This window comes from Bubalus bubalis, chromosome 17 (assembly GCF_019923935.1).
Source record: "Bubalus bubalis isolate 160015118507 breed Murrah chromosome 17, NDDB_SH_1, whole genome shotgun sequence".
Taxonomy (NCBI): domain Eukaryota; kingdom Metazoa; phylum Chordata; class Mammalia; order Artiodactyla; family Bovidae; genus Bubalus; species Bubalus bubalis.
In genome coordinates this window covers 19,104,857-19,235,125 of record NC_059173.1, presented here as the reverse complement: position 1 = coordinate 19,235,125, position 130,269 = coordinate 19,104,857, and the positions used below count along the sequence as shown (strand labels likewise).

The 130,269-nt window shown below is 50.8% G+C and overlaps 4 protein-coding genes and 1 long non-coding RNA gene across 19 annotated transcripts; 2 read left to right on the top strand and 3 right to left on the bottom strand.

Moving 5' to 3' along the window:
- Window positions 1-13,601: 13,601 nt before the first annotated feature.
- LOC112579931 lies at window positions 13,602-15,891 on the bottom strand. The gene is made up of 3 exons (XR_003104246.2): window positions 15,763-15,891; window positions 14,633-14,776; window positions 13,602-13,758 (listed from the first exon to the last, which is right to left on the bottom strand). It is a non-coding gene; the product is annotated as an uncharacterized LOC112579931 (long non-coding RNA).
- A 4,164-nt stretch (window positions 15,892-20,055) lies between these two features.
- HPD (4-hydroxyphenylpyruvate dioxygenase) lies at window positions 20,056-32,369 on the top strand. Its single transcript, XM_006047163.3, has 14 exons — window positions 20,056-20,172; window positions 20,500-20,526; window positions 21,238-21,300; window positions 21,636-21,740; window positions 22,495-22,537; window positions 22,730-22,812; window positions 24,170-24,259; window positions 25,767-25,870; window positions 26,493-26,570; window positions 27,801-27,963; window positions 28,094-28,165; window positions 29,564-29,686; window positions 31,797-31,913; window positions 31,989-32,369. The coding sequence occupies exons 1-14, from the start codon at window positions 20,170-20,172 to the stop codon at window positions 32,097-32,099; spliced, it is 1,182 nt and encodes a 393-aa protein (XP_006047225.1). The 5' UTR covers window positions 20,056-20,169; the 3' UTR covers window positions 32,100-32,369.
- Window positions 32,370-37,005: 4,636 nt separating this feature from the next.
- SETD1B (SET domain containing 1B, histone lysine methyltransferase) lies at window positions 37,006-60,518 on the bottom strand. Of its 2 annotated transcripts, none has more exons than XM_025267666.3 (17): window positions 60,310-60,518; window positions 59,641-59,828; window positions 59,296-59,394; window positions 58,388-58,658; window positions 56,258-56,370; window positions 54,092-55,330; window positions 49,609-50,436; window positions 48,887-49,148; window positions 48,469-48,803; window positions 48,277-48,382; window positions 47,068-47,553; window positions 44,504-45,760; window positions 43,528-43,694; window positions 41,932-42,063; window positions 41,726-41,845; window positions 41,504-41,641; window positions 37,006-39,633 (listed from the first exon to the last, which is right to left on the bottom strand). In XM_025267666.3, the coding sequence occupies exons 2-17, from the start codon at window positions 59,812-59,814 to the stop codon at window positions 39,460-39,462; spliced, it is 5,901 nt and encodes a 1,966-aa protein (XP_025123451.2). In that variant the 5' UTR covers window positions 59,815-59,828; window positions 60,310-60,518; the 3' UTR covers window positions 37,006-39,459. The 2 variants fall into 2 exon arrangements, with proteins under 2 accessions (XP_025123451.2, XP_025123452.2); XM_025267667.3 differs by lacking the exon at window positions 60,310-60,518 and adding an exon at window positions 59,938-60,078.
- Window positions 60,519-60,688: 170 nt separating this feature from the next.
- Window positions 60,689-84,890, top strand: RHOF (ras homolog family member F, filopodia associated). Of its 12 annotated transcripts, none has more exons than XM_044930217.2 (9): window positions 60,689-60,912; window positions 61,333-61,484; window positions 62,765-62,869; window positions 62,978-63,013; window positions 64,822-71,310; window positions 71,619-71,706; window positions 81,721-81,830; window positions 81,918-82,052; window positions 83,326-84,890. In XM_044930217.2, the coding sequence occupies exons 5-9, from the start codon at window positions 71,167-71,169 to the stop codon at window positions 83,488-83,490; spliced, it is 642 nt and encodes a 213-aa protein (XP_044786152.1). In that variant the 5' UTR covers window positions 60,689-60,912; window positions 61,333-61,484; window positions 62,765-62,869; window positions 62,978-63,013; window positions 64,822-71,166; the 3' UTR covers window positions 83,491-84,890. The 12 variants fall into 12 exon arrangements, with proteins under 12 accessions (XP_044786152.1, XP_044786154.1, XP_044786158.1 ...); XM_044930223.2 differs by lacking the exons at window positions 60,689-60,912; window positions 61,333-61,484 and having other exon boundaries at window positions 61,503-62,869; window positions 64,822-64,915; window positions 68,610-68,660; window positions 70,635-71,310; XM_044930221.2 differs by lacking the exons at window positions 60,689-60,912; window positions 61,333-61,484 and having other exon boundaries at window positions 61,503-62,869; window positions 64,822-64,915; window positions 68,610-68,660; window positions 69,836-71,310.
- Window positions 84,859-129,677, bottom strand: TMEM120B (transmembrane protein 120B). Of its 3 annotated transcripts, none has more exons than XM_044930211.2 (12): window positions 129,462-129,677; window positions 109,183-109,301; window positions 107,100-107,216; window positions 103,687-103,746; window positions 102,994-103,089; window positions 98,497-98,586; window positions 90,066-90,188; window positions 89,501-89,562; window positions 88,322-88,414; window positions 87,452-87,516; window positions 87,043-87,111; window positions 84,859-86,541 (listed from the first exon to the last, which is right to left on the bottom strand). In XM_044930211.2, exons 1-12 carry the CDS (start codon window positions 129,528-129,530, stop codon window positions 86,428-86,430), a joined length of 1,077 nt encoding a protein of 358 aa, XP_044786146.1. In that variant the 5' UTR covers window positions 129,531-129,677; the 3' UTR covers window positions 84,859-86,427. The 3 variants fall into 3 exon arrangements, with proteins under 3 accessions (XP_044786146.1, XP_006047224.1, XP_044786147.1); XM_006047162.4 differs by having other exon boundaries at window positions 90,066-90,131; window positions 129,462-129,674; XM_044930212.2 differs by lacking the exon at window positions 90,066-90,188.
- Between the last annotated feature and the right edge of the window lie 592 nt (window positions 129,678-130,269).

Genomic DNA, 130,269 nt, shown 5'->3' with positions numbered 1-130,269 from the left:
AGCTGGACTGTTTAGTGCGTTTCCATCTGCTATCCTTAATGCGTATTTACCTGTGTGTTCCACCTACTTAGGACTCAGAGGATGTGGACTGAGGCTTAGGCTCAGTTGTTTGACTAAGTGAGCGGGGTTTTTGTTCATTTGGGGTGTTTTGTTTGAGGGGGGACTTGGGGGCCACCCGCACCGCACAGTACGTGGGATCTTAGTTTCCTGACCAGGGATCAAACCCGCACCCCTTTATTGGAAGCTTGGAGCCTTAATCACTGGGCTGGCAGGGAAGTCCAAGTCAGTGTTGAATCAAGGATTCTAAGGGAACCAACAGGGAGAATAATCTGCTCCTTCCCCATTCCGATTGTTCTACAGGTTAAGCTTACCTGCGGTGGCCATAGGCAAACAAGAGAGCCTTTGCTTTACAAAGCTGCCAAGATCTAGGGGAACTTAAATTGTCTGCCTCTTCCAGACATCCATGTCTTTCTCATTTTCATTTCAGGAGGAGGCCAGGAGAGATGGAATTGAGATAAAGACCTAAGAGCTACCTACAATACCTGGGTGGTCACAATCATACTGCCAGCCTCCAGGACTCTGCAAATCTTCCATATTTTCCATTTGCCCTGGCCTACTGGGAACCAGAAGTCAATTACCCTCAGTTCCTGCATCTGTAAACCAACAGGCTGAACTCCAAGGTGTTTTGGTTTTTTCGTTTTTGTTTTTTGGCTGTACTGCAAGGCTTATGGGATCTTAGTTCCCAGACCAGGGACTGAACCCAGGCCCTCGGCAGTGAAAGCATGGAGTCCTAACCACTGGACTGCCAGGGAGTTCCCAAAAACAAAACAATTTTTAAATCAATGGATTTTACATAAAAATTCACATTTTCAGCTGCTCTTGAACAAAATCTGGTGAAAATGGGCCCACATTCCCGCCAGGAATAAATGGCTGGAGCTGAATAATCATTGTTCTTGTTGCCAAGGCATGAGCCTATGACTCCACAATCCCACCTGGCTCTTCTCTCTTCTCTGTCACTCTCCTGGCTTCTAGGGCATTTGGGTTTCAAGTTTCAGAACTAATGATTTCTCAGACTCCTATCACTGTAAAAATCTTGGAGATCTCCAGATGCAGGGAGACACACCAGAAAAAAATAAATGAGAAATTTGGACTTGGAGTAGACAGAATGAATCCCAGCTCTACCACTTACTAGTATGAACCACTTAGCTTCTCTAAGCCTCAGTTTCCTTAACTGTAAAATGGGTATAACAATAATACCTACCTCATAAGGCTCTTATATTAAATGCCAAGCATTGGACACATAGTGACTCCTATCCCTGTAGGTACCAGAGACTCACCACAGCTCTCCCTGATATTCAGATATAGAGAAAGGCGGTTCAGAGAGGTTAAGCAATAAACTGAAGGCAACACAGCAAATCAAAGGCCAAAGCTAACTCTTCGGTTATCCTTGTGAAGAATGAAAGTCAGCTTTCCGAACTGAAGGACGGCAAATGTTCAAAAGTTTAGGGACTCTGGATAATGGGGTCACAGGTTCAGTCTGGAAGGGATCACTGGCTGATCTTGAGTACCTTCACCCTCAGTTTATGCAAATAATGGAGCGACTGACGTCATAGTTGTTTGCCCAGAGAGGAAATAGAAAACCTCTTTGATGTGCCCTGGGCCTTGATGTTATAACAGCTTCTCCTCCTCCAGGGCCACTGATGGCCTCTGCCCTTTCCCTGGCCATGGGGGCCTCCTGCTTCCTACATCTCGCACAGCAGTTCCTACTGGCTCAGGAGAGCCCATTGTGAATTCTTCAGGAAGTTTGGGAGACTTTTTTTTAAGATACCAGATTACTTAAAATTAAATTATGTACATTAAAAATTACATTAAAAAGCAGAAAAAAGTTTAATATACACTTACAACTAAACTCTCATGAAAACAAAGGTAAAAAATGTTCAAATCTCATCACTTCCTAATTACTTATTTTACTACATTTCCATCTTTTTTTTCTTGCCACACAGCTTATGGGATTTTAGTTGCCCAACCAGGGACTGAACCAGGGCCCTCAACAGTAACATCACAAAGCCTTAACCACTGAACCACCAGGGAATTCCCGATTTTATTACATTTTAGTACTACCTAGACTTTTGTCTATTTTTCTATGTGATGTATTACTGCACATATGGTTCTCAACTCCAAGTTCAAACTACCTTCTGTTAGCAGTTCGTAACTGGCCATAAGGAGTCCTTTTATCACAGAATTCAACCCTGCTACAAACTAAAGCTTAATTGTTTTATTGATTGTCTAGGGCTGGAGCAAGCAAACTATATTAACTCTCAGTCCAAATATGGATGCTTGTCTCTTTCTGCTCATTGCCTGTTTTTGCAAATAGTTTTTGTAAATAAAGTTTTATTGGCATACTATGATGCCAATTCATTTACATACTGCCTCTGGCTGCTTTTGATAACAATTGCAGAGTTGAATAGTTTCAGCAGAGGCCATATAGCCCTCAAAGCCTGAAATATGTATCACCTAACTCTTTAAAGAAAATGCTGGCCAGAATCTGCTTTTGACTTTAAAAATGATTAAGTTTGGATCACAGACTTCACATACATGTTCCTCCAATGGTTGCTAAACTTCTTGACACCTTGAAATAAAGGGTTTGGTTTGGTTTTGACAGTAGCAAACATAGTGATATAAAGGTGACCTGGCTCCACCTTCTGATTCAGCATTTTCTAATCACAGCGGACAACTGATCACTTAGGCAAGTCTTCAACTCTCTGAGTCTCCGTTTCCTCATCTGTAAAATGGGAGAACAGTGAGCTGAGAGGATAAACAGGCCCAGTGCTTGGGAGCGGCACACCCAGTGGGGAGAGGCAAGGAGTCCTGCCCACTCCAGGTGCAGGTAGTAAAACTGGTCACAGAATAGGTTCTTCAGAAGCAGAGACTGAGACAGAGCTTGGGGTACAAGATGTTTTTAAGGATTCACACCAGTGAAATGAACACGGAGAAGCCAGACTGGGGAGAAGGAGAAGTCAGTGGTGGAGGCCCAAGAGGACTTGATCTGTCCCAAACTGGGACTCTGGAGACAGACTTGCTGGTCAGAGCTGTCCCCCACTGGGCTGAAACGGCCACATTTACTCCTGCCGTGTTCAGCTACCACATGGAGGCTGCTCTGGGCAGAGGCAGCCTGGGGCAAAGCCTGTGCAATGGCAGGAGATCCCATAGGAGCTGACAGCTAGCTACTTCCCCCATCCCCCCAAGTCCTTCCTTGAAAGGACCTTCCATGCCCACCACAGAGGTACATCATCCATAGAGAATTTTAAAATAATAATCAAAACTGCCATAAGTCTGTTGACTTTATCATTTTGTGCCAGCAAATCTACATCTACAATTTTTTTTTTTTTTTTTGGCTGTGCTGGGTCTTTGTTGCTGTGTGTGGGCTTTCTCTAGTTGCCAGTGAACAAGGGCTACTTTCTAGTTGTGGGGTGCAGGCTTCTCATTGTGGTGGCTTCTCTTGTTGGGGAGCATGGGTTCTAGAGTGCAGGCTCAGTAGTTATGGAACACGGACTTAGATGCCCCATGACATGTGGGATCTTCTTGGACCAGGGATCGGACCTCTGCATTTGGCAGTTGGATTCTTAACTACCAAACCACCAGGGAACTCCAGTGACAGCAAAGCTAATCAATATCAATGCCAGTTGCTGAACCGACAGCTGCCAGCCAACTTTGGTGCTTGATATTGAATAAGTGCTCATAGACAGTTACTGTTGTTGCTATTATTCTCTTTGTGTCAGGATTAGTGGTTGTAAATGTCAGAAACCCAACTCAAAGGAGCTTAAGCAAAGGAGGAAAAATTCTTAACTTAGGTCACTCAGATATCAGGAATCTGTCTCCTTCTCTCATCAGAGCTTTCTCTGTGCCAGCTCCACACACAGGCACGTTTTCCCTCCATGGAGTCAGACATGGGCACCGCAGTAGTGTTCCATTGGCTCAGCAAAGTCAGACCCCAGAGAGAGTCTCTTTCTCAAGCAAAAGTCCCAGGGCAAACCCACACTAGCCGGCTCTGGTCAGGCACCCAAACCTGAACCAATCACAGAGATTCTCATTGGCCAGTCCTGGCTCATGCGTGCTCAGTTGCTTCAGTTGTTTCCAACTCTTCACCACCCTATGTAGACTGTAGCCTGCCAGGCTCCTCTGTCCATGGGATTCTCCAGGCCAGAATACTGGCATGGATTGCCATGCCCTCCTCCAAAGGGATCTTCCCCACCCAGGGATTGAACCTGTGTCTCTTACGTCTCCTGCATTGGCAGGCAGGTTCTTTACCACTAGCACCACCTGGGAAGCCCCCTACATGTTCCCAAACCACATGGGCAGAAAGGGAGAAGGGATGGTTCCTCAAAGGAAGAGTGAGATGCTGTGGCTAGAGGAGGAATGGATGCTGGACAGGCCAAACCAACAAAATCCAGGACAGCACTCAACGCTCCAAAGCCGAGCACAGAGGACAGTCTTCTGTCCTGGGCACCTCAGATCCTGGGCACCCATGGTTTGGGACACTGAGACTCAGGGAGGAGCTGGAAGTGGCCCAAGATCACAGAAGTCTCTAGGACTTCCCTGGAATAGATAAAAATCCACCTGCCATTACAGAGGACCTGGGTTCCATCCCTGGTCTGGGAAGATTCCACAAGCCTCGTAGCAACTAAACACATGAGCCACAGCTACTGAGATCATCTGCTGGAACTACTACTGAAGACCATGTTCTGCAACAAGAGAAGCCACCACAATCGAAAGCCCGTGCACCGCAACTGGAGAGAAGTCCCCACTCGGAACTCTCTGGACCTTCCAGGCCATCGCTGATGCATGGTGCTAAAGTTCAAGCATGTGGGCTCTGTGCCCCAAGAGATAGAGACCAGCCCCACCCAGCTGGCCCGTCCCAGCTGCACCAGCCCTGATAATAGCTGGGCACACTGGCCAGCCCACATGCCCTCTGTTTCCCAACCGTTATTTCAGCCCTTGTTGGGGAGTCTGTGGAGCCTGGCAGGGGATGGGGTGGTTCTATCCACAGGCTTTTGCCCCTGAATCCTCATTTAATTCTGTTTGGAGGCCTACAGTTGTAGATCCCAGAAAACAGAATACAGGACTGTTTGACTGTTTTGGCAGTCCAATTTTCAAATGAAACTAAAGTCTTTTTAGTTTATTTACATTCCCCAGATATAATGTTGTTTAGTCATGAAGTCATGTCCAACTCTTTCATGACCCCCATGGACCATAGCCCACCAGCCTCCTCTGTCCGTGGGATTTCCCAGGCAAGAATATTGGAGTGGGTTGCCATTTCTTTCTCCAGGAGATCTTCCCAAACAGGGAATCAAACCCAGGTCTCTTGCATCTCCTTCATTGGCAGGCAGAATCTTTACCACTGAGCCACCAGGGAAGCCCCCAGATACAATAAAGAATCATAAATAGGCCACTCCAGTTCAAGCACAGCAGTTATCCACAGCTTTTCCCCACGTTGACCTTGAGCAGTGAAGCCTTTGAAGTCTTGACGATGTTGCAACTCTGCTACAAAACCTTCAAAAGCTCCCCCATTGCCTCAAAGATAAAGCCCAAACCCCCTAATCTGACATTTGCAATCCTCCCACATTCCTCATAGGCTTCTGAGGTAGAGCTAGTGGTAAAGAATCCACCTGCCAACACAGGAGGCACAAGAGACGCAGGTTCCACCCCTGGGTCGGGAAGATCCCCTGGAGAAGGACATGGCACCCCACTCCAGTATTCTTGCCTGAGAAACCCCACTACAGAGGAGCCTGGCGGGCTACAGTCCATGGGGTTACAAAGGGTCGGACATGACTGAGCGACTAAGCACACACATTCCTTATAAGCATAATTGGTAACTATTAATTATCTGTATCAGTAGGCATTAATTGAGTCATGCCAGGCATCAAGCAAAGCGCTTTACGTGCATTAGCTCAGATGATTCTCATAACAACCCTATGAGGGAGGTGCTACTATAATTCCCATTTTACAGATGAGGCTCAGAGAGATGAAGTGGTTTGCCCCAGGTTGCTCAGCAGGAGCCCCCACCTCTGCCAACACAAAGGCTTTGCTCCTCTCTAGCCTGTCCACGAAGGCCCCCTGCAGACTTGCAGCGCTCCTACCTTCCCTCTCTTTTCCCCTCCTTCACCCCTGCCAAGCCAGCCCTTCCCACTTAGCCACAGGCCAAAGGAAGAGGAAGCTTCTCCAGGGTCCAGGAGGCTGGTTTCCTCCTGCTGCTTGAAAACGGGCTCAGGGGTCATTTCCAAAGCATTTTCCAAAAGCAATGACAGCATGGCAGGACGTGGCTAGCATACAGACTTTGGCGAGAGTCAGGTGGTTGTGGCAGTTTAGCGGCTAAATCATGTCTGACTCATACGACCTCATGTAGCTCACCAGGTTCCTCTGCCCATGGGACTTTTCAGGCAAGAATACTGGAATGGGTTGCCATTTCCTTCTCCAGTAAATTTCCCTGACCCAGGTATTGAACCTGAGTCTCCTGCATTGCAGGCGGATTATTTACCGCTGATCTACCAGGGAAGCCTGACAGAGTCAGGCTTGGGCTCAATTCTCAGTTCTGTCACTTTTTAGCTGTGTTCCTTGGATACCTCTCTAAACCTCCATTTTCCAATCTGTAAAATGGGGATGACAGCACCTACCTCCTAGGGTTGTTAGAGGATTTCATAATTAAAGGGCATAAAAGCAACTACACTCCAATAAAAATTAATTTAAAAAAAGAAAAAAGAAAGGTCACAGCATCTAGTGTGTTTAGCACAGTATTTGGCTTATAAAACAAAATGACCAGAAAATCTAAGTTTTGTTCTTGCTGCTATTTTATTATTATTTTGAAAAAGTGCTCTGCCTCCAAAGGTGACAACTTGAGACAGATCCCACTCTTTCAGCTGAAGATATTTTAAGTTAAAAAATCAGCTCCCCTTCTTACATACAATACCAAAAGCACAGGTGACCAAAGAAAAAAATAGTAAGTCAGACGTCATCAAATTTTAAACAATCTGTGCTGCCTGTCATTCCATCAAGTGAAAACACAACCCACAGAGTGGGAAAAATGATATTTGTAAATTTATGATATTTGTAAATCATATATTTGATAAGGGACTTGATTCCTGATAAGGGACCACATAAGGAACCATTACAACTAAGTGACAGAGGATGAGATGGTCAGATGGCATCACTGACTGAATGGACATGAGTTAGAGTAGCTCTGGGAAACGGTGAAGGACAGGGAAGCCTGGCGTGCTGCAGCCCATGGGGTTGCAAAGAGTCAGACACAAGTGAGCAACTGAACAACAACAACTCAGTAATAAAAAGACAAATAATACAATGAAAAAGTAGGAAAAGGATATGAGATATTTCTTCAAAGAATGTATGAAATTAACAATAAACACATAAAAATGTCAACATCATTAGCCACTAGGGAAACGCAAATCAAAATCACAATGAAACAGGGCCAAAACAAAAAACAAAAACAACAACAGCAAAACTCTGGGAGACCAGTTCTATGAAACTCTGCTTGGCAACAAAAAGACACACAATCCACGTAGAGGCACCAACATGGAAGACTCTCAAATGCATTATGTTGAATGCAAGAAGCCAGACTCACAAGGCTGCTTACTGTCTGATTCATTTATACAAAATGCTGGAAAAGGCAAAACCCACAATCTGTCCACATAACAGAAAATAGATCCCTGGCTGTCAGTGACTGGGTGGGGGAGGGTTTAACTACAAAGGTGTACAGTGGTGAATGGGTTGGTGGGTCTGTTTTTGAGTAATGAAATTGTTTTAGATCTTGATTGTGGTTATAGTTACGTGACTATATATGTTTTCAAAACTCACAGAACTATATGCTGAAAAGGGTGAATGTCATTCTTCAGAAATTACATTTCAAGAACTACGATTCTCAAAAAGCCATATTTACAACTCCTAAAATAGTATAAATCATGCAAATATTATTTGCGGCAGAATCAGAATGGCAGTTAGACCTGAAGAGAAGGAAATAAACTTTTTGGTCACAATAGCCTGGGGTGATCCCAAAAGAAGATTCCAAATGGAAATTGTTGAACTGGTTCTCTTTACTTAAATACAGGTTCTCTTTATCCAATTCAGAATGGATTAATGTTGCTGTACACCTGAAACTAACACAACATTGTAAGTCAACTGTACTCCAATTAAACTTGAAAAAATAAATTAATAAAGTCCATTCAATAGCTGACAGTCATTGGTATGTTTTGCACTGTGGGAACTGCCAGCATGTGGGATCTTAGTTCCCTGACCAGAGATCAAATCTGTATCCCTTGCAGTGGAAGCATGGAATCTTAACCACCGGATTGCCAGAGAAATCCCTCTTGATCTGTTTTTGTTTTGTTTTATTTTATTTTTAAACTTTACATAATTGTATTAGTTTTGCCAAATATCAAAATGAATCCGCCACAGGTATACATGTGTTCCCCATCCTGCACCCTCCTCCCTCCTCCCTCCCCATTCCATCCCTCTGGTTCGTCCCATTGCACCAGCCCCAAGCATCCAGTATCGTGCATCGAACCTGGACTGGCAACTCGTTTCATACATGATATTTTACATGTTTCAATGCCATTCTCCCAAATCTTCCCACCCTCTCCCTCTCTCACAGAGTCCATAAGACTGTTCTATACATCAGTGTCTCTTTTGCTGTCTCGTACACAGGGTTATTGTTACCATCTTTCTAAATTCCATATATATGCGTTAGTATACTGTATTGGTGTTTTTCTTTCTGGCTTACTTCACTCTGTATAATAGGCTCCAGTTTCATCCACCTCATTAGAACTGATTCAAATCTTGATCTGTTTTTATAGTTACTTAATGTTTCCTTGTATTTAACCAATACAAGGACATTTAGGTTGTTTACAATATTTTCCACCACGGTAGATGAACTAAGATAAGTGAACAGCCTTATAAATGAGGGTAGGGATTCATGTGGATATTATCTAGAGCACGAGATCTTATGCCTTTTTTTCCCTCCCTTTTTTTGCCACGGACATCTTTGGATGTCTTGTGAAACCTCTGCATGGTATGATGTGCCAAAATTCCAGACTCTCAGAAGCATGCAGGTGATCTGCATAAATCACATTGTCTGGTTTAGTTAGACCCGATGAGTTTCTCCTATCAGTAATTTGTCAATTATTCCTCAATAAAGTTGGAGGTAGGAAGGGGGGGTATCAGCATCTTTTCTGCTGCAGCCAAGCAAGATAGCCACATTCCAAGTTCAAAAGACAGCCAAGGCTTTCCCACACCCTTTTGTCACGTTGGTCTTAGAATACAAGCCGACTCCCCCAAAGATATGCAAGTCATGGCACATTATGTCTAAAGATCAGGCATATGATTTCACAGGAGCTCATTAGCAACCAAAGACTGTGTTTCCAAACCTCAAAAGTGCATCTTCATTTAGAGACTGCCTCTTTTTCACATTGTGTCCATTAAAAATATATATTTATTTATTTGGATGCACTGGGTCTTATTTGCAGCACGTGTGATCTAGCTTCCTGACCAGAAATCAAACCCAGGCTCCCTGCATTGAGTGCTCAGAGTCTTAGCCACTGGATCACCAGAAAAGTCCCACATTGTCTTTTTTTTTTTTCCCAGAAGGAGCCAATAGGCAAGGACTCATAGTATGAACTGTTCTGTTTTCGATACTCAAAGAACTCAAATTCCAAGCTGCCCATATGGTGAAATGCAAGAAAGTTGTGTCCCAGTGATGGTTTTTTTCCTTGCAGCTCTCCCTAATTGTGACCATCCCTCTCCTATTTATGAAATTACAATCATATAACACTTTATATCAGCTTTAATCATATCAGATCAGATCAGTCGCTCAGTCGTGTCCGACTCTTTGCGACCCCATGAATCGCAGCACGCCAGGCCTCCCTGTCCATCACCAACTCCTAGAGTTCACTCAGACTCACGTCCATAGAGTCAGTGATGTCATCCAGCCATCTCATCCTCTGTCATCCCCTTCTCCTCCTGCCCCCAATCCCTCCCAGCATCAGAGTCTTTTCCAATGAGTCAACTCTTCGCATGAGGTGGCCAAAGTACTGGAGTTTCAGCTTCAGCATCATTCCTTCCAAAGAAATCCCAGGGCTGATCTCCTTCAGAATGGACTGGTTGGATCCATATGTAATAGCTATAAAATACACACACACACAAAAGGCCCTTAAAAAATTCCTCCCCGTTTGGCACTTCCCTGGTGGTCCAGTGCATAGACTGTGTATTGCCACAACTAAAGATCCTGCATGCTGCAATAAAGACTGAAGATTTTGAGTGCTGCAAATAAGACCTGGTGCAGTCAAATAAATAATTTTTTAAAAAATTCCTCTCCCTAGTCTTCCCTGGTGGTCCAGTGGTTAAAACTGTGCCTGCCAATGCAGGGGACACGGGTTTGATCCCTGGTCCGGGAAGATCCCACATGGCTCAGGGCAAAAGGGCCCTTATGTCACAACTACTGAGCCCACGTGCTGCAACTACTGAAGCTCGTTCACCTAGAGCTCACGCTCCAAAGCAAGAAAAGCCACCACAGTGAGAAGCCGCGCGCCACAACTAGAGAAGGCCCCCTCACAGCAACAAAGACACAGCACAGCCAAAAATAAATAAATAATAAAAATTTTAAAATACATAAACTGAGGGTGCACCTAAAAAAAAAATTCCTCCCCCTTTATTTTCATTGCAAATTTATTTAAGCTCTTAGCAGCAAATTCAACCCTTACAGTGGGGAGGGGAGAGGGAGGTTATGGCAGCAACAGCTAGAGCGTCTCCCCTGCCCTTTTCCCACCTCTGGTTTATCTAAAGCTTTTCTCCATTCTGAGAAAAGATTTAACATTTTCTTTCCACTTAGTGGAAACAATAATGCAAACTTTCAACATTTGGGGGCCACCTAAAGCTCACTTTTGGGAATGTTTGACCTATTTTCCCTCCCATCTAGAGGAGAGAACAAAACACCAAAGACATCAGGACTTCCCTGGGGATCCAGTGGTTAAGAATCTGCCCTTCCTCTGCAGGAGACCTGAGTTTGATCCCTGGTGAGGGAACTAAGATCTTGCAGGCAGCACAGTAAGACCCCCAAATTTTTATTTTTTAAATAAATAAGTAAATAAAGGCACATTGGGCTTCCCCACCTCATTTCAAGCCATTGCAGTCTTGACAGACCACAGGGATGCAGCTAGTCAACTCTCCTGGGACTCCATCTATTCTGTTGAATCCCAGAAGTAATTTTTACCTCTCATAACAGATTTGCCTGCAGGTAAGCTACTGTCTCGGAGAAGGCAATGGCACCCCACTCCAGTACTCTTGCCTGGAAAATCCATGGACAGAGGAGCCTGGTAGGCTGCAGTCCATGGGGTCGCTAAGAGTCAGAGACGACTGAGCGACTTCACTTTCACTTTTCTCTTTCATGCATTGGAGAAGGAAATGGCAACCCACTCCAGTATTCTTGCCTGGAGAATCCCAGGGACGGGGGAGCCTGGTGAGCTGCCGTCTATGGGGTCGCACAGAGTCGGACACGACTGAAGCAACTTAGCATAGCATAGCATAGCATAAGCTACTGTCTCACACCACAGGTAACTCCACAGCCACCCAGGCTTTAAAGGCTGGTCAACTATTCCAGGAGGCCATGCAGGCCACCCCAAGGCCCCTGGGCAGGTTCTGAGTGCTCAGCCAGGTCTTCAAAAAGGAGCTCAGGGCCAAAGGCCACCTAGGTCATGCTCATGAAGAAGAAGATAGCCAGTGCTTACACAGCTAGGAAACTCATATGCACATCTTAGGAAGGACATTCCTTGCCACTCCATCCTTCCTTTCCCCAAACAATGTTTCCACCATCTTTCAGTGAGTCAGGGTCCATAGGTCAAATCCTACCTAGTCAGGGAGGGGTCCCAATACCACCTCCAAGTCTGATTATGTACTAGGAGGAATCACAGGACCCACTGTACAGTCATGCTTATGACTAAGACATATTACAGGGACTTCCCTGGTGGTCCAGTGGCTAGGACTCCACACTCCTAATGCAGGGGGCCCAGGTTCCATCCCTGGTCAGGGAACTAGATCCCACAGGCCACAACTGAATGTTTAAATGCTGCAACTAAAGATCCTGCATGCCACAGTGAAGATGGAAGATTCTGTGTGCCTCAACTAAGACCTGCCGCAGCCAAATAAATAAGTATTTTTAAAAAATAAAAAGGCATATTACAACAAAAGATGCAAACTCAGTCCAGGAAGCAGGAGTATGGGTGAGGTCCAGAGGAAACCAGGGGCCAGCTACTAAGGGTCTTCTCCCAGTGGGGTCTCACTGGATGCCCTTACATCCTCCAGCAAGAGATGAAGTGTCTACCAGGGAAGCGTGCCTGAGCCTCAAACTCCAGTATTTCTATTGGAGGCTGGTCTCAAAGGCACCCACTGCACAGTGGGTACCAAAATCCCAGATTCTCAGGAAAGAAGCAGGTGTCTGGCATAAGCCATACTGTTTGCACGGTTTAGGCCCAGTGAGTGACTTTTACCATTTCTGGGGATGGTGGGAACCTTCCTGAAATACAAGTTCCTCAATGTCAACCAAGACTCAACCTTACAAGCAGGCCTTCCTACAAACAGCAGCCTTAAGGGACTTCCCTGGCCATCTAGTGGTTAGGATTCTGCACTTCCAATGCAAAGGGCTCAGGTTCAATCCCTGGTTCAGTTCAGTTCAGCTCAGTCATGTCCAGCTCTTTGTGACCCCATGAATCGCAGCACGTCAGGCCTCCCTGTCCATCACCAACTCCCGGAGTTCACTCAGACTCACGTCCATCGAGTCAGTGATGCCATCCAGCCCGCTCATCCTCTGTCATTCCCTTCTCCTCTTGCCCCCAATCCCTCCCAGGATCAGAGTCTTTTCCAATGAGTCAACTCTTCGCATGAGGTGGCCAAAGTACTGGAGTTTCAGCTTTAGCATCATTCCTTCCAAAGAAATCCCAGGGCTGATCTCCTTCAGAATGGACTGGTTGGATCTCCTTGCAATCCAAGGGACTCTCAAGAGTCTTCTCCAACACCACAGTTCAAAAGCATCAATTCTTCCGCACTCAGCCTTCTTCACAGTACAACTCTCACATCCATACATGACCACAGGAAAAACCATAGCCTTGACTAGACAGACCTTTGTTGGCAAAGTAACGTCTCTGCTTTTGAATATGCTATCTAGGTTGGTCATAACTTTCCTTCCAAGGAGTAAGCATCTTTTAATTTCATGGCTGCAGTCACCATTTGCAGTGATTTTAGAGCCCCAAAAAATAAAGTCTGACATTGTTTCCACTGTTTCCCCATCTATTTCCCATGAAGTGATGGGACCAGATGCCATGATCTTCGTTTTCTGAATGTTGAGCTTTAAGCCAACTTTTTCACTCTCCTCTTTCACTTTCATCAAGAGGCTTTTTAGTTCCTCTTCACTTTCTGCCCTAAGGGTGGTGTCATCTGCATATCTGAAGTTATTGATATTTCTCCCATCAATCTTGATTCCAACTTGTGTTTCTTCCAGTCCAGCGTTTCTCATGATGTACTTTGCATACAAGTTAAATAAGCAGGGCGACAATATACAGCCTTGACGTACTCCTTTTCCTATTTGGAACCAGTCTGTTGTTCCATGTCCAGATCTAACTGTTGCTTCCTGACCTGCATACAGATTTCTCAAGAGGGAGGTCAGGTGATCTGGGAACTAATATTCCACAGGCCTCGTGGTGCATCCTAAAAAGAAAAAAAAAAAAAAAAGGCCAAGATTCTAAATAGATGATTATCAAATCTTCAGGATAATGGCTGGCTCAACTATGTTAAAAGAAAAAAAAATATATCAAATCAGGGGCTTCCCTCATGGCTCACCGGTAAAGAATCTGCCTGCCAGTGCAGGAGACACAGGTTCGATCCTTAGGCCGGGAAGATCCCACAGGCTGTGGAGCAACTAAAGCCCTTGCACAACTACTGAGCCTGTGCTCTAGAGCCCACATCCCACAGCTACTGAAGCCCAAGCACCCTAGAGCCAGTGCTCTGCAACAAGGGAAGACACCGCAGTGAGAAGCCCTGGCACCACAACTAGAAAGTGGGCCCCCGGCTCCCCAAAACTAGAGCAAAGCCTGCACAACAGTGAAGACCCAGCAGAGTCAAAAATAAATTTTAAAAATTATTTTTTACAAAATGAAAGAAAGAAAATCAGCCTCAAGCCTGCGGGTTCCCTGTCATCTACACACCAGGGCACAGTGGAGGGTGAGTCACATGAGGACATCTGGGTTGTGGGCTCCTTGAGCAAGCCATCTGGCACCTAGCTCCTAGCACAGGATGGGCATGGACTGGCCACTCAGGAACAAAGAGCCAAGGCAGCCGTATCCATCCACTGCTAACCTTCTCCAACTGGGCCCAGCCTGAGATGGAGCCCTAGGAAGGGGGCCCGGGGGGCTCCAAAGACTGGGTCCTGTAGGTTCCCCTCCCCCACCTCTCCCACAGATGGGAGAGGCATGTAGGGGTGCTTCCAGCATGTGACTGAGACCCCACAGTGTTTATGGAAGCAAAGTCCAGGGGATAGGAGGAACGAAGATACCAGCCCTGGTCAGCAGAGCCGGTCGCTTACCTTTGGCACCCGAGGCTGCTGCTGACATGTTTCCTTGATTCAGCAAACATTAACTTTGTGCCAAGGGCACAGGGCAGGTCGGGTTCCAGGAGAAAGGATTTGAGTTGGCCGCCGCAAGCAAGGGGACACAGTGTTCCTCTGCACCTGGGATGGGAGGGTGCACTGAGACATTCTCCCATGTGGAAACTCCCGGCCCGTGAGTGCCACTCTGGGCTCCACCCACTCCCGTCTTCCGATGGAAACCTAGACTCAGGGGACCAAGGTGGACCCAGAGGCAGACTGGCCCAGTAGGGGCGGAATAAGGAGGTGGGGCCACCTTGCCTACCTTCATATTTGCCCAGGAAACAGAAGAGGGAAAAGATGTCTGGACTGGTGGGAAGCAAATAGAAGCAAATAGGCCGGAGCTAGGATCTCTGTTCTTACAGCTCTACAACCCTAGGGGCGTATATTCACTCTCCGAGCCTCAGTCTTCCCATCTGTCTGGTGGGGGGGGGAATCAATATCTCCCACTTGCCTAGAAGGTGATGCCTACGGCGATGGTGGGGGGTGGGGGGGGTTCTGGGGACTTCCCTGGCAATCCAGAGGTTAAGATTCTGCACTCCCACTACAAGGGTTCTCCAGTTCGATTCCTGGTTGGGGAACTACATGCCATGCAGTGGTGCAGCCAAAAATAAAAAGTGTAGGCTCTGGACTTGGAATAATCTGGTTCACATTCCAGTTCTATTCTGACTGGCTTAGGAAAGTTCTCTGATTGTCCCAGGTCCCACCTCCCAGGGGTTTGCTGACTAAGGCTGACCCATGGCAGCTAAGCAGCTGAACCTCTGACCTCGAGCTGGGGAGTTAGTTCTGAGAGGGCTTCCTGGAGGAGGTGGAAATTTGAGAGTGGACCAGGAGGACCTAGCAGGTCTTGCTGAGGAAGGTGGGAAGGGGTGCTCCTCCCTGGTACAGGCCTCTCTTTGCTCTCTGGTTGGGAGGGAAAGACAAGAGAGGCAAGGAGGGAGGAAGGGGGCAGGAAAGAATGAGGGGGGTAATGTCAGGCACCTTCTTGCTGTTAGTCTGTTTTTCTTATCTGAGAAATGGGAACATTGGATTGAATGTTGGACTGAATGATCCTCAAGGTCATAACCTACCAGGATTATCTGTTTTTCGGTATTAAAAAAAGAAAAGAAAAAAGGCAGGGAATTCCTTGGTGGTCCAGTGGTTAGGACTTAGTGCTTTCATTGGTGGGGCCTGGGTTCAGTCCCTGGTCAGGAAACTAAGATCCTGCAAGCCAAAAAAAAATAGAAGAAGAAACAAACAACAAAAAAATTTTAAGGCATCTGACACCAAAAGCAAAAGCAAAAATAAACAAATAGGATCACATCAAACTAAAACACTTCTGCACAGCAAAGGAAACCATCAACAAAATGAAAAGGCAACCTATTGAGTGGGAGGAAATATTTGCAAATCACATATTTGATAAAGGGCTAATATCTAACATACAGGAAGACCTCACAACTCACTAGCCAAAAAAAAAAAAAAAAAATTATAGGGTTTCCCTGGTGGTCCAGTGGTTAGGAATCTGCCTTGCAATGCAAGGGGCACTGGTTCAATCCCTGGTCTGAGAAGTTCCCACGTGCTGGGAAACAACTAAGCCCATGCGCCACAACTGCTGAGTCTGTGCTCTAGAGCCCGGAAGCTGCAGCTCCTGACGCCTGAGGGCCCTAGAGCCCGTGCTCCAAAGCAAGAGAAGCCTCCTCAATGAGAAGTCCACGCACTACAATTAGAGAGCAGCTTCTGCTCACCGCAACTAGAGAAAGCCCACGTGCAGCAATGGAGACCCATCACAGCCCCCCAAAATAAATAAATAAATCTTCAAAATATTTTTAAAACAATGAGCCGTAAAAGGGAATGAAAATTTTGCCATTTACAACAACAGGCATGGGTTGCAAGAGCATTATTCCAAATGAAATAAGTCAGAGAAAGACAAACACTATATGATTGCTCTTTCTCTCTCTCTCTTTTTTTTTGGCCGTACCATTAGGCTTGCAATACCTTAGCTCTCTAACCAGGGATTGGATCCTCAGCAGTGAAAGCACACAGTCCTAACCACTGAACCACTAGGCGTCCCCAGTGATTATTTTTTTTTAATAGGGTTATTGGTGTTGGCTTAGGGTATTTATTAACTTTAGGACAAAGAGAGCCATAGGGCGGAGGTAGGGCTACATCCAGTGTTATAATTAGGATTAGTGTTAAAGCCAGTGGAATACTCATATGGTGAATGTGAAAAGGTAAAGAAAACATGGGTGTGAATGTTCTGGATTTCACACCTAAGTTTTCTTTACCTGACTAGTGTGCTTATCCTCCCTTCTCTTGAAATTTCCTTTTTTTTTTTTTTGGCATATGGATCTTAGTTCTCCAACTAGGGATTGAACCTGCACCCCCTACAGTGGAAGCATGGGTCTTAACCAATGGACCAACAGGGTAGACCTCCTATGATCTCTCTTATATGCAGTATCTTAACTCATTATTGATAGTGGAATTTTTGCAGAAACTAACACCTGTGACTGGTGATTTGCTATGTAAGTGATACTGCTAGGTCTCCGGTCAATAATGTTCAGATGACAAAAGATGTATTAATACGCCTCTGGTCAAGAATGTGTTAAAAAAAAAAAACAAACAAAGAAAAACAAACAAAGAAAGCAAAACACACCATACACCAGGTTCACAGACACAGAGACCTGGCCTGTGACTGTCAGGGGCGGGGTGGGGGATGGGGCAGGGAGTGGGAGAAATTAGTGAACATTTTTTTTAGTTTAAATAAATTGGAAAAAACTATGAATGATTTGTCACTGGGGCAAAATAAACATTACTTTCAAAAGACAACAACAAAGGCTAATGCAGGACGTTTGGAGGGCCAAAATGCAAGACAGGGGGTGAGGGGTATAGTCACAGGCTGAGACTGCCAGCATCAGGGACTGGAAAGAATGTTTTTTCAGGCAATGAGGATAGTTGATGAAGTCAGTTCCCTAGGAAGACAGCTCAGCAATGGGGTTTCTGGGGACTGAGGTGGAGTTAGACGAGGGCTGGGGAGCTGTCCTGGAGCCCTCAGGTAAATGCCACAGCTGGCCAGCAGTCACCGCACCATGTTCCAGGAAACTCAGCCTTGAAGATTCAGGTGTGGGGGGATTCTAGGGAAGAACCCAGGCCTTCCTCCTCCCAGGGTGATAGCTCCCACATCCCACCCACTCCGGGCCAGGGGTAGGGCCACAGCCTCTTCCCCAGTACCCAGGCTGGGACTGCCCTGTTGGTCCAGTGTAAGGGACACAGGTTCAATCCCTGGTGCAGAAAGATTCCACGTGCCAAAGAGCAATGAAAGCCCATGAGCCACAACTACTGAGCCCCAGTGCTACAACTACTGAAGCCCGTGTGCCTAGAGCCTGTGCTCTGCAACAGGAGAAGCCACCGCAGTGGGAAGCCCGCGCACCACAACTAGAGAAAGCCCACGTGCAGCGACAAAGACCCAGTGCGACCAAAAATGAATAAATAAATAAATCAACTAAGTTTAAAAAAAGGAGAGAGAAGCCAAGCACCACAACCAAGAGTAGCCCCTGCTCGCCACAACTAGAGAAAAGCCCATGCAGCAATGAAGACCTAATGCAGCCAATAAATAAATAAACATTAATAAATAATTAATGGACTTTCATTAAAAAAAAAAAAAACAAGCTGGGGCAACATCAATTCAGTTCAGTTGCTCAGTCGTGTCTGACTCTTTGCGACCCCATGAATCTCAGCATGCCAGGCCTCCCTATCTATCACCAACTCCCGGAGTTTACCCAAACTCATGTCCATCAAGTCAGCCATCTCATCCTCTGTCGTCCCCTTCTCCTCCTGCCCCCAATCCCTCCCAGCATCAGGGTTTTTTCCAATGAGTCAACTCTTCACATGAGGTGGCCAAAGTATTGGAGTTTCAGCTTAAGCATCAGTCCTTCTAATGAACACCCAGGACTGATCTCCTTTAGCATGGACTGGTTGGATCTCCTTGCAGTCCAAGGGACTCTCAAGAGTCTTCTCCAACACCACAGTTCAAAAGCATCAATTCTTTGGCACTCAGCCTTCTTCACAGTCCAACTCTCAAATCCATACATGACCACAGGAAAAACCATAGCCTTGACTAGACGGACCTTTGTTGGCAAAGAAATCTCTCTGCTTTTGAATATGCTATCTAGGTTGGTCATAACTTTCCTTCCAAGGAGTAAGAGTCTTTTAATTTCATGGCTGTAGTCACCATCTGCAGTGATTTTGGAGCCCCCAAAAATAAAGTCTGACATTGTTTCCACTGTTTCCCCATCTATTTCCCATGAAGTGATGGGACCAGATGCCATGATCTTCGTTTTCTGAATGTTGAGCTTTAAGCCAACTTTTTCACTCTCCTCTTTCACTTTCATCAAGAGGCTTTTTAGTTCCTCTTCACTTTCTGCCCTAAAGGTGGTGTCATCTGCATATCTGGGGTTATTGATATTTCTCCTGGCAATCTTGATTCCAGCTTGTGCTTCTTCCAGCCCAGCGTTTCTCATGATGTACTCTGCATATAAGCTAAATAAGCAGGGTGATAATATACAGCCTTGATGTACTCCTTTTCCTATTTGGAACCAGTCTGTTGTTCCATGTCCAGTTCTAACTGTTGCTTCCTGACCTGCATACAGATTTCTCAAGAGGCAGGTCAGGTGGTCTGGTATTCCCATCTCTTTCAGAATTTCCCACAGTTTACTGTGATCCACACAGTCGAAGGCTTTGGCATAGTCAATGAAGCAGAAGCAGATATTTTTCTGGAACTCTCTTGCTTTATCCATGATCCAGTGGATGTTGGCAATTTGATCTCTGGTTCCTCCGCCTTTTCTAAATCCAGCTTGAACATCAGGAAGTTCACGGTTCATGTATTGCTGAAGCCTGGCTTGGAGAATTTTGAGCATTACTTGACTAGCATGTGAAATGAGTTCAATTGTGCAGTAGTTTGAGCATTCTTTGGCATTGCCTTTCTTTGGGATTGGAATGAAAACGGACCTTTTCCAGTCCTGTGGCCACCGCTGAGTTTTCCAAATTTGCTGGCATATTGAGTGCAACACTTTCACAGCATCATCTTTCAGGATTTGAAATAGCTCAAATTCCCCTTAATTATGAATTCTGGAGTCACCTCTGCATGCAAGCTGGCCTTGGCTTCTGGGCTTTGAATTCTGGAGGGCAAAGATCAAAATCCCCAGCGCAGGGTCCTGGAAAGAACGTTGTGCCCTTGGCGTCTGTGCCTGCCTCTGGGCCCCACTGGCTAGTGGCCTTGGGCATGTCAGTCCCCCTTTCCAGGCCTCACAGCGTCACCCTGTCCAATGAGGCTGTGGCTGGATTAGAGGTCTCCAGGCCCAGGAGCCTCCAGGATCAGCTCCCACCCCCAGGAAGACCAGGAGGCCGGGGGCGGGGCCAGCTACATGTTAAATACTTCTGTCCAGCACTCCGCTGGCCTCTAGTCCCAGTCTTCTCAGCAGGAAGTGTGACCACGATCAATCATGGTAAGAGACTGCCTGGGGTGACAACCTAGAGGGGTGGGATGGGGTGGGAGGTGAGAGGTGAGAGGTGGGAGAAAGGCTCAAGAGGGAGGGGAAATATGCCTGATCCATGGCAATGTATGGCAGAAACCAACACAAGATTGTAATTATCCTTCGATTAAAAATACATGAATTAAGAAAGAAAAAAAAAAAGCCTAAGCTTAAAAAAAAAAAAAAGAGCCTGCCTGGGGCCATGGCGGCCTTACCTGATGGTAGGGATCTGCGGTGAGATTTCCATAAGCACATTGTGTCCGAGTGTCTGGGTCTTACTGTTCTTTTCTTTCTTCCTAGACGACTTACAGCGACAAAGGAGAGAAGGTAAGCAGGAGGGGAAATGTGGGGTCAGGGCCCTGGGAGCCTGGGATGTCAGCAAAGGGCAGAAGAGGAATAGCTTCAGTGGGTACGTGACATTCTGGACACAGGCTCAGGTTCATCTCTGCACTCCCCTGACCTCATTGCGACTGGACTCACTTCAACCTTGCCTTCCTAAGAAAAACTTTTACCTCTTTTTAAATTCCTGCCAATTGCTTAATCGTGCCTGGAAGTTCTTTCTAAAGTGAAAGTGAAGTCGCTCAGTCGTCTCTGACTCTTAGCGACCCCATGGACTGCAGCCTATCAGGCTCCTCCATCCATGGGATTTTCCAGGCAAGAGTACTGGAGTGGGGTGCCATTGCCTTCTCCGAATCCAGTTCCTAGTTTTTGTTTATTTCATATTCTGCAGACAACACAGTGGGTCACATTTAAATCCTTGCTCCTGTAACATAAGACTGTTCATGCTGTGAAACCTGGGTAGACCTCCTCAGTGGGTGGGGCTTACCAATCCTAAGCCCACAGGAACTCAGTTTCTACATGAGAACCCTCTTTCGAGGCTTGGCAAGGCTTCAGGGCAGAGGGGTGGGGTGAGGTGACTTGTCCTCACTTCTGGGATTGAGGGTGGCACAAGGGAGGGGGCTAGGGGACCCCTCTCCACTGACACTTTTCTAGACCCACTTCTAGGGACTCAGTCTCGCCCCTTCTCTCCTTCTGCAGCCTGAAAGAGGCCGATTCCTCCACTTTCACTCTGTGACCTTCTGGGTTGGCAATGCCAAGCAGGTAGAAGCCGGGGCAAGGTGTTGGGATTGGGCAGAGGGCAGGCAAGGGGCCTCCAGGACAGGGGCAGGCCTCTGGCCAGGTCTGTGATTGGCCGCTGGGAGGGAGGATCCTGGCCAGTGTCGGGAGTGTCCTGGAAGGACAGTCACTCTTTGGATCCTAATTACACAATCCAGGCTGCAGACCCCAGGGGGGAACTTAAGGGAGATCAGCATGGGCCAGGGAACCAGGCTTTTTTCCCAGGAGGAACAGTACCTGGGGCAACGGGGCAGACACGCTGTGGGGGTGTGGGCCAGCGCCTCACCCCTCACAGGCCTGCTTTCAACTCTGTGATTCAGGCTGCGTCGTATTACTGCAGTAAGCTGGGCTTTGAGCCCCTAGCCTACAAGGGCCTGGAGACCGGTTCCCGGGAAGTGGTGAGCCATGTGGTCAAGCAAGGGCAGGTGAGTCTCTGCTACAGGCCCCCACTCCTCCAGGAGGCCCGTCTCTCCCCTGCTGGTCTCTGGGCTCCCTGGTGGCTCTGGCACCTCTGGGTGCAGCAGATCATGAGGCCCTTCCTCCAGGTGGCTGGGTGCTCTTCCAGGCTGCCTGGTGTGGTTAGCAGAGCCTGTGCTGAGGTCAGCCCCCATGGGCACCTTTGTACAATGCACAACAGGGACCTTTTTGGTTTGGTCTCCTTCTCAGCCTGGCCCAATGCTGGTCTCATGGATGTTCGGGAAAAGTGGGCAAAGGCCTCCAGCATCAGAGCTTTAACTCTGAGCCGTGCCCTGGTCTGTAGGTCCCTGGAGCTCTCCCCACAGGCAGGCCTGACCACCAGCTCATCCCAGGACTCCAGGCGGCTCTGGCATGGGGGAAGCCCCCATCCCTCAGGACCAGAGGGGAAACTAAGGCAGAGAAGGGGCAGGAACCCAGGATCAAGAGTCCTTGGGAATTCCCTGGCAGTCCAGTGGTTAAGATTCTGTGTTTCCACTGCAGAGGGCATGGGTTGGAAGCCTGGTCAGGGTACTAAGATCCCATATGCCACATGGCATAGCCAAAAAAAAAAAAAAAAAAACAGAGTTCTGCCTGGCAGGGAGGAGGTGGTCCTAATGCCCCACCAGGGGTATCTTGCTGGTGGGCAGGGAGAGGGGCTGGGGGTACACCTCCACAAGTTCACCTGACCCACCAGCAACATCCCTCTTCTCCTCTACATCTTAGATCGTGTTCGTCTTCTCCTCTGCCCTCAACCCCTGGAACAAAGGTGAGGGGGCCTTGGAGGGTTCAAGGTGCCAAGGAGTGGAGACATGGTATTGTGGGTGGGGGTCAGGGACACAGAGGTGGGTTAGGGTTGAGGGAGGGGGCCTGAGCCCAGAAGGAGATGGAGCTCAGAAGGCTGAGAGTATGGGGGAGGGGCCATGACTCCAGCATCACCTGCCTCCCCTGCTGACCACAGAGATGGGCGATCACCTGGTGAAACACGGCGATGGAGTGAAGGACATTGCGTTTGAGGTGGAGGATTGTGACTACATTGTGCAGGTGAGACCGCACCTGGGCTGGCGTGGAGACAAAGCAGGGAGCCTCAGCCTGCCCTCTATCTGCCAGAGGGACCTCCCATCGGTCAGGGCTGGAGGGCACTGCCACGCTGGAGTGATGTGCCCAGACGCTGGTTGACACATACCTGAGTTCCAGTGACATCTGCCCCTTGGTAGCCAAGCAATCTCTCTCCAGGCCTCAGTTTCTGCATCTGTAAAATGGGAATAACCACCCATCTCACTGAGTTGTTACAAAGAGGAAACGAGATCATAATTATCATTTCATGAGCATGATTCTGTACCAAGCACTGTATTCAAGAGACAGTTTAGGGACTTCCCTGGTGTTCCAGTGGCTAAGATTCCGAGCTCCCAATGCAGGGGGCCTGGGTTCGATCCCTGGTCAAGGAACTAGCTCCCACATGCCACAAGTAAGACCCAGTGAAGTCAAATAAAGTAATTAATTCTTTTTTTAAAAGAGGCAGTTTAGAGGTTTAAAGTGTAGATTCCAGGGGCAGACTACTGTGTCTGAATCTTAATTGCTGTGTGACTTTAGGTGAATGACTTACTTTCTTTGTGTTTCAATGTCCTCATCTTTAAGTGAATGACTCCATTCATAAAAGAGACAATAATAGTGTCTTTCACGTAATGAGGATTTAAGAGGTTAATACTTACAACAATGCCTGACATGTGATAAGCATAGACATCCAGTAATGAGGTTTTGCTAAATAAATACACGAATCATGCATGTAAGGCAACTGGCAGAGGGTCTGACACATAGTAGGTGCTCAATAAGTGCCAGCATGGGGACTTCCCTGGTGGTCCAGGGGTTACGAATCTGCCTTCTAATGCAGCAGACGTGGGTTCAATCCCCAGTCTAGGAACTCAGATCCCACATGTTATGGGGCAACCTAATATGCTCCAGAGCCCGCCTATTACAAAGAAGATCCTGTATGTTGCAACTATGACCCAATGCAGCCAAATGAATAAATGTTTTTAAAAATAAATAAATAAATGCCAGCTGGTATTCGACTTATCCAACCACCCTTTTTCACTAATGAAGAAACTGAAGCCTAGAGCGGGGGCAGGGCCACAGAGTGAGTGAGCACAGGACAGGCAGGACAGACCCCCACCCTCACCTGGTTTGTCCCCCACAGCCCCAGGCCTCAGTTTTCCAATCTGCCAAATGGGCATGAGGCATGAGTGTCAAGGGCAACAGTTAAAGTTGGTTGGAGTTCCTGCCTGGGGCTGGAAACACTGGAAGAGGCTGTGGCAGGACCACACAGAGAGGATCCAGCAGGGACAGCCAAAGGGCTCCCTGAGGATCCAGCACGGACCGCCTCCCCATCCCGTGTCCTCTGCAGAAAGCCCGGGAACGAGGTGCCAAGATTGTGCGGGAGCCTTGGGTAGAGCAAGATAAGCTTGGAAAGGTGAAGTTTGCTGTGCTACAGACGGTGAGTTAACTTCGGAGCCTCCACCTTGCCTACACCCACAGAGATGCCAGGACCCTCCTTTCCCAACCCCTGACTCCATTATACCATCCCATCCTTGTGCCTCAAAGCACAAACATTCTCCCTTGACCCCGATCTCCTGTATTCTTGGCTGGTGTGCAGAGGCTGAGGAGGGCTCCCAGTCACCCATCTCTGGGCTTCCCTTCCTCCCCAGTCGAGGTGAGAGCATGGGACTGCAAGTGGCAGGCAGGGGCTCCGAAGGAAGGAGATGGGTAGGTCTGGGGAAGGAGATGGGATGGAAGCCCCTCCCCACTCAAGCTGTGTGACTTTGGACAAATCACTTCACCTCTCTGCAAGTCCATTTAAATGAGCAAGGACCACCTGTATGACCTGCCAAACACTACTTAACTGTTCTGGGCCTGTTCCTTTAGCTGTGATCCCTCCCTCCGGTCATTTTAAGGATCAAATGAGATGATTCATACATAGTACTTAGAACAACAACACTGGCATATCGTAGATAACCCAACAAAGCCTATTTAGCACCTGAGACCATCATAGGTCCTTCCTCCTCATGATTTATGTTAAAAAAAATTTTTTTTTTTGATGTGGAACATTTTTAAAGTCTTTATCGAATTTGTTACAATATTGCTTCTGTTTTATATTTTGGCTTTTGGCTGCAAGGTATAGGGGATCTTAGCTCCCCAACCAGGGATCCAACCCATACCCCCTGCATTGGAAGGTGAAGTCTCAATCACTGGACCACCGGGAAGTCCCCCTCCTCAAGATTTACTACAACTTGGAGAAGGCAATGGCACCCCACTCCAGTACTCCTGCCTAGAAAATGCCATGGGCGGAGGAGCCTGGTAGGCTGCAGTCCATGGGGTTGCTAAGAGTCAAATATGACTCAGCGACTTCACTTTCATTTTCAAGGATTCTTAGGGTCTTCCCAGGTGGTGCTAGTGGTAAAGAATCTGCCTGCCAATGCAGGAGATGTAAGAGATGTAGGTTTGATCCCTGGGTGGGGAAGATCCCCTGGAAGACGGCATGGCCACCCACTCCAGTATTCTTGCCTGGAGAATCCTGTGGACAGAAGAGCCTGGGAGGCTACGGTCCATAGGGTCGTGAAGAGTCAGACACGACTAAAGCGACGCAGGACACACACATGCAAAGATTGTTAGAGTGATTGAAAGGATCCTTCCATGTAATTAGATCCAATGCCCTCATCATTCTTCATGCAGACAACATATTTGTATCGAGCACCTATGATGAGCTAGGATGGTATCAAGAGCAAGACATCATCACAACCCCCACAGACCTTGTGGTCCTATGGGGAGACTGTCAAATTCCCAAATGTCAAATTGCAGTTCATTTCGGAAAGGGAAAGTGACTTGCCCAAGATCACACTTGGAGTTAGGGCCAGGTCTGGGCTGGAACCCAGGGCTGTGTTGGCGCCATGCAGTGTGGCCTGGGTTCAGCCGGGATGGGACCTCAGGCTGTTTGCCACCCACAGTATGGGGACACGACACACACCCTGGTGGAGAAGATGAACTATACTGGCCGGTTCCTGCCTGGATTCGAGGCACCACCATTCATGGACCCCCAACTTTCTAAGCTGTGAGTGCCCCTTGGAACAGGGGAGGGTGGAAAGCAAGCCCCTTTCATCCATGCAGGGCGGGCAGAGCATCTTGGGACCTGCTGGGGGAGCCCCTGAGGGTCCCCCAGGATTGGCTTGAAGAGGCAGCATAGAGGTGAAGAGCATAGGCTCTGGAACACAACTGCCTTAGTTCAAATCTCAGCTCTGTTACTTCCCAGCTATTTAACCTTGGCAAGTTACTTTTCTTTTTCCTTTGTTTGGCTGTGCTGGGTCTTCACCGCAGCAAGTGGGCTTCTCTAGTTGTGGCTCGCAGGCTCCAGATCACGCAGGCTCAGTAGTTGTGGCACACAGGCTTAGCTGCCCGGCTGCATGTGGGATCCTAGTTCCCCAGCAGGGATCAAATCTGCATCCCTTTTGTTGGCAGGCGAATTATTAACCACTGGACCACCAGGAGTCCCAAGTTATTTTTCTAAGCCTCAGTCTCTTTATCTGTAAAATGGGGCTAGTAATAGTATGTGAGTGAAGGCAAATAAAGTGTCTATAGTAAGTGCTATGGAATAGTGAGCAGTTATTGTTATTGAGGGGTAGGGAGAAGGAGATTTAGGGAGTAGCCTTCTCCTCACCCACTGTTTCCCTCTCCAGGCCCAGCTGCAGTCTTGAGATAATCGATCACATTGTGGGAAACCAGCCTGATCAAGAGATGGTGTCTGCCTCTGAATGGTGAGTTCCTGGCCCAAGCCCTTCCCACACCTGTGACGGGACTGCTCCCCAGTCTTATCAGGAAATAGAGCACAAGGCAGGGGAGGTTAGCCTGAGGTCACCAGTTCATCTGTTCTCTGTAAAATTGTCACCATGGAGATCTGATGATTTAAGGCCCAAATTGACCAACCAAGCCCCTCCAGGAAACCTTGGAGAATCAGCACTGGGGGTGTTACAGTTCAGGGAGGCTTGAAGGAAGGTTTTGTTGTTGTTGCTCAGTCACCAAGTTGTGTCCACTCTTCGCAACCCCATGGACTGCAGCACACCAGGCTTCTCTGTCCCTCACCATCCCCCGAAGCTTGCACTATTTCATGTCCAATGAATCCGTGATGCCATCCAAACATCTCATCCTTTGTTGCCCTCTTCTCCAGCTGCCTTCAATCTTTCCCAGCATCAGCGTCTTTTCCAATAAGTCAGTGGAGGAAGGCTACCACTACCCAAAGAGCTCGTGGGTACAAATCAGAAGCAAGTAGCCCTTCTCCAAAGCACCTCCAGGGACTTCCCTGGCGGTTCAGTGCTTGAGATTCCACGCTTCCACTGCACAAGTGGGCATGGGTTTGACAGATGGGAAACTAAGGGGCTTCCCCAGTGGCTCAGCAGTAAAGAATCCACCTGTAAGGCAGGAGCTACAGGAGATGGGAGCTCGATCCCTGGGTCAGGAAGATCCCCTGAAGGAGGGCATGGCAACTCACTCCAGTATTCTTGCCTGGGAAATCCCATGGACAGAGGAGCCTGGCAGGCTACAGTCCATGGGGTCACAAAGAGTCAGACACGACTGAAGCAACTGAGCACACACACGCGCACAGAGAACTAAGATTCCACATGTGCACAAAGTAGCCTAAAAAATAAGAATTATTTTTTTTAATAAAAATTAAAAAATCATTTTCTAAAAATAAAAATCATTTCTTTTAAAAAATAAAAATGATTTTTTAAATAAAATAAATAAATGATGCTTTAAAAAAAAAAGGTTCTGCATCTGTTGGTATGTCATCATGTATACAGGTCTTGTTAGCAGATGCTTTACTTCCACCCAAAGGAACACTGTCCTAAAATCCATGATGTGTGTGATGTGAAAGGCAGTTCCCTTTTTGATGCCTGCTCAGGGAGCAAATTCTGGAAGGTGGAGTGGGGGCAGACGGCCAGTCCTAGGCCGGCACTCAGAGCCGGCGGGCCCTTCCGGCAACCCCGCAGGTACCTGAAGAACTTGCAGTTCCACCGTTTCTGGTCCGTGGATGACACGCAGGTGCACACGGAGTACAGCTCTCTGCGGTCCGTCGTGGTGGCAAATTATGAGGAATCCATCAAGATGCCCATTAATGAGCCAGCACCGGGCAAGAAGAAGTCCCAGATCCAGGTGAGTTCTGTCTCCTGCCCCGGGGACCTTGGCTGGGAAAGAGGGAAGCAGGGAAGAGGCGTGAGGGCTCTTGCAGCTGAGGCTCTTGGCTGGAGCCACTGACAATGGTTTCCTTGCTTCCCTTCTGCAGGAATATGTGGACTATAACGGGGGTGCTGGGGTCCAGCACATTGCTCTCAAGACCAAAGACATCATCACAGCAGTGAGAAGCCCATTCCTGGTCCTAATTCACCTCCCATTCAGCTCCAGAGCCAAACTTTGCAAACTGAGTCAGGGGCCAGGGGTGGGGGTGGCAAGTGGCAGTCCTGGGTCCCCTTCACTGGCCCAGACAGCTGACGGGGTTCCCTTGCAGGCTCCTGCCACTCATGTGTAGGCACACTGCCACCCCCAGAAAGTTCTGTCTCTCTGCTACAGAAGAAGCAAGTGCCAGAGTAACAGGAAGCCTGGATCTAGACCCGGTTCTACCTGTGACTTGCTGTGTGTCTCCAGGGATTCAACTTCCTCTCTGGGCTTCAGTTGTCTCAACTTGAAAATGAATCTATTAAGTCACAGGATCCAGTAGGTCCTTTCAGTCAAATTAAGTGTCCTGAGTCTATGGCTCCAGCCTCTGGGGAGGTTGGGTGATCAAGTGGACAAGAGCCTGGCCTGTACCATTCAGTCCCAGAGCAACCAAGAATTCACTGCATGACCATGGCAACTTCATTTCATTCATTTTTTCATTTGCTCAATAGATGCTTATTGAGGGAACTCCCTGGTGATCCAGTGGTTAAGACTCTGAGCACAGGGGCCATGGGTTCGATTCCCAGTTGGGGAACTAAGATCCCACATGCCATTTGGTGTGACATAAAGATTAAAAAGAAAAAAGGAACAGCTGGAACAGAATGAACAAAGGAGAGAGGGGTCAGGAATGAGGTCAGAATGTAGGAGTCAGGACAGATGGTGAGAACTTTGAATTTGACTCTGAGACACCAGGGTAGGGTAAGAAGAGGAGTGACATAATTTGACTAGTATTTTAATAACCTCCCCTGGCTACTATGTTGAGAATAGACACTTAATCTTTCAAGGCCTCAGTTTTCCCAGCTGTGAAGTGGGGAGAATAATCATCCAAATGTCTCAGAAGATCACTGCATCAATGTAAGGAGACAGTACATAGAAAGTGCTTGAGACAGGCACATGCCTGTGTGTGTGCTCAGTCGCTTTAGTCGTGTCAGACTCTTTGTGACCCATGGGCTTTAGCCCACGAGGCTCCTCTGTCCACGGGATTCTCCAGGCAAGAATACTGGAGTGGGTTGCTGTGCCCTCCTCCAGGGGATCTTCCCAACCTAGGCATCAAACCCAGGTCTCCTGCATTGCAGGCGGACTCCTTGTCACTGAGCCACTGGGGAAGCCGAGACAGGCACATCGTGAGGTTCCATTAAGTGTTAGTGATTGCAGTTCTTCTCATGAGACCCACAAGGCCAAGAGGTGGAAGGGGATGAGGTGACATCGCATCGTAGCAGTTGATGGGGCTTGGAAAGGGACCCTGGCTCAGCACTTCTACCTGGCTGGGGGTGTTGAGCATGGAGAGAGAAGGACTGACCTTGACCCTGCTCTGAGACAGATTCGCCACTTGAGAGAGAGAGGCGTGGAGTTTTTGGCTGTTCCATCCACATACTACAAACAACTGCGGGAGAAGCTCAAGTCGGCCAAGATCCGGGTGAAGGAGAATATTGATATCCTAGAGGTGAGGTTTAAAGCCCGATCCTGGGTCAGCCAAGAAGAACAAGCCCTGAGTTCCATCTTACCTCACAAATGTCGTCTAATCCTGGCATCAGGCTCTGCGATGTGGGGGAGAAGAAGGAGAGCAGACCAGGGCCCTGCCATCATGAACTTGCATTCTAGTGAGGAGACAGACAACAAACAAATAAATAAGTAATACAAACACCATTAGAGAGAGAGAGAGAGTTGGTGATTAAACTGGCTATGACAGAGAGTGACCTGGGGCTACTACATAGGAGGCAGTCAGGGAAGGCCTCTCTGAGGAGGTGACATTTCAGTGAAATCTAATTCAATGGCCCCCAACCTTTTTGGCACCAGAGACTAGTTTCATGGAAGATGATCTTTCCACAGACCAGGGATGGGAGGAGATGATTTGGGAATGATTCAAGCACATTGTATTTATCGTGCACTTTGTTCCATTGTCCTTATATCACCTCCATCTCAGATCATCAGGCATAGATCCCATAGTTTGGGAACCCTGATCGAGATGATGAGAGGCAGTTGGCTGCATGAAGGTCTAAAGAAAGAGCAGTCCTGGCAGAGGAAATAGCAAATGCAAAGGCCCTGAGGCAGCAGCAAGCTCTGAGTATCTAAGAACAGAAAGAGGGCCAGAGTGGATGAAGAAAAATGTTTGAGGAGTGGCCCAGGTCACAGAGGGAGGCAGGAGCCAATTCCTCTGGTAGGCTATTCAGGAGTCTGGATTTTTTTCTTCTGTGGTCAGAAACCACTGGAGGTTTGGGTTTTTTTTTTTTTTTTTTTGGAGGTTTTCTTGGCTTTATTTTTAACAACTTTATTGATATATAAGTCACAGAACATGTTATTAAAAAAAACACAATTCAGTGGTTTTTGGCTATTCACTATATTATGCAACAATCATCAAAATCAATTTTGGAACATTTTCATCACTTTCAAAAGAGACATCAGACTTCTTAGCCACCACCTCCCAATCTCTCCATCTACCTTCTCCTCACTCCTAGCCCTAGACAATCACTGATTTCTGTCTCTATAGAGTTGCTTTCAGAGAAGGCAATGGCACCCCACTCCAGTACTCTTGCCTGGAAAATCCCATGGACGGAGGAGCCTGGTAGGCTGCAGTCCATGGGGTCGCTAAGAGTCGGACACGACTGAGCAACTTCACTTTCACTTTTCTCTTTCATGCATTGGAGAAGGAAATGGCAACCCACTCCAGTGTTCTTGCCTGGAGAATCCCAGGGACGGGGGAGCCTGGTGGGCTGCCGTCTATGGGGTCGCACAGAGTTGGACACGGCTGAAGCGACTTAGCAGCAGCAGCAGAGTTGCTTTCTTCTAAACATGTACATAAATAGAATCATATAATATGTAATCTTTTGTGACTGACTTCTTTCACTCAACATAAAGTTTTCAAGGTTCATCCATGAAACCTGTGTCAGTACTGTGTTCCTTTTTATAAAACTGAATAATATTCCATTGGATGAAGAGACCACATTTTGCTTATCCATTCATCCACTGATAGATATCTGTTTCTACTTTTTGGCTCTTAGGAATAATGTTGCTATGATCCTTTGAGTATGAGTTTTTGTGTGGACAAGTTTTAATTCTCTTGGGTAGACACCCAGGAGTCAAATTGCTGGGTCATATGGTAACTCGACTATTAACTCTCAGAAGAACTCTCAGACTGTTTTCCACAGCAGCTGTACCATTTTACATTCCCAGGAGCCACATAGGAGAGTTCTAGTTTCCATTGCAGAATGGAAACGGGAATGAGATGATGTGATTTCTAAAAGATCTCTGTCTGTGTGGAAGATGGATTGTAAGAAGACAAAAGCAGAAGCACTGGAGAGCTGTGTGGGTGGTACTTGGGTGGTACTTGTGTGGTCCACACCAGCCTTAGGTGGCTGACACAGGGGCTGAAGTGGGGAGGTGCTAAGAGGACAATTGGGGGATCTATTTGGAAGTGTCTGGAACTGCTGCAGAAAATGGTCTTTTCTTGGCTTTGTGGGTGCAGGAACTCCCATGGCCTTTCTAAGAATCCCACCATTTCAGGCTAGGGGGGCGGGCCAGCCTGCCCCTTACCTAGTCCCCTGCCTCCTACCTAGGAGCTGAAGATCCTGGTGGACTACGACGAGAAAGGCTACCTCCTGCAGATTTTCACCAAACCCATGCAGGACCGGCCCACGCTCTTTCTGGAAGTCATTCAGCGCCACAATCACCAGGTACCACTAAGGACCGCCTGTCCTCGGCGGGTGGCTTTCTGGGCCCCGCAGCTCATCTCCTTTCTCCCGCCCCAGGGTTTTGGAGCCGGCAACTTCAACTCACTGTTCAAGGCCTTCGAGGAGGAGCAGGACCTGCGAGGCAACCTCACCGACATGGAGCCCAATGGGGTTGTGTCCGGCATGTAGGCGCCGCAGGTCCAGCAAGAGCCACCGAGGCCCCGCCCACCTTCGGGAGCGGGGCGCACGGTGGACCACGCCCCCTCGCCCTGTGACCCGCCCACTCCACTGGAGCTGAAGGGAGCCCTCCTTAGCGACCACGCCCTTTTAGGCCCCGCCCACCATCCGACTCCGGGACCCCTCCCACACACACTAAAGGCTCCGCCCTCTACTTACCATGCCCCCTCTTTGGGGCCTCTACCTCTCCTGCCCTTGGGTATAAAGCAAAGCAGAGTCCAAGGCAGTGTCCACGCGTTTGTGTCGGGCTGGATCAGTGAGGTTCTTCGGCCGCCAGGGGGAGCTCAAGGCGGCAGCGCAGTAGGAGGCGTCCGCTTTACGGATGCTGGGGAAGCTGAGGCTAGGGAAGCTTCGGAGGCGCCTGGTGCAACCCTGTGCTAAGTAGGACCAAGTAGGTTGAAGGGGAGTTATGGAACCAAAGAGTGAAGAGGACTTACACTCTAAAGGAAAACACAGACAATATCTTTTTGTGGTAAATGCTATTAAGAAAATAAAGCGAGTGATGAGCTTGTGTAGAGGTAAGGGTCGGAGGGAGGGCCAATTTCGATCGAGGGAAGGGCTCTCTGGGAGATGATATTCGGGAAGCAGCCATGAGAAAATCTGGGGAAAGAGCATCCTAGGAGAAAGGTCAGTCAGTTCAGTCGCTCAGCCCTATCCGACTCTTTGCGACCCCATGAATCACAGCACGCCAGGCCTCCCTGTCCATCACAAACTCCCGGAGTTCACTCAGACTCAAGTCCATCGAGTCAGTGATGCCATCCAGCCATCTCATCCTCTGTCGTCCCCTTCTCCTCCTGCCCCCAATCCCTCCCAGCATCAGAGTCTTTTCCAATGAGCCAGCTCTTCTCATGAGGTGGCCAAAGTACTGGAGTTTCAGCTTCAGCATCATTCCCTCCAAAGAAATCCCAGGGCTGATCTCCTTCAGAATGGACTGGTTGGATCTCTTTGCAGTCCAAGGGACTCTCAAGAGTCTTCTCCAACACCACAGTTCAAAAGCATCAATTCTTTGGTGCTCAGCCTTCTTCACAGTCCAACTCTCACATCCATACATGACCACAGGAAAAACCATAGCCTTGACTAGACAGACCTTTGTTGGCAAAGTAATGTCTCTGCTTTTGAATATGCTATCTAGGTTGGTCATAACTTTCCTTCCAAGGAGTAAGCATCTTTTAATTTCATGGCTGCAGTCACCATCTGCAGTGATTTTGGAGCCCCCAAAAATAAAGCCTGACACTGTTTCCACTGTCTCCCCATCTATTTCCCATGAAGTGATGGGACTGGATGCCATGATCTTTGTTTTCTGAATGTTGAGGTTTAAGCCAACGTTTTCACTCTCCACTTTCACTTTCATCAAGAGGCTCTTTAGTTCCTCTTCACTTTCTGCCATAAGGGTGGTGTCATCTGCATATCTGAGGTTATTGATATTTCTCCCGGAAATCTTGATTCCAGCTTGTGTTTCCTCCAGTCCAGCGTTTTTCATGATGTACTCTGCATATAAGTTAAATAAGCAGGGTGACAATATACAACCTTGACGTACTCCTTTTCCTATTTGGAACCAGTCTGTTGTTCCATGTCCAGTTCTAACTGTTACTTAGACCTGCTAACTGTTGCTCTTCCTGACCTGCATACAGATTTCTCAAGAGGCAGATCAGGTGGTCTGGTATTCCCATCTCTTTCAGAATTTTCCACAGTTTATTGTGATGCACACAGTCAAAGGCTTTGGCATAGTCAATAAAGCAGAAATAGATGTTTTTCTGAAACTCTCTTGCTTTTTCCGTGATCCAGCGGATGTTGGCAATTTGATCTCTGGTTCCTCTGCCTTTTCTAAAACCAGCTTGAACATCAGGAAGTTCACGGTTCAGGTACAGCAAGGGTAAAGGCCCTAAGGTTCGACATTGCTTGACAGCATCCTGTCCGATGGCGTTATGATCTCTAAGGATGAACTGTCCTCAAATTTGCTGCCCTAAGCCCAAACTTCTGGACAGAGAGGTGTTAGCTAAAGGACTTTGGGGCATCATACTTGCTCAACCATGGGACTTGGTTCCTGATGTGAGAGCCGGTAGAAGGGATCTGAGCCCTTCAGCTTCTGCCCTCTACCCTCAGTGATAAAGAATCCACCTGCTGATGCAAGAGATGAGGGTTTGATCCCGGGGTCAGGAGGATCCCCTGGAGGAGGAAATGGCAACCCACTCCAGTATTCTTGCCAGGAAAATCCCATGGACAGAGAAGCTTGGCCGGCTACAGTCCATGGGATCTCAAAGAGTTAGACTCAGCACAGCAACTGAGCACACACTCAGCAAGGCAGACTCTAGTGTCCCCAACCCCACTCCCAAATGCAGCCCCATTCCCCCAAGCCCTGCTCCTAGTGAGGATTCCATTTGGAAAGAGGCTGGTTCATACTCAAGTGTGAAAGAATGGCCCTTGCAAAATAATGATACAGTTGGGAAAGGAGCTACTGAATCCTAAAACAGTTGGAAGGAAATTTTTCTTCAAAACCAGAGAAGAGGAGATGGGGGCAAATAGGATCTCTTCTGCTTCTGATGCTTGACAGCCCTCCCTGAGGAGGAGTCAGATCAAAACTACAAGCTGGTGTAAGAAAAAACATTGGAGTTGGTATAATGAAGGAGTTGGGATGACTTTTTTTTTGGGGGGGGAGGGTCAGGTTATAGAAAATCGGGCTTCTAGGATTATGAATTCAGAAATGAAAAGAGGAGCAGTGAGAAACCCAAAGAACAATGGCAGGTCCCAGGCCCGTGCTGCTGGTTAAAAATTCCTCCCCGTTTCCCCGTGGTTTATGCAAAGAAGGAAAATTCTGTGACACAGGAGGTCACCAACTGGTGGCTCATGGGCCAAAGCTGGCTCACAGATGTATTTTATGTCATCTGCCTGGTTTCAACAAATTCAAGTCAACATTTCAGGAGATCGGGATATTTCACATACAAATTCTAGGATTCTGGTTCTACTTGGACAACCAGGCAGTTTTCTTTTCTTTTTTTTTTTTTTTGCTGTACTGGGTCCTTGTTACTTTGTGAGGGTTTTCTCTAGTTGCAGCAAGCAGGGGCTACTCTTCATTGCAGTGGGTAGGGTTCTCATTTCGGTGGCTTCTCTGGTTGCGGAGCACAGGCTGTAGGTGTGCTCGGGCTTCAGCAGTTGCAGCACTTGGACTCAGTAATGCAGTGCATGAGCTTAATTGCTCTGAGGCAGGTAGAATCTTTTTGAACCAGGGATGGAATCCATACGCCCTGCATTGGCAGGCAGATTTTTTTTTTTTTTTAAATATAGTTGTATTTATCCATTTGAAAAAATCCAATTAAGTTGAAGTTTTTAAAACTTCTTATTTTGTATTGGGATAAGGCCAATTAACAAATAATGTGATAGTTTCAGGTGGGTAGGCGGATTCTTATTCACTGCGCCATCAGTGAAGTCCAGTCAGGCAGTTCTGAACTTGCCTTCTTATGCAGCAATAATCAGCTGGTGCAAAGCAGTTGTTGCCTCTTTAGATGGGGTGTGGGCAGAGCAGACCCACAGGAACCAGCATAGACTAGGGGAGCCTGACTACCTGGGTTCACACCTACATCAGCTGCTTGCTAGCTGTGTGACCTTGGGCAAGCTACTTGGTCCCTCAGTGCCTCAGTTTCCCTCACTTGTTAAATGGGGATAATACTTACCTCCTAGCGCTTGCACTACTATGAGTTAATGTCAAAGATGTTTCAGACTGTGGCTGGCACAGCATCAGTGCTATGTGCTTGCTCCTTTTATTTTTAGAGAGGGGTCTGGGTGAGGTCTCTCGCCTGAGTCTACCTGGCACTTCCTCCCCTCTAGTACAACCCCATGTGCCCTGTGCATGCAGATGTATGGAGTTGAGCCTCCGTTTTCGGCCCCCACAGCAGATGAAGTGAAGAGAGGACTTTGCCTGTGGGACTAAGGGGCAGAGGGAGGGGTGGATGAATTTGAAGAATATAGTAGGAGAACCATCAGCCTTGGGAGCTAAGAGAAAAGAAGTCTAGGGTTTCCAGCCTTTGAGCTTAGGTAACCAGCAGCAGCAGTGGTAGGTGGGTGGAGGCATGGAATAGAAGTGTCATTGATCAAGGTGGAAAATATAGCAGCAGGTTGAAGAGGGAACATGAAGGAAACTGAGATTTGGAAGTGTCTTTTGTTGAGCCTTGAACTGGACGCCCTGGCATGTTCCTGTGCTGCCCTGGGAGGCCTTACAGCATCTGCCTCCCCCATGAGGTACCTTTCAGACCTCATTTCCTTGCCTCACCCTTCCTGTCACTCAGCTGCAGCTATGCAAGCCTCCTTGTTGGTCCTCAAACACACCAGGCAGGCTCCTGCTGCAGGACCTTTGCACTCACTGTTCCTTCTGCCTCAGACACCTTTCCCCAAGATCTCCACAGGGCTGACTCCCTTATCTCCTTTGTGCTTTGTTCACGTCAGGTAAGTGGGCTTCCCTGACCATCCTATTTAAAATTTAATTTCCTTCCCCCTGACACCGCCTTCTCCTAGCTATTTTTTATTATAACATTTATTCTTTTTTAAAGGAAGTTGTTTTTGGGAAGGGGGGGATGCTTGGGAAGATCCCCTAGAGAAGAGAAAGGCTACCCACTCCAGTATTCTGGACTGGAGAATTCCATGGACCCTGGGGTCACAAAGAGTTGGACACGACTGAGCGACTTTCATGCTGGGTGTTAGTTTTGGCACGTGAACTCTTAGTTGTAACATGCAAACTTTGGTTCCCTGGACCAGGGATCAAACCCTAATCCCCAGCCCAGTAAGCACCCACTCCTTGTGAGCATGGTATGCCCCCTACAGAAAGAAAGGAGGAGGAGAGACAGACAGGAGAGCAAGAGAGACGGCGTATCTGTAAGAAAAGTCAGTATATTTATGGTTTGCTTTATAAAAGTTACTATAATACAATGGTACATAGTATTGAATTCACAAAAATATGAACAAATATTTACAGCAAGACACACCCACAACGGAAACACTTCTCTTCAAAACAAGTTACATACGATGAGAGTCTATATGCACAAACATCCCTAAAACTTATGGATTCTCTTCTTGGCTGGAGGAAAGAGGGAGGGAGGGACAAGAAAAAGAAAAAGCAGAAACCCCCAACTCTTGAAAAGCAAGTTTGTTCAGTGAAAATGAAGGCATTGAAAGAAAAATGACCTGACACATTTCTGGCTATCGCAAGCCATTTCAGGGGTGGGACAGGGGTTCCTGCGGACAGGGAGGGCCCAGGCCCTTACTTGCCCTTAGGGAAGGCTGGTTGGGCAAGGTGAGGCCAGGGTGAGGGGTGAGGCAGGACCCCGGACCCTGGTTTCCTCACATCCCCCACCTCCACTTCTTTTATGGGAGGAGGGGATAGACTGAAGCCAGCCCCTTGGGGACTGCAGAAGTAACTTAAATCAGCCATCTCTACAAACTACACATTTCCTCATATGAAAAATAAATATTTCCTCAGTTGCACAATGAGGCAGAAAACCGCAAAAGGAAGAGAAGGTTGCCGCTGTACCCAGGTCCCTCTCTGTGTCTTCATGCCACCAATTTCATCGACCTTGAAACCAGTGGGCATAGTCTCAGAGAGGGGTTGGGGTGAAGAAATTAAAAAAAAAAAGAAAAACACAACAAAACCACCAACGACAAAAAAAAAGAGAGAGAGAGAGAAAAATAACAATTCTTTGTACAGAATTTACATGATAACAAGCTTGACACAAGCTGAGATACCAGAGGCTCCGGGCCTGCATCCGCAGGGTGGCGCGGCTCCACCGGGAGCGCTCCCGTCTTGCTGAGGATGACTCTTGGTCACAGCAGTCACTTTCCATAAATTATTTACACGCCTGCTTTGCTTTCTGGGGTGCGGGGGACTTGTTTTGTGTGTGTGTGTGTGTGTGTGTGGTTTTTTTTGGAAGTACAAAGAAATAAGCAAAAAAGTCTTCCCACGTGTTTCTACAAGAAACAATGTTCCCGAGAAAAAGTCCTTTATGGCAGCCTATGTACAGAAGTCGGTTCTGAACTTCAAAAACCTATTTTTTTTTCCCTTCGTTTTGATTTTATACACGCACAAGGAAAAAAAAAAAAAAAAATCCATGGAAAGGAACTTGGAAGAGAATGATGTAAAGGGTTAAAAAAAAAACCTATCAGACTTAGTTGTGAGTTTTTAAATCTTTTCCAAGATTTTCCTTTCTCTGGGAGAAATACACTTTCTCACTCCAAAAATAAATATGCTCTTGGCTTCCTGGGGTGAGGGCTTGCTGGCAGGGTGAGTCAGGCTCTATGGGCTGGGGGTGAGCAGGTGAAGCTTATAAGCAAATTAAAAAAAAAATGCCACACGCATTCGGTCAGACACCCGTAGTGGCGGGACTGGGGGACCCGCCTTCCCTGGGAGGTGTATCTCTCCCCCTGGGTGAAGGTGAGAGCCGGAGAGAGTAAATACCCCACTTCCAGCGCCCCCTGCCCACACTGGGGCCTCCTGGAGGCTCCCTCGTTGCTGGCATTTGAATGAGAAAGTAAACATTGAACCCAAGATTTTGGGGATGGCAGGTGTGGGGTAGCATGGAGAGCCCCAGAGGGGAAACTCCTGCCTGGAGCCAGCGTGGCTCCACCAGGGTCTGCTGGAGGGTGTGTGTGGCAGGGGGAAGGCACCCCCAGGCTGCTGGGGAAGGAACAGACTGAGGAGGGGATGGGAAAGAGGGGGGTCTTCTTCTCACTGAGTCCGCCAGCAGAGAGGGGGCCTTCCGTAGTGTTCTGAGGTCAGAGCCGCCTGGCCTGACCCCCTCCTCTGCAGCACCTGGCCTGGCGCCCAGGCCTGGAGGGTTCCAGAACATGGGCCTGGGCCGACGCACAATCAAACGAGGCCTCTGCAGCCCCCGCCGGGGGTCCCCACTCTCTGATTCTGCTTTCACATTTCAACGGTTAAAAATGTCTTTTCTTATGAAGAGGAAGAAAAGAAAAGGAGAAGACAGAACAACATAGCAGCATTCATGGGAAGAGGCTGACGGGGCAGGACAGGACGAGAAAACACAGAGGGAAAGAGGTGGGTGAAGGGGAGAAGGTGGGGGAAGACATTTACACCAGAGCTAAACCAAAGTCCCAAAAGGAGCATTTAAAAACAAATGAAGGAGATACGGGCTGAGACAGAGAAGCCCTTTCCCACTGAGGGGCCGGAGCTGCGGTGGGACCTGGGGGGTAGTGTTGGGGGCGCCAGGCCCTGGCACGGCCACTGGGTAGAGAGACAGCACCTGAAATGGGGGTGGGGGTGGGGCCCGGCCCCAGAGAGCCGGGGTGGCTGACAACCCCGGGTGCCGGCCTAGTTGAGGGTCCCCCGGCAGTTCTCAGAGCCACAGAGGCAGGGGATCTTGACGTCCTCGATGGGGAACTTGTAGTCATAGGTGATCTCCTCATTGACGTTGATGTGCTGCTTGGAATAGATGACGATCTTTTTCTGCGACTCCACCGTGATCACCTTGGCGTAGCAGTTGGGCTGTGGGTGGGATGGGAGTGGGGGAGGGTGAGCTGACCTACCTGGGCCCCCAACCAGGCCCTCGCGGACTGCATACCCTGAAACTCAACCGAACCCCGTGCTCAAGGCCTGACGCCCTGGCCCCACAACCCCAGTGCCCACTGGTCACCTGCTCTCAGCCTCGGCTCCCACATTGGGCAGAGAAAGACCCCTAGCCTCTGAGGTTAAATGAGCATGATGATTGCAATAAAAACAAATTATTTCCTAGGGAAATATTCAATTTTCTTTTATACCGTAGATGACCCCAAATTTATATTTCTAGCCCAGGCCCTACTACTTCACAGCTCTAGAGAAGGGATCAGCAAACTCCGCCCCCCAGCTGCCTGCTCTTGCAAATAAAGTTTTATTGGCACAGTTGCCCTCATTTATTACATACTGCCTGTGGCTGCCTTTGTTACAATGATAGTTTAGCAGCTGTGAGATGGTCTGGGTCATAAAGCCAAAAACGTTTACTCCCTGGCCCTTTACAAAAAGGTTGGCCTGTGCTCCAGAACCCCAGATCCAACTTCCTGCTTGATATCCACCTTTGGCAGCTCAAGGAGACATCTTTGGCTCAGTGAATTCAAACTGAGGGAGTGGCCATTCCACTCACCCAGTCCCCCAAGCATCCCTCCCCTGCCTCGCCTCCCCTCCAGCAGGCTGGATCTGGCCTACCACACTCAGCAGGTTCCATCTACAGGGGCTCTCACTTCTGCCACCATGGGCCTGAACTCCAGTGAGCCCCCGCTGCCTGTCTCTGCTCTGAATAACTCCACTCCTGCCCCAACTGCCAGGGAAGTCTTTCCAAAGGGACAGCAAATCCTGTCACCCCCGGTCAGTAGCCTGCCTCAGCTTTTAGAGAAAGTTCTCAGCTCTGCCTATAAGGTTGAGTGACCCAGCCACCAGCCACCCTGCCAACCTCCTTTCCTCTGCCCCTTGGAGAGGTGTTCTCCCTCCCTCCCTGCCCCAGGCTTCACTTCAATCACTCCTACACCCAGGTAATTCCCTCTCATCCCTCAGGCTTTCACAGGAGACTCTCAGCAAAGTCCCCACTGGCCCCAGGGAATGACAAGTCACCATGCTGTGAGCTGGCATGTGCTGAGAGCCCACTGTGTCTGCACAGGCCTGTGCTCAGTAACCCTCTTGGTCCTCCCAACAACCTATGAGAAGGGACTGTGGTCATCCCAGTTTTATAGCTTGGGAAACTGAAGTAGCAACCTGTAACTGTTGCTGGACAAGCAGCAACCTGTCCATGGTCACTCACTAAGTAGCAATGCCAAACAAGACTTGACCCACAACCAGCAGTGCCTGACCTCCCATCTGAAGCTCCCTGTGCTTGTCTCCATGAGACAACCAACCTTGATATCAACATCCACTCCAACACCCCAGACTCATGCCATGTCAGCTGGTACTAGCCCTGTGTGTCTCTTTAAGTTAATTTAAGACTCAGTTTCTCAGCCACACTGGCCACATTTCTAGTGCTCAATACCTCATGTGTACAGGAGCAGACAGCAAAGATGCAGAGTACTTCCTTCACTGTAGAAACTTCTACTGGCCAGCACTAACCCCAGAGGCATAGAAAAAACCCAGCAGGGAGAAGGAACTCTGCAATTATCAACTATATGGACCGAGTCAGGAACACCTCTGGTCTCATTAGGGCCATTTGACAGATGGGAAAACTGAAGGTCAGAGGAGAAGGGCTCCTCAGACAAGGCATCACACTGCGTGCTCCCTCCTGAGCCCCCCGTCGTCGGCCCCATGCTTGGAAAGGAGGCCATGCTAGCTCCTGTGCCAGCGGCTTCCAGGTCCTCCCTGCACGCCCCCAGGGCATGGCCCTGAGCCGCACACTCACGTTGCAGCTGTGGTTGATGAAACGCGCGAAGTTGCCACACTTGGTGGCGTCGATGATGGTGTCGTGGTCCACCCGGAACATGTAGCTGCTACCGATGCCCTCGTCCTCGTAACGTTTCTCCCGCATGTCCGCGATCACCTGGCCAGGAAGAGGCCTCAGTCCGGGTGGGGCGGGGCTAGCCGCGGCCCAGCTCCCACACCTGTCCTGCCCAGCAGTGCTTACCTGGCGGATGTTCTGGCCCACGTACTCGATGACCATCTCGTCGGCCGCGATGGGCTCCATGGCGAACAGGCCCCAGTCGTGAATGTGACTCTTGCAGAATTTGAGCTTTTTCTTCCGGAACTAGAGGAGGGATGGAGATGCGGGTGAGAGTCATGGCCTTCGGTCCCAGGGCTACCCCGGCTGTCCCAGGTGGGGTCTGGCCTCACCTTGAGCTGGTTGAACTTGAGCAGGTCGCTGTCACAACTGCCAGTGAAGGAGGACAACAGGCGCCGCTGCTCAGATCGCCGCTCGGAGCCTGCCCGTGTGGAGGCGTGTGGCTGCGCGGGAATGCTCATGCCCTGCGAGGGTGGGGCAGCGGGTGACAGATCAGGGAGGAGTGCGGCCGTCTGGGGGACCTGGCCTCACAGACCACGGTACCTGTGTCCTGCTGTCCTTGGCGACCCTACTCTAAGCTCTGTGGCCCCAGCTTCCTTGCTCTGGGCACACCTATGCCTGTCCTTTCCTAATCGCCACCTCTCCTCCACCTGGGTCCTTCCTGTCAGAATCTGAACGTGCTCAAGTTCCTCTAATCTTAAATGTAACAAAATAGCATCCACTTCACTCCTGTCATCTTTTCTCTTCTCAATTAGAGATCTGAAGCATCTCTGCTTCTTGGACAGACGATGGCGATCAGGGACTTCCTTGGTGACTCAGTGGTAAAGAGTTCCCCTGCCAATGCAGGGGACACAGTTCAATCACACGTGCCATGGAGCAACTAAGGCCTTGTGCCACAGCTGCTGAGCCTGAGCCAAGGACCCGCAACTACCGAGCTCATGTGCCACAACTACTGAAGCCCACACACCGTAGAGCCCGTGCTCTGCAACGAGCCACCACAGCAAGCCTGAGCATACAACTAGAGAGCTCACACTGCTCACAACTACAAAAAAGCCTTCATAGCAACCAAGACCCAGCACAGTCAAACAATAAATACATAATTTTTTATAAAGTAAAGCTGTTGAGTATTTACCTACCCTAATAACCCGTGGCTTTCATTTGAAATCACAACTCCTCCCAACACCCTTGCATCCCTTCCCTCTCTTGGCTTTCCTGGTCCTGTCCCTGCCATTAATACCTGGGAGTTTCATTCCCCTCCAGGCGCTCTCCCTGGGTCAGCTCATCCCTGCTGCGGGCTTTGGTTAACGCTTCCATCCTGATGATGCCTAAATTTAAATCCTCGAACCAGAAGTACACCTCCCAGGCTCTATACTGTACCCATATATCTAACTGTCTACTCGACCTCACTACCTGGATGTTCCATAAACCCCAGAACTGAAGCTGTCCCAACACAACAGTCCCACTTTCCCTCTCACCTCTGTGATTGGCATCCAGTTACCCAGTGCCCCAGGCCGGACCCAGCAGCATCATGCTATTCTGCCTCCAGTCAGCCCCCAGTCCCATCCATTAGACTTTCTAACGTTCTAATGATCCTGCTAAATTTTTCAAAGGCATTCACTTTTCCCCACACAGCCCCCCACACCCAACCTACCCAATTTATTTGCTGAATTAAAAAAAAGATGAAGCTAACTTCTGGAGATGCAATTCAACACTGTTTGCATCCCTGACAAAGACCCTTCACAATCGCTCCCCTGCCCACCGCTCACCTCGCCTCACCTCTCACACCTGAGCACCCAGGGGGGTGGCACCGTGAGCCAGCCCCTCTGGTTCCACAACTGCTCTGGCTGCCTGGCACCCTTTCCAGGAAGGCCCCTACCCATTGTCCAGCCTGGGAGGCTCCTGGGTGGGTGGGCACCTGATGGCCCTACCTGGGTGTCCGTGGGGGGCTCGTCGGTGCTAGCACGACTGCTGTTGAGGTATCTGAGCTTGTCCTTCTTGTCGATGGTATAGAAGCCCTCACTGCGGGCACAGCCCGTCATGTGCTCCCGGATGCCGTCGTCCCGTTTCTTCTTCTTAGCTGAAGAGAGGCTGGTGGGTGGGTGTGGGTCAAGGGCCACATGGACATTCTTGGAGAGCCCCATCTTCCCAGACCTGGCCTTACCCTCAGACTCATCTCCAGGACGTTGATGACACCCAGCTCTACCACCCACACTTAGGCCACCTCCCTAAAGCTGCCCACTGCCCAACTCCACTGTGGTTAGAACTCTGTCAGGTACCTAGCTGCATGGTCCTGAGTGTGTTTCTTATCCACCTTCTGCCTCAGTTTCCCCATATGCAAAATGGGATAATTATGATGCCCCCTGGAATGATTACAGATGCAGAGTAGAGCTCCTGACACAGAATAAATGTTCAGTATATTAGTTTGGTACAGCAGGAATAACTTCACTGGGTTGTGCTAACAACTGACTATGGGGGCATTGTGATTAATAGCCCAGATTCTAGAGCCAGATTTACCTGGGTTCAAATCTCCACTCAGTTACTTTATAGCTGCATGACTTTGGGCAGGTAACTTAACCTCTCTGAATTTGTTTCTTCATATGTAAAATGGGAATAATAATAGCCCCCACCTCCCTAGGCTGTTGGAAAAATTAAATTAGCTGATGAGGGGGAGCCAGGAAGAGTGAGCCCTCTGTCAGCCCCTGCTTCTGTTATGTTGTACAATCACGTTGTTAGGTTTGGCCCCAAGATCTCTTAATTCTGGCACACAAGGCAGAGATGACTCCATACAGAGCCTGGTGTGGTGCCAACACACAGACACCATCCACAAGTGGTGGTGACATGCGCCCTCGTAGGCGCCGCCGCCCAGAGAGGGAGGTGTGGCCCCCGCCCCACCTGGCAGGATATAGGGATGGTAGACCCAGAGTGTGTCGTTGAGCCAGTCCATGCCGTTGTCCTGCTGCAGCAGCCGCTCGTAGGTAACACACAGGAAGCGGATGTCCTCCTCGTCGATGCCACCATTCCAGATGTCATAGAGGATGGTCATCTCCTCAAACTCTGAGCGGGGCCGGAAGAGAGGCTGCGGTGGCGAGAGCTCGGGCGAGGCTGAGACCACCAGGTCCTCATGGCGCTTCTTCGGTGGCCGGCGCCAGGACCCCCGCACCTTGGCCATGAACTCGTCGGAGATCTCGTCACGCCCACGGGGACCCGGAGGTATGGCCTCAGAAGGCCACTGGTTCTCTAGCTCCTTAAAGGGCAGCTTGGTGGGCTCAACAGGTGGTGGAGGTGGGGGTGGAGGGGGCTGGGGGGGCAAGGGTGGTGGGGGGGCTGGGATCCCCGCGTTCCGGAAGTCCAGGGTCACAGTCCGGGGATCATGGGTGCTGGGGAAGACAGGGGTCTGTGGCTGGCCTGGCAGAAGCAGGAGGTCCCTGCCCAGGGCAGCCCCTCCTGGTGGTCGGACCAAAGGCCCATCCAAGGTGAGCACAGCTGGCGGGGATCGCCGGGGCCGGCCCGGCTTCCTCTTGATGGGGGGTGGGCAAGGGGCCAGTGGAGCAGGCAGCAGAGGGGGCAGCTGGGTGGGGGCCCGCGACTGGGCCCGCAGGACAGGTACGGGCAATGCCAGGGGCAGGGGCAAGGGCAAGGGCAGAGGAAGCGGCAAGCCTGTCTCCAAGAGCACCGGGGAGGCCAGGGGGCCAGGCCGATCGTCACGCCGGCCAGCTGGGAGGGGGCAGACAGGCAGAAGTAGGGGGCCCCCAGGCTCGGGGAAGGTGGGTGTGAAGCTGAAGTCCCGGCCAGGTGTCCTTGGGAGGCCCCCACTGCTCAAGCTTGGGGATGGGGATGGGTAGGAGAAGGGGCTACCAGGCAGCTGCGGGGAGCTCAGGGCCAGGCCGCCACTGCCTGCCGTCGGCAAGGGCTCCCCACTTGGCGTGGCCGGCACTGCCTCGGCGCTCTGGGACTTGCCCAGGCTGCCACAGAGGCTCGGAGTACGTGGGGGCTGCTCCTCATGGGGGGGAGGCTCCAGAGGGACGGATGGGAGGGGGGGGTCTGGGGTCTCGGGCTCTGGTGGTGGGCTGGGTGGCCGGGGCGGTCGAGGCGGCGGCAATGGTGGCTGCAGCGGTAAAGAAAGCAGTGCCGGGGCCTCAGGCTCCGCTTCCAGGTTGTCCTCTGCAGAGCGGTAGGCAGAAAGCAGACCTTAGTTATTGACTCAAACGGCCCCTCCTCATGCTACCCTACTGTACCCTGGACACCTCTCTGGGTATGCACTCGCACCCTCTAGATTCCTAGATATACAGCAGGATTTGAGAAATGTTGGTGGGAGTCAATCAAAGATGCAGGAGACCCAGCTGGCGCCCTTGACACTGTCTTTAGAATGGTGTTCCGGTGAGCCAGGAACATACCATGGACCAAGAAAATGACCTCTGCTATTGAATAAAATTAAACAAGTCCCTTTTCTGCATGACTTATCAGAGCCTTTAAGGTTTTCTCCTAGTATTTCTCTCCACTGTCACCTAGTATGTTTTCTAAATTACCAGCTGTCATCTATCAACCTGCCCTGAGCATAAGCTCCAGGAGGGATGATATTTTTGCCCATTTTGGTCCACTGTTGTTATTATCAGTTCCTAAAACCATAAAGGAGATAAAAATAGAGGCTTTATAAATACGTTTAACAATCTGCAAAGATCTGTGGTTCTAGAGCCAAATAAAAAACTTAAAATACAACGGGTTGCTCTCCTTAAGGACTATTAGAGGTACAAACTAACCACGTGTGGCTATAGTAGTTTCTGCTGCTGCAGCTGCTAGGTCGCTTCAGTCGTGTCCAACTCTGTGCGACCCCATATAGTAGTTTATGTTAACTTAATTAATCAACATGACAAATTCTGTCCCACAGCGGCACTCTCCCCCTTTCTCAAGCTCTTAACGATGCTGTGTCTAGTGGCTATGGGGCTGGACAGGGCAGAGAGAACATGCTGATCACTGTACAAAGTTCTCTTGGACAGCACTGCCAGAGCCTTTCACGTGTTTTGTGCAGCTCCACCAAGATGATGGAGGGGGCAGTGCCCACAGCCCCTTTTAACCCACCCAGCCCCCTTCTGGTGATAGGTGCCCAGGGCCCAGAAGCCTTCTCTGCCTGCCCATCACTAAAAAGCCATACACATCCACACCTCTTTTGGGAGCATCTCATGGGACTAGCGGTCCAAGGACTAGACCCCAGGGAAATACAGTGAGGAATGGTGACAGCAGCAGACCTGCCTTTGGGGTCTAACAGGTACCCAGCTTCGTAGTGGCAAGTCATCTCGCTCCATCCTCCCGTATGACCTTACGGGGGAAGCACCATCCATTGATCTCATTTTACAGATAAGGAAATTACTTGGTAAGTTTAAGTGATGGCACAAAGGAGCCCTGGTTCATTCTGATGGTTAAAGACATCTTGTTTCTATTCCCACCACCTTCCCATGGGCTGCAAGTATTACCTGGGGTGAGCTCTGGGGATGGCAGGGGCCGGGCCTCCATCTCTCCTGCAGGGGGTTCTGGAGACAGCAACCTGGCCCCTTCCTGGTTCAGGCCTGGTTCCCCGGGGGGCTCCTTGCAGCCAGCCAGCTCCTCGACACTCACAGGCAAGGGGGGCTCTTCCAGCATTGGGGTCCGCTCCTTAGGGGCCTCGTCCTCAGCCTCAATGTCCACCTCCTCTTCTGGGCCCTGTGACTCTGTTGTGGGTGCTCCTGTGACCACTTCATTCTCAAAGTCCTCGTCAGGAGCAGCGGGAGCCGTGCTCTCGTCTGCAGCTGCCTCCCCTTCCTCCTCCTCCTCTTCTTCCTCCTCCCCAGCTGGCAGCTCTTCTTCATCTTCCGAGGATGATGATGAAGAGGACTCGGAGCTTGATGCGAAGTCAGATGACTCAGAACTCTCACTGGAGGATTCTGCTCCAGGCTTGGAGGTGATGATGCTCACCGTCTCCTCTGCATGGGGGACACGGGCAAGGGCCCTGTTATTATCTGCTGTGCCCCAGCCAGAGGCATCACCAAAGGGCTCAAAACAGGAGGCACTGGGGTGAATGTGGCCCTCGGGTAGGTGGGGGGGGGGGGCGGTGTGGGGGTGTGTGTGTGTGTGTACTAACTCACCATCATCTGTTTTTTTTAAACAGAGGTGAAATCCACATAACATAAACCTAACCATCTTAGGGTAGATGACACGGTGGTATTTAGCACCTTCGCAATGTGGACAACTGACATTTCTATCGTGTCCCAAAGATAGAAATTTCACAAGCTCAAGAAGCAGCCCGTTCCTTTCAGCTATCACCCCTCTATCCCCACCACTTGACCTCAGCAACCACTAGTCTACTCTTTGTCTCTACTGTTGTTCAGTCGCTCAGTCGTGTCTGCTCTTTGCGACCCCATGGACTGGAGCACACCAGGCTTCCCTGTCCTTCACCATCTCCTGGAGTTTGCTCAAACTCATGTCCATTGAGTCGGTTATGCCATCCAACCATCTCATTCTCTATCTCTGTGGACTGACCTATCCTGGACATTTCATAAAAAAGGAATTACACGGCAGGCTGTGTTTGTGTTTTAATGACTTCACACTTCATAGTCAAGAAATCCTACCCCTTCAGTACTGCTGACTGTTGTGCAGGCTCTGCTTTCTGCAGAGGGACCCTGGGCTGGGCCAGAAGCCACACTCACCTCCATCTGAGTCCCCTTCTTCCTTCTCACTCGCCTCTGACAGGGCTGTGTCCTCGTCATCATTCTCAGACTCATCCCGGTCGTCGCTGTCTTCATCATCATCATCCTAGGGGAGAGGGATGCTGGACAGGTGAGCCGAAGGGCTCCCTCGCCTGGCCTGGCTCCCCAGGGCTCCCCAAGCCCGAACAATACCTTATCTGACATGGATGAGGTTGAGGAGGAGGAGATCTGGCTCCTGGGGCCCTCCTCCCCTTCCTCCTCCCCTTCCCCTTCCTCTTCCTCCTCTGTGCTTTCTCGCTCCTCCTTATCAGAGGCTGAGGACGAGGGTGAGGTGGTCGAGGAGCCCGAGGACGAGGATGCTGACGAGGAAGACGACACTGACAGCGACTCCTTCTCGTCCTCCTCCCCGCCGCTGTCCAGCTCCAGGGGCCGGGCTGGCCGCCGCCGGACGCCCATGCCCTTGGGGTCCCGCTTGGCGAGCTCACAGGGGGCGTCGGCCATGTCCCGGTCCCGCTCACGCTCAGACTCTGCAGGGAGGAAGGGCGGGCAGTCAGAGCCGGGTAGGGGCGCGCAGGGAAGGAGGAAGTCCCAGCACCCGGCAAGGCCCCACCTTCGTCCTCCTCATCCACGGAGGTGGAGGGGCGCAGCCGCTTCTGGTCACCAGACGAGGCTGTGTCTGGCGGTTCCTTCCTCTTGACCTTGAAGGAGGGCAGGCGAATGGCCCCGCGCAGCCCGATGCCCAGGCCCAGCCCCTCGTAGCTCAGGCCCTCGCCCTTGCCCCAGGACTCCAGCAGGCAAGAGGCGATGCGGTCCTTGGGCTTCGGCCTGTCCTCATCTTTGTGCTCACCCGACTTCACCGGGGTCAGCGAGGCCTGGGGTGCGAGAGAGGAGGGGAAGGTCAGTGTGGTTAGAGTACGGCCACCAACCCTGTCCCCCGAGTAGCCTGCCATCCTTTCCACAGTGACAGCCATGCCCGAACTGGGCACTTCCTTTCCTGGAACCTACCGCATTTCATGTCACTACTCAGGACACCCCCAGCGCCACACTCCGCTTCCCTGACCCTCAGCTTCCTCACCTGAGAAGCTGTTACTATGGCTGCCCACACATGGCAGGGGCACCGGAGTTTTGGAGATTGGAATCCAAGAGAAACACATAGTGAGTACACACATGTCATCGACACACCGGCTTCACAAAATAACACACACTATTCTGTCTGGGGGGCCTGGGTGGTGGTGTTTCCGCTAAGGTGCCTGGGGACGACAGAGGCTGCCTGGCCAGGTCTCTGCCTCTGGCCTGCCCGCCCCTCACCGAGGGGACGTGCTGCCCACTCACCTTAGCCATCCGTTCCTTCTTGTCCCACCACTCATCAAAGGCCCTGAAGGCCACCACCTCCACCATCTTGCGGTTCAGGTCCCGCTTCATGATGGCCTTGAGCTCTTTGAGCACCACCAGCAGGACGCCGTCCACAGTGGCCTTGTGCGGGTCCTCCTGGCGGGGCACATAGCCTGGTGGTGGCACTGATGGGTCAAACTTGGGCAGGGGTGGCCAGGGCTGCCCGCGGCCTGGGCCAGTGTTACCAAGGGAGAAGGGGCCCCGGTAGGGCGGCAGGTTGACAAACTGCAGTCCGGCGGAGGCAGCTGCAGCTGCGGCAGCCATGAAGGGGGGGTAGGGGCACGCGCCCTGGCCCGTCATCAGACGGCTCAGCATCTGCGTTTGCATCTGGAAGGACATGGGCATGCTGCCCCACTGGCCCCCCAGCACGTGGCTCATGTCCACCTGCATCACGGGAAACAGCCCTGGTGGGAAGGGCGGCAGTGGCGGCAGAATGGGCGGGGGTGGGACACCAGGCGGCGGGGCTGGCAGGGGTGGTGGGGGCACTGTCACAGCTGGATGGGCCGGGGGTGGCGGGGGTGGTGGTGGTGGCAGAGGTGGGGGCATGGGGAAGCCGGGCTGGGGTGGGGGTGGGGGTGGGGGCGGGGGCAGTGGTGGGAAGCCAGGGGGCGGGGGCAGTGGCAAGGTTGGGGCCAGAACGGAGGGAGCTGCCACGGCCCCAGCCCCTGGGGTCACCACCATGGGCTTGGGGCAGTCAGCGCTGGTGATGGGGGCCGAGGGCATCTCATCGTCTGAGATCTCCATGTCCTCCCCTGAGGACTGCTGCCCCTGCAGGGAGAGCAAGGGGAGAGAAGTGAGGGGGAGCCTGGGAAGCCAGACTCCCAGATTCCCCTTTCCAACACCAGAAGGTCAGAGAAGCAGCCTTCTGCAAGACTAGTGAGCAACGTGGCTTCTGCAGTCCTGATCCTCGTCCCTTCTCGTCCCAGCCGTGTGGCCTTGAGCAAGTCATTTAACCTCTTTAAGCCTCAGTCTTCCCATCTGTATGTTGGGCATCATAGTACTTGCCTCATGGGGTGATCATGCAGCTTCATGCATTCATTCATTCAACAAACATTTGCTCAGCACCTGCTGTATACCAGGTATTGTCCCAGGTGCTGAGGACACGGTGGTGAACAAGACAGACAAACTTGCTGTCTTGGAGCTGAACTTCTAGAGGGATAAGGCAAAGGCTGACTAGGATGAATGTGAAATATATAGTCCTTTGCAGAGAAAACGAAAGCAGAGAAGGGGGCAGTGAGACATGAAGAAGGAAAAACATTCAGTTTCAATTTGAAAGATTGTTTCAATTTGTATTCAGAGAAGATAATACTAATAGTTAATAACATTTCTATAGCCCTTCCCTGCTGGAGGAGGAAATGGCAACCTGCTCCAATATTCTTGCTGGGAGAATCCCATGGACAGAGGAGTATGGTGGGCTATAGTCTATGGGGCTGTAAAAAGTCAAACATGACTGAAACAACTTATCACAGCACTTAGCCCTTCCTACTGGCAGGCACCTTTCTAAGCATCTTATGTATGTTCATTCAGCTAACCCTCAGAAAACCTGCAACGTAGGTGTTTATCACCAGTTTTACTGATGAGAAAATTGGAACACTGAGAGCTTAACTTGCCCAAGGCTACACAGCCACTGAGAAGGAGCCTGGATTCCAACCAGGAAGTGGCTCACCAGCCTTTATTCCCAGTTGGCCTGCAGTCTTCACTGTGGCAGAGAGTGACAGAAGCAAGGGAAGGAGAAGCTTTAGCAGGAGTCAGGGTGCATGAAAAGGAGATAAGTCTGTATGTTTTCCTTAATTATTCCGTTCACATAGTTTTTGTACAGGCTGTGGTGGGGTTGAGTGTTGTGAGCACACAATGTCTCATGTTTCTTATCTGTACCATCATGTCATGAGGAAGGGCTCTCTCTATTCCAATCTTTTGACAGGTGAGAAAACACCCTCAGAGAGACACATGTAAATCACTGGCCCAAGAGGCGCTGGTCAGAAACAGCTGAGATTGGAGCCCAGGGTGCTTGCTGAGTGAGGGGTCAGGGCTGCCGTGGGAATCCAGGACAGTGGTACCAGGTCAATGGGGGAGCCAAGTGTGACTTGGCTGTGAAATAGCGAGGTCCTCTTTACATTCACACTTGGGACTTTGGGGAGCTGGGTGCACAGGCCTGGAACTGGAGCAGGGCATGGTGTCCACAGGGTAGAGGTGGAGCAAGAAGGCAGAACAGGGGTTGGGAGAGGAGGAATGGACTGCCCCCAGGCTCCTGTGTCAGGACCAGAGGCGAAAAGGTAGCTCAGGTGCCATCTGGGGAGACAGAGCTTTTGTAGGTTGCCCGAGACAGGGAGTGCATTTGAAGGTTAAGGAGGTGGGGGTCTATGCAGGCTAGAAGGTCAAAGGTCAGACCTACAGGTGAGGGAGGGAGAAAAAGGATATGGAGGGACGGGGAGAAAAGGAAAACGAAATCTCTGGCAGCAGAAGGAAGCTCGGGCTGTTACTCTGTCCCCTCTACAGACATACACACTCTCGCTGCCTCTCAGGGTCCCACATTCGTGCTGAGAGGGAGGCACTGGCAGGCTTGCAGCCTGATACTCAGGGACAGCGCCAGATCAGTCCTGGACAGCGCCCTGCGAGACAGGCGCAGCACGCAGAGGGTTAACCCCAGCCCCGCTGCCAGCCAATCACAAGGAGACCTGGGTCCACGCTCCAGCTCAGGCCCTGCCCCTCCCTCCGCCCCTCCCACGTCCGGGGGGCGAGAACCTGTGGGAACTAGCCGCTGGGCGTTGGGCATCAGTTCGAGCTGTTCCTGGAGTTTCTCGTGCAGCACCTCACTTAAGCCGAGACGGCGTGAGGCAGATACTCTGACTATCCCACCATTTCACAGATGATGAAACTGAGACTCAGAGAGGGAAAGTGACTTCCCTAAGGTCACATAACCAGTAAGTGACAGAGGTGGGACTCGAGGCTCAAGGCTTAAGGCCTGGAACCGGAACTTCTAACCACCAGCTTCTGTGAAGATAGGGAGTGCCCCCTCGCGCTGCTCTCCCGCCTGGTCAGCCTAGGCTGGGATTCCCTTAGGTTTGGTCCGGAGGGGCCCGGGGGCCATTCTCCAGACTGCCGGCAGGGGGCTCCCGAGGGCCACCTTGGAGGTTGTCCGTACTCCCGGGCTTCCCTGGACTGATGTCCCGGGGCTTCCCGGACCACAGCTTTCTGGGCCTCAGTCTCTCCTTTCCTCCAGTGACCCGGTGGGAGAGCCCATTCTCTTCAGCTACTCTGGGCTTCCTAGCCCTGGATCAGCAAGTGAGCATGGTAAACAAACATCCCCTAACCTCGGGAAGAAAGGAGGATGGCAGAGCCAGTAGCGCCCCCACCTCTGAACACCTGTCAACTCTCCCTGCCTGAACTCCTAAGCGCCAGAAACCACTTGTCAGATCAGCCTGGAGGCCCCCAGGGGCCCTGGCCACCTGCAGTCCCCTCCCAGGCAAGCCAAGTTCCTCTCTGTTCCTCCCTGAGGCAGCCAAATCGGCCTAATCAAAGGACCTGGGAAGGAGGGAGGGCCCCTCCTCCCGCCACCCACAGGGGCACAGAGCTCCCTCTAAGCTCCTGGCTGCTCATGCCTTTCAGGATCATAAGTTCCAAAGCAGGTCTCCAGGAGGGCCAGGGCAGGTGCCTGGACCAGGAGAGGGTAGGAACAGAGCCAAGGAAGATGACTTAATCCTCCCCACAAGAGAATGTGGCAGGCAGCATCCTTCATGCTAACCCTGAGGATGGAGCTTGGGCAGAGAGACCCCAAATGAAGCTCTGTGGGTAGGCAGAGGGTGGGTGGGTGGGGGGTCAGCTTTGCCTGCTTCTGGCTGTGGCCCTCCCCCTGAAACTCTTGGAGTCAGGGGAGAGGGAGAAGGTAAATTTCAATGCCCTCCTTGCCCCACGTGGTTTCCAGTCTCTTCAGAGGTACTAGGAGACAGAGCTCCAGAGTTCCCACCTGACCCAGCTCAGCAGAACACTCTGGTTACTCCCTTTCCCCATAACTGTCTGACTGTCAGGACTAGTCTTGACCAGGCCCTTAGCTACCCAACAGAGGAGGGGACCCAAAACCATCACTTGTCCACACTCTCTGGGATCTCAGCAGACTTCAACCAAAGCAGCTCAATTCAGACTTTATCCCCCAGAAAAGTCTCAACTTCCCATAACCTAACATGGAGAGCAACAGCTCTAGGTCAAGTTTCCCTTTTCGCCAAAGCTGCTAGGGAGCTCAGAGCCAAACCAACTGCTCAGTCATGGCCCCTGATGCTTTCTGCACGTTCTTTTTATTTTTGACCTGTTATTTTGGCTGTCCTAGCCCTGTTGCTTGTGTGTTGTAGTTATCCTCAGGGAGGAAAGAGGGTGCCACCAGACAGACAAAACCAAGCCCAGACAGAGACAGACAAACATAATGTGGTACCTCATCCATCTTCTCTGAGGTTGGGGTCCTGTCTCCAGCCAGGTCCAAGGCCGCCTCACTTGTCTGACCCAGAAGACCAGTAGGGTCTGGGGGACCTGGCTCGGGTGGGGGCCGAGGCCCCAGGCCCAGATCAAGCTCACCATCCTCATCTGAGTCAGGCAGTGGCGTGGGGCTGATATCTTCCAGGCCAGTGCTGGAGGGGCGCGAGGAGGGTGGTGTAGGGCCTCGAAAGCCTGGCTGAGAGTTAGCGCCAAAGGGGGCCAGCGGGGAGAGCTGGGAGGAGGAGGAGGAGATGGGGCTGCCCTCCATCTGCAGCTCTGTGTCTGAGTCCTGCTCCCGAAGGAAGGGCAGCTTGGTGCGCTGCTCCTTCAGCAGCATCTCGATCCGAGAGTCCAGGCTGTCATGGGGCTTCTCTGGCCCTGCGGGCGACGACTCCAGCGTAGGCGTGCCGGGACTGTCGCAAGGCTCAGGACTCCAGCCGAAGGTTGGCCGACCACCCAGCTCTATGCTGTTGGCCTCAGGGGGCGGGGGTCCCGGCGGTGTGCCAGGCTTCTCCTTTGTCAGGGGCTCGGCGGGTGGCAGGGGTGGGGGCACAGGTGCTCTTCGGAACTCGCCACTGTCACGGGCCCCAAAGGGGGCTGTGGTGGTGGGCTCGTCAGGGGGCGGGGGAAAAGGGGGCACAGGAGTCTGATACGGAGAGAAAGCTGACTTGAAGGCAACTCCGGGCGCAGGGGTTGCTTGGCTGGGGGGAGGAGTGTGGGCAAACGTGGCAGAATCCTGTGCTTGCGCCTTGAATGGGGGCCCACTGCTGCCCCCACTGCCGCCAACTGCCCCGAATGGGAGGTCCACCGCACCCCGGAAGGCGGCTGTGGCCCCTGCCACCGCAGTGGCAGCAGACGAGTTGTGGACATAATGGTGCTCGTGGCGGCGGTTGTAGGCATCGGTGAACTTGCTCTCGTGGCGCCGAGCCTTGAAGGTCGTTGTGGGATCCTGGCTGAAGAGGTAGGAGGGCGTGGGCTGGCGGCTGGAATAGCTTGAGTCCTGTGAGAAGGGGGTGCCCAGGCGGGGCGTGAGCGGCGTGCCCTGGCCGTAGGAGTTGGGTGTGTCCAAGCGGCAGCTGGAATAAGCTGTGTCCTGGGAGAAGGGTGTCCCACCACTATTGGGGGTGACAGAGGACGAGCCGGAGCCACAGCCTGCAGACAGGCCACCATCTTTGAGGCGCTTCAGGGCATCTGACAGCTGGAAAGAGAGAAAGAGGGAGAAAGGTCTGAGATCGCTGGGGGGGAAATCATGCACTAGAATGGGACTGTTTTCCCCTCTCACTCCATCTTCCGAGGAGCTCGGAGCCAAACTGGTCACTCAGCATGGTGAAAGGAGAGGGGAGGGGAGATTAAAGAAGAATAGCTGGATGGGCCTCACCTTCTCTAATCTTGGGGTAGCCAATTATCCTCAGAGAACCTTGAGGGTTTTTCCTAATCCCTGAAGCAGGGTAAAGATAAGACCCTGATGTCTTGGTTTACATTGGGATTTCCTTCCTGCCTCAGGCCGTCAGAAATCAAAGACCTTCCAGGCAGAGGTAGCTGAGCCACCTTGTTCCCCCAGCCTCTTGATATTTTAGGCTTTAAATAGTATAACATGGTAAAGTGCCTGATAGACATCCCAGCTGATCAGCAAGTAAGCAAAGACTCTTCACTTGGTAAAAGCTACTCCTGAGAGTGGTCCACTTGCGAGAGGGTGGTCCAGGTGGGTGTTCTGGGGGGGCAGTGGTTGGGGAAGGAGGGAGGAGTCATTCTTGCTCTGGAAGGAAAGCCCTGAACAAGGCTTTCGTTGGGGGTGGGTGGGGGGGTGGAACGGAGGGGTCCATGGGACACCAGACAACAGGATCCTGAACACAGCAGTGTTTCAGGATCAGTGTGGAAAGCACATGGGCTCTGATCAGTGGGAATCCCAGCGTGTGCAGGGAAAGGGTGGGGGGCCAGGCCAGAGGGGCGCTTCAGCAGACAGGGCTTTCAGGACCCTCCCCTGCACCCCACTGGAAGCTGTGGTGGGCACAGCCAGGCTTCTTTCCCTCCTGGGTCCTGGTGTCCCATGCTGGAGCTGGTGAAGTGGGGGGGGGGGGGGGGGGCACACTGGGAAACTGGTGATGGGGTGGGGTCACACACCCACCTGCAGGGTCTCATTCACGATTGGAGAGACAGCATCCAGCTCACCCACTGGCAGGGTTTGGGGTGTGTATCGGCCTGTGACCAACAGTTCGTAGAACCGCATGCGGGTTTCCCCTGTAGAAAAGGCAAGGGAGGGAAGCCTCAGTGAGGCTCCAGGATGGGGCAGCCCCCACAGGTGGGCATCCTTGTGGGTCCCCTTGTACCTGGGACCCCACGCCTTGGGAAGCTGAGTGACCCTGACCAAGTTCCCACTTCTCTCTTTGTACCTCATTCGAGAGGTACAATCTGTTCAATGAAGCAGCTAAACTATATGATTCTCTCATCCTGAGATTCAAGAGTTTAATGTCTCATGACACCGGGACTCCCCCAAATATAGACATGCCACCCCCACCACAAAGCCCCTTCCTGTCACCTGTGCCATGCCAGCCATTACCAGTCAGGTAATCCCCGTCCTTCTGCCTTCCCATCTAACAGCCAGAGCCCAGTAGCAAGTGAAAAGGAGACCCAGTGACACAGAAGTGACAGTTTGTTGTGAACCCTCTCGGGTGACTGACAGAGTTTGTAAAAGCACTCTAGGACTGACAGCCTCCTCCCAGTCCCCAGTCCCCCTGTTGGATAACCCTCCACCCTAGCTCCTCCCCATTCCCAGCCCCCCACCAGTTGAGAGAGGCCTCTGACAGACCAGGGGGCCAGATTATCGATATTTATAGAGCCCTCTGAGGCAGCTGCTTACATATGCAAAGGAGACACATTCCTTGAGCTACTCTTTACCGGTCTCTTTCTTGAAATACAAACTTAGTGGCAGTCTCTAAGGGCCCTTTTTTTTTTTTTTTTTTTTTTACAATTTTGGTGAGGGCTGACTGTTCCTTAAGATAAGCCTGCCACCACCCAAAGGGTCTCCTTTGACAGAGACAAAAGAAAGAGGGGAGGTGAAGGGGGCTGTGGCCTGTGCCCTGAGGAGGCTCAGACCTGGGACAGGTTTGGCAAGAGTTTGTAGGGTAACTGTGCTCAACCAGGGGCAGCGTCCCTCCACACCCCCCAGCAAAGACTAAGAGCCTCAGTTGACATGTATTAAAGGTAAAAAAGAAGATTTCGATTTTCAGGTCTTAGTTTGGTATACCCCAGTTGCCCCTAAACCCCATGCTCACAGAACCCCTGGAAGTTATCCACCTAAACCCTCCCAGGCAGGGTCCTCCGGGACCCCCCCCACAGGGGGGGAAGGTGGGAAAGACCCCAACAGTGTCTGCCCAGTCACCTCTGGTTGGACCTTAGAGCACCTGGCACTTTCTTCTATATTCTATAGGAACTCTAAGCGGCCACAGACAAACTTTAGGGGAGCCCTGGAGGTCCGGAAGCTCCCCAGTCAGCACGGAGGAGAAGCCTCCCAGGACCCTGAGGGAGGGAGGTATGGCTTCCCCAGCCCAGCTCTCCCAGCAGCCGCTCAGAGGCTCAGAGCGAGCGCAGAGTGGGATTCCGCTGCCTGGGAGGTGATGCTGTCTCTTTAAGAGAGAGGAGGGAAGACACAGTGTCAACCCTTGAACACCCAGAGCAGCCCGCCCAGCTCTATCGGGAACATTATCAATGAAACCACACTCCGGGCCCAGATTGGTTCCCACTTCCAGGGGGAGGGGGCGGCAAGAGGGGGAGGGGCACTCCCCAACCCCTTAGGAGGACTTTTTTAGTGGAGAGACCTACTCTTCGCACATTTAAAAGCGGCTTCGTGGCTCTCCCTCAGCGCACCCCCCACCCTAATAAACAAACCCTGTCTCCTCTCCTAACACAGACAGCAACACTGGGGACTGCCTAAACCCAGGGCACCAGGGCTCCGAGAGGGGCCCACGGGGGTGTCAGCAGTGGGGAAGCCTCCAGGTGGTCCCTAGGGGTGCAGTGGCCAAGGACCGGCACATTTGATAAATTACAGTTCCGTCTCCTAGCAACAGACAACACATTTAGCTCCACGTGACTCTACCCTCAAGAGGGGGGCAAAAGAAAAATAAGGTTGTAGGGGGGTACCCAAGGAAAACTGAGGGGCTCCCCAACACTGCAAGACGGGCCCTGGGAGAGAAGGGGGTCACACTGACAGGTCTTGGGGCTCCTCGGCGGTGGCTGTCCTGAGCGGGCCTCCACTCACCTTTGGTGTCCAGCTCCACGTGGATGATATTACCCATGACCGAAGTGCTATGCAAGTGCTGAACGGCCTCCTTGGCTCCCCTGACCGTGGCAAAGACCACTTTGGCAATGCCCAAGTGCTTCTTGGTCTTGGGGTTGTACAAAATCTCCACCTCCTCCACCTCCCCATACTTCTTGCACATGTCCCTTAGGAAGTTTTCACGGATGTTATCATTCAGCTTGGCAAATGTCACCTGCTTCGGAGGCACCGGGCCCACATAGAACTCATCGATCTGGCAGGGGACGAGGGGGAAGGGAGTTTGGAGAATATTGAAACCGAAGGGAAAGCAGAACATTTCCCAGTCGCCCGCTCTTTGAAAACAATGAAGGGTAAAAAATTAAAAAAAAAAAATTGGGGGGGAGGGGGAAAGCACGCGGGCGGGCCCGGGAAGCGGAGGATTAAATCGTTTGGAACGTGGAAGTTCTCTGGGTTCGAAAGGAAAGGGGAAAAAGAAACAGTTTCTCTTTCCCCACCCCCCCAACTCTGACCTCTTCTTCCTGCTGCCAGGGCAGGGACGACCCCTCGGGCTAGGAAGCTGTCCCCTTAAAGCCACAAAACCGGGAAGGGGGGCGGGTCCCAGGGACGAGTTCCTGGGCTGGCAGAAGCCAGGTGGGTACTCGGAGCCCCCAGCTGGGCGGGCAGGACACTGTATCAGCTCCTTGATTACAGTTTCACCGAGTGTTATTCTGTTTACTGTAGCCGAGAGGGGACACCCCCCTCTCTGTGCAACCTCCCCCTCCCCGCCAAAACTTCCCCAGCCCCCGGACGGCGGGAACTCAGAATCCGGCTGGGCTAGGTCAGGACTGGCGTTATTTTCGAACTCGGGGGGGGGCGGGGAGGGGCGCGGGATACGGGGGAGGGGGTCCTACCTTGAATTTGGGGACCGACAGCTCCAGCTCCTTGTTTTTTGTCCAGATGCCGACCACCCGGGGATCTTCGACAATTTCCACCGGGCGGTTGCTGGACATCTGTGGATAGGAAAGAGGGGCGGAGTGGGTGGGCTGGTCCCACTCCCCAGGGTCAGGGACAGGAACCCCCCCTTCTCCAGGCACTTGTCAAACTCCAGGACTGGGGACCTGGCTGACAGTTGGCCGGGTGGTCAGGAAGGGGGGGGTCCCCGGGCCGCTCGGACCACTCAGCCCCCAACCTCTTCGGCACGGCTCGGGGAGGGGGGGGGGCGGGGGAGCCGACAGGGAGGCGCGCCGGCTACTCACCGCAAGGCTGAAATGCTGCCCATCGTAGCGGTACAGTTTATGATGCCCCTTTTTCAAAGCCGGGTCAATCATCAACTTGTAACTTCTCCAATGGTGGTTCCTCCTCTCGCCCGAAGGGCCGGGCTGCGGCGGGGGCTGCTGGTGGTGGTGGTGGGGGGGGTGACTGTTCTCCATGCCGTTAACCCAACCTGAAAACGAGCAAGTTGTTGTCGTCTGCGCCGCGGCGGCGGCGGCGGCCGCTTCTACACACACGCTAAAGAATCAAATCGTCCAGCCCCCCACCCCCTCCCACCTTACCAGCGCGCCCCAAAAGGAGCTGGCTCCCCCCCAAAATAAGAATGGAGAGAGAGAATAACCCTTCCGGAGAATTAGGCGCCCGCCCGCTCGGCCACCGTCTCGGAGCGGCTGCGAGGGGCTCCCGGGGGCCCCTGGTGCGGACTGGCGGGGCCCGGGGCACCCGGAGGACGCGGGCTCCGGCCCATGGTGCCCGCCCGGCCGCCCGGCGTGGCGCTAGCTCGCTCGCTCGCTCGGCCCGGCTCGGGCGCGGGGCTCCCGGCAGGCCTGGCGCCGCCCGCCCGCTCGCTCGGTCGGCCGGAGCGGGGGCCGGGGCTGGGGGCTCGGGACGCCCGGCTGCCGGCCGCGGCCTCTCCCTCCCCGAGCCGCGCTTACATCCCCGCCGGGCGCCGGCCTCCCTGCGCCGCCAGCCAGTACATGGTGTCCCCCGCGGGAGCCGAGGCCGGAGCGGCCGGACGGGGGGCCGGGAGGGGGGAGCGCCGCCGCCGCCGCGGCTGCCGGGCCCGGAGCTGCTGCCGCCGCCGCCGCTGCTGCTGCTGCTGCTGCTGCTGCCCGGGAGGCGGCTGGCGGCGGAGGCTCGGCTCCCAGTAGCCGCACATCCCACAATACACCGCTAAGGAGCCCGACCCGAGCGCTCACCCTCCTCCTCTTCCTCCTCCTCCTCCTCTTCCTCCTCCCCTCTCCTTCCTCGCCGCTTCCCCAGGCACTCTCCCGGCGGCGGCAGCTGCGCCGCCAAAGCCCCGGGCCCCAGCGGCCCCCCACCCCTCACTCGCGCGCTCCCACACTGCCTCCCCCCTCCCCGGGGGAAGGCCTTTTAATTTATTTATTCTGCTGGGACTTAGGTGGGGGGCTTGGCGGCGGGGGAGGGGGGGTCTCCCCGGGCTCTACCTCCCGCGGCTGGGGCTACCCTCCGAGCCGCGGCCGCCGCGGCTTGCGCCTCAGGCCTCCAAAACTGTTTCCAAACTGCCAAGACCGGAGGTGGGCGCGTGGGGACCCAAGGGAAAGGGCTGGTTTTGGGGTGTGTGTATGATTGTGTGTTTGGACGCTCGGAGCCGTGAGGGGCGGCAAGGCGGCCCCCAGACGAGTTGCAATCGAGGTATCTCGGCTACGGCTTCCTCTTCTGCCCGGCGACCCCCTCCCCCCGGAGCTGAGCTGAGGAGGGGAAACCAGGATTTTAACCAAATTAGCATTTACATTCCTGGGAGGAAGCAGCCCGGGCCTGGACCTGAGTGATAGAAGCTTCTTTCTGTTTTTATTTTTGGAGAGGAGTGCCCTTGTAATTGTCGTGAACACATGCTTCTCCCTCCGCACCCCTCCCCCCCCTTTCCTCCAGCCACCGGCGGAGGAACGATTCCCCCTTTTTTGCATTTATCTTTCCTTCCCCTTTCTTTATTAAAGGTCCGGGAGTGGCGGCGGCCAATCAGCGCGCGGCTTCCATTTTGTGAGTTCAACTCCGAGGCTCTCGGGCTTCGCGAGGACGCGTTTGCAGCCCCCTCTGCCTCTCCTGTCTGGCGACCGAGGAGAGGGAGCCGCCTCGCTGGGGCTTCGTGGTAGTGTATTTCATATTGGGGCTCTTTTCGGGGTTTGTAATTTGGCCGTGGGTAGGTAATTGGCTGGAGCAGGGCGGCCGGGCGCGGCAGCCAATCAGCGCGCGGCTTCTATAGGGCTTGAGTTATTAGACGCTGATCTCAAAACATCCTTCATCAGACACCAAGGAGAGGCCAACAGATGAGGGGAGCCATTTTTCTGCAATGGAATTAAATGGCCAAGTGGGTTTTTCCTTTGTTGCAAATGGGGAATGTTTTTCCTTTGACTCCACCATCCCGTTCAGGACGCCTCAGTGTTGTGTTTAACATTTGTCAACAAGCTAAAGGACTCAAAATTGGAAGAATGAAGAAGACTTTAAAAAGATCTGGATTTTTCCTTATGACTTGGAATCCATCTTTGTCTTGTATAACTAGGTCATAGCACACCATTAATGTCAGCAGTTAACAATTTTGAATTCCAAAAAACCTAAGTAAATGACATATTTAATTTTTTTTTCCTTTTTTTTTTTCTTGGGTGGGTGGGGGAGCTTGGAGCTGTCTTAATCTGTATTCTCTTAACTGAACAATAAATTTTGATATATATAGTTTCCTCTATTAAACACTTAAAACTGGCCATCTTATTAACTCCTTCTGCTCTTTTTAACAAGGTAATGTTTTAAATGTATAGTTTTAGGATTAGCGAAATGGCAGCAACAAAAAACTGTAAGCAGTCGTTACTCTTTAAGTTTTTAAAAACCTTTTACATTGTAAGTACCCAATCCATTCTGTCCTTACGCAGTGCAGTTTTCATGTTAATGTTGCTGAGATGTCCTTAATTTTCTGAACCTTCATCTGCATGTATGTCTTTGTCGCTCTTGTCTAGCATAAGCCAGTTAAAATGCTTTTAGACGATTTTGCTTTTATAAAGCTAGGTTTTAGAGTTAAGCTTTTGAAAATGTTTACAGCAATAAATGCTAGTCAGCTTTCTTCCCCGTAACAGGTACACTTTCTTTGAAAATCGATCTATTTGAAGAAAAACAGACTCTGTTTTTCTCGTCTTTGTTGGGGAAGGGGGGTTGTGAGGGAAAGGAAGACCTCTTTGTGTAAAGAGACTAAAGCCGTCACAGGAAACTAGATTAAAACTGGAAAACAAGTCCTAGCTGGTTCGAGCCAAACACCATCGTTAACGGGGGTAGTTTCTATGGTGGTTGGGGTGGCCGGTGCGTCTTTTGCCTTTTGTTTGATTTGACTGTGTATTTTCGCCTTTTGTCTCTTAATGACGGTCACACCATTGCTATATCCAGAGCAGTAAACAGTCCTCAGCGAAGCCGCCTTTTGCCAACCCAACCCTGGAAAGTTTGCAGAAGTGGAAGGAGCAGAAAATGCCATGAGAGTGTAACTTTAAAAAGGTAACAACAAAAAAGACACTACCATTACCCCAAATATTTCCAACTAAACAATCTCCCTAAAAGATTTTTTTTTCCCCCCACAATAACACCTCCAAAACCTCCGCCCAGCTTGATCTTCCAGACTCCATGGCACCGGGCTGAGCGGTAAGTAAAAAAAAAAAAAAAGTGTATTTGCCCCTTCGAGGAAATGTTTTTTCGAGAAGGCCAAGCGCTGCAAATGTTTAGGAGCTGAGGGGAGAAGGAGGTTTCTGGAGCTTCACGTTTGGCAGCCGGATCGGGGAGGGTGGGGGCACGAGGAGGGCTCTTCAGACCCTTTGCCCCTTTTGCCCAGGAGGCAAGAGGAAGGTCTCCCCAGCGATTTGGGGCATCCATGGAGCCGCCTGCGCTAGTTCCCCTCTCTTTTCTAGGTTTGAGCCTTGATAGGGAGAAGAAATTGAAGTGCTTTGGGGAAGGGGGTCACAAAAACTGAGGAAGCCTCTCCTTCCGGGCCAGAGGCCTCTTTTCCTTTTGATGGTGGGGGTCTCGCCCTCCGAAGCCGGCTTTTCGGGGCTCCTGGGCGCGCCTGCGCTTCCTAAGCAAAAAAAGGACAAAAGGCCGGCGTCCATGTTGGCACCATGACGCAGCATCTCTCCCGCTTTGCAGCCTGAGCGCTGCTTGTGCTCCCGTCCGCGCTCGCTCCTCCCTCGCAAACACGAGTTTTATTTTCAGGTTCAGAGCAGAGCCGCCGGCTGGGCTGGGGCCGAGGCTGGGGCCGGAGCCAGGGCCGGGCTGCGGGGTGGCTAATGGCGGCCGCTCTCTTCCTTCCTCCCTCCTTCCCCGGTTGTCGTTGGGAGCCCGGAGCAGGCGGCGGTTCGTCGGCCGGGCCGAGCCCTGAGAATCTGCGGGGCACAGTGCCCCGGGTCGGGGTTTGGTCTCCGAGGCCGTTTTGGGGGCCGCGGGCCTTGGGGGGCGTCGCGCGCCGAGGCTCCCGCGCTCGCATCCGTGGGGCGAGGCGGCCAGACAGGCGCCATTTCGCGCGCGCCGCCCGCGGCTCGGGCGGTGGCGGCCGCAGCGCGCCAGGCGGGAGGAGGGAAGGAGGCGGCGGGGCTGGAGCGGGGGGGAAGAGGAGGGGAGGCCGCCGCCCGCCGCCCGCGTTCCAGGCCGCCGCCTGGGGGTATGCCCCCGGCCCGGGGAAGCTTAGACATAGAGAGCGCGCTTTGCAGCCTCCGTAAACCCCGCGCCCTACTCAGGAGCCCCCGCGGGCACGAGGCCTCGCTCCCGGGCGGGGCCTTTCTTCTTTCCTCCCGTCCGGGAGCCAGTAGCAAAGGGCCACGGGGCCGCTCGAGGTCGCCCCCTGACCCCGAAGGCTGCTCTAGAGGCTGCGGAGTTTTTTTTAACCCCCCCCGTGGCCCTGCTCTGACCCCAGGCCCTCCCTGCTGCCCACTCGAGCCTTGGTGCCCACGTTTGGCCCCCTAACCGCCCTTTTTGATAGCCGAGACCGAGGGGCGGGTGGGCCCCTTTTGTCCCCTGCTTTGAGCGTGAGGCCCTCACGCAGGCCACCGATGTTCCGAGGTGGCCATGAAGGCAGTGCTGGCCACCGGCGCTCGGGAGGGTAGGGTGGGGGGTTGGGGCCTGGGAAAGCCGAGCGGGCCTTCCCCGGGATCCCCCGAGGCGGAGGGCTGTGGGGTAAACCCTCGCACCTCCGGCCATTCCTGGGGGAGGGGATGCAGACTGGGCGGGCCTTTGGAAATGCAGATGAGTCGCCTCCTGCAGCTCAGCTCTCCGGCTGAACCTTCGTGACTCATGTGCGCCGCCGCCCCCCCCACCCCCCGCCTCATCCATTTTAGAGTGACGGCCGCCTTGGCAGCTGGGAAGGGGGTTCGGCATTTGTAAGGCTCTTCTTCCCTCTAGGAGATCATGTCCGGTTTGTGGCCATCGACGCCCTAAAAAAACCCTCCCGTTTTTCCCTTTAGGCTCGTGACCGGAGAAGGGGCCCGGTACCCCCAGAGTGGACCGCCCTCCTTTGGACAGCAGGTATAGTCTGACTCTGCCAGTCCCCGCATTAAGGTAGGTGTGAGCCCTTTCCCAGCCTGCGAGGGCGATTTGGGGGGCTTTGGCCTGGCGCCCAGGGAGGGCGGGCACCCCAAACCCGCTAGTCTGGTTCTGCGGCCCCTCCCCCACACAGATGTGTGGGACTGTGTGAAATCGGCTGCCTGCTGGGCCTGCTTGGTCCATCCATCCCCGCCTGTCAGCTTCTGTTGTCAGGAGTTTGGGGCGTGCAATTCTCTGCCGTATTTAGCAGCATAGGAGAGGCTGCACTTAGGAAAGTATTTCCCAGTCGTGTGTTTTGTGGTGGGGGAGGGCCCTGGATGCCTCTTCTGAAAGGCACAGTCGGCTGCCAGGAAACCGGACCCGGCGCTGGCCCTCCCTTCCGGCCCGCACTGGGGGTGTGTGGGGTGATTGTATGAAGCTGGCCCCTTCCTTTCTAATGTCTGGCTGCTAGGGAGGTGAAGAACAGAAGGACTTGAGATCTGGGCCAGTTTTCTTTAAGAAAGAGGTTTCTTGACTCGTCTCCTTCCAGGAAATTCCCACGATTCCATCTCACCCAGCCCCCTCCCCCTCAAAGCCCTGTTTCTAGAATTGGACAAACCCGAATTTGAAACCTGGCTAGCTGTTTTACCTGCTGTGACCCTGCGTAAGCAGCACAGTCTCTCAGCCCCAGTTTCCCCATCCGAACAAATGGGTCAGTGATTATCAAAGTGTGCATCCGATCACACGGGTGGCTCATTAAAATACTCCGAGGCCCCATCCTTGAGTTTCTGATTCAGTTGGTGGGGCCTGAGAACTCGCATTTCTAATAAAATTCCCAGGTTTTGCTCATGGCTGCCTGGTGGAGACACATTCTGAGAACCTTTGTGCCGGGTAACACCTTGGGGTGTTGAAAGGACCTGAACTTGTGCACTTGAAGCCCCGACCTCAGACCTCATTTCTTGGTGCAGAGTCATGGGCTTCATAGTAATGGCAACTCTTATTTTCCTAACACAAGCTGATTGTGAGGGGTCTCCTGTCCTCGTGATCTCCAGGAAGCTCCACAGCTGGAGATAGTGTGACCCTTGATCTCTGACCCCTCCCCCATGTGAGATCTAGTTTGTGATTACTTTGATGAACCATTTGGGTCCCTGCTGATTGCACAGCCTCCCCCCTTTTGGGTTCAGTCTTCCCAGTCTGATCGGCTCTGTTCACTTTTATCCCATCCCTCAGTGTGGGGGCTGGATTGAGGATTGGGGGAGCCTTAGGGCTTGACCCAGAGATTCTGTTGGGGCAGTGTTGGTGCTTCATCAAGGGAAGCTGTAGGTCAGGCAGCTGTGGGCTTGACTCTCCAGGGTGCTGGTGACCTCGGGCGAGTCTCCTGTGTAAAGTGATGATAATGAAGCCTGCTGTAAAGGGTGGAGGGCAGATTAAGTGCGATTAAGGGGTGCCAGCCTCACGTTCTGGCTTCACATTAGTTGGCCTTCATTCCTAGGTGGCTGGGCCATCTGTAGGCTCCTCCCCTACTTGCCCACCCCACAGCATGTGGCCAAGCCTCTGGGCGAAGGGGAAGACTGACTTTTTGCCGGCTGGGAGCCAGCACTGTTTTTCCTCCAGTGTGTGAGTTGGGGTTGTGGCCCTTCCTCAAGTCCACAAGCTGTTCCATAATGGGTCCTGATTTAGGGGTCCCCCCCCCCGACGCCGCAACTGAGAGAGTAGAAGAGACTCACTCAAGGTCAGGAGGCCACCACGGGCAGTCAGAATGAGGTTCCAGGTGTCTTGACTTCCAGCCCAGCGCCTGTGTCCATGGCACCCCCTCGCCCCAGCTGTCTGGGTTATTTTGGTTTCCTGCCCGTGCCAGCTGTCTGCTGGCATCACTGCCCAGGAGCCGGCAAAGCTGTCTGGTTGAAAGTAGCCAGCATGGTACTCGTAGTTCCTTCTGGCTGCCGAGTCTTGAGCACATGAGGGTCTTATCCCAGATAAGCTGGATTTGGTCCATCCTGTCCTTTGCTCGGGTGAAGGGGGTGCAGCTGACTACACTGGGCACTAGACTCCCTTTCCCCTACCCAGAGTGAGCACTTTGTAAAAGCTGGTGAGGCTCAGATTATTAATACCCTATACTATGAGCCTCTTCCCACGTACACACTTGTCCCAGTCCTAAGGTTTAGATTCTGCTCTGCCATTGATGTGTTCATTCCACTCCCTTCGATCCTCAGGTGACGTTTCTGCCACCTGAGAGTGTCCTCCATCCTTTCTGATCGAGTCCTTGGGGCTCCGCGGACCAGTGGTCTTTACCTCCCGTGGGCACTGGATGGTTAAATAATTGAAATCTTTCCCTCTCAGCAGCAGCCTGAAGGGCTAAAGCCAGTTCCAGTTCCTCCACACCCGCCCTCGGACCAATTAGGGAACAATGAGGCTCTCCCCTGGGGTCGGGGTGTGATTCTTGGAAATGGAGGGGTGTCCGGAAGACCTGGAAGGATTGTACCCCCTTCTCGCTTCTTTTTCTTTTTTTCTCCCTCTTGAATTTCTTTGTCCGCATGCCGCATGCTGGTATCACCTCCTAGGTGAAGGGAGGGGCGGGGCAGCCTATAGTCCTCAGACGGTGGTTCCTGCGCGGGAGGGTGGCCCCGCCCACCGGTCACCCAGCGAGCTCGGGGCGGGGCGTTCCTGGCGCCCAGCCGGTGGAGCCTGCCTGGAGAGAGCCACGCCAGCGGAAGGGCGGCTGGGAGGTGGCCGGACCTGCCTTACTACTGGACGCCAGGGCCCCGCCTCTTCCGGCTTGTCGGCCAACGGGCACGGTGTGGAGTGCGACCTTTCGGACGGACCCTCTGGGTGGAAACTCAGCGTCTGCCTGGACTGTGGAGGGCACCTGGCCATCTCAGAGGCCGCCTGGGTCCAGTGCTGTCTGTCTCCTTCTGGCCAGTGACCTCGACAAAAGCCCGCCCCTCCAGGACTCGTAGTCTCCCCTTGTGAACCAGGAGGAGGAAGTTGGCGGATAACCTCTTGAGCTGTTTCTGAGTCGGGCTTTATGAAGGCCGCTTTTACTCTGGCGGTCACTCCCCCAACCCTGTTACCAAATGTCGAGCCTGGAGGAGAGCCCTAGCACAGGAAGAGACAGCTTTGATCCCCCAGGCCACCCTGGGCCACCTCCCATCTCTGGGACCTCAGAGGATGGCTCCATTAACTTCTGTCCCACATGGGGTGGATGACCCCTCAGGTGTGCAGTGACCTCCGACAGTGTTCCTGAGGCACTAGGGGAGTGGAAGCCATAGCATTGCTGTTCACTTCCCTGTCCTGATCTGTGCTGGCCAGACCTTGATCTCATAAGACAGAAGTGTATCTGGCCCTACTTCTCTCCTGGGGTCAGTTGGCCTCACTAGACACCCAGGGCTTCCCAGGTGGCCCAGATGGTAAAGAATCTGCCTGCAATGCAGGAGACCCAGGTTCAGTCCTTGGGTTGGGAAGATCTGGAGAAGGAATGGCTACCCACTCCAGTATTCTTGCCTGGAGAATCCCATGGAAAAAGGAGCCTAGCAGGCTACAGTCCATAGGGTTACAAAGAATCAGACATGGCTGAACGACAACACTGGGAGAGCCCCTAGGCCTAAATGTGAACACAAGTCGTTTCACCCCCACAAATGTCACCTGCCAACTCCCCTAGGTTTCTGTGTCCCAACAGTTCTGTGGCAAGAACCGGGTTAAAGAATTTTTTTCTTCTCCCAAATCTCTCCAGGAATTCCTAGTGAAGAGAAGAATGGGTCTGGGTCCTCAGATTGTCTTGCAGGTAAGGGAGTAGGGCTCTGCGGGCCTGTGGGTATTTCCAGTGCCTCAGCTGGCCTGCCCTGGCCTACTGCCTCTGAGGAAGCTCTGAGCAGCTGGCCTGGCCACTGGGTATTTTTAGCTACAAAGCCAGCCCCTGCACCACCACTGGAGCGAGGTCCAAATCAAACACACTCCCTGCAGGGTGGGGTTGGGGCTCCGCCAACCTCTTGGCCAGGCAGGGTGGGTGGGCAGGCTGGGGCCAGTGTCAGCTGTCTTGCCTGGGCCCAGGCCAGGCTGGGAAGACCCACTTTTCCTCCTCTTGGCTCTGTGTTATGTCATTTGTTGTAAGTTGAAATTCATTTCATAGAAAAGGTAGAAACTCAGGTCTGAGGACTTTGAGAAAAGTCAAGTGGAGTCCCCTTCCAGGCTGGAGCAGTTACCAGTTTGCTCAGAGTAGGATGACCCTTCTAAGTGAATTCTCCCAGTGACCCTCCCAGATGAGGCAGTCTTACTCTCCCAGTCACTCCTGAGCTTCAGGATCCCTGATACAAGGTCAATCCTGCAGTTGGCTCAAAGGTAAGTGGTCCTCCCCTCTCTCAAAAGCTTCTTCCATCCTCCCTGTCCCTGAGTGATGCTCTTCCCTCCTCCTGCCAGCGCCAGGCTGCCCCTGTGCAGAGATGGCCCCAGCCACGGCCTCACCAACCAATCACAGCTCCTCCTCAGTCACCAGAGAGAGCTTTGGTTTGGCTTTTCTGTTCAGAGCCTGTGTCTGACTCCTGTCTTGAGCCTGGCAGCCAGGCCTCCATGGTCTAAGCCTTGGTTTCCTTGACAGCCATGTCTCACCCTTCTCACACCCCAGCCATTGCCAAACTTGATGGGGTTTTCCAGCCACCGTGCATTTACTCAAGCTGGACACCCATCCTACTTCCATTGGCCCTTCCTGCCAGCACTGCCAAGCTTAGTTCATGTACTACCCAGGTCTCTCTCAATCCCACAGGGGCTCTGGTGTCTAAATAGTTCACATCTTGCAGACTCCTTTAGACTGCTTCCCCCAAGACTGAGTTCCTCAAAAACAGGAACACAGTTGCCTCTCAATAAACTTGTGCTGCAAAAAATGAATGAATTGCTGTAAATTTGTCTAGGGGATCTTGAGGGCTCTCCACTTAACAGACTAGAGCTGGGCTTCTCTCTTCCCAGGTCTGTGCTCTTTGTAAGCTTCCAGGGGCAGTCTCTGCTGCCATCTGGTGGTCAGGTTATGCCTTGCAGCCGCCGAAAACGTTGACCTGGCATTTATGGAACTGCCAGGCTGGCAACTTCCTCTGGAAATAAAGTTTACCTGATCTTTGCTGAGTGCTTGAAAATGGGGAACCTTCGGGGTGTGGGGGCAAGAAGATCCTGAGTCCTGCCAGCTCTTCTCTGAGGAAATTATCAGAGATCTTATCCTAGCTGGGAAAGACCCTGCTTTCTCATCTAGTCATGCCCTGGTGCCTGCCTGGTACACGCTTGCTCCTGAGGATCCCTGTGCAACCCTCTGGCCTAATTTGTGCAAAGTGCAGCCCGAAGTGCAGGGAGGGTTGGGGGCAGGGTGGTTTCAGCCAGCCTTCCTGATAGTACTCTTCCAGAGTAAATGCTCAACAAATAGCCGTTTTGGTCATGGGGTAGGAGGGTTAGGGAGACAGCTTAAGAAAGGTATTTCTGCTGTCTGGAGAATACAAATAAAGTGGACGGAAGGGGGCCCAGCTGATGGCAACTACATCTACCCTGGCCTTCCCTGTCCTCTCCTCGACGGAGTCTTTCTCTGCTCACGCCTCTGGGTCTTGCTAGAAAGAGGCTCCCGACCGCGTGGTTTGGGGCTAGCCCTCGAAAGGGCATTGTTCTGAGTCAGCAGCTCACCTGTTCTCAAAGTCGCCGCGCAGATGCCATCGCCCAGCAGAGGGCGCCAGACCTCCACCCTTGGGAGGTGGGGTGATAGGTAAGCGGAACTGCTATTCCCCAGCCCACACACAGACTCAGACGGCCGGATCAAGTGGGCAGACTTGACCCTCATGCGAAGATCTTGGGCACCACCGATGCTACTTCTGGGGGAAATTGCAGTCAGAGCGGACTTCCCCAAGGCCATATAATTGGGGCGAGGCGCAGGTGGGGGCCTTTTCCTAGCGCTTGAGACCAAGGCTCCTCAAACCGGCGTGTTAGGGACATCCTGCCAATCAAAGGGTCTCTGCCCTAAGACAGCCTGTCAATGCCGGGCGGGAAGAAGCGGAAACGATCGGATCTTGCCGGTGAGGGGCGCGCAGTGATGCGCAGGGGACGAGATGGGAGTTGCCATTGCCGCCGAGCTCTCCATTTCTGTTGCCTCAGTTTCCTTGGGAATGAGACTTTAGTCAGCCCGGTTGGCTGCCTGGCGGAGGAGGTGCCGAGGGTGGGGCTTCTCTTAGCCCCGCCCCTGGGCCAGTTCCCACCCCGCCTCCGATCGCTCAACCCCAGCGCTCTACCCGGCAAGCCGCTGCCAGTGCTGCCGGCTCCTGGCTATGGACGCTGCTGGGGCCCCTGCCCCGGCCCCAACCGCCGCCCCGGGCTCCGGCCGGAAGGAGCTGAAGATTGTGATCGTGGGCGACGGCGGCTGCGGCAAGACTTCGCTGCTCATGGTGTACAGCCAGGGCTCCTTCCCCGAGGTGAGGCTCGCCAGGGGGCTGCAGACAGGTAGGCTGGGGGCGGGATGGAGGAAAGGACTTGGGGCCACGAGGGGCGACCGGCGGACCTCAGCCTGCGCCTCGAGCCCGGACCCCGGGTCCCTGGCATCCTGATCACGAAGAGGCGGCCGTCACGCCGGGGCGCCCCCTCGGGAATTCCAGAGCCCAGCAGAGTGGGGGTGTGAGGCTGAGCCAGATGGGCTGAAGATGGAAGGTAGAGGTGGGTGTCCAGCTGGAACCTGGGCACCCGCTGCACCCCTTAAGAACCGACATAACCCCTTCTCCGACAGCACTACGCCCCATCCGTGTTCGAGAAGTACACAGCCAGCGTGACTGTGGGCAGCAAGGAGGTGACCCTGAACCTCTACGACACCGCCGGTGAGTGCGTCTGCGCGGCGAGGGTCCTAGGGTCCGCCTGCAGGGTTTCCTCCTGAGGGGAATCCCCCCGCCGGGCCATCCCGCCCGCCCTCCTGCCTCTCTGGACCCCGACATCCCGTCAGTCCTGGAGAGGCGCTGTCTGGGAGCCCGTTAACCACCGCCTGGCTGGGTGGTGCTGGAAGCCCGACAGAGTCGCCCCATCTGTAAAAGGAGGGTATTTGGAAGAGGTGAGCTTCTGGGCCGCCCTCCTAGTGCTGATGTTCTGAGGGCTCACAGCTTCGTTCCTCTCCTGTGGTTCTAGAAAACCGTGGGTTTTGCTTCTGTTTACCATGGTTCCAAGGTGTCGTGTGTTACATGCTGTGGTCTCTTAAGATTCCGTGGGCTGCTGATCTGAGTCCCCTGCTGCTAAGGATTCGTAGGCTGCATTTCTGGGTCCTATTTTGTAGAATACTCTGGGCTTCAGATCAGATCCTGTGAACGCCAGGATTCTGTGGCTGACAGTCCTGAGACTCTAGGGCCCTGTAGCTATAAATTCTGAGTCCCGTGTTTCTGGGATTCCATGGACTGTGGTGCCTGGCTCTGGAATTCTGTGGTCTGTCATTCTGAGCCTGTGGTTCTCGGACTCTGTGGCTACACTTCTGTTTTTTCCTGGCACTGAAGAAGGAGCAGAGCTCTAGGGGATGTAGGTCCAAAATAAGGTTCTTTCTGCCACCTGCAGCTCCCAAGGCAAGTGTATTTATGCTGATCCCCTCGCAGTCTTCAGCATTCCTATTGTTGGGGGATGGTAGGAGGAGCACAGCCAATGGGAATATTCCAGTAACACTGCTGCTGCTGCTGGTACCCTTGAGGAGCTTACCTCATGCCCTGACTCCCCTCTGGGCTGAATCAACATTGGGGATCAAAGGTTAGGATCCCCAGTTGGGGCCTCACCCAGCCTTTGTGACTCTTACGTTTAATGACTTGTGTGGAACCATGTCATCAGGTGCCCTGTCAGCCAAGCCTCGTATATATAAAGTGAAGTCTTCCAACTGCCCTTGGATGAGACCAAAATCCCCCACCCCCATCCCCAGCTCCCCACCCCACTGTGCACCTCTCCATAAGGCAACCAGTAGCATCTGTCATTCCACCCTGGAAAGGTTCAGGAAAGGGTCTCTCCCAGACCCAGGTCCTTCTGTATTCCTGACTTTGTGGGTGTGTCCTCCCTCGAGTGGCCCCTAAGGACCCTCTCTTGTTGTATGAACACCGTGCAGGGCTGTCCCCAGAACAGGGCCAGCCCCTTGAACTGGAAAAGCCAAAGTCGTCTGAGGAATTCCCAAAGGCGGGGCCCCAAGTGGTGTGTCTGTTTCAGTTTCACACGGACCCAGGTAGGGGGAGGTTCATTAACTCTGCTCTGGGTGGAGGGCTGGTGGAGGAGGGAGGGTCAGAGCAAGGATTGAACCAGCTTCTCCTTCCTCTCCTCTCAGGCCTTCTCCACTTAGATCCCTGGGGCTCACTGTTCACCACAGCCTCCCCCAGCAGACCCAGTGCTGGGACCACTTCTGGTCTTTCTTGCTTAACCCGGAAGAAGATGCTCAAAAGACTTATCAGAGTACATCGTCATGAAGAGGTTCTGGCAAGCTTCTGCTTGGTATAAGGCAGGGTTTTCACTAAGAGCTCGTGCCTGAGGGGTGGGGAGAGCGCTTTCTCAATTGTCAGAAGCAGTGACCGCCCAGGGCAATGACGACCTGCCGCATGCTCTGGAGTCTGACCTGGGCTTTGATGCCAGCTCTCATGGCTGTATGTCCCTGGGGACACCTGGGCCTCAGTTTCCTCCTCTGTGTGTGAGTGTATGCTCAGTTGTGTCTGACTCTCTGCTACCCCAGGGTCTGTAGCCTGCCAGGCTCCTCTGTTCATGGGATTTCCCAGGCAAGAATACTGGAGTGGGTTGCCATACCCTTCTCCAGGGGATCTTCTTAACACAGGGATCGAACATATGTCTTTGCGTCTTCTGCATTGGCAGGTGAATTCTTTACCACTGCACCACCTGGGAAGCCCCTTCCTCCTCTGTGAACAGGGCTAAAATAGCTGTGAGGATGACAAAGTCATGTGACGTACAGCGCTTAGCACAAGGCCTGCCTCTTCCAAAGAGCTCACTGTGTGTTACTGGGAGTTTTCTAATCTCCTGCCGTTCAGGCCCAGGCCCGAGCCCGAGCCTGTTCTTTTGAACCAGTGGCCTGCAGAGCTCTGTGCCAGCCCCCACCCATGCTTTCCCAGCAGGACTGTTCCAGGCAGCAGAAGAGCAGAGCTGGGCTTTGAACCTCTCATTAGTGTTCTGGGGAAGTAGGCTGGCCTTACAATCAGTGGGACAGCCCAGGAGAGAGATTCTGGTGCAGAGAGGTGTGGCTGCTCCCTCAAGAGTGTCCTGCTGTGTCTTGGAAAGCCCCGTTATCTAGAGGAACGTCAAGGAAAGGCTGGGTCATTCCTTTTCCACATGCCATTGCCCAGCACAGCACTTGTCACAGAGCAAGGCTTGTGGAACGAATGAATGAAGAAGAATCCTGGGCGCATAGAGATCTCTGGAGAAGGTCCTTTGTGATAAAGATGGTGAGATTGGTCTCTGCCTTTGGGGTCAACAGATATCAGGAGAAGTGGCAGAAAAGACGGCCAGTTGACCAACTAGAGGAAGATAGAGACTGAGAGGGTGAAGGGAGTGGCCAAGGTGGAGATGAGTCCAGTTAGGTTGTTGTAGAAGGTTCTAGAACCGGACGGGCCAGACCCCAAGGTGAGGTGTGGAGGACAGGAGAAAGCATCTTTCCAACCAATCAGTGGTACCCAGAGCTGTGGGATGGGGTGGCCCCTAGGAGGCAAAATTTCTCCATACCCAGGACCCTGCCCACAGGGGTCTGTGTGGGAGGACAGTCTGGTTGCTCCATCTGGCGGAAGCAGTTACAGACACCGCTGTAGCCGATGGAGGGGTACTGAGGGGGACGGAGCTCTCAGTGCTCAAAGGTGAAGGGGGGCGGGAGCTGTGAGCACCCATCGCTTTAGCTGCTCATCTGCCGCCTCAGAGGCCGGAAACTGCGGTGAAGTCTGAAGTTTCCTGGCAGAGAGAGGGGAGATGTGGGGCGAGGTGGGATGTTAAGACACCAACCAGAGACAGTTATCTGGGCTTTGGGGTGGGGCCCAGGGGTGGGGCAGGGTGGAGTTGCCCTGGGAGGTGGGGACCTGCGGGCCCCTTCCCAACCTGAGATGGGAACGGTAGGACAAGTGGGGGGCAAAGCAAGTTGCTAAGACAGGAATTACGGACCCAGGAGCCCCAGAGGCGGGGGAGCTGACCCTGCAGATCTGTCAGAGCAGCGTGGTCTGAGTTCCAGGCCTGGGCCACCCGAGCACCAGCCGCTCCTTTCTCTGGGGGAGGAAACACAGGTTGGGGAGGCCCCAGCAGCACTAGTACAGAAGTGAGTTCCTCTTCTGGCAGCTTCCGCTTCTCACACTGCCTACACCCCTACCCTGACCAACACCCCAGCCAGAGCTGGGAATTATGTGCCCAGTGGGTGTCCTCTGGCAGATTTGGGGACTGCTATGGCTCCAAGGACACCCTCTCCTCAATCCAGCACCAGACCTTAGAGACCATGCCCCCAACACGATGCCTGCCACGGCCGAGCTTCCCGCAAAGGAAATGCCCTGTGTGACGCGAGTTTCGCCTCACTTCCTCTGCCCCACAGAACCCCAGCTTCAGGAAGACGGGCAGCTTCAAGGGGCAGTGTGGCCCAGAAAACATTCCCTCACCAGAAGCAAATGCATCCTTTTGCACATAACTCGGGGCCTTTTATTTGTTTCTGAAATTCATATGGCTGTGCTGGGTCTTAGTTGTAGCATGAGAACTCTTAGTTGTGGTATGTGGGATCCAGTTCCCTGACCAGGGATCAAACCCAGGGCCCCTGCATTGGGAGCACAGAGTCTTAGCTACTGGACCACCAGGGAAGGCCTTTGGGGGCTTTTTTTTTTAACCTTGCAAGCCCATCTGTAGAGGCCAGAGTGGAACCCTGTTCATCTCTTCTGGACAGATGACTTGCCCCTTTAAGCCTGTGAATCACTGTGGGTAAATGGGAAAGGTCATTGTATCACCTGTGGCTGGGAGGCCCCCTAGAGTTTGTGGGTCCAAAGATCCGGGGGTTAGAATCCTCTACCCAGGCCCCTGTCCCTTGTGAGTTTCAATTTCAATAGTAACCACACCTTTGGCCAGCATTGCTGAGCCTGCAAGTCCTCTACTTCCAAGATCAAGGACAGGGTTATCACCCCCTTTTCCAGATAAGGAAACTGAGGCCCAGGCAGGAAAGGTGCCAAGATCGTGGAACATGAGTCACGTGGAACATGATGGATATTGGTTCCCCTGACTCACAGGGGAGTAGAGTCCAGGATACTCCACTCCCAAAGAAACGAGGTCAGCAGCACCTGCAAGTCCATCCTCTGCAGGCGTGGTCCCTGCATACTGACCCCTGGGGAAGCTGAGCTAGACACGGTCAAGCCAAGAAGGCAACCCAGAGGAGGCGCTGAGATCTGGCTGGCTACCCATCCTCTCCCAGAGTTCCTCCCTTGTTGGCAGCCTTTTCCTCACCTGGTTGGGGCTGGGGCTTGTAGAATAAGGACAGCTTCCTATCCTCTGGGGTGCCCTGAGAGAAAAGCACCCCAGTAGCCCTCCCTATGGTCCTCTATCCTTTACGAACCTTCCTTTTGGCTGTGTGATATTGGACAAGTCACTTCACCTCTCTCTGCTTCAGTTTCTGCATTTGTAAATTGAGGGAAACAATAGCCAGTGGTGGGAATTCCCTGTCAGTCCATTGGTTAGGACTCCGAGTTTTCACTTGCCAATGGCCTGAGTTCGATTCCTGGTTGGGGGACCAAGATTCCACAAAGCCATGTGATAAGACTGAAAAAAAAGAAAAAAGAAAGAAAAAAGCCCCCAAAACCCAATAGCCAGTAGTGAGGAATCATAGTGAAGATTGATGAGTCTGTGCATACAAAAGCCTTTGAATGGGGCCTGGCATGTGATGAGTGAGCACTGCCGATAAATACTGTTGACCATTTTCACTATCATTATCACAGGCCCACCTACTCCTCACATGTCCATTTCACAGATGAGAAAACTGAGGTCCAGAGGTGAATTCCCAATTGAAAGGCTTCCTGGGAGGATTGGAATTTTTAGAGTGGCTGGGCTGGCAGCTGACCTTGGAACTGGGGACGGAGTTGGTGCTTCAGCTCACAGGAAACCTGTCTATGACCTTGAAATCACCCCCAGCCACATGGGCTCCTAACAGGAAGAATTTGCCCCACCCAGCTTCCCTCCTGGGGTGACTGCTTAAATTAACACAGGTGGGACTTCCCTGACTGTCCAGTGATTAAAAATCCATCCTTCCACTGAAGTGGGGCGGGATGGGAAGACACAAGTTTGATGCCTGGTTGGGGAACTAAGATCCTGCAAGCCGAGCAATGCAGCCAAAAAAATTTTTAACACAGATGATAGAAATGAAGTGCCCTTGCAAGCCTGAAAGCCATAGAAATTATCATTACACTTTATTCACCCGCTCATTTGTTGTTTCATCCCCCCAAATGATTCCTGAGCTTGTGTGTGTACCCATTGATGTAACAGTGACGTGTACAGAGATGGCAGGCATCTCAGGGTCTTATGTACTCATGGAAAAATCATGATGTTGGGTAGTGATGTCCTTTCTAGGAAGAAAATTAAAGCCATAGTTGGTCATGGGACAGATGGCAAAGGACGCTCTTATTTCAAAGCAGTCTGGAAAGTTCTCTAGGAAGAGGTGACATCTCTGCAGAAGCCTGAAGGAAAGGAGAGAGTGAGCCATGCTGTTACCTGGGAAGAGCATTCCAGAAGAGGGAACAGCAAGGGAGAGGCCCTCACCAGGAGCAGGCTTGGTCTGACTTCCTCTTTCTACCAGCCTGACTTTGGCCCCCATCAAGCCTGCTGCAGTCAGCTCAGGCCCCAGTTTGCTCAGCCCAGTGGCACCCTCTCACCTCCCTGGTCCCTGCCACATCTGACAAGAGTTGAACGACTTCGAGACAGCCCACCAGCCACTAGTGACTGGACACCTGCCCGGTGCCAGGAATGATGTTTAAGGACAGACATGGTCCCTGCCCTCCGGGTGCCTACAGTCTCCCAGGGGACAGGCAGTAAACGAATAAACGTAGGAGAACAGACTGTGGCCAGACAGGGCGGGGACAGACTTTGCGTGGTGAGGGAAGGCCTGAGGAGTCAGCCGAGCAAGGTGGGGAAGACGTCGGCACAGACTTCGGCACGCAGCAGTCCTGTCTCGTAACTGCTTGTCTTTTCCTGCCGTGTTTCCAAAAGGGCATCGAGTGTGTGTTAGGCCTGGCACCAGTCTGTGCATACTACCAAGCAGAAGAGAGCACTGCTGTGTATCAGCAGAAGGAATGCTGGCTTTGGAACGGAATGAACCTAGAGTCAGGCCTGGTTCCGATTCGGTGACCTCGTGGTAGAGGAGGGGGGAGGTCACTTCATGGCTCATGGTTTCTTTATATGTAAATAGGATTCAGGAGTTCCCTGACTAGCACATCAGGTGTTTGTTGTAAAGATTTCTTTTTAAATAATTTTTTTTAATTTTTAAATTTAATTAATTTTCTGGCTGCGCTGGGTCTTCATCGCTGGCACAGACTTTCTCTAGTTGTGGTGAGCGGGGGCTACTTGCTAGTTGGGGTGTGCAGGCTTCTTGTGGCTCGTTGTGGAGCACAGGTTCTAGGTGCTCTGGCTCAGTAGGTGTGGCACACGGGCTTAGTGGCCCCGAGGCACGTGGAATCTTCCTGGACCAGGGGTTGAACCTGTGTCCCCTGCATTAGCAGGCAGATTCTTAACCACTGGACCACCAGGGAAGTCCATGTTGTAAAGATGTCTTAATCATTTAGAGGCAGAGGCCCTGTAAGAAGTATGTGAGGGGACGTCCTCAGTGGCTTAGTGGTTAGGATTCTGGGCTGCCATGGCCCAGATTCAATTTCTGGTCTGGAAACTGAGATTCCACAAGCCATGGGTTGCAGACAAAAAAAAAAAAAAATACTGTAATGCATAACGTGGCATTATCAATAAGTAGAGGTACAGAGAAGACGATTATCTTGATAAAGGAAATAACTATGGATGCTGAGTCTGAATGTTTAAAATGTTTGGAAGCAAACGATGGGGAAAGGAGGAAAAAGCATTCCAGGTGTGACATGAGAGCTTAATGAGTTCAAGAAACAGCAAGACTGGACTGCAGCAAGTGAGGGTTAGGGGCACAGGTGGGAGGAGGGTGAAGCCAAGGTTGGTAGGCATGGAGGTCATGTCAATAACCAGGAGAGTCTTGGATTTTCCACAAGGAGCAATAGGGAGCCACTGAAGGTGTTTCAGATGAGGGGAGGGGCATGATTTTAGTTTTGTTACCATCCATTCAGGGGCTTCCCAAGTGGCACAGTGGTAAAGAATGCATCTGCCAGTGCAGAAGGTGGCAAGAGACTTGGCTTCGATCCTTGGGTTGAGAAGATCCCCTGGAATAGGAAATGGCAACCCACTCCAGTATTCTTGCCTGGAAAATTCCATGGACAGAGGAATCTGGCAGGCTACAGTCCATGAGGTCGAAAAGAGTTGGACAATGACTGAGCGACTTAGCGTGTACGCATACACACAGACAGACACACACACCACACCACCCACTCCATTCAGCCGCTGGGTGGAGAATGGGTTGAGGAGGCGGCACGAGAGGAGGTGACGCAGGAGACTGTCTTGGATGAGTTAATCACTTGAAATGTAGCCAATGCTACATTTGGAGAACCTGAATTTTTAACGTTAATTAAAGTAGCCAGGTGGGGCTAGTGGCTACCCTCCCAGACAGTGCAGGTCTAGGAAGATGTTCACAGAGGTCAGGAGAGGGGATAGTTTGGGGATGTGTGTGGAAAGGGGAGGAGATTGGCTAGAGTAGCGTATTGGCCCGTTTTCCACCATCTTACAAGGATTTCTCCTGCTTTTGGCGACGAGGGCAGAAGGGCCCGAATCTGCCAGGTGCAGACTATCCCTAATCCCTTCTCTGGTGTTGAGGGGACGTGGGCTGAATGACAGCCTAGACAGTCCTCCCGGACCAGCCATCGTTAGAGCTGGGTTCCCGGCCACTGCACACCGTCAGGGGTCCCTGGGTTGATGGGGAGCCAGTGGGAAAGATGGCAGCTGTGCCATCACCAGCAGGACATGGCCTGTCCGTGCTCTCCGGAGAGGCCACTTGTCCTGAGAGGCGTTGGGCAGGCAGGGGTCAGAGGGCAAGCTGGTGTCACCCTGGCACCCACAGGCTAAAGGACAGGGTGGGGATTCCTGGGCTCAGTGTTCTGCGTTCCCTGGAAGGAAAGTCACTGCCTGAGTCTTTCTGCAGAGGTGGCTGGGGGTCGCCCATGGGCTTGAAAGACTCTCACTTCTCACTTTGGGAGTTTTTAAAAATTCCTGAGCCAGGGAGGGAGGTTCAAGAGGGAGGTGACGTATGTATACCTATGGCTGGTTCATGTTGATGTTTGACAGAAACCAACACAGTTCTGTAAAGCCATTATCCTTCAATTATATAAAATTAAAAAAAAAAAAAATGAGCCATGGGGACCACATGCAGTGTATAATCCCAGGCCTGCTTCTGAAACAGAAAAAAATTCTGCAGGATGTTATTGGTGAGATCTGAACACAGCTAGTAGATTGGGTTAGAAGAATACAGTCTCAGTGTTGGTTAGTTTCATACTTGTTCTGAGGTAAGTGAGAAGACGTCCTTGTTCTTAGAAAAACCACACGGGAAATTTCCAGGAGTTTGGGGCGGGGGTGGGGAGAAGCAGCAGCCAGCCAAAGGTCTTCAATTACTTCTCACGTGGTTTAAAGTGTTTATATACAGATAAAGCAAGTGGACAAAACGTGAGGCCCCAGTGAATAAGGGAGTAAGGGAATTCTTTGCACTCTTTTGCAATTTTTCTGTAAGCTTGAAACTGTCAACAAAAAATACTAAATGAGGTCTTTTTTTGAAAAAAACCAAGCCCACTGTTGCCCAAGCCCAAGCTCGGGGCCTGATTCACTTGGTGCTGGGAGGGGCTGATATGTCAGAAGCCATCAGTTCCCCTGGTGAGTCATGTGGTGCAGAGTTGACAATCAGTGCCTGGTGGGCCCAGGCAGGCAAATGCCCATCATCTCCAGCAGTCCCCCCACCCTCCTATTAGCATAGGCCAGAATGGCAAGAGGAGTATAACCAGAGGCCATGCCCCTCTCAGCTTGCAGGTGGCAGGGGCGCCCTCCACAGTTAACTGCAGTGTTCTGGGCCCACCCAACCCCACTGGTCTGAAACCTCGGGAGAGGAAGGGTTCGGTTTCTTCAGAGTCTGAGCCTTAAACCTGAGCATCAGGGATGAAGATGGAAGCGAGGGGTGGTGATCATTACCGACATGAGTGCTACCTGTTTCCCAGCACTGACCCTTCAGCCAGGCCCATCTCTGAGCACAAGAGCACTGCACGGCTTTTATTTTTGAGTGTTTTTGTTGCTGCACAGGCTTTTTTTTCCTAGCCAGGGCAACTCTTTGTTCCAGCACGTGGGCTGCTCACTGTGGTCGCTTCTGTTGTTGGGGAGCACAGGTCTAGGCCATGTGGGCTTTGGTAGTTGCAGCTCCCAAGCTCTAGAGCACAGGCTCAGTGGTTGCAGTGCATGGGCTCAGTTGCTCTGAGGCATGTGGGATCTTCCCGGATCAGGTATCAAACCTGTGTCTCCTGCATTAGCAGGCGGATTCTTTACCATTGAGCCACCAGGAACGCCCCGCTGCTTTTATCTCGTGTAATCTTCCCTACGGTCCAGGACTGTGGGCTGTCTCCTCTGTTTTATAGTTGAAGAAATCGAGGCCCAGAGACAGAGTCTCAACTGCCCAGGAGACCCCAACCCCTACCCCATCTGAGCCCAGGCAGGGGACTCGGGTGGAGAAGTAAGGGGCACCTCCCTGACCCCCACCTGCTGTCTGGTTTCAGGACAGGAAGATTACGACCGGCTGCGGCCCCTGTCCTACCAGAACACGCACCTCGTGCTCATCTGCTATGATGTCATGAACCCCACTAGCTACGACAACGTTCTCATCAAGGTGAGGCCCTGTCTCCCATCCCCGCCTGCCTCTGGAAGTGGGGCCAGATGGGGCCCTAGCCCTGATGCCTGCCCTCCCCTTCCACAGTGGTTCCCTGAGGTCACACATTTCTGTCGTGGGATCCCCATGGTGCTCATCGGCTGCAAGACAGACCTGAGGAAGGACAAGGAGCAGCTGCGCAAGCTCCGGGCAGCCCAGCTGGAGCCCATCACCTACACACAGGTGACCAGGGGCCCTCCCCGACCCCACCCCAAGGAGCCCGGGTCTTCGTGCACAGCCATGGCCAAAAGCCTCCCAGGCCTTTGGCCTCGGCATCTGATGTGCCTTAGTGACCTTTCAGAAGCTGAAGGCAGCAGAATTCTAAGAATCATATACCCGAGTGGTGTTAATGGTAAAGAACCTGCCTGCCAGTGCAGGAGATATAAGAGATTCAGATGTTCGATCCCTGGGTAGGGAAGATCCCCTGGAGAAGGAAATGGCAACCCACTCCAGGATTCTTGCCTGGGGAATCCCATAGACAGAGGAGCCTGGCAGGCTACAGTCCATGGGTTCGCAGAGTCGGACATGACTGAAGTGACTTAGCATGCACACATGTATAAATGCCATCCCAGCAGCTTGTGGGCTCTTAGTTCCCCAACCAGGGATTGGACCTGGGGCCACGGCAGTGAAAGCACTGAGTTCTAACCACTGGACCACCAGGGAATTCCCTAAGAATAATTTTTAGATATTAACAGACACTTATCTGAGCACATTACTTACCTCATTTAATCCTTATTACCTTCAGGCAGGCACTGTCACTGCCCCCTTCCCTTTTACAGAGTAGAGATTGAGACTCAGAGAGGTTAAGTAGCTAGCCCAGGGTCACACAGATAACCTGAACTGGAGCCAAGATCCTACCCTAGTCACTCTGGCCCCAGAGCCTGAGCCTTTGACCACCGTCCTGTCCCATCACCCCAGAGGCCTGGAGGGGCAGGCCTGTGTTGGAAAGCAGGGCTCCTTTCAGGAACCTGACCAAACCCTGCAGCCTTCTGGGTGAGGTGTGGCAGAATAAAAGGAACACAAACGAAAACTAATAAAGTTTAATCAAAAGAAATAGGCATTAATAAATTTGTGTTAGAAGTATTTTTCTTTCTACACTATAGCCAGCTCAGTTGCCTAAATTGTGCTTCTGAGACGAGCAGGGAGAGAGGCATGTAGGAAGCCCTTATGTCTTGAGGCCTTCAATGCTTCTCACAGGCCTGGCAGACACAACAGACCACCCCAGTTCCTGGCTGAAGTCAGCCCGTCTCTGCCTGAGTTTGGGGAGAGCGTGGGGTGGAGGCCAGGATGGAGTTCCCAGCAGCTACAGCCTGTGGGCCACACCAAACCAGCCCTTATGGCCCATTTGCACACCCTGGGGAGGACCCTGGCCCCAGGAAGCCCCCAGATTCATGAGTGGGGTCGCACAGGAGGTGCCCGAAGCCCCCGGTCTAATCCCAGCCCCTCCCCCGACCAGGGCCAGAGCGCCTGCGAGCAGATCCGAGCTGCCCTCTACCTGGAATGTTCTGCCAAGTTTCGGGAGAATGTGGAAGACGTCTTCCGGGAGGCCGCCAAGGTTGCCCTCAGTGCTCTGAAGAAAGCACAGCGGCAGAAACAACACCGGCTTTGCCTGCTGCTCTGACAGCTCCCAGCAGGGCATGCGGCCCTCACGACAGAACTGACAGGGCCCAGGCCCGCAGGCCCATGCTGCTGCCCAGACCCCACCCCTGCCCCAGCTCTCGAAGAGCACTTGGCGTCAGGCACCTCCAGGACCTAGTGTCTGGAGCCTGTGGCCAGGCTCTTGGAACATTCTGGAACTCTCCTTTCCCAGCTGGAGCTCTGACCACACACTCCCCTCCAGCCTGTGTGGCCATAGTGGTGGTGAGGGTGGGGGGTGCTGAACTCAGCCCCTCTGTATCCTGGAACCAGCACTTGTCCCCGGCACTCAGGAGTGCCCTTGTCACAACCAGCTCCCAGCTGTGTGTTCCCCCTCTGCACACCCAGCAGGTCCTCCAAGCCCATGCCTGAAACGAGAAACAACGTCTGGTACATGGATACATGTGGACTTGGCAGCCTTCCACAGGGCTCCCAAGCCTGCTCTCCCAAGTCACCCACCTCCCTCGGCCCCCGAAATAGGCATGGTCACATCTTCCAGCTTCTTGCTTCCTCCGCCCAGGAACTCAGGCACCATGGTGGGCCTGGGGCCTATCAGAACACAGGCCTCAGCCCTGGACATGAGGGCCCTCCCTCCTCCACCTCATACAGAGGACTTCAGTCTCAGCCTTCAGCTTGGCCACCATCTTTCCAGAGCTGGATGCACAGGGAACAGAGAGGGCTCTCTCTCTAAAAGCAAGAAGTGTTCCCTGGACCATCTATTTGATCCCTGCTCAGCGTCTGTGACCCTACCCTGGCCACGACTTGCCAGAAACCAGAGATGAAAAGTAACAGTGGCTCTTGAGTGATCTTGGGCAAGTCAGGTCTCTCTACAGATTTCTTTTACGTAACTGCAGGATGGCACTGGCTTGTCACCAGGCTCCCCTCTGTCCCAAACAGCGCCCCCTGCTGCCGAGGTGTGGAGACTACACACCAAGGCCATCCTGGCCTCCTGGGAGACTTTCTGATTAACCCCCAGCACAGCTTCCCGGAACCTCCTGAAAGGTCTGGGGTCAGTGTCCCAGGTGATTCTGATGCCCCAGAGATTGTGAGCTGGTGGTTCCTGAATAAGCTGGGGAATCAGCTTTACCTAATATGAGATCATGGCGTTAGGTGGTTCCTGCCCTCCCTGGTATCTTCTGCCTCTGCCCCCTCCCTTGCCTAGTGCTCCGGCCTCCACTGGGCCTGAGAAAGAGACATAAAACCTACCCTACCCCACCTAGGTTCCCCAAGGCCCTGACATGCCTAGGGAGAGTCAACAGAGCATTCAGTCCAGAGCTTCGTGGACAAAGAAAGGATGGTCTAGGACAGAGGAGGTCCACAAACTACAGTCTATTGGCCAAATCTGGCCACTGCCTATTTTTGTAAATAAACTTTTATTGAAACACAGCCACTCCCATTCATTTATACATTGGCTGCCTTTGCCCTCCAACGGCAGACTCGTGTGACACAGACCATCTGGCCCTCAAAGCCTAAAATATTTGCCATCTGGCTCTTTACAGAAAAAGTTTGCCAACTCCTAGTCTGGGGCAAACCCAAGTTCCTAAAGGGCCAGATGGGAGACCCAAATGAGTGAAGTAGGGTAGGGATGAAAGGAAGTGGTGGGGCAAACTAGAAAGCAAGCCCCCACCCTAGACAAGGCAGCTCAGCCCAGCCAAATGCTGCTCTATGGGAATGTTTCTAGGTCTTTCCATCTCTCTAGGGAAAGTAGAAATCTGGATTTTTCATGTGGGATCTTACTGGAGGGAGGGGAAATACCATATTTTGAAAACTTAAACTCCTTCGAGGGCCAGAGCATGACTACAGACACCATCTGTGAATTCTGGCCAACAGAGATTTCTAGGTAAGTTGTTAAGGGCAGCTGAAGCCCATACGAGAAGATGCAGAAAATGCAACCAAACCTTTTGGCTTCTTCATAGATAGAGAACCTAATGTGAGGTGACCAGCAGACCTGCCATGACCTCCAGAGGGTGACCTCCACAAAGCGAGCCTGCTCAGACTCGCCCGTCCTCCCCCCACATTCCAGAACCTCTGAGGTGAAGGGGAGAAGTCCGGAGCACGGGTGACCTCCATGCTGGCTGAAGTCCCAACCAGGGCTGAGTCTTGTCCCCACTCCCTGAGTTACTGCATGAATCTGGGAAGGTGGGCTGAGGAGTGGCGGTCAGGAAGCACCCCTCCCACAAGAGTGGACCCAAACTTTGTGGGCGGAGGGTGGGAGGGAAACACGCCCTCAAACCAACCAAACAGTGCAGGGGTGCCCTCTGGTGGTGACCCTCAGAAAACTCCCCTGCCTCAGGCCAAGCCCTAGCAGCCAGCAAGCAGGGAGACTCAGGAAGCACAAGGAGCAGGAGGCACAGACGGACAGTGGTTCTCTGAGAGCTGAAACACCCTGGAGGCCGCCGGGAGCTTACAGCAGAAGCAGTGCCCGGGGAGGGAGACTCCGCAGGACACCGAGAGGCTTCCTTCCACCCACCAGGGACTCAGTAACTAGCAGATCAGCCGAAACCCACCCCCAGTGAGGCACGTCTGAAGCCCAAACCTGAGGGGCTCAGTGATAGGATGGGGAACAGAGGGGGTCCCTGAGGCTTAGTTCCCCCCGCCCGCTCCCAGGAAGACTGACCCAGTCTCGAGAGAGTAGCAGGGGAAGGAGGGCAGCAGATTCTAGGGAAGGGGGCAGGCAATATTAAATATGTCATAAATAGGGAGGCTGGGGCCGGCTAATACTGCGCCGACAGGCTGGGGTCACATTCCTCTTGTCCAGCCAGGGACCGGGCCTTGGCCCTGCTCCCAGTGATGCACTGGCCCCTGAGGTCACCGCTGCCAGTGGTCACTGGCGCTATTGGGGAGGAGATGGGCAGCAAGGACGCCGCCTGGGATCCCCTGCAGTCTCAAAGTCCGGGGTCTCGAGGAGCGCCGGCCCCGTGGCTCACGGCTTCTTGGCCTTGCTTCTGTTCTGCTGGAGTTTGGTGTGCACGACTTTGAGTGTGGTCAGGAAGTTGCCGAGGAAGAGGACGAGGAACGTCAGCGCCAACACAAACACCTGGGGGGTGGTGCATAGGAGGGGGCGCCCCAGGGTGGGGGAGGCAGGCAGAGAACAGAAGGGAGAGAAGGCAGAGGCCCGCTCAGGTCAGCTCTCCTTGTTGAAATGACTGGCCCCCCCAAACCCCACACACACACCAGTGCCCCCTGGGACCTCAGAACCCCTAAGCACAAGCTCCCTGAGAACTTCAAGGTTTGCCAGCGGAAGGCAGGGATCTGAGCCAGCTGGGTGAGAGGTGTGAGTCCTCGGGGTCAGGCAGTGTCCTAGGGGGCTCCCCCCTTGCCTCCTATCCCCAGCGCCCTCCTTGGTGTTTCTCAGACCTCTGAGGGGCTCCAAGGGACCCCCAGATTTCCTGCCCCAGTCTCCTAGGCCCCCAGAGCAGTGAGCTCTCTACTGCAGGTCCCCACAGAGCAGGGGGTGGGGCAGGGAAGGAATTCTTTCCAAGTGGCCCCAGGACACACATACACACATATAACACACACACACGTGCGAGCACCATACCTGCCATTCTCTGCATTCCTCATGGCTGGAGAGCTCAAACAATGTGACGGCATTGTAGAGCTGCCAGAACTAGAGAGGGGAAGCAGGAACTGCTCAGCTCACCTGAGTCCCCTTGAGACCCAGGTGGGAAAGCCCAGGGGCCAGGGGCAAGCCCCCCAGCTTCTGCTGTAAACTGCCCTTGAGACACTGACAACCCCCTTCAAATGAAACTGGGGCACCCAGCCTGGGGTGGGGCATGCGGGTGCCCAGGGCCAATTCCCGCTCCTGCCTTTGGCCTCCCTGGACCCAGGGGTCATCCCAGCCACAGGACCCCGAGGGCCCCAGCTCACAGATGGTTGGTGAGAGAGAGAGCAGCCTTAGGACCTTCTATTCCTGAGAGGGGGTACCCACAAACTCCAGGGGGACTCACATGGCCACAGAACAGGAAGGGCAGAAGGAAGGTGAGGCCTCGCCACATCCAAGACTGAAATCCTTCTGTGGAGAGGAAGGAGGGAGTGAAGGGCCTGGGTGAGGTGGCCCGGCCCTGCCCGTCACTCTGCGATCAGGCGGGTTGACCTCCTCCAGGTGGGTGAGTGCTAACTTGGAAAATAACCCAGGGAACACGTGGAATACCTGCCGCCAGGCCTGGTGGCCCTCACACCTCACGTCCCTGTGACCCAAGTGGGCTGACCACTCTTACAGGACGCTGGCATACCAGCACTAGTATGGTTTTTGGTTTTTCATAATTTGCACAGGATTTTACATTTCGTAACTGGCTTTGGCATGCTTCATTTCAATCGAGTCTTGACAAAATAGGGCCTACTGTGCAGAGTAATTCAATGGAAATGACCACTTCAAAAAACAGAAGATTTTTTATTAACAACACTTTCCCCTGAAAGTTTAAAGGAAGGGTCTCTGAGTTTTCCTGATGCAGCACCCACCCCGATGAGTTCAAGTTAAGAACACATAAATTGCACAAGTGTAAAAACACTAGACTAGACTAACATTATGTATGTCATAAAACATAGGGAAAAAAAATAGACATTTAAAAAGGATAGGCTACAGGCACTTAGCCTCCAGGGCCTGGCACACAGCTGGCCTTGCGTTTGTCAACTGCAATGGAATCCACCATGAATTACAAAAAGCAATTAGGATGAGGCCAGCAAGCCCTGGCTTTGCATGTGGCAGGTCCTGTCAGGCTCTTACCGGCACCTGGTCCCTGTGACGGACATGGGGCAAAGTCTGGGGGAACAGAGAGGGTCAGTGCTTGTCATCTCGCTGACCAGGCCAGGCTACTCACCCACAGTGAGGTCCAGGTGATTCCTCTCCCCCAGGGCCCGCAGTCGGTAGAGGCAGCCTCTCTGGTAATAATATTGCAGGAACTGGACACAGCCTGTAGGGGGAGCACAGCGCCCAGCTCAGGGACTAAGGGACCCAGCAACACCTCCAAGGCAGGCCGGCAGGTCTCCATTGCCCAGAGACCAGGGGCGCCTGGGTACAACCTCCTCCCACCCCCAACACACAAGGCACCGTAGCACACCACACAGCACCACACCACACCCACACACCCACCCACACCCACACACACGTCTGAACCCAAAAAACGAGGAGGCAGACCACGCCATGCCATGCCACACCACACCACACCACACCACACACACCACACGTCTGAACCCAAAAAACGAGGAAGCAGAATTCTGCGTGTCGACATGGAAAAATACCCATCGTAACTGTTAAAAGAACAGAAACTAGGTTATAAAAAAAAGCTGTGTGGAAGAATCCTATGTTTGTAGATTATACATAATACAGTATTATAGGTGTGTATATGTGTTTATGAATGAAAATATTTGAAAGGACATATATCTATTAATACCCTAAGGATGGAATTATACATAATTTTCCTTCTTGGCTTATGTTTGTATGCAGGGTTTTATTTAAAAATTAAATTGTATTTTTTTGAATAGGTAAGATGTATTCAGCATAAAACTCAAGGGGAACAAACAGGTACTTGGCAAAAAGTAAAACTCTCTCCCTGTCTTTAACCATCCAATCTCTGTTCCTCAGAGTTAACCCCTCATTGTGTACAAATCCGGAGCTATTCTTAAATAAGAAAAAGAACATAAATGTCTATTTTAAGAGAAACAGAGTTGATGCTCCCAACACCACGCAGCTCCTGAGGGGCACAGCTGGTCAGATTCTGAACCAGGGTAGAAAAAGGCAGCAACTGGAGCTCCAGGGGGTGGACATTCCTCTCCAGGGGCTGGGGGCTGGACGGCAGGATGGAGCTGATGGAGTGGTGGGGAGAGATGGCGGGCAGCTCCTTCTGGATTTCTGGGACCCTTCCCTGCCTGACCAGGGACCTCCCCCAGTCCTTCCACTCCTTTCACACAAGAAAAACACAACCTCCACTCTTCACACAACCTCCACCAGTGAAAGCCACACTGTGCCCGTCCCCAGAATCTGAGCAAGAGACACTCACTCTGAAAAATGGAGAACGCTAAAAACTGATTGCGAAACTTCTGATAAATTAGTCCGTTAGGCCTGCAGAGAAGTGGAGGAAAAGCAAAGATGAAGCCCCAATCTGAAATCATTTGTTCATCTCCGTCCTATCTCTGTTCCAACCAAAAGAGAGAGAGAGAGAGAGAAAAGATTTTAAACCCAGTTTCTACCTTATCACCATGTCCCTGGGGCTGGACCAGGTAATTTACATCATTGCTTTATTACATTCTAGAACCAAGGGAGCTGGGGTAGGCATCTCGAAGACCAAATGCCCAGCCATTCCTCCTCCCTCCATCAGTCACAGTCTTGTCCCTGTGCTTGTTCTGTCCAGACCTGCTCCCTGTGACCACCGTCAGTGGCCCTTGGAAGAGTCCCCAGTTGGCTTGGGGTGGCCCTGCAGCCCCTTCGTAAAGCTCACACTTTTACTTCTCAGCCCAAAAGTCAGCCCCCAAATCCCCTGCATCTTGGGCCCACCGCCAGTCCCCATCCACCGGCTCCCTGCAGAGAGTGAGCAGAGGTCTTGGGCTCAAGCAGGAGACACTCACCAGGTCAGCATCACTCCGGACAGGAATGTGGACACGTAGTGGTGAGACACCCACCAGCCTTTAATTCTTGAGAGAAGAGAAGGAAAAGAGCTCAGGAGGGGAGAGAAAGGCAAGCTTCCCAGCCTGTGTTGAGGGAGAAGAGTGGTCTACAACCCAGAGACAGCTTCTTGGAGCAAGAAATGTACCCAAGCCAGGACTTTTGCCCTCTGTCCTATGAGATATACAATCACAGAGAGACCCAGAGAGGCACTCGGGCACCTCCCTAACCTCCCCAGCACTCCAAGACCCGCCTCTCTGCCCCTCCTCACCCCTACTCTCAGGAGCTCCAGGTAGCCTTTTCTTTGAACCCGCCAAGCCCATGGCTACCTCAGGGCCTGTGATGGGCTGAATGATGTTCCCCTCAAATTCCTATGTTGAAGACCTCTAACCCCAGTACCTTAAAATGTGACTATATTTGGAGAGAGGACTTTTAAAGAGATAATTAAGGTTAAATTAGGTCACAAGGGTGGGGCCCTAATACGATAGGCTCGGTGTCCTTACAAGCAGAGGAAGAGACTGGAGCGGAGTGCATGCACTCGGAGAAAAGGCCCTGTGAGGATGCAGTGGCCCTCTGCACACCAAGGCATGGTCCCAGGGGAAACCTGTCAGCACCCTGATCCTGAACGTCTAGCCTCCAGAACCGAGACAATACATTTCTGTTGTTTAGGTCCCGCAGTCTGTGATACTTTGTCATGGCAGCCTGAGCAGACTAATGGGGTCTTCATACTTGCCGTTCTCTCTGCTCCAAGATCTTGGCCGGCCTGGCTCCTGGTCCAAATTCAAGTTTGCGGACCAACTGTCACCTCCTCCAAGAGGCCTTCCCTGACCCCCTTATCTGCAACAGCTAGACAGCCCCACTCTGGATCACGTTACCCTGCTTCATTTTCTTCACGGTGCTTATCACTATCTAAAATTATCATTCTTTCCTCATTTGTTTCTGAACCCCCTTCCCCACTCAAAAGAGCAGAGATACTGTCTGTTCATCTGTATCGTGACACCTGGCTTAGAGCAGGTGCTCAACAAGCATGCTGAATAAACACAGAACACTCGCACACGTTTACACAGAGCTGTAGCTAGCTATGTTAACCCCACATTCGCAGAGGAACGACAGACTGTACACGAAGTGCCTCCCTCCATCCCAGACACAGCTGCTCTCTGGGGGCCCCAGGCCCCAGGCTCATCTGTTCCTCTGTCTACAGCAGGCCCTCGCCAGCCCTGGACTTCACTCATCCAGTCCACAAGCTGCCGGGACCCCGAGGTCAGAATCCAGCTCTGGTACTTCCCTAGTGGTCCCATGGCCAATTCCTCGCTCCCAAAGCCGGGGGCTCCTGTTGGATCCTTGGTCAGGGAACTAGATCCCACGTGGTGCAGCTAAGAGTTTGCCTGCTGCAACTAAAGATGCCCCATGGCAAAATGAAGACTGAAGATCCCACGGGCTGCAACTAAGACCCAGGGCAGCCAAATAAATAAGAAGAACCCAGCGCTCCCCTGGCTCAGGGCTATCACTCCACAGAGGGGCAGGGAGCCTGGCTGTCACCCCCCCTCCAGTGTCACAGGCAGTCTTTATTCTTCAAGGTCCCAGAGTGTGTCTCAGGCCTCTGCTGGCCTCCCCAGGCCTCCTCCAGGAGCTCAGTGATCAGAACATGAGGAGGCAGCAATCTGCTTTGCCAAATGCACCCTGGGATACCAGGGACTGGGACACGGGAAGCATCCATGTGCGAGAAGCAGTTAACCTTTGTCTTTCCAGAACACTCTCTTGGGAGATAACTGGAGAGGGGGCCAAGTGGGGAGATGGGCTCCAAATGGAGGCACCTGAGGATCTGCTGGTTTGGGGGATGAGCTGATGTTTTTTTTTTTCTTTCTTTAAATTGTTTTGGGCCGAGCCAAGTAGCATGTGGGACCTTAGTTCCCCGACCAGGGATCAAATCCCTGTTCCCCTATATTGCATGCTCAGAGTCTTAACCACTGGACCACAAGGAAGTCCCCTCTTTTAAAATTTATTTATTTATTCCACTGCATTGGACCTTAGCTGTGGCATGTGGGATCTAGTTCCCTGACCAGGACCAAACCTGGGCCCCCTGCATTGGGAGTATGGCGTCTTTGTCAGGAAAGTTCCAAGAAGTCCCTTTTATTAAATTAAAAAAAAAATTTTTTTTTTTAGACTTGAACTAAAATCATCCTGCGACTTGCTTCCTTGTCTTGACTCCAGGCCTGTATCTACAGACCTGCCACTGACTTCTTAGACGTGACACGGCATCTCAGGATGTGCCTGCTCTGCCGTAGTCGACTCAGCCATTCCCGAACTGTCAGTCAGCCGTCATGCTGCCGTACAGCCCGTGGAAGTCCCGTGCCGTGACGCCATTTCTCCACGGCGGCTACCAGGAAGTAAGTATGCAGGATGGCTAGCTCAGAGGGCACGTGCGTGGTTATTTCTCAAATTACCTTCCAAAACAGCAATTCCCAATTTACCCTCCCATCAGCAGTAGAGACTATCGAGTTCCCCAAACCCTCACCAACACGGAATACCTAATTTTAAAATTTCTCCCAATCTTATTATGTGAAAATCGGTGTGTCGTTAAGGCTTTCATTTGCACTGTCCTAATAAGTGGATTTGAGTTGTCTGAAGACCTTCCAACCTGGACATAAACATTGTAAGGGTAGGGACAGCATCTTACTCCTCTCTTCTCTTCGCAGCCCTTCAATGAGTGTGTGTGTGCTCAGTCACTTGGTCCTGTCTGAATCTCTGTGACCCCATGAACTGTAGCCCACCAGGCTCCTCTGTCCATGGGATTTCCCAGGCAAGAGTACTGGAGTGGGTTGCCATTTCCTTCTCCAGGGGGTCTTCCCGACCCAGGGACTGAATCCTTATCTCTTGTGTGTCCTGCAATGGCAGGCAGATTCTTTACCACTGAGCCATCTGGGAAGCCCTTCAGTAGTTCTGGGAAGGAAGGAAGGAAGGAAGGGAAGGAGAAAGGAGAAAGGAAGAGAAAGAAAGAAAGAAGAAAATAAATGAAAGAGACTTCCCTGGCAGCCTAGGGGTTAAGACTCCATACTTCCAACGCAAGGACTTCGGGTTTAATCCCTGGTCAGGAACTAAGATCCCACGTGCCACACGATACAGCCACAAAAAATGTCTGGTCATAAATTAGGTGTTTGGGCAATAGCCTGTGGATGCTTGAGTGGTTATGAGGAGAAACAAGGTTTTAGGAGGCTTTTTATTCCTAGCACTAATAGCACCTGGTAAACAGTAGGTACTCAATAAATGCTGAAATGAAAAAAGTGATGTCCAGGAAGTGCAGCTGGTATAGATGCCACCAGGACAAACTGCACAGGAGACTGACACAGGTGCCACGTGAATTCACGGGATGGGATGGGACATCTGTCCACTTCCTGCTTCCCAATCTCCCTTCCCCGTGTCCCTGCCCTGCCTGTCAGGGTCTCTGAGGAACCTTGGTTTCTGACCGAAAAGATAACGGGCCCCATCCTTAGACCTTCATCTTGAAGAGCAACCAACACGTCTCTGCAAGCCCTGGAGGCCTGGCAAGCCCCCGTTCTCTGTCCTACCTACCAAAGGTCCCCAGAGAAATACCCCCTCCCTGTCCAGGAAGGGCCGGAGCCAGACACAGGCTCTCGGCAGCAAGCCTGGCTAAGCAGCAGCTTCTAATTTCACAGTTCACTGTGCCCACAGCCCAGCGCTGACAGACGCCACCAATAAACACAGCTCAGTGGCATTGGGAGAGGCTAAAAATGTCCTCTTTCCCAGCGTGCATTCGCCAGCCCCGTTGTCCGTCTGCATACCCCAGGGCTCTGGACTGGTGCTGCGCACGTACCAGTGTGTGTGTGTATTTATATAACAGTTTTATTGTGATGTCAGTCAGACAGCATACCATTCACCCATTTAAAGTATATGAGTCAGTGTACTCACAGAGCTGGGCAAACATGACCACAGTCAGTTTTAGGACATTTGCACTGCTCCAGAAAGAGACCTTCACCCTTCAGCAGTCTATCTCTAGGGTCCGTTTTGCCCCAGAAACGAAGCCTGCAGGAGCTTGTGGCCTTTTAAATGAGCAGACAGTAGGTCCGCTAGGAAGGCCGGCACACTGCATAGCCTGAATGTAGTACGAACAGCATGTTCTAATATCTGGGGATTGTGCCTGGAGAGCTCCCTTCAGGACACCTTAGCATAAGATCCAGGTACCAGTCACTAGTCAACCTCTGGTTCTCTCTGGCTTTGAGCTTCGGGTCATCTGGACAGCTCAGGGAATGGCTTCTACACCAAGGCTCCCTCTCTCCTCTGCCACCCCACCCCTCTGTATCCTAGGAAAGGCCCTTACAAAAACCCATTCGTTCTGGGCACTGGTGGGCTGGCTTGCCAGAAAAGGCAACGTGATTTCTGATTCATTATTCATTCTATCCCGGAACTACTGCAGAGGACATCTGCTGTTTTGTCTGTCTGTTAATCACTCCCTCTTCCGCTTCTCCCTTTGTCTTTCCTTGGGGGAACTACCTCACCGCCCCAGTCAGTCTGGGTGGTGGAGCGAAGATAACTGAGCACATGACCCAGAGTCAGCCAATGGAGATGCCAAATCACTCCAGCACAGTGATTGGTTCAGGGATGAGCATGTGACCTGAGCCTGGCCAATTAGAAGTCTGTCTCAAGACCCTACTGCCCCTGGACCAGTAGAGGAAAGATGCTCTTTCCTCTGGGACTGCTGATCCCTGTGGGGTGCTGGTCTGGGCTGCTGGGAGCCAGGGCAGGAGGTAGCAGGAAAGGAAAAGGGAGGAGGAGGCCGGTTAAATTAACATTGTTTGAGCGCTCTGGACCTCCCTGAACTATTTATATGCTCCAATAAATACTCTTTCATGTTTACTTCTATCAGGTGGTTTTCCATCATTTGCAAAGTCTGGAAGGGAAGCTGACTTACTTATGGCTCTAAGCTATGGAGCTACATCTCACATGGGAAACATCAGACACAAACCACGGGTGGCTCCATGCCATGATGTGGGCGTTCCCCCTACACACCCACCTCTCAAAGCTTGCTTCCCCCCAACACACCCCTAATTCAGGTCTTGGATGCAACTGGAAACAGGATAAAAGAGGTTCAATCAGACCAAAACTGGGCAGCAAGCCTCCAGGAAGTCTATCTGGCTCAGGTTCAGCTGTCTCTCCAACACCAAGATGACCCCAATGAACTTCCTTCACTACAGAGCTTGGGTTCAGTTCATTTCTACACAGACTCTGGGGCACTCACTGGGTACCCACTGTGAGCTCCAGAGCTGGCTGTGGGACACTTCAGAGAAATGCAGCCTTCATCTCAAACTGGACCCCTGCCTCCTCCTCACTGTGCATTCTTGAACTGGTTTCTTAGCTATTCCCTAATAAGGGCCAAGTGTGAGGGGAAACCTCACGGGCATCTCCCATGCCCACCCTCAAGAGAAAAATCTGCTCTGAGAAGGAGTGGGGGAGGATGGAGGCTAACTATTCAACAGACGTTGAGGACGAGTCACAAAGTTTTAATCTCCCAACTTTGGTCCACCTGCCATGCCTTCCTCTCCCACAAGTTGACCACAACTCCCGTAGTCATTCCAGAAAATAAGACATCCGTACAGGCCCACCCCGCTCACCCCACGGTCCCCACCACCAACACATCTGAATCTGTGCCGAAGGCCAGACTGGGGAGGCAGGCCTAGAGGAGTGTGATTCCTGAAGCAACTTGACCTTTCTGAAGCATACTTGCCATGAATGGTCTTCTAAAGAACCCCTATGAGTGCTCCCAAAAGGCTCCACGTGGTAGCTATCTTGGAGTCCCTCCCTACTCAGTGTCTGGTACTTAGAAGTTGCTCATGAAAGTGTAATGCGGACTTCTTGGTGGTCCAGTGGTTAGGACTCCGCACTTTCACTGCAGGGGGCACAGGTTTGATCCCTGGTCAAGGAACTAAGATCCCACATGCTTCGTGGCACAGCAAAATAAAATAAAATGTAAAATACATAAAATAAATGTGTAATAAATGGCAGGTCGGGGACAGATTGGACCACACACAAAGCTTTGCATTACCAGCTCAGTGACAGCCCTTCCTGTTGTCCCATCAGAGCACAAGCCCTAGGGAGGCCCCAGAGAAGGCCCCACTAAGGTGTCAGGCAAGTGAGGTGGCTCTGGAATCCTACTTTCCCCCTTTAGTCCTCTTCCCTGTTTTCTGGGTGTGCTCCACACTTATAGGGACCTCGACTCAGACCTGTTCCCTTCTCTCAGGGAACCCCCCACCCACAGTCTGTCATACAAGAAAAAAGGGACAAGAGTAACCCTTATTAAAGTGCTAGTGACTGTTAGAGATGTAGCATGCCCCTGAACATTCTTAATATGAGTCCATCAGGAGGAGGAAACTCCCGACACCAAGCCCAGGGGAGCATGAAGAGAATTAGTAACAAGAAAGCTTGGCCCATTGCCCTGGGCCCATTTCTCCACTATGTACTACCCTGGGTCCCCTCCAACCATGCCCCAAAGCAGGAAGATACAATCTCTAAAATTAAGGAAAACTACAAATGTTATTGATTTGGTAGGATTTTCGACTTCAGTGTTTCCCAAAGCATGGGGCATGTATCATCAAGTTTTAGATGGTATCTGAGTGTAACACTAGATGATACTGAATCACGTGGTGAGAAGCCATCAGTCCTGTTCTTTCCATTCTCCTGATTAAGTCAGGGAGACAGTCTAGGTTAAATGCCAGGACATCTTTAATTTACAAAATCCCTTGCTCTTGGGCTTCCCACGTGGCTCAGATGGTAAAGAATCTGCCCGCAATGCAGGAGACCCAGGTTCAATCCCTGGATTGGGAAGATTCCCTGGAGAAGGGAATGGCAACCCACTCCAGTATTCTTGCCTGGAGAATGCCATGACAGAGGAGCCTGGTGGGCTGTAGTCCATGGAGTCACAAAGAGTTGGACACGACTGAGCAATTAACACATACATACATACATAGAGATCTGCTCATCTCCCTTTTAACACATGTACACACACGTAAGAGAGATAGCAAGGCTCAGAGCCTTCAGGAAGCAGGAATCATTGACTTCAATAAACTAGACAATGAAAATGAAATTCTATTTTTACACTATTTCCTCTTTCCTGCAATTGATGCTGGTTTTCCACGTATGGTGGTAAAATAAAAGTTTCCTTTTAAAATAAATTCACATTTATTTAATTAAAAAGAGAAACAAAAAGACGGTGGATTTAAATCGTGAAAAAACTATCATCCAGGTGATGCTGGACATGGTAAAGGATGAGTGCGGTTTGAGAAACACTGATCTTTTCTAAAGGGCTACATGCTACAGGGCTGCATACCTAAGAATAGCTGTTCTTCCCTGGTTCTTACCTCTCAGCTCTATGGTCAGGGTAAGGCCCGGCGGGGCAGGGATATGCCATGAGAGACCACTGGCAGAGAAGTGAGAAGGTAGCAAATTATTTGGGGGTTTGGCAAACACCCCAATCTTAAATACACAGCTCCTGGCCGTTCCTTACCAGCCTCCAGGAAGAAGGAAGTGGGGAGGGTCGAGAGGTTGTTACTTTTTGTTTCAGGAAAAACAGGGCCAAGAATGGTATGCAGGGGTTCAAATGGACACCCTCGAAAGGCATCAGACCTATGGGAAATGGGTCCTACAAGTGGCAAGTCGTGGGTCTTAACTCAGTCCTGATACTCTAATCTCTCTCTCGGGGACCTTCCACTTTTCTCACCAGAATCCATTCAACCTTCTGGTGACCATTCACTTTCCTCCAGGGAACCATTCCTCTCCTGACACTCAGCTTTGAGGTGCTGGTTGACAGCCCTGGGGGTGGGCACAAGGCTCACAACCAGCCAATCACAGCAGTGCAGTCTCTGGCCACAGCGACTGGCTCAGAGATAATCAGTGAGTACCAACAGGAGCCAGTGAGACTCCTGGGAGACAGGAATGTGCCTTATTTTGCTGGGAATGCTAGAAATGAAGATGTGAGCCTGGAGCTGCTGGGTGCTCCTACCTGGAACCTGAGACCAAAAGAACACAGTAGAAGGTATGGTTGAGAGATAGAAACTGGGTCCTGATGACACTGTCTGAACACCTGGATTAAGCCTTACCTGAACTCAGCACTAATGGACCCATTCCTTGATGTGAGAAAATAAATTTCCTATTGTGCTAAACTCATTTATTTGAGTTAGGGTTTCTTGTAAGCAAGAGACTGACCATTGCAAGTGAAGCTGCAGCAGCAGACACCGTTTTCCTCCTCCCTGGTTCTCAACAGTCATGAACACCCCCACCCCACACGGAGGAAGGGGGTGCAAGGTGAGGGTGGCAGCTCTCACCTCCACGACAGATTTCCCTCTGGCTCCCCCACACCGCCCCGCAAAGCTGGGCCCCTGTTACCTCGAGCCGTTGCTGATAAGAATGCTCTCCCGAATTGTCAGGGTGCAGTAATACCATACGAGCAGGAAGTTAAAGACTTCATCTGTCACCCTGGCATAGAGAAACAGCCCCAGGGAGGGGTACAGACATGAGAAACCAGGGACAGCTGTCCCCCCGCCCACCTCCACCCCCGGCACACACACAGCTGAACAGCAAACCAGGACAAGAAAGTCCCCAAAGAAGGGATGGCATTTGAGTAGGGCCTTGAAAGTTCAATATACGGAAATGTGCCTTCCTGAGTGCTGGTAATAACTAAATTTGGCTGTGGAAATGGATAATTGTATCTATTATGCTCACTTACATTGTTCCATTTTTAATTTTGTAGACAATTATAGCATAAATGCTACAGGTTGCAATACTCTGAGAGTCAAGCGTCTCTAAACTGACAGCAGTTGGAGGATAAATGCCACCCACTCCCTCAAGGGGGAATAACTGCGGCCCGTCCTTTGCTGCCCCCTACTCCCCAGCAGCACTGAACTCCAGGTTCCCACAGGATAACCCTACTTGTCTCACTTCCATTCCCCTACCAGTGTTTCCTGGGATCACCTCCTGAAAAAATTATTGGCACTCAAATGCTTTTCTTGGGGGATTTCTTCTGGGGAAACCCAAACAAAGACAGTATTATTTCCCATTTCTGAAATTCAAAGACGCTTGCTCCTTGGAAGAAAAGCTATGACAAACCTAGACGGTGTATTAAAAAGCAGAGACGTCACTTTGCCAACAAAGGTCCGTCTAGTCAAAGCTATGGTTTTTCCAGTAGTCATGTTCAGATGTGAGAGTTGGACCATAAAGAAGGCTGAGCACCGAAGAATTGATGCTTTTGAATTCTGGTGCTGGTAAAGACTCTTGAGACTCCCTTGAGATCAAACCAGTCACTCCTAAAGGAAACCAACCCTGAATATTCATTGGAAGGACTGATGCTGAAACTCCAATACTTTGGCCACCTGATGTGAAGAGCTGACTCATTGGAAAACATCCTGATGCTGGGAAAGATTGAGGGCAAGAGGAGAAGGGGGTGTCAGAGGATGAGATGGTTGAATGCCATCACTGACTCAATGGACATGAGGTTGAGCAATGGAGCTGGGAAAGACTGAGGGCAAACAGAGAAGGGGGCATCAGAGGATGAGATGGTTGGATGGTGCCGGGAGCTGGCATATTGCATATTGAGTGCAGCACTTTCCACAGCATCATCTTTCAGGATCTGGAATAGCTCAACTAGAATTCTATCACTGCTGGGAGCCAGCGTGAGGCACTCCGCCTGTGGCAAAGGTCATGAGGAAGGAGGCTCGGCATACGCAAAGGTGGGATCGAGCCTCAGGAGTCCCCCTGGAAATTCTCAAGCATCTACCCCCAAAACCAGAGTCTGCCTACTTTCTGCTTTGTGCTTTCACCTACACCTCTGACTTTATGGGGGCTGTCCCCCACTACCTCTCTCTGAAAAAAGAGTTAGCTTACAGCTCCAGTTAATAATTCCTGGGTGTGACAGTGTTTCAACCTACAAACTCCTTTGGAAATCCTCTAGCCTGCCTGAATAGGTTTTTCCGGCCACAGGTGATTGTTCAGAGCCTCCCAACTGTGAGAGGCAGGAGATGTTCTAAACTGCCTAAACACAGATTCCTTTGAGTAGTTAAAAGATTGATTAGAAATTGTATTGGTGAAGGGTTTTTCACTTGTTGGGCCAATGTTTGCTGCTAAGTCTCCATACTCCTTACCTACTGTGTCCTTGGCAGTGTATTGATTGATATAATGGGTGTATAGAAATGTAAAATGCAGCTTTGTCCAATGCTTTTTGGGAGGCTGGTGCCTGACTTTGGAATAATCACCTTTAGAGAAAAATAAGTTTCTTAAAATGTTAACAGGCCTCCGGGCCAGAAGATGATGTAATTCACCTGAACTTTTGCATATGATAAGTTTGAAAGCCTGGCTTCGATTAGGACCAGGAACTGCTGTCCTTGCATGACTCCACCCCTTCCCCCATTATCCTCTATGCACAACTTAAGGTATAAAAACTACTTTGGAAAAAAAAGTGCGGGCCTTGTTCACCGAAACTCGGTCTCCCCATGTCACTCTCTCTTTCAAATTCTGGCTGAGTCTCCATCTGGAGCGCGGAACCCGCCATGCTTGCTAATTATGCCTGGGCTTCTAAGATCCGACCGGGGAGGCCTCAGTGTCTCCTCTCCTTCAGGAGAACGGAAGGACGCCTGCGGCCTACGTAAGTGGTGCAAACTTCTTGTCTTGAAGTTTTATTGGTCTCCCGCGTAAACCAAGCTACTCAGCCTCTTTTCTCCACTGAATTTTCCTACTGAGCTATCCTCATTCTATTACTCTTTATATCCTTACTTAACGTTTCATTAAGCAGTTGTTTCCTGACCCTTGCCTACACCGTCTCTCCTTCGAATACCCTGGATCAGCTGGGGCTGGACCCCGGCAGGATGGCATCACTGACGCGATGGACATGAGTTTGAGCAAACTCCAGGAGATAGTAAAGGACAAGGAAGCCTGGTGTGCTGCAGTCCACAGGGTCTCAAAGGGTCGGACACGACTTAGCGACTGAACAACTTCCCATTTTACAGATAAGGAAACTGAGGTTCAGAGATGTGCTGCCCATCCAGCTCCCCACTCTCGGCCTTTTTTAAGCCATTGAAGGTGTAGTCAGCTAAACAGTGTTCCCCCCTGCTCAAATTCAAATCCACCCAGAACCTCAGAATATGACTTGATTTGGAAACAGGGTCTTTGTAAATATAATTAGTGAAGATGAGGAGATAATGGGTTAGGCTGGACCCTAAACCCAAGGACTATGTCCCTATAAGAAGACCAGGAGAGAGATACAGGGCCGCAGGGCAGAGGGCCATATAACGACAGACTAGAGTGAAACAGCCTTAAGGCAAGGGAATGCCAAGGATGGCCAGCCACTACCAGTGGCTGGGAGAGGCAAGGAAGGCTCCTCCTCTAGTCTTTAGAGTGAGTGGTCCTGCCAACCATGATTCCAACCTTGATTTCAGATTTCTGGCCTCCACAACTATGAGAAAATACACTTCTGTTGTTCTAAGCCACCCAGCTTGTGGTGCCTTGTTACGACAGCCCCAGGGAATGAATACAGAAAGGGATGGGAGACACGGTGATGCCAGGCCCTCAGTGAGCCTCAGCACTCAACCGCACACCACAGGTTTGTCCTCTGAGGGCCCCAGAAGTCCGAGCACCAGGAAATCTGGTTGCACGTCAAGAACTTCTGCCCCCTTTCTGGGGGCACGTGAGTGGGCATGACTGACATGAGCAGCCTCTGCCCTCCAGGGAAGCTGCCCCGGCCCACGGCAGCAGGCAAGAACAGGCTCAGGGCCTGAAAGAACCTTTGTTTGGACACTCAAGTGGGCAGCCCAGCAACTGGACTCCCAGCCAAGCGCCTGCCAGGAAATAAACCCTTGACACGTGGGCCAAATGCCCAAGCCACGCTTGGCTGCCTTCCCTCAGGGCAGGAAACCCGGGACCAGAGCAGGGGGAAACAAAACCCCCTGGGGGATTGAGGCTTCGGCTCACCTCCCTTGTCCCACTCAAATGGAGCAGCTGACCCTCTCGACCGTGCCACTGGGTGCCAGGCGCTGGGCACAGCCACGTGCAGTGTTAATGCACCCAACTGTCACAACCTCCCAGCGAGGCAGGGTCTGGTGTCACCCTCATTTTACAGCGAGGGAGACTCAGGCACCCAGAGGCAACCTGCCCATCTGACAGCCAGTAGGTCTCGAAGGCAGGATTCAAACCCAAGAAGTCTGTGGTCTATCTCTTTTTCTTTCCTTCCTTCCTCTTTTTTGCTCCCCATCCTACCCGCTACCACCTTTACTTCTGTAACTGAGATACAATTCACATACCATAAAATTCACCCTTTTCAAGGATACAAGCCAGTGTGTTTTCAGTATATTCACCGAGTTGTGCATTCATCATCACTATCTAATTCCAGAACATTCTCACCACTCCAAAAAAAAAAAAAATCCTGTGGCCCTTAGCAGTCACTCCCTATTTGCCTCCCCACCACCCCCTGGCAACCACTGATCTGTTTTCTGTCTCTAGAGTCTGCCTGTTCTGGACATTTTATATGAATGGTAGCATACAGTGAGTGGCCTTCTGCCTCTGGGCTCTTTCACTCAGCACCATGTTTTCAGGCTTCATCCATGTTATAGCACGTGTCAGTACTTCAGTCCTTTTTGTGGCCAAATAATATTCCATTGTATGGATGAACCACACTGGGCTCTTTCTTAACTACTACATTATAAGGCCTCTTTAGCAACCATTCAGCAGATATTTGTTGGATGGCTGTAAGGCAGACAGAACTATTTCCTATAAGAAATGGTCATTCTCTACCCTATACCTTATCACACCAAACGAGGAGATGCAAGAGAAACCCTGGATCCTTCTCTGATGGCCCTCCTCCCTCACTCCTGCACACACACCGACACACCCCATCACCTGTAGTGAAGGAAAAATCGACACGCCACAGCACCCAGGAGCAGGATGATGGTCAGGTAGAGCTTGAACTTCTCATACTCATCCTTGTAGGCAAATCTGCAGCGATAGACACCCCCAGGAAAGGTCACATCACTATAACCCATCACCCCACCGGATCCCTGGCCTGCTAGATCAAACTAAGGGAGAGATTTCGAATTAATGGTGATGATCGATAGGGAAAGAGGGCCAGTGTGCAAAGCCTTCTTTGTCCCTGGACTCCTGGGTTTAAGGTTTTGAGCCCGTGATGGGCAGGGAGCTGAGAAAGGGTCTCCTCCTCAACTACCTACAGTAGTGGAAAAGCCACAGCTCCATTTTCCCTGGAAATGGGATACATTTGGGGTAGCCAGGACTGCCTACGTCCCAGGAGGAATGTGTGTGATAAGGCGTGGAATGCGACAGGGGGCCCATTTCTCATGGGAAACTGGCAGTCCAGTCCACACCACGTACTGACTCTGTGAAAGGAAGGAAGGAAACCTCCCCCAGGTGGTCTACATACTAAGGAAGAGACCGTCGGAAAGACCAAAAGCCAGAGTCCCAGCTGTGAACATTTTTTTTTTTAATGCAAAAACTAGCTTGGTCCCATCTCTCTCGAGCCGAAAGAGCAAAATGCCAGGATTCCATAAAGTCAGGTGGAGGGGTGCCTGGGATACTCACTTGGCCTGGTTGCTGAGAAGGGTCACATTCACATTACCGAGAACCAGATTCAAGTAGAGCCTGAAAGGAAAGACCTGTGAGGGCCACCGCGCCAAAAACCCCAGGAGTGGGCCCCAACCAAAAATATGCAAACTTAATAAGCATGGCAAGGGCTTCCCCGGTGGCCCAGTGGTCAAGAACCCGATGTCAATACAGGAAACGTGGGCTCAATCCCTGGGTCAGGAAGATCCCCTGGAAGAGGCAACGGCCACCTACTCCAGTATTCTTGCCTGGGAAATCCCATGGACAGAGGAGCGCGTTGGGCTACAGAGTCAGACATGACTGAGCGACTGAGCACGCATGCACAATAAGCATGGCACTGAGCACCAGATATTAGAAAACAAGGTGCTAAGCTCAACGGTAAAGTCCTCACATCATATGAGAATGAAAATGATTAACTAGAGAACATGGCAACTGTCAGGACCATCATGATAACCCATCTCTCCCCATTTTAGCTGGCTTACAGACCATGTTTCCCAGCCTCCCTTGCAGCTAAATATTTTAAAAAATAAAATAAAAAATAAAGCATACAGCTTAGTGGTGATTATTTTGTACTGTACAGAAATATCAAATTGCTATGTCTACCTCATCTAAAAAATAAATAAAATAATAATGTGAGCTCATAAAAAATGTTTACATTAAAAACAAATTATACAATTTAATGGCTTCAAGTATATTTACAACATTGTGCAAACATCAGTGTCACCTAATCCCAGAACATGAAAGTTCAACACCCCAAGAAGAAAGTCCTTACCCACTAGCATTCACTCCTTCAGCCCCTGGCAACCACTAATTTACTTTCTGTTTCTGTGGATTTGTCTATTCTTGACATTTCGTGTAAACAGGCTCCTGTGATATGTGGCCTTTTATGTCTGGCTTCCTTGTTGTGAACGTTCAGCACTCATTTCCACTGAGTGTATATACACCCAGGAGTGGAATTTCTGGGTCGTATGGTATGTATGTGTTTGGCTTCACGAGGAAATGGCAAACATTTTTGTAAAATGGGATCTGATTGCCCTCCACAGCCTGACTCTTTCCTGCTTGCTGAGAATGCGATGGTGTGACCCAGCGTTGGCCATGCAGATGAGAAGAACTCCTAAAGAAGTGGTGAGTAGTAAGTAAGCAGCAAGGACCAAGTTCCTAGGTGACCTCAGGAGCCCAACATTCTTGGCCCACTCACCTCTGAACTGTTATGTGTGAGAGACAAAAGCCTCGCATGTTTGAGCCACTGTGCCATGATGCTTCTGTTACAACAGCCTGTACTCTAACATGTTATGTACGTGCATGCTCAGTCACGTCCGACTCTTTGCAACCCCATGGACTGTAGCCCCCCAAGGCTTCTCTGCCCGTGGGATTTCCCAGGCAAGAATACTGGAGTAGGGAGCCATTTCCTTTTCCAGGGGATCCTTCCAACCCAGTGTCTCCTGCTGGTCCTGCACTGGCAGGATTCTTTACCACTGAGCCACCTGGGAAGCCCCTAACATGCTAATTATAAAGGTGAAAATAAAGGGTTAGGAGATCTCAGGGGAAGACAAGTTAATTCCACAGAGGGAGAGAGGGGTTTAGAAAGACTTCACTGAGGTAGTAACATGTGAACTGAGCTTTGAAGGATGCACAGAAGTTTGAGAGGAGAAAAGGGAACAGAAAAGCCTTCTTCCAGCTATGGGCAAAATCTAGGTAGATTTCCAGTCTTGTGCACCTAGAGCAGAGGTGTCAGAAAACCATCTATTTTTCTCACCTAGCATATAGTCCCTACCTCCTGGAAGGGCAGTATAATTTCCCTTCAGAGAATCACTTTTGCCCCTAGGCTCTAGGGTAAGGCACATGACCCAGGTTCCCCCAATCAAAGTGGTGCAACCTCCTGATTGGGTCAACCGTGATCATGAACGCAATCTAGGCCAATGAGAATCAATAAGAGGACTTTTCCCAGAACTCCTACAGAACAAAGAGGCTTTCTGTGCTGGATTTGCTAAGCAGGTAGGATGCAAACCCAGAGCTGCTGGGGCCAGCTTGTGGAGGAAGCCTGCCTGAGAATAAAATTCACACACTGCAAAACAGAGTAAAAATAAATAAATAAATAGGGACACAGTTTAACAGTATCCAGTCCTACCTACAGAGAAGGCAATGGCACCCCACTCCAGCACTCTTGCCTGGAAAATCCCATGGACAGAGGAGCCTGGCAGGCTGCTGTCTATGGGGTTGCATAGAGTCTGCCACGACTGAGCGACTTCACTTTCACTTTTCATTTTTCATGCATTAGAGAAGGAAATGGCAACCCACTCCAGTGTTCTTGCCTGGAGAATCCCAGGAAGGGCAGAGCTTGTTGGGCTGCTGTCTATGGGGTCGCACAGAGTCAGACACGACTGAAGTGACTTAGCAGCAGCAGCAGTCCTACCTAGAGCTACACCTGGACTTTTTAGTTAAATGTGTCAATAAATGCCCTATTATTAATTAAGCAACTTTAAGTTGGGTTTTCTGTTATTTGTATTCCAAGGATTCCTAACTAATGTAAGCTGGACAGAGGACTAGGGAGACTGGAGCTGGAAGAGTGAATCTGACTTTAAAAGAAGGTCACGCTGTTTCATTCTGTAGAAAGTTATCACCACCCAAAGCATGGAGTTTTTAACCAAATACAGCCAAAAAGGAGAAGACAAGAGGAAGGCCTCTGGTAGAAGGCTCTGACTCAGGGCTGGGTCAAACCATGAAGAAAGTCAGGGTGCTTCCTGGGACATGCATTTAGCCACCCACGTCAAGTCATGATACAATGCTATAAGGATCCCTCTTTACAAGGTGGCAGAGATGTCACTTGAGGAAGGAGATGGGACTTCTCTGAAGGAGGAAAATGGAAAGAACACAAACATTAGAGTCAGAATGTCCAGTGTTCACATCCTGGTTCAACCTAACCCAGTCTGAGCCCCCTGGGCAAGATACTTCCTAAAGCCACTTCTCTGAACCTTTAGAACAGGGATTCCTGGATCTCACTCACCGGGCTGTAGAGGGTGAAATGACTGACGTCAAGAGAGCCCCCCTGCACAATGCCAGGCATACAGGGGCCCTCAATGGATGTTTGTTCTCTTGAAAGAACACATTTCCTCCTGACCCCAGGTGACATCAGGCAGATGGCAGAGGCTGGGAACCAGATCCTTTGTCTGGTTCCTTGAAAAAGCCCTTCCAGGAATGTTACTGCTACACGGAGGGGCTGAGGTCCCCTCCTGGGTTCATGGAGGGTCATGTAGGGAAGCTTCCTTCTCTTTCCAGCCCTTGTTTCCTCCTCAACCCCCAGCAGGGAGGTCAGAGGCACGCAGACCAGGTACTCCAGGCCTGGGCATCTGCACACGGTGTTGGGAGTGTGAGGGCAGGTCCCCAGCTCCTACCCATTCTTCTTGGGCAAGTAGGCCTCCATGTCAAAGAAGACGTTCTGCCGCTCCTTGATGTTGGTGCCCATCTGCTGAACGAGCTCTGCCTCCTCCCGACTGGCATGGCGCTTGTACCTGAGGTCAGAGGTGTGGGGGTGAGACAAGCGTTACACAGACTGGATGAAGAAACCAGAAGCTCTAGGCACTGCCCCCCATCTTTCCATCTCAATGCTTCTGGCAACCTCAGCTCTCCAGCTGTACTCTCTGGGTATGATGCTGGCTCCCTGCCAGCCTTGGGAAACGTCCTTTAACCAACCTCTCTGCTTTTTTTTCCATACCTCAAAAACAGGGATAACATCAGAACTACCTTGTAAATGATATCATTGTGAGGACACAGTAAGTAAATGCAGTGTAAACATTTAGAATACTTGACACATAGTACTAGCTTCAGGGATATTGGCCGGCAATACCACCCTCCATGCTATTCTATAGGAATAACCTGAAGGTTACGAGAGTGCAGACAGGAAAAGAGTTTTGAAAGTATTAGCAGTCAACCAACCAAGGTCTGATTGTTGTTCTTTGGTGAGATTTAATTTCAAAACTAGAAAAACAAGTCATAGATACTCAGAAGAATAGCAGGGGTCCTTGGGAACCTAGCTCACGAGTCAACCTTCCAACCCAATGGTTCTCAACTGGGGAAACTTGGGATGGGAGTTCTCCCAAACCATGAAGACACTGTCTGGGAACATTCTGGGTTGTCAAGACAGGAGTAGAGAGTTCTACTGGCATCTCATGGGTAGAGGCCAGGGATGCTGCCCAACATCCTACAATGCACAGGAACAAAGAAGTATCAACAGTGCCAGGAATGAAAAACCCTACACAGATAAAAGACTGGAGTCCTACCATCAGTGAGATATGTTTTTCCAAGAGTGGTGATGTCATTATGTGGAACCATCCACACTCTTCACATGACTAATGGGCCTCCGTGTCCGAAATGGTCAGTCAAGGTTAGGGGTATAATCAGTAACCATCTCCCAAATTTTCCACTGGGGAAGGGAAGAATCGCCCAGGAATCATAAACTGGAATGGAGGCCCAACTAAGCAACCAGGGACAAGGCATTCAGAGCCTGTTTTCCTGTCTCCCTCGGGGGTCAAAGCATTCACTTGGACTCCTTCACTTGCAGGGAATGACAGCACTTTCCAAACCATAAAGACATGGGACTAGGAAGTGAACAGGTAATCCTGGCCTTAGGAAATGAACTAGGTCGTAAGCTCAAGTATATCCCCACCAGGCATGCCGGACCTCTCACCCCCTACACCAGAGACCTGGTGGGGTGAACTCCCTTTGCCTGAGAGAAGGATACTTGCTATTTGCCTGCCTGACAGGACTTCTCATAACAACTTTCCTGTGGGAACTATGCCTCATCCTCTTCCCCCTCCCAAGTAGTTCAAGTAGAGCTATTCCATCCCCCAGGTCCATAAACTGAGCATAGGACCAAGTCTTATAAAGTGTTATCACTCAGTCGTATCCAGCTCTTTGCAACCCCATGGGCTTGCCTTCCAGGCTCGGATGTCCATGAAATTTTCCAGGCAAGAATACTGGAATGGGTTGCCATTTCCTTTTCCAGAAGATTTTCCCAACCCAGGTCTCCTGAACTGCAGGAAGATTCTTTACGTCTGAGTCACCAGGGTAGCCCCCAAGTCGTATATAAACCGAGTCTCAGTGACTGGTTCACAGATGGTCACATGACCAGTTCCAGCCAATGAGACTCACACCTAGCACTTGGGCAGAAAGACAATTCTTATTCTGCTGGGGTGGCCAAGCCAGTAGGAAGAAAGGCTAAGAAGATAACAGCCTGGCACTGCTCGTGGCTATCTCAGTGACCATCTCAGCCAGAGAGTGAAGCCAATCTAGAGGAAGGCAGAACTGAGAGGGAAAAAAACAAATTCCTAAAAACACCCTTTGACCCCCTGGATCCAGTGATGCTTGAAGCCACTTCTGTTTTTTTCCATTAAAATTTCCATTCTCGGCTCAAGCCAGTTTTGAGTTGAGATTCCATCCCTAAAAGCCAGGGGAGCCTCTGAGTTGCAGCCCGCCTACCTCTGGAGCGTGAGTTTCAGGTCCTTCAGTCGCATCTTCTGCTTGTTGATGGAGCTGCTACACGAAGTCTGGAGTGCATTCAGTTCCTCCAGCTTCTGCTTGTAGATCCTGTGAGTTTCCTGAGGGATAGAAGAGCCCAGGCAGGGTGTGCAGGAAAACATAAAGGGGTTATTTTTCAGTCTGCTTGTGTCGGAGTATATTATTGTTCAGTCGCTAAGTCATGTCTGACTTGAGTTTTTTCGACCCCAGGAACTGTAGCACACCAGGCTTCCCTGCCCTTCACGATCTCCCAGGCTTTGCTCAAATTCATTCAGTGATGCTACCATCTGCTGCCCCCTTCTCCTTCTGCCTTCAATCTTTCCCAGCATCAAGGTCTTTTCCAATGAGTCAGCTCTTTGTGACTATAGAATTCAGTTTGACAGTTAAGATGATACAAGTACACCTATTAAAGATCTAACTTATAAAACTGGGACTGGATTTGGGGAAGGCAGCACTAGTGAAATAGGAACTGCTGTTTTTTCCTGTGCAGGTTCTGTCTTTTCTGATGGGAACAGAAACCAAATATGCCTCTGAGGGGCCAGCCACCTCTTGTCAATTCTTGGTCCAGGTGGTTTGAATAGAGCTAACAGTGCCCATACCAACCGTGGTCATGTGACCCAGGCCTGGCCAATCAGTATTCTCCAATCCCCCCGGCAACTGACTGGTTCATAGGTGGATGCATGGCTCAAACTGAGCCAATGCGAGTCAGCTCTGGGACTTCACCTACAAGTATTGATTTAGAGATGCCCTCTTTCTCCTGGGTTTGTTACTCTGGTAGAAGGCACACCTGGGGCTGTTGAGTGTGGAAAGCCTGCCTAAGAATGCTGGGAACTTCCCTGGGGGTCCACTGGCTAAGACTTCACGCTCCCAATGCAGGGGACCAGGGTTCGATCCCTGGTCAGGAAACTAGATCCCACATGCTGCAACTGCCACAACTGAAGATCCCCATGTCACAGAGAAGATTGAAGATCCCATGTGCCACAACTAAGACCTGATGCAGCCAAATAAATAATTTTTAAAAAAGAAGAATGAAGCCAAACAGGAAAACAGAATTGGGACACAGTAAGAGACAGCATTCTTATAGCATCATTTCAGCGCTTGAATCCAACCAAGTCTGAATGCAACACTGATACTCTTAGTTATATGAATTAATAAATTCCTTTCTGGTTAGTCCAGTTTGGGTTGGGTTTCTGATCTTGGCAATGAAGACAGTTCTTGCTAAGACAATTAAGAAAAAGACATACCTCCTCCCTTTAAGTCAACCCTCCTTATCCCAGGCACAGCCACTCCAATACACTCAATATCTTACTCCTGGAAATAACCATTCGGGACCACAAGGCCAGAGGAAATACAAGACAGTGCTCCCCACGGCAGGGAGAATGGAACAAAGGATCTTCTCGACATTACTGCCACAGCATACCTCCCCCTGGGTACTGCCCTATGCAGGGAAACAACCAGTCTCCTCGAGTCCTGGTAATCTAAGACAAATACCAACAATCTGGAGAGAACAATATGAGGGTACGGGGACCATAAAATTAAAAACAATAATCCAATGGCCATATTTAAAGTGGCTGTCTGCTTGGGTGGTAGAGAACTGTATTAGCAGAGAGGAAAAAGGGATGGGCAATGAGGCCCATAGGCTAAACTCTCATGTCCGCCAAGCAGGTTCCTAGATATGAAAGTTAAGCCCCAAAATAAGAAAAAAATGAAGGCAATGAAGTGAACAGATAATACTTAGGAGCAACATGGAAGAATGCTCTGAGCCTATCTCCTTTGGCCCTCAGTTGACAGAGGGCTCAGTCCCCTGGATTTAAACAGTTTCCTCATTCTCTCCTTCCTGAGCCCCCAGAGAGGAAAACCGTGTCTCGTTTTTTAAAATTTAGCTTTTAATTTTTAAATAATCTCACACTTCTGAAAGATTTGTAAGAGTGCAAAGAACTCCCCTTACACCTTTTGCCCAGATTCACCAACTATTAGCATTATGATATATTTGCTTTCTTCCCATGTGTGTGTTTGTGTGTGTGTGTGTTCTTTATCTGTATCAGGCATCAGTAAACCCACTGGCCAAATCCGGCCACCTGATTTTGTACAGGCAGTAAGCTAGAAATGATTTTTGTCTCATTGCAAAAGATCAAAAGAAGAGTATTTCGTGACATGTAAAACGTATATGAAATTGAAACTCTGGAATCCATGAATAAATATCCATTTCACTGGAGCACAGCCATGCCCATTCATTTACATATCGTCTGCAGCACCTCAACAATGGAGCAAGCGTAGTTGTGACAGAGACCACATGGCCTGCAAAGCCCAGAATCCTCACTACTTGACCTTTTTGTCAAGAGTCTGACTATTTCTGTTCTAAATCATTTGGGAGTTACTTGTAGACAATAGGCTTCTTTACTCCTAAATACTTCAATGCATATTTCCTAAGGACATGACATTCTCTTATACATCTAACTATCAAATATAGAAAAATGTTACTTTGATACAATACACTACTGTGGCCTCAAATACCATCCAAATTCCAGTTTGGATGTGAACGCTTTCTTTTTTTAATTATTATTTATCTATGGCTGTGTGGGTTCTTGGTTGCTGCATGCAGGTTTTCTCTAGTTGCTACAAGCAGCAGCTACTCTCTAGTTGCAACGCTTGTGTTTCTCACTGTGGTGGCTTCTCTTGTGGTGCCTGGGTTCTGCAGCACGGGCTCAACAGTTATGACGTGTAGGCTTAGATGCTCCTCCGCATGTGGGATCTTCCCACACCAGGGATCAACCTGTATCCCCTGCACTGGCAGGCGGATTCTTAACCACTGGCCCACCAGGGAAGTCCTGCGAACTATCTCTGGATGGCAATTTCTCCCCAGACCCTGGACCCAATTCCGTCTTATGCCTTGTATTGTTGTTCATATCTCTTTGGTCTCCTTTAGTCTAGACCAGCTCCTCAACTTCTGTCTTGGGAATATCAGCGCTTCTAAAGTGTTCAGTCCAGTTGTTTTGGAGAATGTCCCTCTGCCTTGGTTTGTCTGATATTTCCTCATGATTGAATTTTGAATATGCATCTGGGACAGACATGCCACTCAAGTGACACTGGGTCCTCAGTGTCTCCCATGAGAAGGGACGTGGAGTCTGTGATGTTAACTCTGATTGCTTGGGGGAGATGGTGGCCATCTGTCTTCTCCACTGTACAGTGACCAGCTTCCTACCTGTAATGAATGAATAATCTGTACAGAAAGAGGCTTCAGCGCCAAAACGGTCCTCAGTGTTAACTAGTGTCTGCAGGTAAGAAAGGCAACTCTTCAGAACTGGACGTGGAAGATGGGTGCAGAGAGACCCCCAACTACACAGCCTTTGAGAAAGCAACACCTTTGGATTTGGAGTCCCCAGCAACGGAAGGTGAAACACCACACCACCTCCCAGCACTCTTGGGTGTCGGGCCCCCGTACAGTGAGATAAGACCAGACCGCAACATCAACAGACAGATGCTCACCAGGCCCTCTTCAGCTTGAATTAATATTTAATTTCACAAGTAAACATAAGGACATTATCCTCGTTAAAAATTAAAACACTACAGCTACAGCTAGAGTTGACTTTGAATAGACCCCTCTCCTGTCTTCTCCGACTTCTCCAGAAGTAACCACTGTTACGTTTCTTCTAGAGTGTATTCTCTGTATCTGTGTATTTCTATGTTCCACATAGACCTATTTCTATATATATATATATACACACACACACACATACACTTAACATATATACGAAAAATGCTCACTGTTGCAAAAACTAATTGTCCCTAATACTTATTCTCCTTTGTTTCCTTTTTCTAAATAAAGAGTTTGAGTATTTATTACATCTCAGTTTTTTGGTTTTTTGCCCCACACCATGCGGCACATGAGGCATGTAGGATCTTAGTTCCCCATTCAGGGATCAAACCTGTATCCCCTACATTGGGAGCAGACAGTCAACCATTGGACCCCCAGAGAAGCCCTCCTTGGCTTCCTTTTAATAACAGGACCCCACCAAGACATAGCCAGCACATGGCTGTCCAACTACAGACATTTCCCAGCCTCCTTTGCAGCTAAGTGTAGGAATACAACCGAGTGTTAGCCAATGGGTTGCAAGCAGAAGGGATGTAAGTTCTGAACTACATTTTTTTTTTTAACCACTACACCTGCTCTTTCTTGCTGTTCAGTTTTCACATGTCAAGGCAACATTTTCTGCCAAGAATAACTGAACCACATTTTTCTAAGTAACGGCTTGCTTGCCACTCTTTCTTTCCCTGGCTGCATATGGCAACAATGGATCCAGTTACCTTGAAACCGGAAATGGAAGCTACATAGTACAAATGACAAAGCCCACAGTGCCCTCCTCAGCCACACCAACCTGGATCTTCTTTTAAAACATGACCACCAGTTCTTTAGCACTCCTCACATAGAGAAGTAGTATCTCTTTTCAGTCTCCTTAAATACAAGTAGGCTTGTGGCTGCTCTGACCAATACAATATGCCCGTTCAGTTCAGTTGCTCAGTCGTGTCCGACTCTTTGTGACCCCATGAATCACAGCACGCCAGGCCTCCCTGTCCATCACCAACTCCCGGAGTTCACTCAAACTCACGTCCATCGAGTCGGTGATGCCATCCAGCCATCTCATCCTCTGTCGTCCCCTTCTCTTCCTGCCGCCAATCCCTCCCAGCATCAGAGTCTTTTCCAATGAGTCAACTCTTCGCATGAGGTGGCCAAAGTACTGGAGTTTCAGCTTTAGCATCATTCCTTCCAAAGAACACCCAGGACTGATCTCCTTTAGGATGGACTGCTTGGATTTCCTTGCAGTCCAAGGGACTCTCAAGAGTCTTCTCCAACACCACAGTACAAAAGCATCAATTCTTTGGCACTCAGCTTTCTTCACAGTCCAACTCTCACATCCATACATGACCACTGGAAAAACCATAGCCTTGACTAGACGGACCTTTGCTGGCAAAGTAATATCTCTGCTTTTGAATATGCTATCTAGGTTGGTCATAACTTTCCTTCCAAGGAGTAAGCGTCTTTTAATTTCATGGCTGCAGTCACCATCTGCAGTGATTTTGGAGCCCCCAAAAATAAAGTCTGACGCTGTTTCCACTGTTTCCCCATCTATTTCCCATGAAGTGATGGGACCAGATGTCATGATCTTAGTTTTCTGAATGTTGAGTGTTGAGCTTTAAGCCAACTTTTTCACTATTCCCTTTCACTTTCATCAAAAGGCTTTTCAGTTCCTCTTCACTTTCTGCCATAAGGGTGGTGTCATCTGCATATCTGAAGTTATTGATATTTCTCCTGGCAATCTTGATTCCAGCTGTGCTTCTTCCAGCCCAGTGTTTCTCATGATGTACTCTGCATATAAATTAAATAAGCAGGGTGACAATACACAGCCTTGCCGTACTCCTTTTCCTATATGGAACCAGTCTGTTGTTCCATGTCCAGTTCTAACTGTTGCTTCCTGACCTGCACATAAGTTTCTCAAGAGGCTGGTCAGGTGGTCTGGTATTCCCATCTCTTTCAGAATTTTCCACAGTTTATTGTGATCCACACAGTCAAAGGCTTTGGCATAGTCAATAAAGCAGAAATAGATGTTTTTCTGGAACTCTCTTGCTTTTTCCATGATCCAGTGGATGTTGGCAATTTGATCTCTGGTTCCTCTGCCTTTTCTAAAACCAGCTTGAACATCAGGAAGTTCATGGTTCACGTATTGCTAAGCCTGGCTTGGAGGATTTTGAGCATTACTTTACTAGCATGTGAGATGAGTGCAATTGTGCGGTAGTTTGAGCATTCTTTGGCATTGCCTTTCTTTGGGATTGGATGAAAACTGACCTTTTCCAGTCCTGTGGCCATTGCTGAGTTTTCCAAATTTGCTGGCATATTGAGTGCAGCACTTTCACATCATCATCTTTCAGGATCTGAAATAGCTCAACTGGAATTCCATCACCCCCACTAGCTTTGTTCGTAGTGATGCTTTCTAAGGCCCACTTGACTTCACATTCCAGGATGTCTGGCTCTAGGTAAGTGACCATACCATCGTGATTATCTGGGTCGTGAAGATCTTTTTTGTACAGTTCTTCTGTCAAATATGTCAGAAGTACCCCCAAAAACAAACAGCCCAATTAAAAAATGGACAGAAGATCTGAATAGACATTTTTCTAAAGAAGCCATACAGATGGCCAACAGGCACATGAAAAGATGCTCAACATCACTAATATCAAGGAAATGCAAATTAAAACCACAGGGAGATATCACCTCACACCTGTCAGAATGGCTATCATTGAAAAGACCTCAAATAACAAATGCTGGCAAGGATGTGGAGGAAAGGGAACCTTTGCACACTGTTGCTGGGAATATAAATTGGTGCAGCCACTGTGGAAACAGTATGGAGATTTCTCAAAAAAACTAAAAATAGACCTACCATATGATCCAGCACTTCCACTCCTGGGTCTGTATCCGAAGGAAACGAAAACACTAATTCAAAAAGATACACGCACCTCAATGTTCATAGCAGCATTATTTATAATAGCCAAGATACGGAAGTAACCTAAATGTCCATCAGCAGATGAATGGATAAAGAAGATGTGGTACACACACACACACACACACACACACACACACACACACAGAGGAATACTATGCACCCATAAAAAAGAATGACATTTTTCGTCATGGATGGACTTGGAGGGCATTACGTTTAATAATATGTCAGACAGAGAAAGAGAAATGCTATATGATATCACTTATATGTGGAATATAAAAAATACAACAGACTAGTGAATATAACAAAAAAGAAACAGACTCACAGAGAACAAACTAGTGGTTACCAGTGGGGAGAGCAAAGGGGAGAGGGGCAATACAGGGGTAGGGGGATCGAGACAAAAACCACTATGCAGTAAATAAACAAGCTCTCAGGATGCACCGTGCAGCACAGGGAATACAGCCAGCATCTTATCCTAAGTCAACTCTACCCTTTAACAATGTGAATCACTATATTATACACCTAAAACATATAATATGTCAACTTTATCTCAATTTTTTAAAAACAGCAGAACTGACACTATACCATTTCGGAGAAAAACTCACAGAGGGCCATTGCGTTTGCACCTTCTTTGCTGGAACACTAGCTTCTGGAACAAAACGTTCCATAACTCTGAGGCCACCATGCTGCATGGAAACCCTAACCACTTAGAGAAGCCACATGACAGCAGTCTGATTTGATCAACAGCCACAGCTAAGATAAATCTTCTTGTCATTCAGTTCAGGCAGATATGAGGGTCAAGAAACCTCCAGATAATTCCAGCTCCAACCATTTGCATCTTCCCAGCTAAGGCCTCTGACCTCGTGGAGCACAGTCAAGCCATTCCCACCATGCCCTGCCTAAATTCCTGACTCCCAGAATCCATGAGCAAAATGCAATTACCGTTGCTTTATGCCAATGGATAACCAGAACACTCAGCACCCGTCTGAACTACTATGTGAGAAAGGAAGAAGCTATCTCATTTAAACCGCTTTATTCGGGGATCTCTTTGCTACAGCAGCATAGCTTATACCCTAAAGCACATACTTTTGATTTTTTTTAATATATCAACAGTATCAGAATATAGATATGATTTCACAACCTTCTTTTCTCACTCAATAATATGTCTTATAGATCTATCCACATAAGAATATATAGATAGGGACTTCCCTGGTGGTCCGGTGGCTAAGACTCCACACCCTCAACACAGAGGGCCCAGGTTTGATCCGGGGTCAGGGAACTAGATCCCATAAGCCACAACTAAGAGTTCACATGCCGCAGTGAAGATCAAAGATCCCGAGTGCCACAACTTAGACTGGCAGAGCCAAATTAATTAATTGAAAAGAAGAAGAAAAAAAGAAGACTATACAGATGTGCTTCATTTTTAGTTCTGTTCAGTCCTTCATACTATGAACAGACAACAGTTTATTTAGCCATTTTCCTAACACTGGACACTTAGGTTGTTTCCAGTCTCTGACAATAACCAACAATGCAACAATGATTAATATCCTTGCACGGTCTCCTTGGGCACACACACAAGTGTCTCTGGGGAAGAGACGTGGAATTGCTGGGTCATGGCATACAGGCTTGTTTTTACTTTTAACCTGTCTTGGCAAACTGCCCACAGAGTGGCTGTGCCAATTTATGCTCCCACCCACAGCATATGACAGCTGCCCACACTCACCAACACTCAGCGCTATCCCCACTGACTTTATTTTTCTTTTTTTTTTGTGGTTCTTTCTTTTTTATTCAAATAAAAAATAATGTAATTCTTTCTAAGCTTTTATTTTGAAACACTGACTTTCTTAAAGGCGCTTCCTAATGCCTCCATGGGCTTCCCAGATGGTGTAATGGTAAAAGAACCCACCTGCCAACGCAGGTAGACATTAGAGATGCAGCTTCGATCCCTGGGTTGGGAAGATCCCCTGAAGGAGGAAATGGCAACCCATTCCGGTATTTTTGCCTGGAAAATCCCATGGACAAAGGAGCCTGGCAGGCTACAGTCCATAGGGTTGCACAGAGTCAGACACGGCTGAAGCTACTTAGCACACACGCATGCAATGCTCCATACTTCACCTAATGCTGAGGCTCCAATACTTTGGCCACCTGATGTGAAGAGCCGTCTCATTGGAAAAGGCCCTGATGCTGGGAAAGACTGAAGGCAGGAGGAGAAGGGGGAAACAGAGGATGGGATGGTTGGATGGCATCACCGACTCAATGAATATGAGTTTGAGCAAACTCTGGGAGATAGTGAAGGACAGAAGCCTGGCGTACTGTAGTCCATGGGGACTTGCAAAGAGTCGGACACGACTTAGCGACTAAACAACAATAATGCTCCACTGGTGGTATTTTCTGCCCACTCTTAAAACATCAGACTGAAGTCCGTGGCCCTTCTCATAGTTGTGTCCCCAGGCACATACAGTCATTCCTGACTCCTAACAGTCTCTGTCATTGGCTAGGGCCACTTCCTAAGGGAGATCTGATACTGGAGACCACACTTCCTGTCCACCCTGTCCTCGGCTCCAGGCTCAGGATTTGTCAGCCTCGAGGACAATGTGAAGTGGCAACAAGGCCCTTAGTGTGACACGCTCTCTGTTCCCAGGGCATTCCGCACCCACGCCCAGCCTCTGCTGATTCCACCTTGTGCAGTCACACCAGCAGCAGGAAAGATTATCAACTCACTTCTTGGATTCTGTCCTTTTCCCAGACAGTTGTCTCTCAGTCTTTTTTCAACTGTAGTAAAATATATATAAAACTTACCATGTTAATCATTAAAATTTTTCTAATTGCAATAAAATACACACAAAACTTACCACCTTAACCATTTTATGTGTACACCTCAGTGATATCAAATATGTTCACGTTATTTGCCATCCATCTCCAGAACTTTTTCATCATCTCAACTGAAACTCTGAACCCGTCACCCAATAACTCAGTTTCCTGTTCCCGTCAGCCCCTGACAACCTCCACTCTCTTGTCTTATTCATTTTTGGCTACGCTGGGTCTTCACTGTTTTGAACAGGCTTTCTCTAATCGTGGCGAGCAGGGGCCACTCTCTGTTGCAGTGCTCAGGCTCCTCACTGCAATGGCCTCTCGTTATGGCGCGCAGGTTCTAGGCAAGTGGGCTTCTGCAGTTGCAGCTTGTGGGCTCAGTAGTTACAACTCGAGGGCTTAGTTGATCTGAGGCACGTGGGATCTTCCCAGAACAGAGATCAAACCCGTGTCTCCTGCATTGGCAAGCGGGTGCATACCCACTGTGCCACCTGGGAAGTCCTCTACCATTCTTTCTACCTCTATGAATATGACTTCTCTAAGTACCTCATACAAGTTGACTCATACAGTATTTATATTTTTGTGCCTGACATTTAAACACAGCATAATGTCTTCAAGGTCCATCCACACTGCAGAACGTATCAGAAGTTCCTTCCTCTTTAAGGCTGAACAATACCCCACAGTGTGTATACAGCACATTTTATCCACCCGTCTGTCGATGCACACCTGGGCTGCTTCCACCTTTTGGATATTGTGAATAATGTTACTATGAACATGGATGTATATATATTTGTTCGAGTCCTTGCTTTTAATTCTTTGGGGTACGTGTGTGTGTGTGTGTATTCAGAAGCAGAATTTCTGGATCATATGGTAATTAATCACACAGCTTAATTTTTTTTTTAGAGAACTGCCATATCATTTTCCAGAGAGGCTGAACCATTTCACGACAGCTGTCTCTTGATGGGACTGTCTTTGTGGTGTTTCTGGGAGGGGGCGGGACGGGGGGAAGGAACACAATTCCTGTCTTCCCTCAGAGACCCTGCCCTCCACTCCTGAGGATGTCTCCAGAAGACCCTCAGTTGGACCTGTGCTTTGAGATGCTTTTTCCAGGAGTGAGCCACACGGAGGCAAGCCAACCCTGCCTTTCAACCAACCAGCCCCTATGGTCTTGAATGCAACTAGTCACCAGATGGAAGCCTTCTGTTGTTTTTGCCAGCTCGGCAGCTATTCCCTTTTTGGTTAATTCCCTGTAATTTCTTTGGAGATCCTCCCTCCCTGACACTGAGTCCATGAGATCTGGCTAGGAATAGAGTGGACCTTGCCCCAGGTTCCAAGGCAAATGACCCAGGCCTGGCCAATCAGAACATCACCCTCCTGACCCAGCTGGTTGACTCAGGGACGAGCATTCAAAACCAATCACACTCAGTTGTGGGACTTTTTTTATCAGAACTGTTGAAAAAAAGGGGAAAAAAAGAAACTTTTTTGCCACTCGTTTTGAAGGTAGTAGGATATGAGCCCAGAGCTAATGGGGCTGCCATTAGCTGCCTGGGAATGAACCCAATTGAGAGGAAAACAGGATGGAGGGGTAAACTGAGCCCTGATGGTTTCATTTAAGCTCCTGGATCAGCTTATATCTGAAGGTGGTACACCTTTGAGGTCCTAATTAATATAAGTGAACAAATGCCATTTTATTCTGTTTGGCTTTGCCAATTTGGGTTGAGTGTCTCCATTTAAGAGGCCAGTGTCAGGGACTTCCCTGGTGGTCCAGTGACTAAGACTTTGCACTAACAATGCAGGGGGTCCAGGTTCGATCCCCAGGCAGGGAACTAGACTCCATTTGCTGCAATTAAGAGTTCGCATGCCACAACTAAAGATCCCGCGTGCAGAAAGGAAGACAATATCCCACATGCCACAACTAAGACCCAGTACAGTCAAATTAATTAGCTAATTTAAAAATGAGGCAGGGGTCAGAATCTAGATTAATATGCCAAAGAACACAGCCTCCCTTCTGGGAAAAGTTAACCATACCAGGTAAGAAGAGAAGCCATAAATCTTGGACTCATTACCAAGCTCTTGCCCTGGGCACTGTCATCGTAAAGGTGCCAAAAACTTGGAGCCTGATGAATAAATCCTTCATCAAGCCAGTAACTAAACAGGCACTTTAAAATGCAGATCTCTGAACAACCATATTGGGTGTTTTTCTGCCAAAGCAAGAACCTAAACCATTATTTTTTAACAACTTTATTGGGGTATAACTTACATGTCATAAAATTCTCATTTTAAGTGTACAATTAAGTGATTTTTATACATTTATCAAGTGGTGCAACTATTACCACGTCCAGTTTCAGAACTTTCCGTCACCCAATAAGATCTCTAGTGTTTATCCACACTCACTCCCCACTCTTCTTCCTCCCAGCTCCTGGCAACCACTAACCCACCTTCGGACTCTATAGATTTGTCTTTTCCGGGCATTTCACATCAGTGGAATCATATAAAATGCAGTTTTGTGTCTGGTTCTTTCACAAAGAATTGTGTTTTTGAGGTGTATTTCTGTTGTGGCATGTATCCACTTTTTTATCACACCACAGCATTTATACCATATTTTGTTTACTCATCTACCAGTTGGTGGACATTTAAGTTATTTCCAGTCTTTGGCTATTACGAATAAGGCTGCCATGCACATTCGTGCACAAGTCTTGGTAGTAGATACATATTTCAACTTCTCTTGGTTAGATATCTAGGAATGAAACTGCTGGGTCATATGGTACATGTATGTTTGCCAACTCTCAAAGAAAATGCCAAAATACCAAACCACCATTTTTATTTCTAAACTTGGCAGCAGTGGGGCTTTCCTGGTGGTCTAGTGGCTAAGACTCTGCACTCCCAATGCAAGGGGCCCACGGTTCAATCCCTGGTTGGGCAATTAGATACCACATGCTACAACTGAAAGACCCTGCATGCTGCAAGGAAGACTCTGCACAGCCAAACATATAAATAAATAAATAAGAAATAGAATTTAAAGTAAATAAAATAAAATAAACTTGGCAGCAGTGGACTGAAGCAAAAGAGCACACTCACCAAAAACTGGGAGTCAGGTGTCTGCACACAATGCAGGGAGTACCAGCTTACAAAACACACGACTGACTCCCACTTCAAGTTGCTACCTCCAAAAATAACCCAGAGTGCTGGGGGCACCGGAGCAGACAGGCAGCTGGGAAAGAAAGGACTCTGTTCTGCGGCTGAGAGCAAGTCCCAACCCCCAGCTGTCTAACTCAAGACCAAGCAAAGGAAAAGAAAGACCCACTTGATAAAATACCTAAAGATAGAGCTTTGGGGTGGGGGGCGGGGAAGATAGTTACAAGGCAAACACTGCCAGGAAACAATCAAATGCTGACTACATAAATGTAATAAAAATCCCCAAGAGAAAGTACAAGCATTGTACACTGCTCAGTTCTTCAGTAAATGAAATTTGCATGGTCGTAATCACATAAATGACTGAATCTTTTTTGGGGGGTTTGTTTTTTTAGCCACACCCCTCGGCATGTGGGATCTTAGCTCCTCAACCAGATGCTGAACCTGTGCCCCTGCAGTGGAAGCACTGAGTTTTAACCACGGGACCATCAGGGAAGTCCCATTGAGCCTATTTTTATGAATAAGGCTTTTGGTATTGTTAGGTGACTTTCTGGTCTCCTGCTCATTTGACTATGAAATATTTCAGGCATATTGAAAAAGTCAGAAAATCCTATAATAGAAAATAAACAACATTAATGCCCACATTTCTCACCCTCAGTTTAAGAACTAATAGTACACAAATTGTTGAAAGCCCCTACATATTCTTTCTACATAGCATTCCCGTCCTCTGCCCTCAACAAGAGGAACCCCTAGGCTGGTTATTTCCACCCTCAAGCCCACCCCAGATCAATCTTGTCTTCCTCTGTGCCCTGAGAGGTTAACCCCTACGGACTGCATCTCCTGGGCTCCCTTGCCCTGCCTCCTACTTAGCCAACGGGATGCCAGGACAGAAGACTGGGGGAAGGAGGAGAGGCAGACTGGAGTATTGGTTCCCCTGCCTCCTCCTCACTTTCCTAGGCTTTTGACGCTACAGCTCCGGTCCTGCTGCTTTCCTTACCCTGCACTAGGTTCCAGTGACTGCCCCTTCCCTCTGTCCCTTAAGTATTGGGATGGTCCCAACTCCAGGGGCCTCGTTGTGTCCAGCTCTTGGCGACCCCATGGACTGTAGCCCGCCAGGCTCCTCTGTCCATGGAATTCTCCAGGCAAGAATACTGGAGTGGGAAGCCATTCCCTTTTCTAGGGCATCTTTCTGACTCAGGGATTGAACCTGGGTCTCTCGCACTGCAGGCAGATTCTTTACTATCTGAGCCACCAGGGAAATCCCTTTAAACCGCCACACCTCTGTAAATAGCCTCCTCCTTAAACTCTTTTCAGAGAGATCCATCCGGAAGAGTTATTTGCTTCTTGCTAGGGCCCTGCCCAAATCTCCATTCTACTGAATCTGACCCATATCACTCCCTTGCAAAAGTCTGTATTTGTACTGTATAGACACGTATCAGTAAGCAGAACATAAGTGTTCTGCTTTAAATGCTTTAATGCTATATTATTATGCTTTAAACTATATTATACATGTCATACTATATATACCCACTTAGCAACTTTTCACTCAATGTTGCTTTTCTCTTTAAAACATTTACCCATGTTGATACATATGGTCCTAGTTTATTCATTCTCATCTTCATACCACACTCTATGGATGTTCGGTGGAATTATCCATCCTGATGGACAGTTAGGTTTCCAGATTTTAGCTGTTATAGAATGCTTATACACATTTCCTATTTGACTTTTTAACTATGTGGCTATGTATTACTTATAAAAACATAGGATAGATCAGAGACAGAGAGAGACAGACGCTAACACTGGCACCATTAGCTGCGATGCCCATAGCTCCTTTCCCACATATCTGACTGGCATTCCTTTTATACCATGTACAAGAGACACAAACAGTTGAGTTTCCATCAAAGGATTTGGAGATCTGCCACCTCTCCTGTCCTCTGAGGCCACAAACTCTGCCCCAGTGGGAAGATGAGGTTAATGATTCCAGGTCCCAGCACGGCTGTGACACACCTGGAGATGCCCTCTTACCATAACATGACTGAGTCACAACACCTGAGTCAATATGCATTGCAAGAGTTGATGGCAATGAGACCTCCCTGGCGGGCCAGTGGTTAAGACTCTGTACTGCCACTACAGTGGGAATGGCTTTAATACCTGGTCGGGGAACTAAGCTCCCATATGGCATGGCCAAAAAAATTTAAAAATGTGCCAGAATGGAATCATGTGCCATTTTCAGACAGGGCTCTGGCCTAGGAGCACTGCAAGCTGGTGGACAGCCCAGTAGACTGCCAGAGTCATGGCCACCACATAAACACGGTGGCTGATAGTCAGGCTGGTGCTAAGTTTTCATGAGATTGCATTTATATAGTTCTAAGGAACTGACTTCAGACAAAGATTTCTGAATGCTGAATATACTGAACGAAGACTCACTGCCAGTGGAAAGACTACAAAGATGACAAATTGACTTCACCTAAACTGTATCAGTTCTACACTGGGAAAGATTCTGAGTCACGTGCCAGGATCAATTAGTAATGTCTGTTATAGGAACAGTAAGTGGAGGTATAGACAAGCATGTCAGGCATTTGGGAGGCAGGTAACATAAAAATTAAGTGATTAGGCTTGAGACTCAGACTGACTTCACGTCTAGAATCTGCCACTTCTTAGTTTCCTCAGTTGTGAAAGAGCTAGGGCATGAGATATAGGTAACAGGCCATGTACTGGTATGTTTAAATCAGCTTTATAGGTATAATTTACATACCAATTCACCAATTTTCAGGTGTACAATTTAATGAATTTTGGCAAATATATACAGTTGTGTAACCACCACCACAATGAGGATATAAAACAAAGGTTCCCTAACTTTGTTGGTTTACCACATCCTTAGTGTCTCAATGAATTTTTAACAGGGTCCTTAGGCCAAATAATAGGAAGAAAAAGTGAAAGTGAAGTCATTCAGCCGTGTCCAACTCTTTGTGACCCATGGACTGTAGCCTGCCAGGCTCCTCTGCCCATGGTGATTCTCTAGGCAAGAATACTGGAGTGGGTTGCCATTTCCTTCTCCAGGGGATCTTCCCGACCTAGGGATCGAACCTGGGTCTCCCGCACTGCAGGCAGAATCTTTACCCTCTGAGCCACTGAGGAAACCAAATAATTGAAAAGTATCCATGTCCTAACAACTCAGTAGTCTCTTGGAGGAAATAAAAAAGAATACGCAGAAATTGACAAGGGTATTTTTATTTCATTTTGAAGTAACCAAAATTATTTATGGATGTATATGCCTGTCAGGCTCAAACCTTAGGAACAGATTGGACACTGTCACCCTCATTTCTTGTTCTAAATTGATTTTCACATAGTACTTGATTTTAATCAGCACCCAAACCCCAACTTCACAAAGATATGACATCATTAAAAAGAATGTAGCATAATCTAATGTGCAGCTGTGAACTACTCCATTAGCAGTTTAAGTGGTACGTGACAGATGTCATTGTCTTTCTCTTGAAAATTTAAATTATCCCATAGTGCCCCTGTGAGCTTGCTGCAGCTCCTTGGAGGTGCCTTAACATAGCTGGTGAAACACAGATATAGACTGTTTCTACAATATTACTCCTAAAAAGATAGCTGTCTGGCATCCTTCTCTGTTTTTGTTTTTTCACAACCAGTACTTTGATCTTCCTTCATGGGACCACCCCTCTCCCACTGTTATTTCATGTGGTTTGAGCAGCAGTCATCCCACTCCTGGGCAACAGGGGGGACATATTAACCAAGACCCAGCCAATCAGTGCCACAGGATCTGGTTAAGGGATAATCACATGACCCAGGTAGGGCCGATGAGAGTCAGCCCTGGGACTCCAGCTAGAATTACAGGGGAAAAGATGCTTGTTTCTGAGGTTTGCTAAGCTGGTAGATGTCAGCCTGGGGCTGTCAAAGCTCATCTTTGCCACAACGTGGGAGAGATGGTTGAGAACGAAGCTGACAGAGGACACAGACACACGTGCACATGTAAACATCACTGGAGAAGCTGGATCCAGCCCTGCCTGAAGCCATTTGCCACTGGACTTCCCAATACAGAAGCCAATAAACTATTTCAATTTTTTGGCTTAAAGCTGGTTGAATTGGATTTCTGCCACTTACAACTAAGAACCCTTACTAATGCTTCATGTTAAAGCACCATAGAAATAAAATTAGTCCCCACAAGTCCAAAACTCTCCTTCTAAAGCCAAGGGTCTCAGGATACTTTTGGAGCTCAACCCCAAAAATACCTGATGGGAACAGCGGGCCTGGGGTCAAATTCTGGCTCCACGAATTTCAAGTTACGTAACAGCTCTCAGCCTCAGCCTCATCTAGAAAGCCAGGTTGTTGTTTAGATTAAATGGAATGATCCATGTATCATACAGTTAGTTCTTACTGTTGCTGCTACTACTGTCGGCCTTTGTTTGGTAGACAAAGAAACTCAAGTTCAGAGACGCAGCTTGCTAAAGGTCAGATGCTAGACAGCAGCAGAATTCAGACCTGAACCCAAGAATTCTGATTCCCTTGTCCAGAGTTCTTTCCACACAACCCACTTCTAGGGGAAAAGAGGCCTAGAAAATAATGCAAGATGGGAGAGAAACAAGAGTAGCTAGGGCACAGACCTGCCTTGGGCCGTGGTTGAGAGTCCAGACTCTCGGGACTTCCCCAGCAGTCCAGTGGTTAAGACTCCACACTGCCAATGCAGGGGGCACCAGTTCAATACCTAATGTGGGAACTACGATCCTGTGTGACGCAAGGCATGGCCTCAATAAATTAAAAAAAAATTTTTTTAAGAGTATAGACGTTGATGTTCACCTGCCTGGATTTGAATCCTGACTCTAGTACTTATACTTTGGGGTATATTTTTCACTCTGTAAGATGGGTATAACAGGCTCTATTTCAGAGGGTTTTAATTAAATAATACTGATCTTCCTGCTTCCAGCCTGGCCCCCTCATGTCTATTCTACACACAGCAGCCAAAGGAATACCCATTTCATTGGTAATAAAAGCCAAAAATCTCTGTAATGTCCTATCAGGCCCCTGCATTTCTGCGAGGTGCCTCTTCGGGACACCTCCTTCCTGGGTGCAGAGGGATGAGGTCAGGTTTCCAGAGAGGCAAGACAAGAAATGCTCATTAAATCACCTGCCACCACGTCTGTAAGTGACCTTCTGTGGTCACACCACAAGCCACAGGGCCAAACATGCGCCAGTCTCAGACTAATGCTCAATCAGCCAGCACACCTGAAACCCCAACCAGCCAAAACCAAAGTCCTCATAGCAACTCAGCCTTGCCCCTGAGTCCACGGAGGCCCTGGCAGATGTACATCACAGACAAAAGAACAAAGATCCTTTCCTCTAGAAAGTCCCAGAGATTTTGACATTTTAGGGGTTGGGAGAGGGGGGAAATTCCAGAAATCTTTCAAATCCTTTTGGGTCTGAAATTAGATTTCCTCTTTCCTCCCTCCACTGGCAAAAGGGAAGGAGAGGTAAAACACAGAGATATTATACATCATCCCAAGCAAGACAGAATCAGAGAGATATGAGCATGACACCCACAAATCCCAGATTCTGAAGCAGAAACAGGTAAAGTAAGATAGACTGGGATTTTCTGGTGGGAGAAAAAGACCCTTCCTACCATTAACCTTTCTAGTTCCAATCAGCAGCTCCCCGCAACCTGTTGTGACCTCCTTGTTCCCCGACAAATGTCTCATATTTGAAAGTTCACCCAACACACACACATAATGACAACGTACACTCTACCTATTACATGCCTTTTTCCAGAGATGGTCATCTCAGGAGTTCAGAGTTCTCACGTGTATTATGGGGGGTGGGGGGAGGGATAAGAAGTCGGACCTAGTCCATTCCATTTGCCCCAGTGCTGAAGACCTGAGCAAGGGACATCACGGTTTCTACCCAGTCAGTTTTTCTACAACCCTTGCACCAGGGGACACAATCCAGGATTCATTTCCAATTCCTCTCTGTCCCCCACACACTTGAGCCCCAGAGACGCCAAGTAAGAACATAACAACAAATCAAACGTCTCTTTTGCAACCTCTGCCTGCCAAGACTAGCTATCTAATTGCTGTTAATTGCATTAATTGTATAGCTCTGAAGAGTTAAGACTCCTCCTTCTAGCCGAAAGCAGGGTCAGGGAAAGGCATTATGAACAACAAAAGTTCCACACAGCAAAACTCTTCTCTCATGCCCAACCCTAATACCCTCCATGGGTCCACAGTTGGACATAACCGAGAGCCCAGCAGGACAAAGCGGCAAGAAGCAGCTGAGTGGGGACTTCCCTGGTGGTCCAGTGGTTAAGACTCCTCGCTCCCAATGCAAGAGGCCCAGGTTCAGTCCCTGATCAGGGAACTAGATCCCACGAGCCACAACTAAAGATCCCCCACATACTGCAATGAAGATTGAAGATCCTGAGTGCCGCAACTAAGACTTGGCACAGCCAAAATAAAGATAAATACTGAGAAAAAAAAAAGTAGCTGACTCTTCTCCATGGCAGGAGAGCCAGAAAGGTCCCCTGGGAACCAGCTCTGGTACCTTACTCTCTGCTCACAGCTAAAACAGCACCCCTCTCCCTGCTTGGTCTCTCCAGCACCCCTTCCCTATTCTTCTGGACCTATGACCCATCTTCCCTCTAGATGGCTCTTGAAAGACCCATCACAGACACCTTTCCCCATCTCCCCTCCCTCCCCTACTCTGGACACAGTAAGCGGCTAATCAAACTGCAGACAAGAGCTCCATGGACAAGCAAAATGTCACTGGTCCCAGCTGAGACTAGGCAGAAGTGGGCTGGGGGTGTTCCATGTGATTTCAGGCAAACAGAGCCCAACTCTGGAGAAAACAAACACAATCCGGTAGCTGGGGAGGGAACAGCCCCATCTCCCAAAAAAAGATCCAGGCATCTCTCTTAGCCAACCCCAAGATTTTCAGAGACCTCTCTAGTCACCAGGATAGGCAGCTGAGGCCTCTGCGAACCTCCTCTCAGGAACAACTCCTCCTGCCAGGGACCCCGCGGCGGCAATGCCAATGCTGTTCTTTCAAGGGGCCTCTCTTACACCCGACCTCACCCCACCCAGCATAAGGCTCTGGGCCAAAGCGTGAGGGCTGGGAGCAGCCTCTATCACTGGGAGGCAACCCAGCTGTCAGAAGTGACAGATGTCACCCACGACGCCAAACTTGGCCTGCAGCAACGTCAGAGGCGGGACACAGGAGCCCCAAAGGCTGAGGTCAGGGGTCTCTAACCCCTAAGCAAAGCCTGCGGGCTCAAGGTGAAGGGCTCCCAAGCACATCTCCCAAAATGGAGCATCAGAGGAGAGGGCTGATCCGCCACAGCAAAAGGGGTGTGGAGCCGCCAAACCCTGGTGGGCGGCGGTGGGGTTAGGGGAGACCTCTGAGGAGGTAGGGGCTGGGCTTTCTCTTTTGAGTCCCAGAACACACCTGGTCCCTCCGGCCTCCCCCACATGGACATGCCTGGAACTTCCCCTCAGAGGTCACAGATCAACTTTCTGCAGCGAAGGAGGCGCGCGCGGCAAAGAGCCGGTGAGAAGGCTCGGGGTGCTGGGGGAGCTGTGGGGGCTTCCACCCGGCGCCCTAAGTGGATGAATAAGTGAAGTCCTGGGAGATGGGAGGGGGCTGGCCCACGCAGACCACCGGCAACAACCACCCGCCTCCGCCGCAGGGCCTGGCCCGGGCCTTGATGGTTCCCACGGCCGGGGCTGGGAGAAGCAGGAAAGGAAATATCCGGCACTTCAGGTAGCAGAGTTTCGGGACCAGGTGGTCCGGTCCTACCTGCAGTTCCTGAAATTCTCCCTCCAGCTCGTGCCACTCGCGCTCGCAACGCTCCAGCTGGCCAGACATGGTGCAGTGGTGCTAGGCGGCGGCTGCTCCCGCAGCGTGGCGCGGCAAGCCACCCGCACCCCACGCGTGTCCGCCGGCCAGCCGCCTTCCCAGGGACCAGCTGTTCCTGCGCAGCCCGAGCCACGCGCGCACCTGACGTCACAGCCCCGGCCCAGGCGCCCGCCCCACCCCCTCGCCGGGAGGCAGCCCCCTGCGCATGCGCACGCGCCTCCCCGGTCCCGCCCCCGCGCGCCAGGCGCCCGCGGCGGGGATTGTTGTACCTTTGCGGGACTTGGCTGGGTCTCTCAGTGTTTCTTTAGAACACTAAATGCCTTTAGGGAATCTCTCATGCCTAGCTGGGATGGGGAAGTTGTCCGCAAACCGCATTTGTAGAGCTTATTTTACCGAGATTGTGTGTATTTGGGGTGTCTGGGTCGGAGGGAGGAAGGAGTTTGCGGAGAGGGAGCGTTGCTTTAACGGAGCCGAAGCCAGCCACGGCCTGAAATGCTAGAACTGACATTGACCATCCAGCAAGGTCGCCGGGCAGGGCGAGGAAGCTCAGACAGGGCCCTGTCATCTCATATTGTCATTATTTATTGCAACTAATATATCCTAGATCCTGCCCTCTAAGACTCTGGGTGACTCGCTTGACAGCTGTTTCTGTCATTCAAATGACACAACCACCTCCTTGCTAATTGAATCCCCTCTCCCGCCTGGTCCTACAAGCACTATCCCTGACTAGCTTTCCAGGCGTAGCTCC

What these genes read in the sequence shown, in the direction of transcription:
- HPD (XM_006047163.3), top strand. An exon ending in CCTCAACCCCTGGAACAAAG is followed by an intron (nt 22,538 to 22,729) that starts GTGAGGGGGCCT and finishes TGCTGACCACAG; the next exon opens with AGATGGGCGATCACCTGGTG. An exon ending in ATTGTGACTACATTGTGCAG is followed by an intron (nt 22,813 to 24,169) that starts GTGAGACCGCAC and finishes TGTCCTCTGCAG; the next exon opens with AAAGCCCGGGAACGAGGTGC.
- SETD1B (XM_025267666.3), bottom strand. Translation starts at nt 59,814, where the DNA reads ATGGAGAACAGTCACCCCCCCCACCACCACCACCAGCAGCCCCCGCCG. An exon ending in GGCAGCATTTCAGCCTTGCG is followed by an intron (nt 59,395 to 59,640) that starts GTGAGTAGCCGG and finishes TCCTATCCACAG; the next exon opens with ATGTCCAGCAACCGCCCGGT. An exon ending in AGAAGGGGACTCAGATGGAG is followed by an intron (nt 47,554 to 48,276) that starts GTGAGTGTGGCT and finishes TCCCCCATGCAG; the next exon opens with AGGAGACGGTGAGCATCATC.
- RHOF (XM_044930217.2), top strand. Translation starts at nt 71,167, where the DNA reads ATGGACGCTGCTGGGGCCCCTGCCCCGGCCCCAACCGCCGCCCCGGGC. An exon ending in ACGACAACGTTCTCATCAAG is followed by an intron (nt 81,831 to 81,917) that starts GTGAGGCCCTGT and finishes CCCCTTCCACAG; the next exon opens with TGGTTCCCTGAGGTCACACA. An exon ending in AGCCCATCACCTACACACAG is followed by an intron (nt 82,053 to 83,325) that starts GTGACCAGGGGC and finishes TCCCCCGACCAG; the next exon opens with GGCCAGAGCGCCTGCGAGCA.
- TMEM120B (XM_044930211.2), bottom strand. Translation starts at nt 129,530, where the DNA reads ATGTCTGGCCAGCTGGAGCGTTGCGAGCGCGAGTGGCACGAGCTGGAG. An exon ending in CTTATCAGCAACGGCTCGAG is followed by an intron (nt 90,189 to 98,496) that starts GTAACAGGGGCC and finishes CCCTCAACACAG; the next exon opens with GCTGGGAAGCTTGCCTTTCT. An exon ending in AGCGTTCTCCATTTTTCAGA is followed by an intron (nt 88,415 to 89,500) that starts GTGAGTGTCTCT and finishes CTCCCCCTACAG; the next exon opens with GCTGTGTCCAGTTCCTGCAA.